This window comes from Schistocerca nitens, chromosome 2, assembly GCF_023898315.1.
Source record: "Schistocerca nitens isolate TAMUIC-IGC-003100 chromosome 2, iqSchNite1.1, whole genome shotgun sequence".
Classification (NCBI taxonomy): Eukaryota; Metazoa; Arthropoda; class Insecta; order Orthoptera; family Acrididae; genus Schistocerca; species Schistocerca nitens.
The window spans coordinates 1,159,941,673-1,160,061,794 of record NC_064615.1 but is presented as its reverse complement, the minus strand read 5'-3'; the positions used below and the strand labels follow the sequence as shown (position 1 = coordinate 1,160,061,794).

At 42.3% G+C, this 120,122-nt stretch overlaps 1 protein-coding gene across 1 annotated transcript; it reads left to right on the top strand.

Annotated features, from left to right (window-relative positions):
* Nucleotides 1–25,754: 25,754 nt before the first annotated feature.
* On the top strand, nt 25,755–88,777 carry LOC126235615 (farnesol dehydrogenase-like). The gene is made up of 5 exons (XM_049944327.1): nt 25,755–25,886; nt 41,734–41,896; nt 57,579–57,708; nt 66,532–66,661; nt 88,589–88,777. Exons 1-5 carry the CDS (start codon nt 25,755–25,757, stop codon nt 88,775–88,777), a joined length of 744 nt encoding a protein of 247 aa, XP_049800284.1.
* The last annotated feature ends 31,345 nt before the right edge of the window (nt 88,778–120,122 follow it).

Genomic DNA, 120,122 nt, shown 5'->3' with positions numbered 1-120,122 from the left:
CTGATATATTTTTATATTCACTAAAACAAAGATCTGTCTTGCAATTAAATGTTGTTCTCATGTTATTAGAGACTGTATGATTTCTGTATAGTCAATATTTTTCTTGTACTTTAAATTGCAACAGTTGGTGTTGGTTAAGTCTTGCATAAAGTTTTCCCTCCTGCGAAAATGAATAATTCTCAATTATTATAATGAGGTTGGGCTACTCTCAGTGACGATTCTCAGACCCCGACACCAAAAACGAGCAGTGTACTTTATATTTGATGTTTAAAATAGTCAGTTTGTCAGAAATGCTTCAGGACAGGGTTTTTAAAGAATAGAAAACTGCGCTTGGCAAGTCATGACCCTAGCTCCGAACTAAGTAGTCCCCTTGGCTACCTACTAACGGTTACTAACGTTGCTGGAGGTCTTGGAAGCAAGCAGGGAAATTTTCAGTTGTGGTGTTTCTAAATTCATTTCTCAAAGCTTATAGGATGTCTGCGATATCTTGATGCAACGTTCCATTCAGTCACCTCTTCATTCGCGGAAACAAGGAAAAAATTTGAAGGCGAGAGATCGGGAGAATATGGTTGATGTGGGATGTCAATAATAGAATGACTGAACAGATACTCGATAACAGATGAAGCAGTGAGGTGTCTTGTGTTGTCATGCAGTAAGAAGCAGTCTTGTGAATGCCGCAAATTAGGGCGGCGATGTCGAATTGCTTGTCCCAAACCTTTCAAGACTTCGATGTAAGCAATTTTGTTCACTGTTTGACCTGGAGGAACATACTACAGGCGAACTTATCCTTTAGTATCAAAGAATGTGTTCAACATTGTCTTTGTTCTCGAAGATTGTCGTTTGCTACCGGTAGCACCAAACTTAATCACTAACAATAATTTTTGACCGAAATGTGGAATGACTCTATGCAGTACTTTAGCAGAATCTCTTCGTCTTCCCTCTTTCCGTTCGTCTGTTAGTGTTTGAGGGACGAGTTTGCAGTATTTTTCCGTTTGCCTAAATCTTCGCATAAAATCTCAAGACACATCAAGATTCAAATTGAGTTCTCCTGATGTCCCACGCACAGCTGCAAGTCGCTTGGAATAAAAGCCTTACACGCTCCTCGTTTGCATCGCTATGTGCTGTAGACGGGCAACCAGATCGTGTTCGTCTTGATTCGAATCTCTGTCTTCACGAAACCCTTTGTGTTCTTGAAAGTGCCTCGCCTGCATTTATTGCCCAGTTTCATTAGAGGTTTTCCAGAGCTTGATGCAGAACTTTACACTCACTCTTTGCTCATGATCAGTATCCATTGTGTTAGCGTAAATAAAGTGCCAAAAACCAAAACAGTGTGTTGCTAAGCACACCACTGTCACATCGTTAGTTTGTACGGTAACATGGCCGAGGTCATTTCAGAAATGGACTCATGCCAGGTAACATAAATACAACATTTGACCTTTTTAGTATTGCAAACTCAAAAACAAAAAACCTTGTCCTAGAATGTTTCTGACAAAGAGACAGATTTAAAATATTTACTGCTGGTTAACTTTTCCTTTTACTGAAAACAAGTTGAATGTTCCTAGGATCTAGCTTTCCTCTGATTAGTAAGATATGAGTAGGAGTTGTGCGTTAATACATAATATGATTATCTATCTCTGGCGAGCTTGTAATACCACAAAACGTGTAATCAGATTGATGCAGCTGCCCTCTCAATAAAGTAGCTTAATAAAACAAAAAGTATCGCATTTCTGAATATTCACTATGGGCAACTAGTTCTGAATGAAATATAAATTGAATTGACCCCGAGAGTATTTATCTTGTTACTTCCACTCACGGCTTTGAAGAAAGCTTGTTTAGCAACGCATGTTGACTCACAAACACTGTGCTTCATTTAACATTGGTATGGATTTGAAATAAAACGTATAAGATTTATTACTTGGACTATTATTGTGCCTCATATACACAAAATTCCCCATAGTGACGTCACCTAAAGTAACATGTATCACATGTTGTCCTTAGCACCCCCTTACAAAAATCAGTTTTTCGACGGATATTAGAAGTGATGTCAGGTACAGCTTATTCGGTGAATGAAATACCGACTTGCTAAAGCCAACCGCAAGATAAAGTCATTTCATAAACAGAACGCAGGCTATTTCAAAGAATCGTATTCATTGAGAGTCACTCTGTCCTGAGACAGACAAATTTGCACCAATCAACAAGGCCTGCACACTGCCAGCATTTTGTAGTGCATAATGGTTAGATATCCCCAGGAGAGCTTCGTTCTTAATAAAGTTTCTGACACCTACCAACTATTGCCGATTCACACACACACACACACACACACATACACACAGTCTCTCTCACACACACACACACACACACACCCACACACACCCACACACCCACCCACACACACACACACACACACATATATATATATATATATATATATATATATATATATATATATATATATATATGTGTGTGTGTGTGTGTGTGTCTTTACACACACACACACACACACACACACACACACACACACACATATATATATATATATATATATATATGTGTGTGTGTGTGTGTGTGTGTGTGTGTGTGTGTGTGTGTGTGTGTGTGTGTAAAGACACAAACCTGTTCCTGTGTGTATGTGAAAGCAGCAATAATTTCCATGTGTCATACATATTCCTCAGCATGTGTAAATGCAGGCACTTGCAACAACCCATTATTTCACGCTGTATGATAGAACATCATATCCATACCATAGTCATGGGCAGATGAGTAAGAAGCCTTCATTATTGTTCTGCTTTTATATGGCCAATGACTTTGGAGTTGATTACCTGGTTGGCTGGGGCACTCCTGCGCTTGTTAACCTTATCATGTACACTGTCACAGCAGATCACATAAGAAAAGTCAATCTGTGGGTTCAAAGGTGAGAGAAAAAATCCCTTGCAGATAACTGAGATGAAACAAAACGAATCTATAGGATTTGGCAAATATCCAAATATAATGAACGACTTTCATCAGACGCTCTTAAAACTGGAGAGCATGTTCAAACTTTTTTTATCAAGGTAAAAAGAAGAACATATTCCAACTTGATCGCTTTTCACAACCTCTACCGCTAGGAAATCGTACTTATTCGCAAGTGCAATCAGAATTAAAATATTTCATTATTCACTATATAGTAGTTAATTTGTTTGATAAATAGTCTTGACAAATTTCTACGTGTTCATCCTGTAATTATCATCAATGTCTGTGAGAGCAATTGTATTCTATGCTCTTGAGTAACACCATTAGTAATAATTTTATACATGTAACACTGATTTAGTACAATATAAGAAGTTTCTAGGAATGATACTTGAAGGATGTTACCCATATCGAAGGCATGACTGCAATATGAGTTACATTATTTACAATTAATAATAAAAGCTGTGCAAAACACTTAGATTGAAAAAGCTCTTGCATAAGAGGCAAATGTAAATCCCCACAAAAATGAAAATGTACATGACTTAGTCAAAGCTATGGCCTCATTGTTGTCGTGATGTAAGCGAACATCAACAGCTCATATGTGAAAGTAATACAAACTACAATTTATCTCTACGAATCGGATTTCTATCAATACCAGCACATACACATGGTTTCAAAACACACGATCACTGATAGTCAAACAGTACCTTTTGGTGTAGAAGCTCCTAATGCTAGTGTCATGAAGTCTCTCACTGCAGAGTGTCGCTTCATAATGCAGCCTAATTTTAAAATACTCAGTGAGTACAACTTTGTTTAACTGGCAAAGGGAGGACAGTTTGTGATATGTTAATTCAACTAAGGAAAACTTCATTGCTGAAGTTCTGTAAAGCTTCTGTGAAAAATTTTTTCATGGGGTTTTTCACATTTAAAATTGATGTTTGCTTTAATACTCTCACCCATTTTGCAGATAAAACAACGTTATTCGATGGAATAGACAAGGTACCTGTGTTCTAATGTTCAAGACCGCTGCCAGTGGGACACTGGACATGGTACCAATTGGAAAATACTGCACTTAACTTTTTGACGAATTTCCTGGCCACAAATCCAGCAACGTATCCGACAACATTATTCAGATATCAAGTGAGATAGCTAGATGCGTTATATAACCATGGTCACTATTTATTAATGCCATCCCTGGAACAGATGGCAACTGATTGCATTCAACTTCTTCATTTACAGATTAGTTTATGTTACGCTGAGAACGGCATCGTTGGTAGAACAATTTGCAGTTGTAGGTTTTCCAGTTTGGAAGTGGACCAGAAGTCTCTTTAAAGTAGCTTCAAATTGCTGAGCTATGGGTGTATAATTCTGACCCCCCCCACCTCCCCCACCACTAAATACCGGGTGATCAAAAAGTCAGTATAAATTTGAAAACTTAATAAACCACGAAATAATGTAGATAGAGAGGTAAAAACTGACACACATGCTTGGAATGACATAGGTTTTATTCGCACCACCCCATATTTCTAGACGCGTCAAAGACCTGTTGCGCGCGGCGTTTGTTGATGATCGTGTGCTCAGCCGCCACTCTCGTCATGCTTGGCCTCCCAGGTCCCCAGACCTCAGTCCGTGCGATTATTGGCTTTGGGGTTACCTGAAGTCGCAAGTGTATCATGATCGACCGTCGTCTCTAGGGTTGCTGACAGACAACATCCGACGCCAATTCCTTACCATAACTCTGAGCATGCTTTACAGTGCTGTTCACAACATTATTCCTTGACTACAGCTGTTGTTGAGGAAGCATGGTGGACATATTGAGCATTTCATGTAAAGAACATCATCTTTGCTTTGTCTTACTTTGTTATGCTAATTATTGCTGCTCTGATCAGATGAAGCGCCATCTGTCGGACATTTTTTGAAGTTTTGTATTTTTTGATTCTAAGAAAACCCCATGTCATTCCAAGAATGTGTGTCAATTTGTACCTCTCTATCTACATTATTCCGTGATTTATTCAGTTTTCAAATTTAAACTGGCTTTTTGATCACCCGGTACTTCCAAGTGATCTTGACTAAGTTTCTGTGCCAATAAAAATGTAATTCCTTGTGCAAATCTACTTGTAATATTGTCATACACAACTAGCGATGAACACAAATGATCATGCATGTAAACCCAATTCATCTTGTGGAATGCACCAGTAATGTTCACCAAACAAATTCTTTTAATGCAAACAGCCAATATTTCGCATCCTTTACTTATGTGCGTACATCACTGTATGTAGTTGGGGCTAGAGGTCTTTTGTATCCCCTGCAATATAGGTTCCTACTGCTTAATATGTGGAATAATTGTGTGCTGTTGCCTCACAGCCCTGAAACTGGGACATTCCCAAATTTTTGTCACAGTATTCATTATCATTGGCTACACTTCCACTAAATGTCTTTTCAGCAAGTTTAACTTTCATGGGTTCTTTGTGCCAATTAATACGGCTTCTTTTTAGTTCTGTCCCCAAATGCCATCCCTCTTCCCTCTGTAAGTTCCATAATCCACAAAATAACTGCATTATATTCAGTCAGTTTTATGAAAATTATCCCCTTTGTGGCAAGACAGTCTGTCACCAGTTGTGTGATGTGGCAAGCATCCAACGGAGTACGTTCTTTTATATCTGTTGATAGATTTATGAATCTTGGTTTCACATCGTCTGCACTAAGTTCATCCCCCAAATAATGAGCCATCGCCAAGTTAACAGCGGTACATCAAATCTTAGGAAGAGCACGTTAATATCTATGTGTTTCAGGAAATCAAGACAAGGCAGAACTAAATTGTTACTTTCACTGCCCCTAAAACCACATGAAAGAAAATACCCCACTGGAATTTTGCAGTAGTCTTTCAGTGCAACAGCCACGAAGACCAAGCCATCTTTTACCTCGGATAAGTCATCACACCTATCACAATCTGCGTTTCCAACAAACCACTGACCATCAAATTCTGTGTGCTTCCTGATGGGCATTTATTTCATCATGAGAGACACCACAACTTTGTTTGCCCTTAGTTTTAATATGGCGTGATTTCAAGATAAGTGCAGTTTTTTCTTCTGCACAGAACTATAATTTACCATTTACTCCTTGGTGCCATTTTCGTTAGGATATGGTAACGTATTTTCAAAAATTTCTCTAACGTTGTCGTAGGCTAGGCTTGAAAAAAGTTAAAAGTGAGTGCAAATTTACATAGCTCTTTAGCGTAGCCCTTTCCATATTCTCCTTTAAAGCTACTCAATAGATGGACAACAACTGGTGGGAAAATATTCTACAAACAGAAAAGGAACAACTTGTGATAACAACTGAATAACAAATTTGCCTAAAATTAGACAAGTGGACAACTTATTAGTAGTAAAATGTGCATTTAAAGTAATTTTAGTAAGAGTATGGCAGGTGTATACTACTGCCCTTAAGCTCCAACACTTGTGTTTGAAAGATTAAATGTACAACATACAAAACAGTAAACATATCTTTGTAGCGATATACAGGTAATAAGACAAAGCATTTGGAAGTATTGGTTTACCTCCGCCATGTCAGCTGTTTTAATTATGAGGGTAGTTACTGGAGCAGTATCGAATTTGTTTGTTAAATGACGGCGTTTCTGTCTCTCTAAACGTAATTTTTTCTTCGTCACTTCAAGTCTACATGTCGCAAATTCCACAAAATTAGTCGGTTTATTTGGAGATAAAGTTACTGGTTCCTTTGTGTAATCCCCTATATACGATTTTATGAAAGTTGTTGGCTATTTCAGTTGATGTAGATCTGTGACAGGACTAAAAAGAAGCAATATGATGACAAAATTTCCTGCACTGATTTTCAACACAAATTTAACATTTTACTGCTAGCAACTACAGTTATACAACGTATACACAATCAGCTAATTATGTTATCATGAAACAGTTTGCACATTATGCTAACGGACTATTTCTGTGTACAGTATATCTTGCTCCTTTTGAACCACACTTACAGTAGAGAATTTCTGCGTGGGAAAACTCCAGCTGCAATAATACAAAAATAATTTATTCATTGCAGAAAAAGGAAACTAAGACCATTTTCAATAAAAAACTGAGTCATGCAGAACTGCCTACCATAATCTAAAAGTTTTAACGTTACCATCCATTTACATGTACAGAACAATTTCGTAAATCGTTGCCAGTGTATTGCCAGGAAGAAAACCATGTGTTCATTCACATGACAACAAATAAAGGCCAACGTAGAAGTATGCCACACAAACTGTGAACTACTGAGAAAGCTCCTTGGTGCTCGGTTGTAAAACTTTACTTCCTAAGAGTATACAGGGCAGTATGGTTAAAAAGGTATTCCGGAAAGAGCTAAAGGATTATTTAATGGAAACAAATTTTATGCATCACATAGTTTTGGATGTATGATCTGTTGTTAAGGAATATACGAATAGCTTTAAGACCTAAATATTAATCGAGAGAAAAATCTATGCAGTCTACTCTCATTATCAACAAATTTATGTTCTATATTTTAATATGTAGACTATGTATTTTAAGTATTAGATTAAACTGACTTGTCCTATATTACAAGTACACACACTATAGATAATGTAATGATATGGAAACAAAGGTAACAAAATAAATGAAACATTTTGATCTGAGTAACCTTCCAATTGTCTGTTAACAAAAAATTTTCCTCAACGATACTATTCAGCTTTTTATTCAAACTAAACCAATCTTGAGCTAAATGTAGTTTCAGATGGAATCAAATTATACGTGTAAGTCAGTCAGACTTGTGCACAACAAGTTTCATTGCAATCGTTTCGATGAAAGTACAAACAAAATGCAACTTATATAACATTTTCCGAATTAGACGACGCTTCTTGTACATTTCTTCGAGTTGGTGATTTGCTCTTTTTTCTCTGAGGTGCTAAGTGCCTAGGAAGATCAAAAATTATATATATGAACATAGTAACTGTTCTCGAAAGAACAGCTACCATTAATGACCGTGTATTTTCTCTGGAATAAAAGATAATTAATTGAAACCCCCAGCTGCCGACAGGTGTTGTTGATATACCTCGATGGTGACAGCTGAAAATGTGTGCCAAGACCAGGATTCGAACCCGGCATCTCCTGCTTACATGGGAGACGCTCTATCTATCTGAGCCACCGAGGACAAAGACGAACAGTGCGACTGCAGGACTTCGCCCTTGCACGCTCTCTGTGTGAAATTTAAGAGGATGCTTTCTTCTTCAAATGCGCCGCTATTTCGGCTTGCTCCTAACTATCATATGAACAGTAGTCACAATCTCATAAACAATTTTTCAACAAAATCCCCAAACAGAGTAATTAATATCTCTCAAATATCTGTACCTGGTTTGTCTCCCCGTACATAATTTTCATGACGTAATCGGTAGACTGACTACATACCGACGCTTCAAACTCGTTAATTTATCTGAAATTCAACTGAGGCGCTATAAATAGTTTAGGGGACGACTTCTGTTCCCTTCTCGGACATAAACGAAAACTTCATCGATTTACTAACAAAGCTATTCAACTCTACAACAAATATACTCCCCTAAAGATATTAAATGTAAGCAGGAAGGCTGTACCCTGGCTAACTGAGGAACTAGAGACGCTGTATATCGGGCATACAAACAGTGCCCCACAGGTGAAAATCAATCCGCTTACAAGCAGAAGCAGAAAAGAGTCGGCCAAGAGGCGACAGATGTAAAACGCAGGCATGGCCAGAAATTAACGTACAACAGAAATAGACCAGTTGACCTACAGGAAAAGCTGCGTGGTCTTGGTGTAGGCAAAGTAAAAGCTGCAGTTGCTCCAACTGTCCCACCCGAAAAAATGAATCGATATTTCACATTACCTCGGAACACAATTGAACTACAAACAAAACAGAGACTCACTGATTATCTCAAGGGAGTAAACGACTCTAGCCACGAAAAGTTGTATCTATAGCATGTTACTTGCTGTGTGGTAAGAAATGCAATCAAGAGTATCAGATCAGTGTCTACCGGACACGATGGCATCGCAGTCCAATGGTGAAGCTTATTATTGAGCCACTACTGCCCACTATAACAGACGTATTGGACCACTCTTTAACTACAAATACTTTCCCTGTGCCCCCAGCTGCCGACAGGTGTTGTTGTTACTAAAATAATTTATTACTTGGGCTATTATTGTGCCTCATATACACAAAATTCCCCATTATGACATCACCTAAAGTAACATGAATCACAAGTTGTCCTTAGCACACCCTTACAAAAATCAGTTTTTCAACGGATATTAGAAGATCATGTCAGGTACAGCTTATTCGGTGAATGAACTACCGACAGCAAGATAAAGAGATTTGACAAACAGAACGCAAGCTATTTCAAAGAATCGTATTCTTTGAGAGTCAGTCTGCCCTGAGCTAGACAGATTTGCACTAGCCAACGTGGCTCGCCCACTGCCAGCATTTCGTAGTGCATAACGGTTAGATTTTCCCAGGGGAGTTTTGTTGTTAATAAAGTGTCTGACACCTGCAAACTATGGCTGATTCACACACACAAACACACACACACACACACACACACACACACACACACACACACACACACACATATACATATATATATATATATATATATATATATATATATATATATATATATATATATATATGGTGTTACAAAAAGTTACGGCCAAACTTTCAGGAAACATTCCTCAAACACAAATAAAGAAAAGATGTTCTGTGGACATGTGTCCGGAAACGCTTAATTTCCATGTTAGAGCTCATTTTAGTTTCGTCAGTATGTACTGTACTTCCTCGATTCACCGCCATGATTTCATACGGGATACTCTACCTGTGCTGCTAGAACATGTGACTTTACAAGTACAACAAAATGGTTCAAATGGCTCTGAGCACCATGGGACTCAACTGCTGAGGTCATTAGTCCCCTAGAACTTTGAACTAGTTAAACCTAACTAACCTAAGGACATCACAAACATCCATGCCCGAGGCAGGATTCGAACCTGCGACCGTAGCGGTCTTGCGGTTCCAGACTGCAGCGCCTTTAACCGCACGGCCACTTCGGCCGGCCAAGTACAACACAACATGTGGTTCATGCAAGATGGATCTCCTGCACATTTCAGTCGAAGTGTTCGTATGCTTCTCAACAACATATTCGGTGACCGATGGATTGGTAGAGGCGGACCAATTTCATGGCCTCCACGATCTCCTGACCTCAACCCTCTTGACTTTCATTTATGGGGGCATTTGAAAGCTCTTGTCTACGCAACCCCGGTACCAAATGTAGAGACTCTTCGTGCTCGTATTGTGGACGGCTGTGATACAATACGCCATTCTCCATGGCTACATCAGCGCATCAGGGATTCCATGCGACGGAGGCTGGATGCATGTATCCTCGCTAACGGAGGACATTTTGAACATTTCCTGTAACAATGTGTTTGAAGTCACGCTGGTGCGTTCTGTTGCTGTGTGTTTCTATTCCATGATTAATGTGATTTGAAGAGAAGTAATAAAATGAGCTCTAACGTGGAAAGTAAGCGTTTCCGGACACATGTCCACATAACATATTTTCTTTCTTTGTGTGTGAGGAATGTTTCCTGAAAATTTGGCCGTACCTTTTTCTAACGCCATATATATATATATATATATATATATATATATATATATATATATATATATATATATATATATATTACTGATCATTAAAATGATGATGTGCTACAGACGCGAAATTTAATCGACACGAAGAAGATGCTGTGATATGCAAGTGAATAGCTTTTCAGAGCATTCACACAAGGTTGGCGCCGGTGGCGACACCTACAACGTGCTGACACGAGGAAAGTTTCCAACCGATTTCTCATACACAAACAGCAGTGGACAGTCGTTGCCTGGTGAAACGTTGTTGTGATGCCTCGTGTAGGGAGGAGAAATGCGTACCATCATGTTTCCGACTTTGATAAAGGTCGGATTGTAGCCTATGGGGATTGCGGTTTATCGTATCGCGACATTGCTGCTCGCGTTGGTCGAGATCCAATGACTGTTAGCAGAATATGGAATCGGTGGGTTTAGGAGGGTAATACGGAACGCCGTGCTGGTTCCCAACGGCCTCGTATCACTAGCAGTCGAGATGACAAGCATCTTATCCACATGGCTGTAACGGATCGCGCAGCCACGTCTCGATCCCTGAGTAAACAGATGTGGACGTTTGCAAGACAACAACCATCTGCACGAAAAGTTCGACGACGTTTATAGCAGCATGGACCATCAGCTCGGAGACCATGGCTGCCGTTACCCTTGACGCTACATCACAGACAGGATCGCCTGCGATGGTGTACTTAACGACGAACCTGGGTGCACGAATGGCAAAACGTCATTTTTTCGGATGAATCCAGATTCCGTTTACAGCATCATGATGGTCGCATCCGTGTTTGGGGACATCGCGGTGAACGTACATTGGAAGCGTGTATTCGTCATCGCCATACTGGCGGATCACCCTGCGTGGTGGTATGGGGTACCATTGGTTACACGTCTCGGTCACCTCTTGTTCGCATTGACGGCACTTTGAACAGTGGACGTTACATTTCACATGCGTTACGATCCGTGGCTCTACCCTTCATTCGACACCTGCGAAACCCTACATTTCAACAGGATAATACACGACCGCATGTTGCAGGTCCTGTACGGGCCTTTCTGGATACAGAGAATGTTCGACTGCTGTCCTGGCCAGCACATTCTCCCGATCTCTCACCAACTGAAAACGTCTGATCAATGGTGGCCGAGCCCGCATCTCGTGGTCGTGCGGTAGCGTTCTCGCTTCCCACTCCCGGGTTCCCGGGTTCGATTCCCGGCGGGGTCAGGGATTTTCTCTGCCTCGTGATGGCTGGGTGTTGTGTGCTGTCCTTAGGTTAGTTAGGTTTAAGTAGTTCTAAGTTCTAGGGGACTTATGACCACAGCAGTTGAGTCCCATAGTGCTCAGAGCCATTTGAATGGTGGCCGAGCAACTGGCTCGTCACAATACGCCAGTCACTACTCTTGATGACCTGTGGTATCGAGTTGAACCTGCATGGGCAGCTGTACCTGTACACGCCATCCAAGCTCTGTTTGACTCAATGCCCAGGCTTATCATGGCCGTTATTACTGCCAGAGGTGGCTGTTCTGGGTACTGATTTCTCAGGATCTATGCACCCAAATTGCGTGAAAATGTAATCACATGTCAGTTCTCGTGTAATATGTTTGTCTAAAGTGTTATATATATTCTCAGCATGTGTAAATGCAGGCACTTTCAACAACACATTATTTCACGCTATAAGACAGAACATCCTATCCGTACCATAGTCATGGGCAGATGAATAAGAAGCCTTCATTATTGTTCTGCTTTTATATGGCCAATGACTTTGGCCCTGATTACCTCGTTGGCTGGGGCCCTCTTGCTCTTATTAACCTTATTATGTACACTATCACAGCAGATCACATAACTAAAGTCAATCAGTAGGTTCAAAGGTGAGAGAATAAATCAATTGCAGATAACTGAGTAGAAACATACCGAATCTATAGAATTTTGCAAATATCCAAATATAATGGACAACTTTCATCAGAGTCTCTTAAAACGGGAGAACAGGCTATAAACTTTTTTATGAACTAAAAAGAAGAACACATTCCAAGCTGACCGCTTTTCATAACCTCTATTGCTGGGAAGTCGTAATTATTTGCAAGTACAATCAGAAATAAAATATTTCAATAACGACTAAATAGCAGAAAATTTATTTGATGAATAGTCTTGATAAATTTCAACATGTTCCTCCCACAATTATCATCAATGTCTGTGAGGGTAATTTTATTATATGATATTGATTAACAACATTAGTAATAATTTTATACGTGCAACACTGATTTAGTAAAATGTGAGAAGTTCCCAGGAATGATACCTGAAAGATGTTACCCATATCGAAGACATGATTGTAATATGATTTAAATTATGTACAATTAACAGTAGAAGTTGTGCAAAATATTTAGATTGAAAAAGCTCTTGCATAAGAGACAAATGTAAATCGTCACAAAAATGAAATGACTTAGTCAAAGCTATGGCGTCACTGTTGTCGTGATGTAAGTGAACATCAACAGCTAATATGTGAAAGTAATACAAAATACAAAAATATGATATTAAATAGTGTAAAATGTTAACTCAAGACCTCGCTGTGGATGTGATGTAAATGAAACATACGTAGCTAGCATATCAATAGAATTACTGTAAGAAGCTTAAGCTTAAGGTTGCTCTTAATAGCTAACTTACAGATATGTGATTTACGTGTACTATCGTAACTATTTTATAAATCTGAGCACCCATCTCATTCATGCTCGTCTTTGGGGTAGAATTGTATATACCAAAAAACGGAAGATTATTGTTTTGGCAACTTCATCATGGTCGCATGAAGGACACATTAAATGTGTAAAATCACTAAGTTGATGGAGATAATCTATACAGAAAAGATCAAACAACTCTTAATGATCGAGACCCGATTATTTATCACACCAACGATATTACTGCAAAGCATTATGAAGTGGCTTCCAGTATAGCCTAGTGACACACAAAATTTGCCTCAGGTGGCATGTGCAGTTACTTAGCTAATGTTGTAATTACCAAGGCTCAGTACGTGAGAGCATTAATGAATGAAGATGGTCCACAGTGCTAGAGAATTGGTCCTTGTCCTGTTAAATTAATGTAGATGAAGTTACAAGTGTCATGTAACACATAACAGTTCGCCATCTGTGAAACATAGAAGGATAAGTGTTGTGTACATAGTTCCGCGTAGTCAGTGCGTACACAACTCTCCCAATAGAGAGCGCCCCACTAAGCACAACAGTGCAGGCGCAGCGTTCGTCCATCTCCGCACTACGAGATGGCGCTGTCTTAGAGACGGACCAAATTCTGCTTCCGCCGACCCGCATATTAATATGTCTCGCAGCCAATGAGATTGCTGCTAACGTAGAACCTTTTCTCCTCGTGGATCACACTCGTGCAGTGATATCTGAATGCTCGAGGTATTATAACGAGTGTACAGACCTCCGATTAGTCAGTCTGCATTTGTCTGCATTAGTCTGCATTTGTCTGTACCAGTCTATAGTCAAGTTTCAGTCTGCGCCTAATAGGATTACCATATCCCTGTACGTAGCCATGAAGATAAATGAATAGACACTTTGTCAAGTATCAGAGATATGTGAGAATAAGATTAACGCCCCAAGACCAAAGGAACTTCAGATTGTCAGTTGTAAACTGCATCAAGAATGAAGTTACGTTATGTCTATGCTTTTTATTATTTTAATAAATGTGTGTGAATATTAATCCAGTTCTGTTTAAAGTTGGTCAACGTCAATCTGCTACTCTAAGTGTGCAAGTGGCATTTCTATCGTCTGACCTAACGGCAGAAGATAAACACGCCACGATAAGACCACGAGACATATTGCTGAGACTCGCCTACTTCTTTAGAGCGACAAGTCAAATAATCTGATGGTGTGCGTACTAAAGGTCTTACAGTATGCACACCACAATAAGAAATGAGCTTGTATTTATAAACTTGAAATAGCAGACATACACATTATTCGTGAGTGTAACAAGGAATGGCTGATCTTTTAGTGGCTCCAGAATTACCTTCCATGCCGTTTGGTGGCTTTAAGAGTATGCTTTAGATGTATGGCGCGTGCTCAAAGACATAACGCTAATCGTTATCTTTGGCGCATCAAGTATGCGGAAAGTATTTAAGTATACACTACAATGACAATATTTCGTTTCATTACTATCATGGTTGTGTACTTCTGCTTAACTACATAATTTGTACTGAATTTAATTGATGAAAGGTGCGAATCAGAAATAAAGATTTTAGATTTCCGTTACCTTTATAATATTATTGTTGTATCTCGGGCAGACAAATGTTTTACGTTGGAAGGGCGCAGTAACTTTGTTATGTTCTGCAGACTGTCTCTTTTCTGCTTGCGTTTTCTTAGATTTTTTATCATACCAGGGGAAAAGTTCACACTGCGAAAGGATTTGACGCCGGCCGGGGTGGCCGAGCGGTTCTAGGCGCTACAGTCTGGAACCGCGCGGCCGCTACGGTCGCAGGCTCGAATCCTGCCTCGGGCATGGATGTCTGTGATGTCCTTAGGTTATCTAGGTTTAAGTAGGGGACTGATGACTGCAGAAGTTAAGTCCCATAGTGTTCAGAGTCATTTGAACCATTTTTTTGAATGGATTTGACTTTTATTCGCATTTTATTACGCTCGATATTCAACATATTACGTACCTTTACCCACCTTTCCTAAACGTGGATGATTGCTTGGTTGTGTGAACGTCTGTGTAAATACGAACGCACGCACATCGATAAATTTAGATGGGCCTCTTCGGTCCCGTCTTTGGGCCTTGGAATCGCCGTAGGATCTTTCCCGGAGGCTACGTTGTGTCGGCAGTCTAGCGGGTGCGAGCAGATGGGGGAAGCTCGGTCTGCTTGTTCATTCTTAACGAGTGGCTTCACGATTGGTTCCTTGAAGAACGCTGCGCAAGAAAAACGATTGCTTCAATTTTTTATGCTTAGGAAATACTGAAATGAGAAACCAGCTGCTGTGTCTGCTGTCTCCTGACTGGAGGAGACTCTCAGAACCACTGAAAAATCACTTTGTCGACTGGTCAGTTCGCCACTTCCAAGTTTTTATCTGTCTCTTTCCTCGGAGTTGCTACAGACTGAAAGTTGTTCAGAGTCAGCAGACGCTGTTCGGGGTCTGTTTAGTGTGACTGCTACTGCTGTGCTCACTAGAAATGTGATTTTAGTTGTCAGATAGTAAGTATTACCATGTTAGGAAGTATCTACGATTTTTAATTAATTTGTCAGAAGCACTTTTTGGACACTTCGTGAGTGATAAATATCTGATCGTTTAACTAGATTCAGTTAGGGAAGGCCTTGTTCCTCATCCAGTCATGATTTACTTCTTGCATCGCGATTCTTATTAAGTTTCTTGATGTCTTTCCATTGTCGGCTTCAAGCCAGTTTTCACAGCTCGTCTGCCCTAGAGATGGTGACCTAGTCGTCTGCTCTCTTTAAGTGTCTCGATTTTTGTTTCTCTTATTTGTCCACTTCGAATTTTTCACTTAACCTAATCCTTACGGAATACTGTTGACTAAAATTGTTAAAGCAGACACCCCTCAAGGATCGATAGTGAAAGGACTTTTTAAATTATAAGTGTTTACAGGAGTTGAGTGTTTCATTCTGTTTCGTTAATAAATGTAGCTTGGAGTGAACTACTAACCCAAACTTCTCCCTAACGTGCATTACAGCACACCATCCAATATTCCTGTACTCATTAACCCCAACTGCCCTGTAATTAAAATCTATAAGAACACATATATTTAAATTTTGTTCCTCATCGGCCGTTCTCAAGTTTGAGTTCCAATTCCCATTGCAAACTTTAGTAAAAACAAAAAAAGTAATTACGACCAAATTCAATTAAGATATCGTATGACTTCAACCAGTTCGGCGCAGTGGGTGTCAGAGAGTGATGGACATTTGTGGGGTGCTGCCCATTCGTCTCGTATAGAATGCCTAAAGGATGCTGCGTTCTCGGAATGCTGTACAACAATTCAAGCAAAATCACATTAATAGTTTTTCTTACAAATAAGAAGAATGACAAAACTTAACTTGTATTTACAACAAGTGGCCGCAAGCGATGGGCGACATGCATATAAGTGTCCCTTGCTATACACAGTGTTAATGCAAGCAGTTGATATGGATGACACGTCACTGCTACCGTAGCACTCTCTGCCGGGCCGTGCTGATGCTGTCCGAATACTGAACGGCCGAGGCAGGCAGGAGCGGCGCTTATGTTCTCCTCTTGTAGAGGCCGCTGGTGTCGTGGTACGGTCCTAATCAGCGCACCACTGGCCGACGTCGTCTCACCGCCTTCTCTTCTCTTGGGCTCTTCAGCTTCGTTCTGGCACTTTTGGTTTCGCCAGAACAACATTGTGCAAAAGGAAACATGAAACTTCGACAATGTCCACGTTACGTGCCGAAAGCCCGTCCCACAATATACTCAGTTATCAAAATTTAGACGATATCAGTATTTTATAAAGCAATAGGCATGTTTTAACCTAGACGAATCTAATTAAGGTTAGTTGCAACAGTTCCTGGTCTCAGCGGAGCATATGAAGACCAGTACTTTCATAAAGGTTTCGAAAGAATACATCAAAACGTATGTGGCGAATGAAATACTGAATTGCTTAACCACAGGGAGAATTAAACGCAGTTTATAAAGGGAAAGTGCAAAACTGAACTGTAATCGCAGGAAGCACTCTCCCATGGCATTCTGTGTCTGACACAGATATACTTCGACAACCCAACATTTCTAACCAAATACTTAGTAAAGAAAAAATGGTTATCTCTGATGCAGAATAGTCGTACAAGAGGATTATTAATTTCACACAAGTACTTCACACATACAAACGTACTAATGCTTTCATACATTGCTGACTCTGTGGCATGCTGTATTGTGGTTTGATTGTGTGTTGTACAATTTCAGCAAGATTACAATAAAACTAGTTACTTGTTATTAATGTAGGAAGTGGTTTTATTTAGTCACTGCTTTTCCGTTTAATGATCATTATTTTGTTAAAGAAATCTCTACATGGGAAGTGTAGCAATGTTGTCTGTCAAGCAGTGTAAATGGAACTAAGTTAACTAAAAACAGGAATCATATATATGCCAGCAAACAAGCTAAATGTATGATACGTAATATGAACTAAACAAGAGTAATGATTTTATTAATTTTCAGTGATATTGCATAGGTCTCTTTACTAGTTGCAGATCGTTTATCGAATTTAACGCTACTGTTTTTCGAGATGGCAACACTTTTCTTTCAGGAAAATGAACAGTTTTGTCACACAATACCACACTCACACAACACTAATGTATTTTTTCGCGTCAAAATATTTCATAAAAGTCTTTACGAAATAACCAGGCTTCATACATCAGCATATAAGAATTTGTATCACATAAGATGCTGTTTCCATTTATAGAAGTTCACAATATTTAGGGATTACTCACAGTCTAACTGGAATTTATTACCTAAGATTGGGTTCTGGGCCACCAATACACAATTATTATCACTATTGTGAGCAACAACATTTATGTCTGTATAGAAAGTTAATTTAAAACTACCGCTGCAGTATATCACTAAGATGGCGGCTAACGTAAGACAGTGACTTATCGATTCTGCTCCTACCCCTGTTTTACTATTAACAAATAATATATATTAAGTCTTTTTGTATCTTTACTATATGTATTAACATTTGAAAATATTTCTTAGTGTTAATCGCTTATTATTCAGCATTTCCCAATAAACCGCACTGTAGATCAATAGTTCCAATGGCTGCGCTTCTTTGTAGCTGCTCAGAAAACTTAACATTTACATATGACGAGAGTCAAAATGAAATAAAACTCCAATCAAAGAAGATTTATTTCAGTGACACAAAATGGTTCAAATGGCTCTGAGCACTATGGGACTTAACAGCTATGGTCATCAGTCCCCTAGAACTTAGAACTACTTAAACATAACTAACCTAAGGACATCACACAACACCCAGTCATCACGAAGCAGAGAAAATCCCTGACCCCGCCGGGAATCCAACTCGGGACCCCGGGCGTGCGAAGCGAGAACGCTACCGCACGACCACGAGCTGCGGACTCAGTGACACATAAACTATATTTATCAACTATTAAATTAACAACATAATACACTTTCTTACGGACATCTGTGTTACCAGACATCAATCACATCCTATCAGTACAACAGTTCGAAAAACAAGAAGGATTAGTCTAGAAGAATCATAAGAAAACAAAAGATTGAGATTGCCATTACCTTTCTCCTAGGTATTGCCTGAGATATAGTTTCTTACAAAATATTAAATTATGTCATTTACAATAATTATTTGTTTTTTACTAACGATGAAGTCGTTTTTATTAATATGGCAAGAACGTTCATTCACTTTCCACACACAATGCAGTCGTGAATATTATTGTGAGTAAAATGTAGCCGTGGGTATTACAACTCTCAGAGACTTCTCATCATGTACGAGGGGCGGTCAATAAGTAATGAAAGGCATTTATTTGCTCCACCATTTTGGTTAAAAAAATACATATTTTGTTGTGAGACATCGTGGCATATTCCTGCTTCACACCCTCCAGTTTCATGGAATTCCGATAGGTGGTGGCGCTATACGTGGCCTTCAAAATGGCGCCTGTAGAGGAGGTGCGTTACAAGCAGAGAGCCGTCACTGAGTTTCTTTTGGCGGACAACTGGAGTGTCGCAGATATTCAAGCTGCTTGCAGAATATCTACGGATATATGGCGGTGAACAAAATCACGATGACTAACTGGGCGATGTGTCTGTCATCATCACAACGAGGTCGCGTAAGTCGGTCTGATAGCCAAACTGCCGACCGGCCGTACACAGTTGTCACTCCTGCAGTGTTGGAATGTGTGGACTCTGTCTTTCGAAGTGATCGATGAGTCACAATCAAACGCAGTGCTGCACAGCTGTGTGTCTCCGTTGGTAGTGCTGACACACTCAAAGTCATCTGCTAACATTTTGCACCTTCAGACTTCCATCTGCTTGTCCAGTAATGGATGCAGTCTCCGGGAAGCAGTACGTGGGTGATGGTGAGCTTACTGATATAGCAAGACGATGGCTCAGACGTTGGCCTGTAGAATGGTACCATGCGAGACTACAGGCCCTCCCAGTAGGGTTGCGTAAGGCTGTCACACTGAACGGAGGTGATGCTGAAAAGTAGGATTTTGTAGGCAAAGCCTGTGGGGAGTAGTATGGAGTATTTGAATCCATAATACGCTCTCAGGAAAAAAAATGGTTGCTTTACTTACTGAACGCCCCTCACGTATATACAGTCGGCCTCAAATGTTCAAATGTGTGTGTAATCTTATGGGACTTAACTGCTAAGGTCTTCAGTTCCAAAGCTTACACACTACTTAACCTAAATTATCCTAAGGACAAACACACACACACCCATGCCCGAGGGAGGACTCGAACCTCTGCCGGGACCAGCCGCACAGTTGTCGGTCTCAACGGTACACCATTTTACACCGTAAGAAAGGACACCTTTCTCTATCACAGCCTCGAACAGAAAAGAAAGAACAAGCAGGCTCTGTTTTCCTTCGGAATTCGTAAAATAATGCCTAACATCTCAGCTCTCTTTCCATTGGTTGGCTTAGGTTATTCACGTCCTAAAGAACTCAAGCAGAGAAACTACCTTAACAGACGTTGCAGTGAAAGTTTATCAGTGGGTTCTGCGATAACAACAGAAGTTCGTCGCGAATAAGCGACACGTAAGTAACTGAAGGTTAGCAATGTGCAAATATAACAAACATATTTCATTTTGATAAGACACGCCAAAAGGAATCGAGGAATGAATCGAGGAATGCCAGTTTCGAAATAGAGGAAGAGTGGAGAGTTAAAAGTACAGTAGAAGACCAGGGTTAGAGTACAGTAACCAGGTTCAAATTAATGTAAATTGTGGTTAAAATTTATGTAAATTTCGGTAGTTACTCAGAGCTGAAGAGCTTTACACAGAACAGACTAGTGCAGAGGACTGCACGAAGCAGTCTTCGACTGATCTCCACAACGACACAGAAATGTGCAACGCTAAATTATTTACAGATGGTACTCAGCTAGGAAAGCCGATAATTGAGAAAAGTATTCTTCGCAAAATCTAGGCCGAATTCTTTGTTTTCTCTGTTATCCTCAGTACTTGACGCAAATTTTTGGATATCCGTCACACCCAATTTGATATTTTGGCTTTCTTCCTGTTGCACTGGATTTCAATGCAAGACCATCCACGGATGTGGATCTGTACCTCATCTGATCTGTACGACCTAAAATTTCTTGGAATATCTTTCGATATGTTCTCTCATTGAAAGATGTATTATTTTCGTCACCGATACATGAAATGTGATAGTTTTCATCTTTCTCCAGAAATTGTGTTATGTTGTGAGGATGTAACTTGGCAGGTCTTTCTTGAGACGGGATGACAGTGACTGTTTTCTATTTTGGACAAATACAAATACTCTCGATGGTTTTTTCATGAGTTTCCTGTCTTTTTGAGCAGTTTGTGGGTGTGGCTTCCATAGCCGAAATTATCACATCTGTTAAAATATTCTGGGTTATTACTAGGGTTGTTACCTGAATTTTTGTGAAGAAACCCAACTTTAAAATGGAGAAACACGCATACATCAGCTGTTCCGAAACATGTTCTGCAGTCAGGAGAGCATCACATTCTGTTTGGTTGGAAGTCACGCGCCTGCATTATCATACGATATGCAGGGACACGATAGAGATTATTAAACATACCGATAATTTAATGAGATTAAGCTGATTGTGAAACTGAAAGGTACCTTTAATCCGCTGCTATAGAAGATGAGTACTGTTCTTCTATCATGGGGTGATATCATAGCGAATGCAGTATTCGACAATGGCCAATTACGCTTGAACTTTGAAAACATGGCCGGCCGCGGTGGTCTAGCGGTTCTAGGCGCAGTCCGGAACCGCGCGACCGCTACGGTCGCAGGTTCGAATCCTGCCTCGGGCATGGATGTGTGTGATGTCCGTAGGTTAGTTAGGTTTAAATAGTTCTAAGTTCTAGGGGACTGATGACCACAGTAGTTAAGTCCTATAGTGCTCAGAGCCATTTGAACCATTTTTTTTTTTTTTTTTTTTTTTTTGAAAACATGTGGCAGCATCTCTCTGCAGGGGAGCACGCAGAAACGAGCTTTAATTGCACTCAGTAATGAGCCAGCAGCTTGCATACTGGAACGCAAGTCGATTTCTTCGAACTGTACACAGAAGAGATAATTAATATAGAAGTATCTTGAAGGACGTCTGCAGCGACTGGATACAATGTTGTGGAATTAATCGGTCCGGGTAACTGCTACAATCACCAGTGAGTATACGACGAGTATAACCAAAAGAAATGTGAACAACTGACACACACAGTCTGTTAGATACACTATTATGCGCGACCGCCGCAGAATATACTTCACTCGGACATAATGCTCGCACAACCACACAGAACAGTGTTTTGACCACGACTGGCATTTTCAACGTACTGTGAACGTTGCACAGATGCCGTACGTGGCCAAATAGAATGGCGCAACTTTCCGCCTTGGCTCGGAGCTGAATTTACGTCCAACCATGCGTTTTTCGTGGTGTTTCCTTATTTTTACTCAACTTCCGTACAACAACACACACGCACACTAATATGCTTTCCATACTGAGATTAGTGTCAAAGGCTTGCAGTTAAGGCAAATGCAATTTGCAGTTGAAGGTGACAGTCTGCATTTTATTGAAGTGTGTAAAACATAAAAAAGGTAAAACAAAAGGAAAAAAGGAAGATTGGGTTTAACAACCCGTAGATATCGAGGTCATTAGAGATGGAGCACAAGCTCGCATTCTGTTAAGGGTGGGGAAGGAAATCGGCCGTGCCCTTTCAAAGGAACCATCCCGACATTTCTCTGGAGCGATTTCGGGATATCACAGAAACCTACATCTTGATTTCTTACTTATCACTCCATTAAGTTCTCATTTCTCTGATTCATCGAATCAGTAAATTAGTTATCGCCAAAGGTATCTTTCACGATGATGTATGTTTATGCTTATTACCTTGTTCTTTCATTTTATTATCGTAAAGCCTAACTCTGAATGACACTGCTTTCGTAGTCTTTATATTCGTGACTGTAGACGATCCAGTCCCATTTACGTGACCACCTGTCGAAACGCTCAACAACCACCTTTTGTAACGCACACTTGCAGGAAGAGAGTCAGTGAGGCTCTGGAAGGTACCGACAAGGACGTGGCGTGGCCAGCTGCTCCATGGATTTTGAACCTCAAGATCAATGGCGTGAACAGCCGGATCGAGGTGGTCCCATATAATGAGCCAGATCTTATATAGGGGCAGTTTGGTGATTAGGGGAGTCCAGGAAACTCATCCTGGTACTCTTCGAATCTCACGTCTACACTGCGAGCTGTGGGATGCTTTGCATTGTCCTGCTGGTAGATGCACGAGAATAATGTCACCCAGTGAATGCCACGAAAATGTACTTCAGACCATGGTGCAGTCCGCAGCTCGTGGTCGTGCGGTAGCGTTCTCGCTTCCCGCGCCCGGGTTCCAGGGTTCGATTCCCGGCGGGGTCAGGGATTTTCTCTGCCTCGTGATGACTGGGTGTTGTGTGACGTCCTTAGGTTAGTTAGGTTTACGTAGTTCTAACTTCTAGGGGTCTGATGACCATAGATGTTAAGTCCCATAGTGCTCAGAGCCATTTGAACTATTTTGAACCATGGTGCAAGCGTGGAGGCTTGCGACGAACGTTGCAGGGCCGTACGCGCCAACGAAAATCTGTACGATGAAGCAGAAAACGTGATCCACCTGGAAAGGCCACCTGTCGCCGCTCAGTGGACGTTCAGTTGAGATTCTGCCGTGAGAATTCCAGCCTCCGTCGCCGATGAACAGCAGTCAGCATGGCTGCAAGAAGCAGGCGCCTACTGCGGAGGCGCATACGCATCAACATTCGCTGAACGGGCATTGAGGAGACACACATTCATTAAGGAAAAAAAAAAAAAAAAGGTTTGAAAATGCCTCCTTGACATGATGTTTCTAGCGTAAGAATTATAATATTTACTATTTAAAACAACTGTCACGAGCATGCGACAGGAATGACGAACAAAAAGCAGCGTTGCCTAAACCTGCAATATAGAGAAATAGGAAACGACAAGGATGAAGAAGAAGTAGAAGACGAAGCTGAAAATGAAGGAAAGTATGCAGAGATTAGTTTTAAAGGAACCAGATTTTAGTGACGCATAAGGAATCGTAAAGATTCAGGCATATTGGGAATTTTCTTTGTTCATGGCGTCAGGTGAAATGTGAGGTGTACAAACGGAAGGTGAATACGAGAAATGAGCTGCTTGTTGGCTTCACTGAAGGTGCTGCTCTCATTATGGAACGTACAGAAGCACTCGGACAACCAACAGTATATGTCCTCCCAAGAGTGCGCATATACAATGAAGCTGACGGTGGGATATTCTAGAATTTATTGTCAACTATAAAACACTTGTAATGTGATATGTACAATAAGGCTTAAGGGGAATCCTTTAAAAAATATATGTTGGAATTGTCACTCCGTAAAAAATGTTGTAACGTTTACAAACTGTTGTATGTGTATGCACGTGTAAACTCGATATTTTATTGATCAGTACTGCTGCTGAATAACACTGTACATTAAACTCTACTATCTCGGAAACAATTCCGAATATGGCGTATGTCCATATGATGATTTTGCCTTCAAATGATCGTTCTTTTTATATGCCTGAAAAGTGACCACACCTGCCGAGAAACCCTGTACATTAGGGGTTTGCAGTTTAATTGTTTTCGTGTTTACACATTTAATACTTGGTTGTGTGGACCAGTGCCTGAAGCTATTTGAAGTGAAATAATAGTGTAAGGGAAGTTCAGTGTGTAATGCAACAAATATGTCTGAAGGCAGGTTGGTTTGATTTACCATTCCAGTGCAGGATATTGTTTCCCTCTCATTTGGATACGAAACTCTACTTTTTAGCATAATCCTCGTACAATGAGAGGGCCTTACACCTTCCTACCACGCTGGCCTCTATGCCCGCATGGTACCACCTGCTGGTCGACGTCGGAGCCAACGTCACTAACCTCCTCATCATTTACGCACTGGTTCTTGCGGAGTGCATTATTCATTGGACTGGAGAGGTGGACTTCGGAAAGTGCGAGATCCAGCCTAAAGGGTGAATGAGGAGTGGAGTTTTGTAAGCTCCTCTTGGATACGCAGACATGTGTGAGGTGTTGTGTTGTTATGGAGAGGGGGACAGTCATTTACATTTTTGTGGCAACGAACATACTGAAGTCGTTCCTTCAGTTTCATGAGTGCACCAGGGTAAACTTCAGAGTTGGTCATTACATTATGAGGGGTACATCAAAGTGTCCACACTACGAACAGAGATGTCCAGCACTGCAGCGAGGTGTCTGTGATCCGTCACTCACCTCGAATGAAAACGTCCACACGTCCCAAAAGTGCAAGAGTCACAAACGTATGCAGCGAACCGGCACGTGCGACATCGGTCAGGTTTCCACCAAAAGGATCATAATGACAGCACTCCGCTCTTTGAACGCACCTGCATTACTGATGCCATTTTGAAGGCTATGTATAGAGCCGCCACATATCGAAGCTTCATAAAACTACAGAAGCTGACGCATGGTATTCCACGATGTCTACCAACAAATCTTCATGTTTTCAACAGAAAGGGACAGAGAAAAAATGTGTTATCTGTACATTACTTATTGAACTCCTCTCGTAGAACAATACCTTCATTTCGAATGTGGAGTTTACTCCGTCGACGTTATGTAGCTTAACAAAAGGGTCGTCTGCAAACAAATTGTTTGGAACAAATGCTGCTACGTTTTTATTTATTTACATACAGCTGCGGTCAAACCGAATGTCGGTTTGAATAAGGCAAAAACTGCTCTTGTACCTGTTCCAGGTTCTAGAAGCTACTCGTTAAGGCGTTCCACTGAAGTCGTCCATCGGACAGACAGATCTGTTTGCCCGCTGGCGGAGAGGAGAATGGACTGCGATCGGGCGATAACGGGCTGCCCCGCCGGAGCTACGCGGGCCGCCTGTCCTCTGGAGGCGAACAGCCGCTGAGGCGCGCCACTTGCCGTCAGGATGGAGCGGTACGCAGGTCGCGTCGCCCTGGTGACGGGCGCCAACTCCGGCATCGGCGCCGCCACCGCACGGGCGCTGCTCAGGAGGGGGCTCGAGGTCGTCGGCCTCGACAAGAGGATCGACAGGGTCCAGGTAGTTAACTAACCACCAGCCTCGGTACAGCATCTCAAAACCGGACAGGGTCAAAAAATTGTGCCAGTACTTCAGTTCGAAGTGTTATTTAGCTAACTGCCACAGAAACAGCATGGGTTTCAGAGCAATAGAGTAATGAATGTGATGTATTAAGAGTAAGATATTACTTTTTTCTATTTTTAGATGAGTCACTTTTTTATGACACAATCGTAACTGGATTTTAGTCTTCAAAGCCCATCCTCAGATGCTACTTTTTTTGAGTCATCAGTCTTCTGACTGGTTTGATGCGCCCGTCACGAATTCCTGTCCTGTGCCAAACTCTTCATCTCAGAGTAGCACTTGCTACTGACGTCTTCAATTATTTGCTGAATGTGTTTCCATATCTGTGCTCCTCTGCAGTTTGTCCCTTTACATCTGCCTGTAGTACCATGGAAGTCATTCCCTGATGTCTTAAACAGATGTCCTATCTTGCTGTCCCTTCTCCATGTGAATGTTTTCCTTTCCTCTCCGATACTTCCAGAAACCCCTCTTTATTACCTTATCATTCAATCTAATTTTCAACATTTGTCCGTAGCACCACATCTCAAATACTTCGATTCTCTTCGGTTCCAGGTTTCTCACAGCCCATTCTTTACTACCACACAATGTTGTGCTCCAAATGTACTTTCTCAGAAATTCCTTCCACAAATTAAGGCCCTTTTTACCGGTGCTAGTCTGCTTTTGATGTCCACCTTGTCCCGTCCGACACTAGTTATGTTCTTGCCTAGGAAGCAGAATCCACCTACTTCATCTACTTCGTAATCGGTCCTGACGTTAACTTTCTCACTGTTCTCATTTCTGCTACATCTCATTACTTTCGTCTTTCTTAGATTTACTCTCAATCCATATTCTGTACTCATTAGACTGTTCATTCAGTTCAGGAGATCATGTAGTTATTCTTCGCTTTCACTCAGGATAGCAATGTCATCAGTGAATGGTATCATTTATATCCTTCCACCATGAATTTTAATCGCTCTCCTGAACATTTCTTTTTTTTTCCTCATTGCTTCTTCGATGGTACAGTAGGGGCGAAAAACTGCATTCCTGTCTTATTACACCCTTCTTAATCCGAGCACTTGGTTCCTGGTCGTCCACTCTTATTATTCCCTCCTGGCTCTTGTACATACAGTATATGACCCGTCTCTCCCTACAGCTTACACCTATTTTTCTCAGAATTTCGAACTTGCGTATCCCACTTCTTTGCGTATTGATTCTTCCTGACTAATCTCTTACACTTCAGCCTGATCTTCATCACTATTGCATTCTGATCTACTCCTGGGTACGCCTTACAATCGAGTATCTGATTTCGGAATCTCTGCATGTGTATGACGTAATCCAACTGAAACATTGCCGTATCACCCCGACTTTTCCTAGTATACCTCGTCCTCTTGCGATTCTTGTACAGAGTATTCACTATTACTAGCTGAAATTTATTACAGAACTGAATCAGTCTTTCTCCTCTCTCATTCCTTGTCTCACGCCAATATTCTCCTTCCCTTACAACTGTACTCCAGTCCCCGATTACTATTGGATGTTTATCTCCCTATTCTTGCTGTATTACCCGCTCATTATCCTCATATACTTTCTTTGTCTCTTAATATTCAGTTTGCGGCGTCGACATTTACACATGAACTATCGTTGGTGTCGGTTTGCTGCTCGATTCTGATAGAAACAACACTATCAGATAACTGTTCACAGTAACACACTCTCTGCCCTTCCTTCTACACTCCTGGAAATGGAAAAAAGAACACATTGACACCGGTGTGTCAGACCCACCATACTTGCTCCGGACACTGCGAGAGGGCTGTACAAGCAATGATCACACGCATGGCACAGCGGACACACCAGGAACCGCGCTGTTGGCCGACGAATGGCACTAGCTGCGCAACATTTGTGCACCGCCGCCGTCAGTGTCAGCCAGTTTGCCGTGGCATACGGAGCTCCATCGCAGTCTCTAACACTGGTAGCATGCCGCGACAGCGTGGACGTGAACCGTATGTGCAGTTGACGGACTTTGAGCGAGGGCGTATAGTGGGCATGCGGGAGGCCGGGTGGACGTACCGCCGAATTGCTCAACACGTGTGGCGTGAGGTCTCCACAGTACATCGATGTTGTCGCCAGTGGTCGGCGGAAGGTGCACGTGCCCGTCGACCTGGGACCGGACCGCAGCGACGCACGGATGCACGCCAAGACCGTAGGATCCTACGCAGTGCCGTAGGGGACCGCACCGCCACTTCCCAGCAAATTAGGGACACTGTTGCTCCTGGGGTATCGGCGAGGACCATTCGCAACCGTCTCCATGAAGCTGGGCTACGGTCCCGCACACTGTTAGGCCGTCTTCCGCTCACGCCCCAACATCGTGCAGCCCGCCTCCAGTGGTGTCGCGACAGGCGTTAATGGAGGGACGAATGGAGACGTGTCGTCTTTAGCGATGAGAGTCGCTTCTGCCTTGGTGCCAATGATGGTCGTATGCGTGTTTGGCGCCGTGCAGGTGAACGCCACAATCAGGACTGCATACGACCGAGGCACACAGGGCCAACACCCGGCATCATGGTGTGGGGAGCGATCTCCTACACTGGCCGTACACCACTGGTGATCGTCGAGGGGACACTGAATATTGCACGGTACATCCAAACCGTCATCGAACCCATCGTTCTACCATTCCTAGACCGGCAAGGGAACTTGCTGTTCCAACAGGACAATGCACGTCCGCATGTATCCCGTGCCACCCAACGTGCTCTAGAAGGTGTAAGTCAACTACCCTGGCCAGCAAGATCTCCGGATCTGTCCCCCATTGAGCATGTTTGGGACTGGATGAAGCGTCGTCTCACGCGGTCTGCACGTCCAGCACGAACGCTGGTCCAACTGAGGCGCCAGGTGCAAATGGCATGGCAAGCCGTTCCACAGGACTACATCCAGCATCTCTACGATCGTCTCCATGGGAGAATAGCAGCCTGCATTGCTGCGAAAGGTGGATATACACTGTACTAGTGCCGACATTGTGCATGCTCTGTTGCCTGTGTCTATGTGCCTGTGGTTCTGTCAGTGTGATCATGTGATGTATCTGACCCCAGGAATGTGTCAATAAAGTTTCCCCTTCCTGGGACAATGAATTCACGGTGTTCTTATTTCAATTTCCAGGAGTGTATTTTTAATGAATCCTACTCCCGCTACACCATTTATTGCTGCTGTCGATATTACCCCACACTCATCTGACCATAAATCCCTGTCTTCTTTCCATTCCACTTCACTGACGTCTACTATGCCTATAATGAGCCTTTGAATTTCTGTTTTCAGATTTTCTAGCTTCCCGACCACGTTCAAGCTCCTGAAAAATCCACGTTCCGACTCGTACAACGCTATCCTTTCGTTGGTTATTTAACCTTTTTGTCATGGTCACCCCCCCTTTCGCAGTCCCCTCCCAGAGATTCCAATGGGGGACTATTCCGGAATCTTTTACCATTGGAGAGATCATCATGAAACATTTTCAGTTACAGGCTACATATCTTGGGGGTACAGGTTATGTTTCTTTAATGCAGTGATTTCCATTGCCTTCTGTATTCTTGATTGCGTTTACTTACACTTATGGGCTGACTTTTTTCTGGTTCATAAACATTTTATCTTTATCTGTTATTACTTTTATGTTGTAATTTCGTGTACTGACACGTTCCATGACCTTGGACGTTTGATATTGTTGATTCTCCCGCCCTTAGGGGCAGTTTCCTAAACCGAGGACAAGAGAGTGGCCTTAACCTCCGTCCGCTCCATCGCCCTCTTTGACAAGGTCGTTGGCAGAAAGAGGATGATTTTTATGTCGGAAGTCTTCGCCCGCCAATGCTGGTTATTAATCAATATTTAAGTAGTTTCGTGTTTCGAACTTGGGACCGAAGACGTCAATCAAATCAATAATCAAAGACGATACCCCTCGACCACTTGTGCATCACCAATGCTGCTATGGACAATACGAAAGGTTACAGTAAGACCTGAAACAAGTGCTATTTTTTTCACTTGGTTTACTTGTGAGCTTATTAATGTGCTATAACAATGTATGTGGTTTCATACATATGAGCGGCATTTGATGGACAAGTGCTCATCACCGTCTCCACAAACGGGATGTTGTTTCTTCCAAAATGTATTAACAGTTCTTGCTGCTAACAAGTGAGTCCGACTGTAGGACTGTAACACTATAAACACTATTCCCTGAACTTGTCATATTCACAGAGATTCAAAACTCGCTATCTAACGTCGGTAAACAAGCAAACCAAGGCAGTATGGTATACTGTTGCGTTTGGCCTCTTTATTCACATTAGTGAAATCCATCAATAGAGTCCAGATTTTCTCAATACTGTTAACCGTAATGAAAGCGTCGTCCCTCCGTGGATTCCCATTTATTTTCACGAAGCATCTTGGTGATACCCGCCTGTTGCTCGAGCGTGTAGTAACAAATCAGGCAGACCGTCTCTGAATTTCTTCGACATCCTCCTTTAATCCGTACTTATGGAGATCAAAAATACTGCAGCTGAGCTAAATTTTAATCAGAATTCTTCCAACGAATTTAAATAGATAAATCGCCTTCCCTACTGCCGACACTGCTTGCCCGTTTCATTTCATATGACTTTGCAGTGTTACACGTAGACATACAGAGCGTAACGGGTGCAATTTATTTTAATTTTATACACACGTCAAGTTCCGCAGGACCAAACTGAGGAGCAAATGTCCGAGGTCATGGAATGGGTCAGTACATGAAATTATAACATAAAGGTAATAGCAGATGAAAATCAAATGTTAGTTAACCAGAAAAATGCCAGTCCGTAAACAATCGCGATCAAATAAGCTAATATTGTTAACAAGAAATGACAGTAAGGAATAGGTATATCTATATATATTAAGAGGCCAATGTCAAAATACCCTGACTCGCGAACAGGGGTCGACAAGAGGTTCGTGAACTTTCATCACTTATTGCCCGAACCGCCCGTTCCTGAGCCAAAAATATCCTTTTGAAATGGGAAGAGTTACCCTAAAAAGTAATACTATACGGCATAAGCGAATGAACATCAGCAAAGTAGACAAATTTTCGTGTCGAACTATCACTCACTTCAGTTACCGTTCGAATAGTAAAAATGGCAGCATTAAGTTTCTGAACAAGATCTTGAACGTGGGCTTTCCATGTATCTGAACACCTATAATTTGAACTGCTCAGTTTCACTAATCATATGCCCATTTTTTGAAATTAAAACGTCGGATTTTGTTGAATTGTATGTTACAAACATTAAAAACTGAGTCTTACTGTGATTTAGCGTTAGTTCTTTTTCTACAAGCCATGAACTTATGTCATTAACTTCACTAATTGAAACTTGCACACAACATCCTTTACTACCAAGCTAGTGTCATCTGCAAACAGAAATGTTTTAGAGTTACCTGTAACACTAGAGGGCATATCATTTATATGAATGTGGAACAGGAGTGGCCCCAACACTGATCCCTGGGGCACACCCTCCCCGACCATATTCCACTCAAACCCCACATCACAGCTACTCTCAACATTGTGAATAATAATCTTTTGCTGTCTGTTGCTAAAGCAAGAGGTGAACCAAGTGTGAACTACTGCCCATATTCCGTAATGGTCCAACTCCTGTAGCAATATTTTGTGATCAGCACAATCAAACGCTGTAGTTAAATTAAAAAAAAAAATGCCTAGTGTTCGAAATCTTTGGTGCAACCCATCCAGTAACTCACAGAGAAAAGAGAATATAGCATTTTCAGCTGTTAAAAGACTTCTAAAGGCGAACTTTACATGTGATAGCAAATCGTGTGATACAAAATGATCAGTTATCCTTACATACACAGCATTTTCAACAACTTTGGCAAACTCGGATGGCATAGAAACAGGTCTAAAATAGTATACATTACCCTTTCCCCTTTTTATAAAGCGACTTTACTACTGAGTACCTAATCGTTCAGGAAACTGACCATTCCTAAAGGAAAGGTTACAAATATGGCTAAATACAGGGCTAACATGTGCAGCACAATACTTGAATATTCTGGCAGGCACTCCATCATATCCATAGAGTCCATAGTCTTCATTGATTTAATTATTGACTCAATCTCCCCCTTTTCTGTATCACAGACGAGTATTTCAGATATCATTCTCGGAAAGGCATTTGTCAAGAAAGTTATATGATTCCCTGTAGCAATTACATTTTTATTTAATTCACCAGCAATGCTCAGAAAATGATTGTTAAATACTGTACATACATCTGATTTATCAGTAACAGAAATATTATTTCCAAGAACTGACTTTATATCCTCGACCTCATGCTGCTGACGAGACACTTACCTCACAACTGACCATATGGCTTTAATTTTATCCTGTGAATTAGCTATTCTGTTTGCATACCACATACTTTTTGCCTTCCTAATAACATTTTAAGCACCTTACAGTACTGTTTGTAATTGGCTACTGCAGCTTGATTGTGACTACTTGTAGCATTTTGATATAATTCCCCCTTTGTTCTACATGATATCCTTATTCCACTAGTCAGCCACGCGGGCTGCCTTTTACTGCTAGTACCCAGTTTAGAACGTTCTAATGGAAAGCAACTCTCAAAGAGCATGAGAAATGTGTTAAGGAAAGCCGGTTCTAGGCGCCACAGTCTGGAACCGCGCGACCGTTACGGTCGCAGGTTCGAATCCTGCCTCGGGCATGGGTGTGTGTGATGTCCTTAGGTTGGTTAGGTTTAAGTAGTTCTAAGTTCTAGGGGACTTATGACCTAAGATGTTGAGTCCCATAGTGCTCAGAGCCATTTGAACCATTTTTTTAAACATCCTGCGACTCTTGTTCCTTAACGACGTTTAAGAAACTGTCTATTGCTGTTCGATTAACGTTCCCACATAGTTTGTAATTATAAGTGACATTTGTTTGAGTACAAAAGCCTTTTAGTGTTAAAATCTGTGCATCATGGTCTAAAAAGCCATTCACCCATTTACTAACAGAATGCCCATCTAGTAATGAAGAATGAATAAAAATATTGTCTATGGCTGTGCTACTGTTTCCCTACACCCTAGTTGTAAAGAACACCGCCTGTATCAGATCATATGAATTTAGGAGGTCTACCAACATCCTTTTCCTGGCACCATCATTTAGAAAATTTATATTGAAGTCACAACATACAATTAATTTCTACTACTTCCTACAAAGTGAATCAGGAACACTCTCTAGCTTGTGCAGAAATGATCTGAAGTCAGAGTTGGGGGACCTAAAACAACATTAATTAGCAGTTTAGTGTCACTAAATTCAACTGCCCCTCCTCAACATTCAAATATGTGTTCAGTGCAGTGCTGTGATACGTCTATGGACTCACACGGAATTCTGTTTTTTACGTACATAGCCACTCCCCCAGCCCGCAAGTGATGAAACACAGCCAGCTAATCTGTATCCTGGTAAAGGAAGCCTCTGAAGTGTGAAATTATTTAAGTGGTGCTCCGATATACCAATAATCTATAAGCAGTTCACTAACTTTGCCTCTAATACCTCTTATATTTTGATAAAATATGCTAATTCCTTCTCTACTTGGAAACGTGACGTCCTCTGAAGGTGAGCCCTTAGTTAGAGGGACTTGCTTTAAGTACGTGCTGATATTTCTACTGGTGGCTGAGGACAGCGTACTGAACAATATTATATCTTTATTCATGTAACTGCAGACTAAAAGTCATAGTCAGTACAGGTCATCTATTTTCAGGTGTGAAGTGTGGACGTGTAGACGCAAAACGCTTAGTGTATACTGACAGGCATAACACTCTTAATGGTGCAGTATGATCATGCAGTAAGCCTCAGGTCGTAAAGTTTCTGATGTGTTTGTGGGAAGACTGATCCAAGCAGAGAAACAACAACCAGCACGCTGGTGTGTGTACACATCAAGGTCCCATGTATGAGAATATCCGCAACTACACCTGTTACAGCCTGTATAATCGCCGTGTAGAAATATCAGCACAACACTAATAGTGTACCGACCAATATAGGAGTGTTATCCCTACTCATCTGCATTAATTGTCACTTTTCTACATTTTTAGCAAGCTGTCATTCATCATACCAAATTGAAATTATCTCCGACTCATCCTGTAGCCTATAACACACTCGGCGATTGATTTCTTTTCAGCTTTTTCAGAAGCTTATCTATACCAGAGATGACTATGACTATGTTTCCTGTACTGGGGTTTGTGTGACGGTCAACCGATGATGTCTGTACTATATTCCGCGGTGAATAATTTTTTAAAAGCAAAATTAAAATTACTGTTTCCATTACAGTCTTCTGTTGTCACACCAGACTGGACTGTTCGATGAGTGAGTAGATAGAAGCCTTCGACTCAGTTGCTGATTTTATGCACGGCCAGAAATTTCTCCAGGCCTCGTCAAGATCTGCTAAGGTATGGAAGTGGAATTTGTGTGCATCTTGCTTCTTCTTGCAGATGCAAGAATTTCTACTAACTTTTGCCTGTCGTCAGTTCCGTTTCTGTTTTGAACGTAGTGCAACGTTCCGAATTTTCGTATTAAACCACGGTGGGTCTTGGCAGCCCTTAATCCACTTAATACGTGGCTAGCTGGGTTGTGGTGACAGACGGATCTGTAGCGCGCCCCAAGGTCTTGGTTAAGGTTGTGAGGTGAGAGATGTGCTGTCTAGTGAACAGCGGGCGACAACAATAAATAACTTTTAAGTGTGATGCAGCGTGTTGCATAATTGATGTTTCAGATGATGTTGTTTCTAAGTCTCAGTTGTAGATGTCGTTCATGTGTTTTGTTGAGAAAGTGTCTTTTCGCTCTTGGCGATGTGGCTTAGATCGTGTTGTTACAACGACGATCTTATTAAAATGGCGAAATTTTCAGCAGCAAGAAATAACGAACGAACGTCGACAGTAACACGAACACGAAAAATATTTTAAAATACCAAAACTGAAAAGTGTAAGCTTCACGTTAATGTGTGGCCTCTTTTGTTAACTGTTTCTTGTCGTTTCCTAGTAGTGCAATGTAATGCATGAAAAACACAATGTTGTGTATGTTCTACAGGATTAATTTGTTTAGTTAGCCGGTGTAGAAGGCCGTCATTAGACTTTAAAACACTATCATCATCTAACGAGTTACAATATTTGTAAAGAATATTCGAAAAGATGTTACTCATCTAGACTGAGGCAAAAACACATAATAAACATCATCTTTGACAGTGCGGTAGCAACGCAATTAAAAAGGTAAAAATTTTAACAGTGAACAGATACAAAATGAGCAAACAAGGAAAAGCATTAACAATAAACTCACGAACACTGCCTATGTAACAATTTATATCAATCACATGAAACTTCATCGTTCCAAAACAAGTTTTTCAAGTCTGAAACATCTATTGTGTATGTATGGAGACAGACGTAACGGACGAAAATTTGTACCAAGGCCGGGATTCAAAGGCGAGTGTCCTGCTGGTTAGGCAGACGTGCTAACCACTACACCGCCCTGGCGGAGTGGCTTTGCACAACTGCAGGGCCTACCCCAGCAAGCCTCCATCCTCAACCAACCTCCCATTCACTTCTCAGCCCACTTGGCACAGCCTCTAAACTCAAACAGTGGAGAGACGCAGGTTCAAACTTCCATTCGTCGCTTCAGACTGCGTATATACAATTTACATCAAATTAACAACCCCAATAAAATTGGCATTTGTCAAGACTAACAAAAAGTAGCTTGAGGAGGTATTACATACGAAAAGTGAGACAGAAACAGAGTAAAAGATAAATTAGACAACTGTAACAACAGAATTTATGAAGTACTTACACGATTACAATAAAATAAAAGGAAATACAGGAAACTGGAAGAATGTTAATAAACTAGGCATCGTGAGATGGAATGGAAAGCTGAAAGGTTTAAGAGAAGTTTAGAGGAAGAGAAGTATCGAGCGGTCTTTTTTCATTTAATATTAAATTATAACTGTGGGCCAGATGTATGTTGATTTCCAGGGCTTCCAATACACTGAGTTTCTGGCCTTAGTCTGCTAAGTGAAATGGGACAATAACTGGTAACTGGGTCTTCTCAGTACATGTTCAGCGAATGTGGGGTAATTATTCTGCGACCTCCTGTTGATTTCATGTTCTGCCAGCAAAATTGCTATCCCTCTGCCTGATTGGCCAACATAAAACTTATCATAATAAGGGCAAGTAATTTTTTATATCCCACTTTACCTGTCCTAGCTATGGTATTGTACACTGTTCCTGCAATCAATGCAAAGAGAAGCAGAGCACACATAGAAGAGGAGTTGAATTTTCGGTTCTTGATTCCGATGAAAGGTGTGATCTATCAGCACATTGACTGTGACAAGAAATTTGTGCCTCAGCCTAGATGAGTAACTTCCTTTCCAGTTTTACGATATTGCTCTGCGTGTGTTGTTAAGAAGAACGATGCAATGTGCTTTCGGACATGCATGCATGCCAGGCATTGTGGCGACTACAGCCGTTATGAAATACATAAAATTTATTCACATTTGCGAATACGAAGAACCATCAGCTTAAGTGAATGACGACAGTGAGAATTTGTGCCCACCCGAGATTCAAACCTGGACTTCCAGCTTTATATGAGCATTCACGTTTACTGCTTTCGCTATCCGTGAACAACTCATGGCCTCGCCTAAACTTCCATATGTCGTCTTTCCTGCAACACAACCTGTACTCGTACACACATTATGTAATTCCCGTACAGGGGAGGAAAGTTTAATTGAAAGTCACTGTCCAGCGTTGGCAGAAAAATTCGATAGTGCAGTCCCTGTCGTGATAAGAAGGACGATACGCTGTCCTTTCAGACACGCATGCATGCACTTCTGAACCTCATGGATAGGAAATAGCAGTCGTACATCTCGCCTCCCTCCCCCCACCCCCAAGCAGTTTCAGCGTTCAATTTCAGGGCAGCTAACGACTTTTGCAGTGTCTTCCTGACGTCCAGAAAGAATTTTAGTCTGCAACAGAATACGTGCAGATCTGAAACGCCCTTTGTACCAGACTAGGACTCGAACCAAGAACCTTTCCCCCAACTGGTAAATACTCTACTGACTGAAATATCCAGTCGCAGGTCGCGACTCACGACCCACCTACAAATCTATAGTTCTGTCACAGTTTCTACACTTCATAGATCGGCATACCTTAGGTTCAGAATTCCTGGAAAAAAGGATATTATACAAAATTGATTTTCCCACAGCCTGAATCATTGATCTTGGAATCAATTTAACACTTCAGGAGAGTATTTGCTTGAACATTCCGTCATATAATAACCGTGTGCTGCACACTGGAGTGGACTTGTAACTAGGGAGGGAACAAATGTGTCAACATTCAACGTAAATTTTGGAGTGTTCATAGAAGAGATAAGACCCACGTGAAACACCAGAAGGAAGTATACTGCGCGTGAACAGGTGATGTTACAGGTTACAGCAGTAATACGGCAGCCTTGGTTCTGGTTCACTTTCGATACCAAATTGATATGCAACTTAATTAAATTGTGGAAGCTGATTGATTTATGACGTTAACATATTATACTGCTAAGAGATTTTTCATGTAACGCCACCCCCTCCACCTCGCCTTAATATATTGTTCTTTAAATTGATTTATGACATCCTTGGGGTTCATTTATGATCCCCTTAGGATACTCTGCCCTCCTGAGAAAAACCCTTCAACATCCCCCTCATCTGCCTCTTCCTCCACCCGTCTACGAATTCTCTTCGCCCATAGAAATCACATTTGATGTCAAATTAATTGACTAATTAAATTTATTAACTGGTTAAATCCATGCCATCTGGGGAATGTTCTAGCCACACCTCCCTCACTCTCCCTCCCCTCCCCATACTAGAAATTAGTAGGAAAGAACTCAGTTGATTAGCTAATTGGCGAGATATCGATTGCTCCATATGAAATATTGTTTAAACAATTTCTGCAGGACAGGGCAATGTGTGGAATATTGTTTATTCAATATTTGTGGTTGACGATGCAGTATGGAAATTTTAAATTATTGTGGTGCTTCTTTATTCCAATCATGCAAGGAATGCTGTCATCGAACACTCACCACACGTAATTACTCTGTCACAGATCGCCCTAAACATATCTGGCGAAACTAAACTGTTGATCATGTCGCTGACTGCCAGACTGACCACACTGCACAGCGCCCGCCACTGGCCAGGGACTGCCCCAGCCACGAGATCGCGATAATGCTCCACAGACAAAGGATCAGGTAGTAGCATCCGTCCCAGATTGATACCGGGCTCACCTCCTGTCCTTCTCTCTCTCTCTCTCTCTCAAGAGATTACTCCCTGTTTGTGTGTACCAACGTATGCAAATACACACACCAAGATATCCTCCCCACACTTCCTCCCTTCCAAACGCACCTGTCCCCCTCAACACTCACGCAGATGAAACTCTGTTAGTGGCTATGTACCTTTGTTCTCACACTTCCGCTGCTATGGAAGCCTGTAGCAGATGGAACAAAGACATTAATACATTTAGGAAGAAGTAGGCAGAGTGTGTTGTGTACCCCACTATTCCCTTGTTTGATATGAACGAAGTACTGGATACCTGATAAACCCGCAACTGTGGATGTCTTGGAAATACTCCCTCATTCCATAGTATCGATTGAATAATTAATTAAATCGATACCCTTCGTGGCTCTTCCCTTCATTCTATCCCTGCGAAACCCTACATTTGAGCGGGATAATGCACGACCGCATGTTGCAGGTTCTGTACGGGCCTCTCTGGATACTGAAAATGTTCGTCTGCTGCCCAGGCCAGCACATTCTCCAGATCTCTCACCAATTGAAAACGTCTGGTCAAAGGTGGTCGAGCAACTGGCTCGTCACAATACGCCAGTCACTACTCTTGATGAACTGTGATATCGTGTTGTAGCTGCAGAGGCAGCTGTACCTGTACACGCCATCCAAGTTCTGTTTGACTCAATGTCCAGGCGTATCCCGGCCGTTATTGCGGCAGAGGTGGTTGTTCTGGGTACTGATTTCTCAGGATCTACGCACCCAAATTGCGTGAAAATGTAATGACATGTCAGTTCTAGTATAATATATTTGTCCAATGAATACCCGTTTATCATCTGCATTTCTTCTTGGTGTAGCAATTTTAATGGCCAGTAGTATACTCAGCAATTACGTCAAGAGCCCGTGCATGATGTGAAAACAAGAGTGACCTGTGCAATTACTACAACTTGAATTACTGAGTCGATCATTTCCCTCCACACCGAAACATCTTAATCGGTAAAGTTTACGTGATCAGTATACTGCAACCTTTGTCGAGAACTCTCTACTATTGAGAAGACCTACGGCTGTATCATGCAAAACAGTGCGAGAGCATGGAGAGCAATTGAGTCAGAGACAGTAGTAAGAGATACGGTATTTGTTCCTTAGCAAGAGTGTAACAAAATTTAATTTGCACCGATTTCAAAATGTAGTCTTACTATTTAACCAAAACAGGGCATCGTTGTCTTTTTATTACCTACACAGAGATCTATAGTAAGTCTGAACATCAGCCACAACTCGTCTATGATTTTGGAATTTGGAGTAAGGGCTCTATTGCGTCTTTTAGGTAGAACTGTCTATCAGTTCCAATATTTGCGAATGATCCCCTTGATTTCTTTATAAATGTTTTCTCTTGGTGACCAACATCGCTAACCATGTTCGCGAATCACTATCTCTTTGTCGGCGGATTCAACATCTTCTACTTTTCTTGTTGTCAGCAGGGCTAAAGTGTTTCTCTCACGCGATTGTTTTGAAACTCGTTTTTCGGAGCAGTTATCTGATGACGGATTTAATATTAGTTTACAAGATTGTTTGTTCTTACTGTCGATAAAGTAAGTGAAAATTTCATGGTTTGTACTAGCTACATGAAAGTAGCCCCTTTCTGCTAATGTATAGTTGAGCTACATCCGTGTAATTCAATTTATGCTATGTTGAATGGCTTTACTACAGGCGCTTCTAATTCTGAGATCATGTGCAAGCATGCAGTTATAAGGCTAACTGGATCACCGTTAAATACTTTCGTCTGTGTGTACTAGCAGTTACGTTTTATTTGAATTTCGCCTAACCTAATAATTTTGCTCGCCCAACCAAGAGGAGAGTTTCTGTCCCAACTTTGCGATGCATATTCCCTTTACTGGTGAACGGCGTGTCTAGTGTTATGTGAGAGTTATTTGAAGCTCTCGCTCCGGCAGATGACAACTAACACTTCAAGAACCTCACGTCCCCTATTTGATATTACATCGGTTTCAGTTATTGGGTTTTCAGATTACGAATTTTTATCTGGAGATCTTTGGGAATTTCGAGTCACACTCAACAAAATGTGTACCACACGCCCTCTCTTCCCTCTTGGCCGCTTCTGGTCTTTGGAGGACACTGGGGTAACTGTACTGGTCTCCGTAGCTCGTGGATTCTTCAGGTAAGCCCTGCACCGAACTGACGAAGTTTCTGCTTTGGACAGTCCACTTGGCTCCAGTTCATAGCAACATGCTCGGGCTTTACATAGTCTCTTACTGTACGTTCGTGGTATACATATATCCAATATGAATATACCTGAACTGGGGTAATTTAATTTCAAGCAATAGATATTCCAGTTCGCGTTCGTTATTCAGTACAAGGTAATGAAGTCAGAAAAGCAGCGATATATACAAGCGACTTGAGACTCAACCATGTCCAAATGATACTGCTTTTGGAAAGCCTGGCAAATAGTTGTTCACAGGTGGCTCGATGACATGAGGCATCCATGCAGAAGCTGTGCACTTTGCAAAGAAAAATATGAGCCGCTTCTGTCTGGGACCCACAGAAAAATCCGGGCTAACACCTATGTTACCTCCTTTCTGACAGATCATACAATACGAAACAAGTCGGCGGACTCTTGATATGTACCGATTCCATGAATACTTTCTTGCCCGTTGCGAGGGCTGCTTGGAGAAAAAACTGCAAATTATATAGTGCAGGTCGTCCTAAGATGACTTGCTATATCGCAAGAACTCCATAAATCCAAGTTTCGTTGAATAACGCGCTGCTCAGATTGCCCGACAGGAGCAACAATTGGTACACACTTTAATATTTCTTCTTCACCATGACAATTATCAACCACATTTAGCTGAGGCAACGGCAGAATGGTCAACATTATGTTACGACGTCAGCTTCAAAGAAACTGGGTACCGAACTATCTAACAGCGCAAATCACATCAGCCCTACTTCCCAACAATTCTAGTCTAATGCGGAAGATTTTCACAATAGGTTAATAGCAGGCCATGTGGCTTCCAATAGAACGGCACCCCTGACGTAGACGGTATCCTATCTGAATTGTGGTTACTGTTCAGTTGAAGAGGTGGTTTTTTAGTTTTAGGTTCACTAAGTAAATTACAACAACGAGCAGAACACCAACTAAAGTCCTAAAAATTGTTTATTTCTCATACTGATTTGCTATAAGTTCTTTGAAGAATTCTGAAAATGAACGTTTTTGGTTGTTACCTGCTTGGTGCTTTAATTCGATTAGTTAGTGGCGAAAGCTTAACACTGAATGACTATGTTAAGTTTCTTCACATATATGATCAAGTTAAGTGAGGCTACCTGTGTTCACGAATTCCGAGATTCTGGGGAAACAAGAATATTATCATCCTTAGTGGCAACAGCTTCTTTCTTCATGTAATTACGGCACTCACTTGTATAGAATTCAAGTTTGTTAAATGGCAAACTTGATCTATCTCCTAATGATTTTTTTTTCTTCTGTCCCGTGCAGATTCCACAAATCTGTCGTTTATTTCTTGCAGGCTCGAGAACTGAAGGACGCTCCGGGTAGGCTCTATCCATTGCAATGTGACGTCAGCTGCGAGGAGAATGTTCCACGGGCCTTCAAATGGATCAAAGAGAATTTAGGAGGGGTCGATGTTCTTATCAACAGCGCCGGCATTTGCAGAGAAAACCTTCCAACAAGTAAGTGAGCCACAGTTCGTCTCCGTTCAAGTAAGAACCTTGAGACATCATGATGCTGCAAAGGATCTGGAAAGAGATTTATAGTTTATACGAACAGGTGGTAAATTACGCACAGAGCCGGTGCTGAAAAGGCTTCTTGTACGCTTACTGTTTCTCTCTGACCACGGCTGGATGTCTTGTTTATATCGTGTCATATGTTTGAGACCCAGAGCAAGGATCAGGTGGGCCAACTTCGTGAGTCATCTATCATTCCCCTCGAAATACATTTTTATTTAATAGTCATTCTATCATAAGCGAACTAACAGTTACCAAGAATCTTGCTAAATTAATACAGATAACTGAGGTTTCTAAAGTAATATCGCAATGCATAATGACATTTGCACTATACTTAAAATCACAAGTGGTAGTATAAGAACATGTCAACGGTGCAACACAGTGGTGGCCCGATTACAAAGGCGCGTGGAGTGGCCGCGCGGTGTGAGGCGTCATGTCACGGAGTGCGCGGCCCCTCCCACCGGCGGTTCGAGACCTCCCTCGGGCATGGGTGAGTATGTTGTTCTTAGCCAAAGTTAGTTTAAGTAGAGTTTAAGTCTAGGGGCCGATGACCTAAGCGGTTTGGTTCCTTAGAGATTCACACACACCGATTACAAATAATTGATTAAATAAACGGGCGGCAGGGCTGAGTCCGCGCATCTATTAGCACAACTGTGGGCTAACCCCACAACAGGACTTGAATTTAAGTTGAACAAACGACAAGTAAAGAACGTTAAAATGCGTACATCTCCAGTGCATCAGTAAGCTCCAGACCTGCTCCGAGGCAAACATTGGACACAAGTACATATAATGTTGGTGTCCAAAGTCTATTAGCCACCTCACGCTAGGTGGTACACGATCATGTTAAATCTTCCTTTTACTAACAATAATGGGGAGCGTAAGGCAAACGACAACACTTTGGTGTCATAAGACATTGTTATTCTCGTCCCATATAGACAAGAAAAGGACAAGCTGGCCAAACGCAATCGTCGTGTAAAAACCGTGCAAACTGTAATACTTGACTGACTGGCTACAACGCTGTTACACACAAATCAAGTACTTAATAAGCTACTGGGCTCCTAAAACAAAATAAACTACCGAGCCCCTACTAAAATGGTAATGACAATTAAACACATAATATCTTTAAAGAAATCAAAAAACTCTGCTCAGTTTGCCCAAAGGCTTTCATCACATTCCCACAAGAATCTTCCAATAACAGAAACACTGACAAAATTACTTTCTCAAAATGACCAAAGCCATGATACCAAAAGAATGACAGTAAACTGCTCAGCTTGAGGTTGAAATGGGAGATCCGCAGAAGCGTGTGTGACCTGCCAACACCTAGGCCTCGTGCGATGACGGGAAAGCCGCCGAAGCAGAAGGAAGACGCGTCCCTGCATCGGAACAGCAGAACAGCAACGCGTCAACCGCTGCCGATACATAGCTGTCAACATATACCAAAGGACAAACAGCAGACAAGTTTGACAGAAATTAACATACACAGTAGTATTTAAGCTGAGATTTAAAATTATTTCCAAGGAAACCAACTATTAAAACTTCAGTATAGGAGCACCCCGTTCATAAACATTGGAAGTTAACCTTCCTACAAATAACAAGGAACAATGTAAAAAGTCATTTAAAAGAATAATTACATAATAGTTGAAGCAAGACAAAAAAGTCAATCTTATACCTTTACTGGGGCGTCTTGGTGACTGAATGACACAGTAATTCACTACGCACCAAATGTCAGATGGTCGGCCATAAGGTCTACAACAAACAAAAATCACACTCAGTAGTATCAAATAATCAATGATAACTGTGACTTCAGGTACCAGATTACCATTGCACAATACAAGCTTGGCGCTTGAAGAAACCTCCAGACTGGCACACACAGGCCAAATGGGTGTCACTGAAAGGCATAAAAGAACTGGATTCGTGGCCAGCTAGCATCGTAGGACAATTAACAGTCTTTAAGTACAGTAGTTACTGAATAGTCTTCGTACATGATTTCACGTTAATGCGAAGGAGGCCAATAGCTTCAGGACTCCAAGTAGGGACTGGATAACACTGACCTCCTGCTCGTAGCTGCTAACAAGAGGTTCAGTACATCTCGGCGTATTTAGCCCACCACAATTAACTGATGCATTTCGTAACGAGAGCCGCTCTTTGCCCCCTCAGCTCACCGGCACCAACGGTAAACGCTACGTGAAAAGGCGGGACCTACGAACCAACGGTGAACGGTTTCAACTCTGTGCATTCGTCAGTACGCCAGCTATTCAGACACACCCGTCCAGATGCGACTTCCATACACCACTCCTTACTTCACAGCTCCAGAGGTAACACTAAACCAAGCAAAGATGATACGACGAGGGCCAGAATCGATGGAACGCGCGCAGAAATGGCGCCAGTACGATCGCACTAGCGCACCTTCACAGAAGCAACCACTACTCATTTTTGTTGTACAAATTGCGTGTAGCATAAGAAGTAAAACTGTCACACAATATTGACACAATTTTCGATAAAGCATTGTTCAGTTCACTAAGTTTGATACGCCCAGTCAATGAAAGAGGAAAAGAGGCAGCAGGTACAACAAAGAAAAGAATCATACGCTACTCTGGGAAAATGCTGAAAGCAAACCAGCCGTCTACGACGTTCCAAGATTGCAGATGAGGCAGTTCCGTGATGAAATAGCAAAGACAGTGTGTGGCGGTAAGCCCTATCATCAGCCCAGCTATAGACTACGTAGCCAAAGAAAACTAATAGTATTAGGCGTTCACAGGCGGGCAGATAAGGCAATGCCATGTTGAAACGGCAAACACACTGCGAGATAAACCAGTTGTTGAGACTAGCGATAGGACACGTAGCTGTTGTTCACAGCTCACGGAATTTGAACGAAAAATAAACAGGATAAATCTCTTAGCACACACACACACACACACACACACACACACACACACACACACGAGGGAGGCCTAATTTCGTCCTATATACGTATACGCAGGAACTACCTCGAACTGGGACACATGCTGACAATTACAGTAACTGTAGTGCTGCGGTATGAGGGAGATATCAGCGTATTACAGTATTCGAATCTGTGGAATTAGCTTCAGATAACGCCCATCTGCTACTCTGTATCGTTCTGATCTGTAGTAATATCCGTACAACGACAGTTACAATCATTCCATTACACAGCTGATGGTTGCCCATAATCGCAACTGCGAATACATTTCATGTCACTGAAGGCTGTCGTCCGTTGATGAACAGCGGCAGTAGCGGCGCAACATTGGGCTGACCTGTCTGGGGTTTGAATGAGTCTCCAAGGCGTGTGCTGTACAGGCCTAGTCTGTTATCGTCGTAGACGACACAGATTAATATAGCGTTACTATAGCTAGAATAAACTGCCATTCGGTTTTATTATCTCTGATCTCAGATAGCTATTGCTTTCCTCGAAGCCTTCCCAACAATTGGTAAAATCTTATTATTTTATACACACTGATGAGCCTAAACATAATGATCAATTACTTAAAAGTCTGTTGGTCCACATTTGGAAAGCAAATGAGCGGCGACTCTGCGTGCAATGGATTCTAGAAGCTCGTGGTAAGTTTTCAGATGTTTTCCCCGGTCAAATATTATTTTTAAGCGTACGTGAGGAAAACTGTTATGGTTACTTTGTGATTGGAAATCTTCGCAAGTGAAGAAAAATCCTTTTTATTAATAATTTGTGGAAAAATTCGTTTCATGCTCTAGGGGTAGCGTCTTTGATTCATAATCAAAACGTCTTCGGTCCCCGGTTCGATCCCCGAAACTGCCTAAATTTTGATAAATAATCAGCATTGGCGGCCGAAGACTTCCGGCATAAGAAGTCAGCCTCATTCTGCCAACGGCCTTGTCAAAGAGTGCGAAGGAGCGGATAGAGGTTCAGGGCACTTTCTTGTTCTAGGGGTGGGAAATTGCCCCTAAAGGCGGAAGAATCAGCAATGATCAACGACATGAGGATCCAGAAGGCAATATAAACCACTGCATTAAAGACACGTAACGTGTATCCACAGGACATGTGGCCTGTAATTCAAGAAGTGTCATGATGATCTCTCCATTGGCAAAAGATTCCGGAATAGTCCCCCATTCGGATCTCCGGGAGGGGACTGTCAAGGGGGGGATTACCATGAGGAAAAGATTGAATAATCAACGAAAGGATAACGTTCTACGAGTCGGGGCGTGGAATGTCAGAAGCTTGAACGTCGTAGGGAAATTAGAAAATCTGAAAAGGGAAATGTAAATGCTCAATCTAGATATAGCAGGGGTCAGTGAAGTGAAGTGGAAGTAAGACAAGGATTTCTGGTCAGATGAGCATCGGGTAATGCCAACAGCAGCAGAAAATGGTATAACAGGTGTAGGATTCGTTATGAATAGGAAGGTAGGGCAGAGGGTGTGTTACTGTGAACAGTTCAGTGACCGGGTTGTTCTAATCAGAATCGACAGCAGACCAACACCGACAACGATAGTTCAGGTATACATGCCGACGTCGCAAGCTGAAGATGAACAGATAGAGAAAGTGTATGAGGATACTGAAAGGGTAATGCAGTATGTAAAGGGGGACGAAAATCTAACAGTCATGGGCGACTGGAATGCAGTTGTAGGAGAAGGAGTAGAAGAAAAGGTTACAGGAGAATATGGACTTGGGACAAGGAATGAAAGAGGAGAAAGACTAATTGAGTTCTGTAACAAGTTTCAGCTAGTAATAGCGAATACCCTGTTCAAGAATCACAAGAGGAGGAGGTATACTTGAAAAGGCCGGGAGATACGAGAAGATTTCAATTAGATTACATCATGGTCAGACAGAGATTCCGAAATCAGATACTGGATTGTAAGGCGTACCCAGGAGCAGATATAGACTCAGATCACAATATAGTAGTGATGAAGAGTAGGCTGAAGTTCAAGACATTAGTCAGGAAGAATCAATACGCAAAGAAGTGGGATACGGAAGTACTAAGGAATGACGAGATACGTTTGAAGTTCTCTAACGCTATAGATACAGCAATAAGGAATAGCGCAGTAGGCAGTACAGTTGAAGAGGAATGGACATCTCTAAAAAGGGCCATCACAGAAGTTGGGAAGGAAAACATAGGTACAAAGAAGGTAGCTGCGAAGAAACCATGGGTAACAGAAGAAATACTTCAGTTGATTGATGAAAGGAGGAAGTACAAACATGTTCCGGGAAAATCAGGAATACAGAAATACAAGTCACTGAGGAATGAAATAAATAGGAAGTGCAGGAAAGCTAAGAAGAAATGGCTGCAGGAAAAATGTGAAGACATCGAAAGAGATATGATTGTCGGAAGGGCAGACTCAGCATACAGGAAAGTCAAAACAACCTTTGGTGACATTAAAAGCAACGGTGGTAACATTAAGAGTGCAACGGGAATTCCACTGTTAAATGCAGAGGAGAGAGCAGATAGGTGGAAAGAATACATTGAAAGCCTCTATGAGAGTGAAGATTTGTCTGATGTGATAGAAGAAGAAACAGGAGTCGATTTGGAAGAGATAGGGGATGCAGTATTAGAATCGGAATTTAAAAGAGCTTTTGAGGACTTACGGTCAAATGAGGCAGAAAGGATAGATAACATTCCATCAGAATTTCTAAAATCATTGGGGGAAGTGGCTACAAAACGACTATTCACGTTGGTGTGTAGAATATATGAGTCTGGCGACATACCATCTGACTTTCGGAAAAGCATCATCCACACAATTCCGAAGACGGCAAGTGCTGACAAGTGCGAGAATTATCGCACAATCAGCGTAACAGCTCATGCATCGAAGCTGTTTACAAGAATAATATACAGAAGAATGGAAAAGAAAATTGAGAATGCGCTAGGTGACGATCAGTTTGGCTTTAGGAAAAGTAAAGGGACGAGAGATCAATTCTGACGTTACGTCTAATAATGGAAGCAAGGCTAAAGAAAAATCAAGACACTTTCATAGAATTTGTCGACCTGGAAAAAGCGTTCGACAATATAAAATGGTGCAAGCTGTTCGAGATTCTGAAAAAAGTAGGGGTAAGCTATACGGAGAGACGGATCATATACAATATGTACAACAACCAAGAGGGAATAATAAGAGTGGACGATCAAGAACGAAGTGCTCGTATTAAGAAAGGTGTAAGACAAGGCTATAGCCTTTCGCCCCTACTCTTCAATCTGTACATCGAGGAAGCAATGATGGAAATAAAAGAAAGGTTCAGGAGAGGAATTAAAATACAAGGTGAAAGGATATCAATGATACGATTCGCTGATGACATTGCTATCCTGAGTGAAAGTGAAGAAGAATTAAATGATCTGCTGAACGGAATGAACAGTCTAATGAGTACACAGTATGGTTTGAGAGTAAATCGGAGAAAGACGAAGGTAATGAGAAGTAGTAGAAATGAGAACAGCGAGAAACTTAACATCAGGATTGATCGTCACGAAGTCAATGAAGTTAAGGAATTCTGCTACCTAGGCAGTAAAATAACCAATGACGGACGGAGCAAGGAGGACATTAAAAGCAGACTCGCTATGGCAAAAAAGGCATTTCTGGCCAAGAGAAGTCTACTAATATCAAATACCGGCCTTAATTTGAGGAAGAAATTTCTGAGTATGCACGTCTGGAGTACAGCATTGTATGGTAGTGAAACATGGACTGTGGGAAAACCGGAACAGAAGAGAATCGAAGCATTTGAGATGTGGTGCTTTGGATGAATGTTGAAAATTAGGTGGACTGATAAGGTAAGGAATGAGGAGGTTCTACGCAGAATCGGAGAGGAAAGGAATATGTGGAAAATACTGATAAGGAGAAGGGACAGGATGACAGGACATCTGCTAAGACATGAGGGATTGACTTCCATGGTACTAGAGGGAGCTGTAGAGGGCAAAAACTGTAGAGGAAGACAGAGATTGGAAGACGTCAAGCAAATAATTGAGGACGTAGGTTGCAAGTGCTACTCTGAGATGAAGAGGTTAGCACAGGAAAGGAATTCGTGGCGGGCCGGATCAAACCAGTCAGTAGACTGATGACAAAAAAAAAAAAAAAAAAAAAAAAAAAGCTGAGCCGTCATTCAGCTTAGAATTTTGAAGCATGGATTACTCGGAAGACCAATGATTGATCAGAAAGTCCCATTCCCCCTATGGCATGTCCGTATATTCTTAGGTGGCGTGTTTATATGGAAACATGACAGAGGACAACTTTGAGGTCGTGTGACTGTTCTTAATTATTTATTCCAGGGTGTCTGTGTACGCCATGGTTTTCACAACAGAATATGATGTCTTACATGTTAGATGTGAAATTCTCCAAATTGCTGGCATGATGGCAGTAAACGTACGTCGAACAGAATTCATCTGTCTCGCAACGTGTGACAGAAACCTTCGGGTTAATGAGCCCCATAAAACGCATTGCACACAGGATGACAGATCAGGACTTCGAAGCGGCCACTTCAAAGGTACACGCGAATGGACAGAACGACATCCAGTCCGTTTGTAATGAAATGTCTCATTGAAGCTTTCTCTAATGGCGATAACAGAATGGACTGGTGCCCTATCCTGCTGAAACCACATACGACCGAGCAGTCCCCGATCTTGCAGATACGGAATAAACAAATCGCGTAAAATGGTGAGATACGCAGTGTGATTGCAGCCAATGTCATGACATATGGTGGGTTGTGTTCACGTTAGTCATAAAAATATTGGTCTTCTTTACTCCTGAAACGTTTCTGGCTCTTGCACTGCGATATATTACACACTTATCCGAGAAAAACAATTTCTGCCTTGAAGGAATAGTTGGTAAGTCATCAAGCATTCACCCCCACACAAGCCTAATGACTTTTCGGGTGTCGTTACCATTCATTTCCTTGGCAAACGAAGGTTTGAATGCCTTTAGCTTGTAATCATTCCTCATATGATTTTGTAAAGTAGAGTATGGAACTCCCAATTCCGATGACCGCTTACGAATGGACTTCTTTTAGCGAACGTTCGACAGACACTGCATCCTCCAGATAATTTTGCATTAGTATTTATAGTCTTCCTGATCGCATGTCATGTTTCATACATTGAGATGAAATTGGTTTTTGTCACACCGTAAAATTGTTAGGTTTGCTAGGAAATATTTATGAAACATTGCATTGAAATCTAGACGAATATTTCTTATTGATTTTGCTGTATGAGGTCGTTCGTGAACACACATGCTCATCACGATCCGTTCCTAGATGGTGCAAGTGCGCTCATCACCCATGATTTAGATGTACGTGACTGCCTACAAGAAAAAGAGAACAACGTAGCTTCCCTGCAATACATAGGGGTTAATGGGACTTTGTGATAACCCTGTAGAAGTAGTGATGAAGAAACAAGCAGGAAAGCGCCCCATCTTCTATTTACAGGCGGTCATTAGTCCTTGACGTCTTATTTTCACATAACACACATAATTATAGCTCTTTTTGATGTAAATACGTATTTGAGACAGAGCCAAATATGGGAAACAAGTGAGTACAACAGAAGTGAAAGATTTACAGTCTAAATTATTTTGAAATATAACTCCAAAATTAAATACGTCAACCAGAATTAAGTGATGTCACTTGCAGAGTGTACAACTAAAATGTGTTCCCTCTTTCTCGTTCCGTGAGCAGAGGCGAGCGTGCAGTGCGGAGGGAGGAGCACAAAGACCGCCGCGGGGGCGGGAGGGGGGTAGGGTGTGACAGGCAGGGAGCAGAGGCGAATAGAGATCTCGCATTACTTCTAATGTGCACGCTTTGCGCTTCGTACCGATTGCTTGCTGTAATTCACATGATAGGCGGGAGAGAAAAGTTTTGTGTCAGTGCGTATGTACGTAGACTGTTATCTTCACATGTGGTACATATTGACAGCACACCACAAAGATAAAGAAATACCCGCTCACCTGTTAGTCGCGCACTGACCGACTGTTCGCTGCAACGCTGAACAGTGGTAGATCGCCGACTATGGCAGAAGTTGCAAAAGGCACGAAACGTATAGAATTAAGTCAAAAAATTCCTAACAGAACTGTGGCTCTCAAGAGACAAGATTAAGTGGACAGACGATAGCATGTGAAATAGGACCCGCAATAATACTGGTTTGCATTTGGCTAGCTATTTCGCCGTGAGACAGAACAAATATTGGCCTTCTTACAACAAAGGAAAGCACTGATAAAGTCAGCCAAATTGCCATCCTCACGTGCACCCATTATGTTCGTATTTTCGTCTTCGCTTACTTCAACCAGTGCATCGCTAGTCTCTTATATTTTGTACTAAAGATGGACGACTCCATCAAATCTACTTTCCCACCTTGCTGCACTCAGTGGCTTCAACTTTAGGATACATAAAAGGGGCGTTCAACAAGTAATGCAACACTTCGTTATCTCATCCAATTCCGGCTGGCAAATTGCGGAATTTGCTGTGGGACATGGTGGAATATTTCCGCTTCACCCCTCTAGTTTTACGAAGTTTCAACATCTCACGGCGCCATACGTAGAATTCAGAATTGTGTCTGTAACAAGTGGTGCGTTGCAAGCAGAGAGTTGTTGTTGAGTTTCCTTCGGCGGAAAACCAGAGACTCACAGGTATTCGTAATAGGTTGCAAAATGTCTACGGAGACCTGGCGCTGAACGAAAGTAGGATTAGTCGTAGGGTGAGGCGTTTGTCATCATCGCAAATAAGGTCGCGAAACCTTCCGATCTCCCGCGGTCTGGGCGGCCGCACACAGCTGTCACGCTTCATCTGTTGCAACGAGTAGCCACTCTCATTCGAGCTGATCGACGGATCGCAGTCAAATACGCAGTCGTTCTCGAATTGGAGTACTGAAAGATGTGGGTTCCTTGCCGACTGACAGAAGACCAAAAAATAACTACGAAGAACCATCTGCGTGGAATTACTTGCCCGTCAGGAGGTTGATCGAGGCAATTATTTGTAAGAACAACCACAAAGGCGATGAAACACGGGTTCATCACTTCGAACCGAAAATGAAGTAGCAGTCCATGGAGTCACGCCACACCACATCTCCTGTGAAGAAGAAGTTCAAAGCCGCATCCTCAGACGATAAAGTCACGGCGACGGCCATTTGGGATTCTCAAGGGGTTATTCTGTTTGCTGCCCTACTTCACGGGGCAACGATCAACTTTGACTGTGTTCTGTTACCTTCAGGAAACTGAACGAATTCAGTGTGCTCGACGCCACAAAAATGCCAACAAACTGCTCCTTCTCCAAGACAATCTAAGCCCTCACACAAGTATGCGCACCCGAGAGTACAGAACTTCGTTGGGCTGTTCCTCCTCACCCACCCTACGGCCAGGATCTCGCGCCTCCCGACGTTTGTTGGGTCCAGTGCCTCCGATGTCGTCCAGTAGAGTCGTACCATGTCAGCATACTGCCTCTCCCAGCGAGCCCAGCGAGGTGGTGCGAGGCCGTCACATTGAACGGAAATAATGTTGAAAAATTGGGATTTGTGCCCAAAGAGTGGGGAATAATAAGGTTTAATAGAATCCTGAATAGAACCAACCTGCTTTCAGAAAAGAAACGCTGCGTTACCTATTGAACGCCCCTCGTCTATGACCATCAAATCTGCCCAGCGTCGCACAGATACAGAAAAGAAACCAAAAATTGTTTCACCAAACAAAAGTAGGAAACTGCGTAGAACGATGCCTTTGCAGCTAGAATTTGCGACTAGAATTAGGGAATAACTACTGCAGGGAACTAAAAATGCTTGAGGATTTATCTAAAATTCGCTTTTGCATTCCTATGTTTTTGCCTTTCATGTTAGTACAGTCATTCCTAAACAAATGAATATGACATAGTAAAGAATAAGGTAGATGAAATAATTAAAATGTGACGTAAGATTTTAGTTATTGTTGTCAATTGCTTACGTACGTGAATGGTGCTTATTGATACTGCCGGCCTTTAACGTTAACATGTTAAGACGCACCTTCTTAAGGAGTGGTTGCTATGAATCTCGGTCCCAGGTATCGGGCATAACTATCAGCCCATATCAAAAGTCAGTCACCCTATTTGCGCTAGTAACCCCCCCCCCCCCCCAGAATGATTCTCCATCCGTCCCCGCTCCGCCTTTACACCCCCCCCCCCCACCACCACTCACAATGACACATGCCTGTAACTCTACCAAGGTGAGTTCAGCCTTGCGACGGGAAAGGATCAAAGTCAGTTGGCTCAACAGTGGACACTATGAGGAATGCTGGGATAGATGAAGAATAAACTGGAATTCAAATAGCTGAGATAGATATCTTACAAATGCAGATGACACCATACTGGTTGCAGAAGGCTTGGCTCTGAGCACTATGGGACTGAACTGCTGTGGTCATCAGTCCCCTAGAACTTAGAACTACTTAAACCTAACTAACCTAAGGACATCACACACATCCATGCCCGAGGCAGGTTTCGAACCTGCGACAGTAGCGGTCACGCGGCTCCAGACTGTAGCGCCTAGAACCGCACGGCCACTTCGGCCGGCCGGCTGCAGAAGGTGGAAGAGAGTTAAACATCCTCTTACTTAAAGTGAAAGGAGAAAGTACAGAGGCTGATCTGAGTTAGAACGTCAAGAAAACGAAAATTATGCAACTTCACGTATCACTTCATGACATACGGGAGGAGCAAAAATGGAGGTAATTTCTGTGATGTTGAATGCAGCTACGAAATCAAGAGACCGTTACTGCTTTGAAGAGAGGGGAATTACAACTATGACAGTGTTTTAAGGAATAGAGAGATCCATGGAGTGAAAAGAGTATGAATACAGTAAATAAAAACCAGATTGCTGCTTAAACGGTATAATAATGAAGCAAAAAAAAAAAAAAAACAGACCTGCTTTGGGGACATTACGAGAAGACACCATTCGATGGAAAAGACGGTAATGCTGAGCAAGATCGGAGGCAGAAGAAGAGGGCGGGCAAGGATGAGATGAATCGATGGCGTCACATCAGTAATGGATTCGGAGCTGGAACGTCTGCAGGAGAAAATGCAGGACTGAAGAAATCGACATGCTCTAGTTCATGGGGTGATGGAGAGTGGGAATCGACTAAACAAATTGAGAGGTAGAGAGAGACACTACATACCAAATTAATAGAGTTTTACTTGTTGGATTGATCCGAGAGGGCGAGCTAATGCTTGTTCATCTACCCTCTTACCTTTATCCATTTTTAACCAGTGTTATACGATGGAATAATTCCCTGCCGCATTCATTAGTCTAAGTTTGGCACAACCACTTTCATTCGCAAACGCAGTTTGTAAATAGCGAGACAAACGAACGTTCATCCACTAGACAGTGGACCAAGGCAGGTAAAAGACCTGGATGTGTCAGGTTGTGTACTAGCAGAGCACTTCTGTGATGCGACTTGCATTAACTTCCTTCATCAATATTATTAGTATTTACCATTTTGTAACGAAGCAATTATGTATACCTTTGGTATTATAGCTATTTTTAACCTACAGAACTAGTTTCAATAATTTTTGTTTAAGTTGAGTCTTTTTCAATTAGGCAGCAGGTTCCATTCGCACAGTACGATTGAAATATTTTACGATCTTCTCACTAGAGGCGACTTGTTTTGTTTTAGCTGTGTTCTTTGTAGTTTAAATTCATAAATTTATTGGATGTTGGATTTTAGGCACATTTCTGATAAAATATCAGCTACAAATGATTTATGACGATTCCTTCAAAACATTAACGCAATACTGAAATTTAAAAATAAAATATGAGATTCATAAAATATAATGAAATAAAATTTTTTGATAGTAAAGGAATTACACTGTTACGTACTGTTTCATAGTGTCAAAAGTGGGACCCTTTAAACTAAAATCATTGACACAAATCATCAGCGAGGCGACGAGTCTATTTTCGCAGACAATGGTTTAAGAACCTGAGTGCTTTCTAAAAACATGGTCTGCGTTCCAAAAGCATTACGTAGAGTGGAAAAAAAATTGTAATATCGGAAAGTGTGAACATATTGGATTGAGACTGATAAAGAGAAGGTTGCAAGTGTTGGAAGCCAATAAAGACATGTTTGCATCCCATCTACTGGCCAGTGACGAAACGTGAATATACATGGTTGTGCTAAACAGTCTGAATAGCACGTAATGCTGTTGCAGGGTAAGTTGTGCTGAGAAATAATTCGATACGTTGCACCGTGTCCGAGTAAAAGACAAAAGGTAATCAGACCGTTGCAACTTGAGCACGCAAATTCAAGAGGCCCACCAGAGACAGTGTCGCCAAACACGATCGTTTGTTTCCCGAATACCGAGCAAGAGAGCGACACAATAATTGGACACGGGACGGCAGTAAGGATCGAACCAGAGCCGAAGGCTGAGTAGTCTCGAATGTTGGCTTCCATGCTATAACAACTGATACTAGCTGCATCTGGCGGGCCGCTTGAATTTGTGCGCTCAAGGACCTTCAGTGGTTACTACACTCCTGGAAATTGAAATAAGAACACCGTGAATTCATTGTCCCAGGAAGGGGAAACTTTATTGACACATTCCTGGGGTCAGATACATCACATGATCACACTGACAGAACCACAGGCACATAGACACAGGCAACAGAGCATGCACAATGTCGGCACTAGTACAGTGTATATCCACCTTTCGCAGCAATGCAGGCTGCTATTCTCCCATGGAGACGATCGTAGAGATGCTGGATGTAGTCCTGTGGAACGGCTTGCCATGCCATTTCCACCTGGCGCCTCAGTTGGACCAGCGTTCGTGCTGCACGTGCAGACCGCGTGAGACGACGCTTCATCCAGTCCCAAACATGCTCAATGGGGGACAGATCCGGAGATCTTGCTGGCCAGGGTAGTTGACATACACCTTCTAGAGCACGTTGGGTGGCACGGGATACATGCGGACGTGCATTGTCCTGTTGGAACAGCAAGTTCCCTTACCGGTCTAGGAATGGTAGAACAATGGGTTCGATGACGGTTTGGATGTACCGTGCACTATTCAGTGTCCCCTCGACGATCACCAGTGGTGTACGGCCAGTGTAGGAGATCGCTCCCCACACCATGATGCCGGGTGTTGGCCCTGTGTGCCTCGGTCGTATGCAGTCCTGATTGTGGCGCTCACCTGCACGGCGCCAAACACGCATACGACCATCATTGGCACCAAGGCAGAAGCGACTCTCATCGCTGAAGACGACACGTCTCCATTCGTCCCTCCATTCACGCCTGTCGCGACACCACTGGAGGCGGGCTGCACGATGTTGGGGCGTGAGCGGAAGACGGCCTAACGGTGTGCGGGACCGTAGCCCAGCTTCATGGAGACGGTTGCGAATGGTCCTCGCCGATACCCCAGGAGCAACAGTGTCCCTAATTTGCTGGGAAGTGGCGGTGCGGTCCCCTACGGCACTGCGTAGGATCCTACGGTCTTGGCGTGCATCCGTGCGTCGCTGCGGTCCGGTCCCAGGTCGACGGGCACGTGCACCTTCCGCCGACCACTGGCGACAACATCGATGTACTGTGGAGACCTCACGCCCCACGTGTTGAGCAATTCGGCGGTACGTCCACCCGGCCTCCCGCATGCCCACTATACGCCCTCGCTCAAAGTCCGTCAGCTGCACATACGGTTCACGTCCACGCTGTCGCGGCATGCTACCAGTGTTAAAGACTGCGATGGAGCTCCGTATGCCATGGCAAACTGGCTGACACTGACGGCGGCGGTGCACAAATGCTGCGCAGCTAGCGCCATTCGACGGCCAACACCGCGGTTCCTGGTGTGTCCGCTGTGCCGTGCGTGTGATCATTGCTTGTACAGCCCTCTCGCAGTGTCCGGAGCAAGTAATGTGGGTCTGACACACCGGTGTCAATGTGTTCTTTTTTCCATTTCCAGGAGTGTATTTCTGAAACGGCGCAACGTATCGAGTTCTTTTCTTAACAATTATTTCTCAACTCAGCCTACACTGCAACACCCTCAAAAGATTTTCAGACTGTATCCGACCACCCTGTATATATTCCAGAATGAGAAAGGTCCAGGTACATGCGGCGCATCACCTTCCGAATAGTAAACAAATGTAAGAGGTAGCCATCGGCCAAAAAATTCATAATTACTATTTTGGAATGATAAGGACGCAGTTACTGATTTTCTGTAATGCCGCTGTTCGTAAATAGCGAGGGACACGTTCAACTTTTACAAGCATAAAGTCGTCACTACCACGAAGATATTACACAAGAACACGGAAGCGGTTCCAATTCACAATGGTAATGCCAAACCGCACGAATCTTTGGCAGCTAATCTGGCACCTTCTTAGACTGGATCAAGATCTCTTACGCTTCGCACAGTGCAGATGTGACACCCTCCGACTTCTACAGGTTGGACCCGTGGAAGACAGTCTTCAGCGTCTCAAATTGATAATACTGGTGACATAATGTGGCTGTGAAGACGTAGATACAACAGTTTGCACTCGACTTCTTGTGACGAGGATTACAGAATCGGCTTAAACGACGATGCTCTGTCACTACATTTAAAATAGTGGCTGTTCTGAGTAGCTTCATTGTATACAGGATCAGTAACTTTAACAGCATAAGCATTTCGTATGATGTGTCAGTTTGCACTGTTTCACTGCAGTCCTCGTCCTTCGCTTTATTGCTGACTGATGATGGCGGCATGCTGTGTTCCCAGCTGGACAGACAGCCGAGTGGCGTCACACACTGGACGTCAACGTCCTGGGGCTGTCCGTCTGCACGAGGGAGGCCGTCCAGAGCATGCTGGACAGGGGAGTCGACGACGGCTTCGTCATCCACATATGCAGGTAGACCTCAAAGCGTCTATAGCGATACTTTTTCGTCTTGTGAGACTGTATAGAGGTATTCTTAAAAATACAGCCATTCAGCATGTCACTGTCAGGGAAGATGCTTTATTGGGCTTCTTAGCTTCCGATAAACGTCGACATCAGCTACCGTGTGAGAATCATTGTCTCGGGTACCTCAAAAACGCCCTATGCTCGAATTCTGCACTGACACCTGCGATAGCTCTGACATGAAGATCATTTCATGAGATACCTTAGGGAGGAAGTAATAAGTTTCTTGACAGTTCTTGGATTACAGTACTCCTCTTCATCATGTAGCAAATGTATGTAGCAATGTACAATGAGATTGGTTCAGAATTCTCCAGTGCCGTGCTGTTTATTGCGAGTCTCAAGGAATAATCCTCATTGATTAGCTGGGAAAACGTAGAACCGAACCTGAACCTTATTATGCTTCATTGCTGGATCGTTTTACACATGTGTTGGCTGAAGGAAAACCTAGGATGGCACACAAAAAGAGTGCTCTTTCACCAGTATAATGCTCCATCCCACACATCAGTGATAATGGTGTAACTGGGCTCTGAACTGCTTCCTCATTCGCTTTGCACACGAAGCTCAGCTCCAAGTTACTTTTTTCGGTACCCTAACTGGAAAGTTCGGTTTGCTGGGGAGGAATTTTCAACAAATGAAAACGTTACAGCCGCAGTCAACGAGTATTTCGAAGAGTCTGACAGAACCTATTTCTATTGATGAGATGAAACAGCTGGCAGATCGCTGGACCAAGTGTATTTCCCTCCTAGGAGACAACGTCTAGAAGTAAGGTGAGTTGTTTATCGAGCAACTTTTTTCCATGATTTTTCACTACACTTAGTAAACCAACTTCGTATTACCACACAGCTTAAAATAAATTGTTGCATTACGCCTCATTTGACGCCAGCTGTTAGGCTGCAGATATTTGTAATCTTGTACTCTGTTTTTTTTTTTATACCTATCATAAATATTTCGTCTTTTTACGTTCACCAAATTATCAGAGCAGAAAATTGTACATCTTTAAATATACTTTTTTCAGGATTTGTAGATTATCTACCCAGCTATATAACTAGAAACGATTTTTCGTGGTATAAAAATTGAATATTGCTTTGAAAAACCACAAGCAATGTCATCTCGTAAGTACACTCTTGCAAATTTTCGTGCAGGGTTATAAACGTGCGTGATACTTTCCCTGTTACGCTTAGCTTTACACCTCATTTACCTTTGATTATTAGAAGACTAGCTACTTTGTTTACAATTCGGACAGTACAATTTGAGGTGATGATATCACTGTGTACTGTCGTTGAAAAGTAATAAAATGATTTCCGTTTTCCGAATACCCTTTTCTCGAAGTATTGGTACATATTTATAGCTGCTAAAAGAACAAACACTACCTCACTTGTTACAAACAGTGTAGTGTTTACCCAGTTTAAGATAACACTTGAAGATTTGCAGTTGGTTTTTTATTTTTAGAGTTTATGGTCTTCGTCTTCACTTAACTATTGACACCACTGTGAATCATTACTGTTAATCTGCTACTGTTACTGTTGGTGGTAGTGGTGATGTGACGATGGTGATGGTGGTGGTGGTGGTGATGGTAGTGGTGGTGGTGGCTCGGGCGGCGGCATATATATATATATATATATATATATATATATATATATATATATGTGTGTGTGTGTGTGTGTGTGTGTGTGTGTGTGTGTGTGTGTGTGTGTGTGTGTGCGTCAGTGACAGTCGGTAATGTCCTGTCTATGACAGCCGACCTCGTCTGAAGTTTAGTTTTATCTGCACTCGATGCAAAATTTAACAATTGCGCGATTTACAAAATATCCATTAAGATTATGTTTTGTTGTTGTTGGGCGTTTTCGCTGCCGATTTTCCAATCAACGTCTCACGTTTCGAGAATGGCTAGAAGTTCTTGTATTTTTGCGTGTTTATTAACGAACATGAAAGCTGACTATTATCTCCACAGTCTACACTGGTGTCCAAAATTAAAGCAACAAACCACTATTTTCCCGTCCTGTGCCTAATTAACGATATAATCATACAAAATGTCGACAGATGTCCGTACAATCATGATCTGCATAAAAGATAGCATTCCGGTCAACGGACAAGCACGCCAACTATGACGTCAGAGCACCCATCAAACGAGGTAGTATTTGTCGAGTTGTCCAACATCCCCGGTCGTGATGTACACTGCCACAGACGGTGCAGTGCGGCACAGAGAAGTCGCCAATCAGACTCTCTGCAGTGGAGAGCCGTACAAAGACTGCAAGCAGGACAGTCGCTAACTAATGTACACCGATGGCTTAATGTGAATCGTTTTGTTGTTTACAGAGATCGAAACTGTATCCCGATGATCAGGGCGGGGCCGACCATGTATAATATCGGAAAGAGAGAACCATTATTTGGCTGTAAGAGCACGACGGACCGCCTTAGTAGCGCATGGCAGCTGGCGTCTGACATCGCTGCACCCGCTGGACGTGTTGTAGCGAGGCAAACGCTGTGTAGAAGGCTACAGCACAGAGGCCTTTACTGTCTGACATCTACTGTATGTGTACCACTGACGCGTCTTCTCGGAAGGGCCATCAACATGCCATAGTGGGCCAATGTTCTTTGCACAAATGAGTCCCGTTTTGGTCTGGAGAGTGATTATCGACGCAGACGTATCTGGTGGGAGCGCAGAACACATTTTCGGAATCCAAACATTGAGGAAAGACAGTGGTATCGAGGAGGATTCCTAATGAGGTGGGCAGGGATTACGTTGACTACTCGAACACCTCTTCATTAAATTGTACGACTGAAAAGGCAATGTTCATCTGAGGTCAGTTATCGCGACGAGAACTTGGGACCTCATGTGCAGTTCTTGCGACGTGCTGTGGGCCCATACCTCGCACTGGTGGATGACAATGCTCGACCTTTAAAGCACGGATGATTGATATTCTTTTGGAAGCGGATAATACTGCTCGCTCCCCCCATTTGAACCCTATGGAACACGTCTGGCATGCGCTAGGAAGACAGGTTGTACCACGTCAGCATCCACCAACCACCCTTGAAAACTTCCGAACAGCTCTGCAGGAAAAATTGGCGTTATTGCCTCAACATGAGACTGATGACATCATTCACAGCATCACCACTCTTAGTCAGACATATATTGCTGCCAGAGGTGGTAACACCCCATGCTAAGTACATTGACCAGTTGTCGGAATGTGTGTGAAAATGCATTAAGTTGGAAAGAACGAAGAACATCTTTGTCTACCGTTATAAATGGTGCAGTTGTTTACGTTCTGTATTTTTTTCGTTGTTTCTACTTTACTGTCACCTGTTTATATTGTTTTGTTGCAAAATTAACGCAATCTTGCACTATTTCCGTTTGTTGCTTGAATTTTGGACACCGGTGTAGATAAGACGTTTGATTGTCAGAAGAAAATATTTGCATTATATCCGGTTTTCCCGATTGAAGGAATCGTTACAACGGGTTTATTTTCACTTCCCTTTAAAAGACGGCGTCTGTGAAAGTAATGTAGCATTCTGTTACGATGTAGAATTCTCGTGCATCTAAGGAAAGACGAAAATTCGCATTGTGCGAGACGGTGTGGTGGATAAAAAAGGCGGAGTTGTGGATTTTAGACCCCCGTCCAGCGATCCCCATGAAAATTTCCTGTGGTTTCTTTGTTTATTTTAAGGCCCAAGCCAGAATAATTCCTTCAGTGTCACCACCGTTGATTTCCTAACATGATCATTGTGAAACTGAACTGTGTTTGTCCCTAGTAACCCCGATATCGACGGAGCATTAAAACTTCTTCGCTTAGGCCTGGCGAAGTGCATGACAGTTGGTTTCAGGTCCGCAACATAGAGAAGACTTTAATGCGAGGCACCGTCTCTGTCCTGTGTAGGATCATTTAGCGAAAAAGAAAAAAAAAAAAACTTATGGTATACTTTTTTGTGTTCACTCGAACTATAGAAACGAAGGCACTCAGTTATTGTAACCTACAGATCTTCATAACCTACTCTCTGTAGAGCTCCATGCATTTTGCTGTATCTGTGTACTAACGCATCATGTGCCTAAACCACTGCCCAGTAGTGCTAAATACTGTGACTTGCTCACTGTTACGACCAACAACATGCTGCAGAGTTGAAACTAACATTAGTAATACTCATCAACGAAAAACTCCACGGAGGAACTAAATGTACAGCACATCTGGTGTATCAGTTCCTGCACAGGTCGACTCTATCAAACATACTCCTCACACTTAACCCTCTGTTTCGTTCCAATGGTTGGTAGGGAGGAACCTGGAACTTCTTCAGTATCACACTGAAGTTTATGTATTTTAAGGATAGGAAATAATGATAAATACAGACTTGTGTTCATAAGGGTCCTGTCACTTCAGTGCCAGTACTACCCCTTCTAATTTCGTGTGATTATGTGTGATAGCAGTAAATGACGTGATGGCAACGGTGTGGTATCGCCGGATAAGTGAATTAAATTAGCCTTGCCAATGACAGTCCCCAGCTGGGGTAGTCCCCAAGCTGTGACGATACTCTAAATTGACCGAGATCGGTGACTGGAGTCTAATTCTAGGAAGAGTAGAACAACCGGGCACTCATAATACTTTTATTATAAAAACAACTACCAAAGATACAATGCAAAGTGAGCATTCACTGAGACAGAACGTTAACTCCAACTCACTAACCTAAATTGGAGATTCGCAAATCGTTCATGACGTGACTCGAAATCGCGTCCCCGGCCGATACTGACTAACATCGAAGTTACGGAAGCCTCTAGCCTTACTGGCACTGACAATGAAGGGCACTGCGATCAAAGAAATGGAACTTAATACACATACTGTTAAAAGAGTTCCTATGTGCCGAGCCGTGTTGCGTATATCGCTGAATTCAATTCTGTGAAGAACAATTCTGCAGCGATTATCTGGGAACTACTGCCAGTGGTCGCAGAGACAAAGTGCGTTGCGTAGCTGAAAATTCTGACTACACAGAGGACGTCAAATGGCGTCTGCAACCTCCTGGAGTCGAGGCCACTTCCGTCTAATGCTGGACACGAATTAAGAATTCTACTTCCTTATAAGCCAGGAGCAGAGACATTTCATCTACATCTACATCTACATTTATACACCGCAAGCCACCCAACGGTGTGTGGCGGAGGGCACTTTACGTGCCACTGTCATTACCTCCCTTTCCTGTTCCAGTCGCGTATGGTTCGCGGGAAGAACGACTGTCTGAAAGCCTCCGTGCGCGCTCTAATCTCTCTAATTTTACATTCGTGATCTCCTCGGGAGGTATAAGTAGGGGGAAGCAATATATTCGATACCTCATCCAGAAACGCACCCTCTCGAAACCTGGCGATCAAGCTACACCGCGATGCAGAGCACCTCTCTTGCAGAGTCTGCCACTTGAGTTTATTAAACATCTCCGTAACGCTATCACGGTTACCAAATAACCCTGTGACGAAACGTGCCACTCTTCTTTGGATCTTCTCTATCTCCTCCGTCAACCCGATCTGGTACGGATCCCACACTGATGAGCAATACTCAAGTATAGGTCGAACGAGTGTTTTCTAAGCCACCTCCTTTGTTGATGGACTACATTTTCTAGGCACTCTCCCAATGAATCTCAACCTGGTACCCGCCTTACCAACAATTAATTTTATATGATCATTCCACTTCAAATCGTTCCGCACGCATACTCGCAGATATTTTACAGAAGTAACTGCTACCAGTGTTTGTTCCGCTATCATATAATCATACAATAAAGGATCCTACTTTCTATGTATTCGCAATACATTACATTTGTCTATGTTAAGGGACAGTTGCCACTCCCTGCACCAAGTGCCTATCCGCTGCAGATCTTCCTGCATTTCGCTACAATTTTCTAACGCTGCAACTTCTCTGTATACTACAGCATCATCCGCGAAAAGCCGCATGGAACTTCCGACACTATCTACTAGGTCATTTATATACACTCCTGGAAATTGAAATAAGAACACCGTGAATTCATTGTCCCAGGAAGGGGAAACTTTATTGACACATTCCTGGGGTCGGATACATCACATGATCACACTGACAGAACCACAGGCACATAGACACAGGCAACAGAGCATGCACAATGTCGGCACTAGTACAGTGTATATCCACCTTTCGCAGCAATGCAGTCTGCTATTCTCCCATGGAGACGATCGTAGAGATGCTGGATGTAGTCCTGTGGAACGGCTTGCCATGCCATTTCCACCTGGCGTCTCAGTTGGACCAGCGTTCGTGCTGCACGTGCAGACCGCGTGAGACGACGCTTCATCCAGTCCCAAACATGCTCAATGGGGGACAGATCCGGAGATCTTGCTGGCCAGGGTAGTTGACTTACACCTTCTAGAGCACGTTGGGTGGCACGGGATACATGCGGACGTGCATTGTCCTGTTGGAACAGCAAGTTCCCTTGCCGGTCTAGGAATGGTAGAACGATGGGTTCGATGACGGTTTGGATGTACCGTGCACTATTCAGTGTCTCCTCGACGATCACCAGTGGTGTACGGCCAGTGTAGGAGATCGCTCCCCACACCATGATGCCGGGTGTTGGCCCTGTGTGCCTCGGTCGTATGCAGTCCTGATTGTGGCGCTCACCTGCACGGCGCCAAACACGCATACGACCATCATTGGCACCAAGGCAGAAGCGACTCTCATCGCTGAAGACGACACGTCTCCATTCGTCCCTCCATTCACGCCTGTCGCGACACCACTGGAGGCGGGCTGCACGATGTTGGGGCGTGAGCGGAAGACGGCCTAACGGTGTGCGGGACCGTAGCCCAGCTTCATGGAGACGGTTGCGAATGGTCCTCGCCGATACCCCAGGAGCAACAGTGTCCCTAATTTGCTGGGAAGTGGCGGTGCGGTCCCCTACGGCACTGCGTAGGATCCTACGGTCTTGGCGTGCATCCGTGCGTCGCTGCGGTCCGGTCCCAGGTCGACGGGCACGTGCACCTTCCGCCGACCACTGGCGACAACATCGATGTACTGTGGAGACCTCACACCCCACGTGTTGAGCAATTCGGCGGTACGTCCACCCGGCCTCCCGCATGCCCACTATACGCCCTCGCTCAAAGTCCGTCAACTGCACATACGGTTCACGTCCACGCTGTCGCGGCATGCTACCAGTGTTAAAGACTGCGATGGAGCTCCGTATGCCACGGCAAACTGGCTGACACTGACGGTGGCGGTGCACAAATGCTGCGCAGCTAGCGCCATTCGACGGCCAACACCGCGGTTCCTGGTGTGTCCGCTGTGCCGTGCGTGTGATGATTGCTTGTACAGCCCTCTCGCAGTGTCCGGAGCAAGTATGGTGGGTCTGACACACCGGTGTCAATGTGTTCTTTTTTCCATTTCCAGGAGTGTATATTGTGAAAAGCTATGGTCCCATAACACTCCCCTGTGGCACGCCAGAGGTTACTTTAACGTCTGTAGACGTCTCTCCATTGATAACAACATGCTGTGTTCTGTTTGCTAAAAACTCTTCAATCCAGCCACACAGCTGGTCTGATATTCCGTAGGCTCTTACTTTGTTTATCAGGCGACAGTGCGGAACTGTATCGAACGCCTTCCGGAAGTCAAGAAAAATAGCATCTACCTGGGAGCCGGTATTTAGTATTTTCTGGGTCTCGTGAACAAATAAAGCGAGTTGGGTCTCACACGATCGCTGTTTACGGAATCCATGTTGATTCCTACAGAGTAGATTCTGGGTCGTAAAGAAGCACTCTGTAATGACTTCGTCTCCCCGAAGGAGCACAGGTACGTACCTCTGCTCACAGAGAGACGAATGATGGAGTTCCTACTGGCAACATCAGCACATTCGAATCTAATGCTGAGACAGTTCTCTGACGCCTCGCCAGCAATGTCTCAAAACGGTATCCACATAAGTTTATCACTCACTGACGCTCACCAGAGAGCTCTCAAAATCGCTTTGTAGCCAAATATATGCTACCGACACCACCAAGTGACGCCGCCCGGCAGAAGCGACCAGTTAGTAAACCTCCCGTCGTTAGTGTGTATTCTCCTTACAGCCAATCACAGCCCCCACTACAAACTGAGTACCTTCCACTCTACACATCAAGAATCTATCAGTCAACCTCTTACAGCTCATGTTTAGCTCAATAGAAACTTCTAGAACATATTATGACCCCTCCTCCATCTGCAATTGAACTAACCAAATTCGTTTCTGTGTCTTTTAGCAGGAATGTGGCTTGGCCTTCTCATAAAAACTTCTTTCGGCCGTTAGCACGCATTTGCGGCAGGCATTCCACGTACAAAAGGCTGTTCATGGCACTCTCTGCAATCTCATGCTTTCAGCATCATCTTGCCTAAGCCTCCTAAGCGACCACAGCCAATCACGAGAAGCTCTTTTCCACTGGCCTCACGAAGAGGCGACAGTCTTGGGCTGTAAACTACCAGCATTCTCCTTTTAGATCCATGAAACTGGCTTCCCAGCAGCCCTTGTTCCATGTCGATCACAGGGACCATGAAATCCCACTTTCGTCTTTCTGTCAGAAAATTACACTTTCAGTTTGCATCTCCACAGAAATGTTAGTATGAGGCTACCCAGTATCAACCAAGAAACGATTAATTTTTCGATAACTCCCGCCCCCTAAAAAATGCGATCCCCTACTAAGTAAGTGAAATACGAATTGTCAAAATTATTCATGTTTGGTGGTTAAATCTTGCCGACTTACACAGTGTATAATCTGTATCCATATAGTACAGGCAGTACAAGTTTGTTTCTTTTTCTTGTTTCCAGTATAGCTGGCCACATCATGCCATTCGATCCATTGTGCTCGATGTACCACGCCAGCAAACATGCTGTCAAGGCTCTGCTTGAAGGACTGAGGAAGGACCTGGTTGCCAGGAACAGCAAGATACGGTGTGGGGTAAGTTTAAAATGCATTATGTTGTTACGTTTCGAAGCCTCCAAGCAGGTCTGGTGTTTCATAATTTTGTGATTACATAAATACACTTTTCAATCATACAGAATTTTCCAGTCTGGTAAACACACAGTTCAAACAAGTATATATAAATTGCAGGAAAGGGAATGGATTGAACAGAACGTTAAAAAGCAAATTATAAGTATCCAGGCTTCGTGATAGAAATAGGAAGTTAATTAAAGAAACCATTGCTAACACAATCTCACAGACGAATTCTCCACTATAGAGCAGACTGTGTGCCCCTCTTAAACTTGCTGTCTGTCTGATACAGTGCTCTGATTTTTTGACTCCAACCTGAAACCTTGACTTCGGTAGCAAGACTCCTACTGGCTGACTTACCCACACAGAACCCGTCTTCTTACTTCCGCAGTCGCTGTGCCTCCCTTCACTCCGTCCCGCGCTCCAACCTTCACAGAAGCTCTCCATGGGCACCTTGGTTCACTGTCCTTCCGGAAAGAATGAATATGGGAAGAAATGCAATGAAGTAATCCCCTGTTGTCGCATTTATCTAGTAAATAAGACTTCCAAATATTAAAGTCGTGTAACAGTAATTGTTTATTCCGTGCTTGGATTCCACAAATAATCCGAATTTTCAGGCCTAGTACGATAAAGACGCTGCTCAGCAATTAGACTTGCAGCGAGGAATTGACCATTTTACCTGCCATGCTGAAATCAGTCGTGCATGAAGGCGAAAGTGTGCCGACATGACTTGTCAGTTTGCAGTTGAGGCTGCGTGGTGCCGCGTGGCTGTTGATAGACATCTGGTGGCTTTTATCTTCGTATTTCTCTGTAGCCGGCCGCGGCTTTACAAGCGACACTGAGAACAATACAATACGCATCATGTGCGATGTGTTCTCAGTAATCGTTCTGCAGGAGAAACGGTCACTCGACATTGGCACAGAGCTGCTGTCCCATCCAAATCGATCGTTTCCTGTCTCCAAGAGTACATATGGTGAATTTTATCTGCAGTAATTTAACTGAATGGGTGATATCCAAGCTATATTTTTGCAGTTCTAGGTCAGGTAACAAGAACACAGTCGGAAAAGTGGACTGAAAGAAGAACCATACGACACTGAAAGGAAGCTGAGAATGTCACAAAATGACAGCAGATCTTTGGATGAATGCAAGACTCAATCAAAACTGAATAGGAGACAGACTGAAATGTTCCCTGAACGCTAAATCAGAGCGCCCACTCTGAAACACAGTCACCTCTTCACTTTCAATGCCCTCAGATCAAACAATTCCATCCCCTCGAAGGCCCGTGCTCAGGAGTTTTCTTCTTCTTCCCCCCAATATTGCTTTTGATGGCACTGAATTTTCCATACTGTCACCATGTTAATGGTGGGCTCATTTCCACAGTAGCACAGTAAAGGGCAGAAATTAAGTAGCTCCACCCTGTCATTCGACGTTACAGGCTGCCAACCACTTCGATCCCACTCCAGAGAATCACTCCACGGCGACCAGTATCGAGACAAGATGGTCCCATGGCAGTCTCAATAAACTCGAGGCACCAATCACAGTCTGCATCAAGTTTCCTACATACTCACACGCCAGCTTTTCGTGAATGCGTCCAGGTTTCTGTTCTGTGCATTGAAGAGTCGCCAACATGGCACCAGCTCAACAGAAGGTCCGTTAGCTTCTACTGGGAAGGCCTTTAAGGTTCCCACAAACGTTTATCTGGTACTTGAAAATTCGGTGTCATCCATTAGCTGTCTCAGCCTTTTAATGGGATACTCATTTCAGAGTGAAGTGAAACACAACTACCAGTTTTCAGTGACTGCCGGGGAAGTCCTGAAAGTCCTGATAATAAAGCGTGGCTTAACTGGAAGCCTATTCCTCAGAGCGTTGCATAATTTTTAGTACACACAAGAGGTCGTCACTTCATCGCTATTCAGATGCACCTCTCTGTAATTACATCTGTAATACCTTACATAGAATAAAAGGAACCTCATTGTTGTAAATATTTTATCAACTTATCTTCAAAGCTAAATGCTTCGTAGGATGATAATCATTGAACACCTTTTAGTAAATTAAGTCTGGTTTGCTGCATTCTTTCTATTTCACATCACGTTATATCTAACTGTAAACGGCATGGATTCACGTATTTTACATACCACTTCGCTATGTTCCAAAGTCCTTTTCCCTCTCAGCTCCTGTCTATTCTCTACAGTTGGTGTTTTTATGCTTTTGTTTCCTAACAGGGAAACTGCTGTGTGTGTGTGTGTGTGTGTGTGTGTGTGTGTGTGTGTGTGTGTGTGTGTGTGTGCGTGTGAGAGAGAGAGAGAGAGCAAATCGCTTGCTAACTATCTGAAAGAAGTGTTCTAAAATACTGCTATAGAATCGTCTACTGCTATCTTACTTCTGAACACAAACAAATCCTTGCAAATTCCTTTTCATATGTATGACATTCTGATTAATTTAAAACGCACCTGACTGTCTGTAAATTAGATTGTATATAAATAATGGTCCACCTGAAAATTCAAGATATCTTTATCATGAGCAATCTATCTTACACAATGGTTAACCGTTACGTAATGTAAATGTGTCCCTATTAGAAAACTGCAGCTGCTGAATCTATATGAAAGTCTGTAAATCAAAACTTGATCTTAATTCCCTCTCAAAATGTTCGTTTAGGCTCTACAGTTATTCCTTATTTGGCAACGGGTAACTCGGCATTGCTCTGACTGCACTGCAAAAATGATGAGTTGAAATTGTTGTGTTGGCAGAAGAGCCAACACCGTGTTACGAATGGAGTCCGAAATGCACGCGTATTAGCTCACGCAGTCTGGCGTGAGGAGGAGGAGGAGGAGGTGATTAGTGTTTAACGTCCCGTCGACAACGAGGTCATTAGAGACGGAGCGCAAGCTCGGGTGAGGGAAGGATGGGGAAGGAAATCGGCCGTGCCCTTTCAAAGGAACCATCCCGGCATTTGCCTGAAGCGATTTAGGGAAATCACGGAAAACCTAAATCAGGATGGCCGGAGACGGGATTGAACCGTCGTCCTCCCGAATGCGAGTCCAGTGTGCTAACCACTGCGCCACCTCGCTCGGTGGCGTGAGGAGGGAAGGACTACACCGACGTGAGGTCTGGTACATGACAAGGAATTAGAATTCAGAAAGTGGACGTAATTAGTTTCATACTTAACTTTGATCCATTAATGATGAACGTCGCTCTTGACGGTACATGAGTCACAATATTATCTGTACAGAAGACATAGTAACTGAATACGGCACCTTGCTAGGTCGTAGCAAATGACGTAGCTGAAGGCTATGCTAAACTGTCGTCTCTGCAAATGAGAGCGTATGTAGACAGTGAACCCTCGCTAGTAAAGACGGCTGTACAACTGGGGCGAGTGCTAGGGAGTCTCTAGACTAGACCAGCCGTGTGGCGGCGCTCGGTCTGCAGTCACTGATAGTGGCGGCGCGCGGCTCCGACGTATACTAACGGACCGCGGCCGATTTAAAGGCTAGCACCTAGTAAGTGTGGTGTCTGGCGGTGACACCACAGAAATAAATCACTGCACAGCAGTTTGCCTGTTCATATTACTTGTCAGACTGTTTTTGCTAATTAAACTTTTCTTCCTTTTTTAAAAAAAAAAAAAATAGGATTCGCCGTCCATGCAACAGTGAAAGGCGTGACGTCGCAGGTCTTGTCTAATCTAACTATCACTTAATTGTGAGAATAAGCTCCATGAAATATTTATAAATGAGTAGGGAAGTATTTTGAAATTAAACAGGGTGAGTCACTAACTATTGTCACCTAGAATAATTCCGAAAGTATGATAGTAGCTGAAAAGTTTGTGGCACAAATGTTGCATGGGACTACGGGGGCTATACTACGACGTTGTTGTCTTGCTGCTAGGTGGGGTCGCGTCAGAGACATGAAAGTCAACTTTGTTTTTCAAAAAGGGGTGCTATAGTTTGGTACTTATTTTCTGATAGCGGCTATCGAGACGAATCCAATGATGTTTAAGAGTAATGTCTTTGAAGGTCAACGAAGGTCACAAAGGTGGCATGAACATCCATTTACAGAAGCTGTACGAAGTGATGACCATTGGTATCAATGCAGTGCTACAATTTTCTTATCATGGATTGAGTGGTGTTCCTTATCACTTTGGCACTTACCGAAGCGCATGCTCTGACAATTCTCTGTCGTATATTGCGCAAATATTAAATATACGCCGAACACGGCGTATCAATCTTAAGTACCATTCACATGTAAACACCATTCGGCGGTTTCGCAATACAACACTGATAGGAACGGTGAGACTAGTATCGTCGAATCAAGCGAATGTGAATGATGTATTCCTTCGTAGAACGAGTCTATATGCTTCTCATTTATAGAAAATGACAACGAAATTCAGTGAGAGCTAGAGACTTATACTCTGAAGTATATCGTCCTCATACCCACCCTGCATGTCGTACATTTAAATATGTGTGTGATTAATTGCGAACAACTGGATTTTTAACGTATCGGAAACGTATCTGTCAAAGGAAAGTTACTAACGAGGAAACGGAAATTGGTATTCTTGCCACTGTAGTTCTAGATCCTTGGGTCAGTTCGTGTCAAATCGAAAGGGAATCTTGCATGAGCCAGAGTAGTGTTGTTCGTGTTCTGCATCGCCATAAATACCATTCTCCTCGAAGAATTAACTGGTACAGATTGTATGCGTCGCATTGAATTCTGCCGATGGGTGAAACGCCCTGCTTAAGTCCGCAGGACAGAATAGGTAGTTGGAATTGTGGAAAGGATCCAAAAGAGAGTTGTCAGTTACAGTCAAACACATATATCTTTATTTAGTTGTCCAAACAATACAGCAAAAATTTTTTGGACATAGTTATCGGCTGAATAGGCCACACTGTTTTATGCCTTAAGTGCACAAGCACTTAAATTTAAAAACGGCTGAAAACCATTGACTTAAAATTCAGACTCGAAACAGAATATTTAGAAGGCAAAAGGCCTCAAGTAAGTAAGTTCTATGACTTGGCTGAAGGCCCAACAAATCTAACACTCGAAAGGCAAACAAGTATAATTTAAAGACGGCTGAAGGCCCATGATTTAAGATACTTTTTTTAAAAGAACACATATCTTGAATTAGGCTGAAGGCCCCACACAGTCTGATCATAGAAAGACAAGAACTTTAATTTAAAAACGGCTGAAGGCCGATTACTTAAAACAACTAAAATAATTTTTAGTAGGCAGAAGGCCCAAAGCTTTATCTTTAAACAATATTTTACACAGGTTGAAAGCCCAAACAATCTAAAATTTAACAGGTAGGGAACTTAAATTTTAAAGCGGCTGAAGGCCCATTATTGAAAAACACAACTACAATAAATTTTCAAAAGGCAGAACGCCCAATGCTTTATCCAAAAAATATTTTAAATGCGGCTGAAGGTCCAAACCATGCAAGACTTGACAAGTAAGGAACTTTCAATTTCAAAGAGGCTGAAGGCCCATTATTTAAAACCCAACTAAAAGCATACATATTCAAACCATACATATTCAAACCATACATATTCAAACCATATTAACAGGTAAGGAACTTAAATTTTAAAGCGGCTGAAGGCCCATTATTGAAAAACACAACTACAATAAATTTTCAAAAGGCAGAACGCCCAATGCTTTATCCAAAAAATATTTTAAATGCGGCTGAAGGTCCAAACCATGCAAGACTTGACAAGTAAGGAACTTTCAATTTCAAAGAGGCTGAAGGCCCATTATTTAAAACCCAACTAAAAGCATACATATTCAAACCATCGCCTGTAAGCCATTAAAATACACAATCAAACACCAATAAGAAAAGGCAGTACAGCCAGCGGCGCTCAGACGTTTCCGGGGGTCGGCCTGCACTTGGAATATTAACATTCGCAAAGGGGAGACAGGTAGTCGGCCCAAATATATCCGATCCGCCGGCAACCCGACCAAGAGACAGTCAACGGACCCACCGACAAGACGACTTGATTTCCACCCGAATAGTGCACAAGGAACTCCAAAGCCGAACGTAAAAGGCGTAGCCACCCACAAGCCAGTACGCATAAGCTGTCAAAACTACACACACGAGTTGGACAGCGACAACGTGGTGAGGAGAGGATACAGCCTGAATTTTACGTCAGCGACCAGGGCAAGTAACCGGAACGCTAATGGCCACAAATCAGGAAATTCCGCTGGTGCACTTGGACTTCAAATAACCAAAATACAGTTAAACTCCACCAGACGGTGGCCAAACTTTCGCCAACTCGAAAACTCGCTGTTGCTCATGGGAATACCCCCAGCAGCCAACGATGAAAACCAACGGCTCAGTGTGAACAGTCAGACTTCGGTAATTAAATCACCACTTAACTATGATGTCCTGGGTCAGTGAGCCACGGACCCCGTAGCAATTGGAACAACTTCCACACACTCCGACACTGCGTAGAGATGGCCAGCGGCCCCGACATGCTGCGCCGCACTGAGATTTCCTGGCTGATCCACACCAACCGACCGACTGCCGCACATCGACTAGTCGGAAACTATAAGCACCATACCAAAGATAGTACAAGGTGCGAATATCGATACACACCACTGCTGCCACATGTAGAAAGAGGAAGAACCACGGCATAACCACAATAACCACGGGAAACCAAACTCATAGTAACAGTCAAGGTTTAAACCAACGCATAAGCTCAATGGGCTCAGCTTCAGATTCAGAGGGATGATATATTTATTAATTTGATTTTTTTAGTGACGAGGCTACATTCACGAACCATGGAAATGTTTATCTGCATAACATGCATTATTGGCCAACTGAAAATCCATGTTGGCTGCGGCAAGTTGCACACCAAAAACCGTGGTCGATGAATATGTGGTGTGGGATTCTGGAGGACAGAATTATTGGACCCTGTTTCATCGAAGGAAATCTTAATGGTAGGAAGTACACCACATTCCTGCAAGAGCCATTAGGCCTTTTATTGGAATAAATACCTTTAGGAACAAGGAATGGAATGTCGTATCAACACGATTGGTATCTGGCACATTTTGGCTGATGGCTAGAAATGAGTTGCAGAGACCATTCCCAAATCCTAGGATAGGATGCGGAGGAGATGTGTCGTGACCAGCTCTTTCACCAGACTTGACGCCTCTGGTTCGTAAAAGACGTATTTCATAAAGACGTTCCAACTACACCTGCAGATATGCGACAGAGAAATGTCAGAGCATGTGCTTCGATAAGTGCCGATGTGATAAGGAAAATACCGCTCAGTCCATGATAAGAAGATTGCAGCACTGCATTGATACCAGTGGTCATCGCTTCGAACACCTTCTGTAAATGGACGTTCATGCCACCTTTATGACCTTCATTGACCTTCAAAGACCTTACTGTTGCACACCACTGGATTCATCTCGATAGCCAGTATCAGAAAATAAGTACCAAACTATAGCACCCCATTTAAAAAAACAAAGTTGACTTGCATATCTCTTGAGCGAACTACTAGCAACAAAAACCTAGCGTCATTTTATAGCCCCCGTTGTCCCATGCAGCTTTTGTCCCACAAGCTTTCCAGTTCCTATCGTACTTTTGGAGTTATTCATGGTGGCAATAGGTAGTGACTCACCCTGTATAGAATGCTTTTAATCTCACAGAAATAATTCGCACTAGCATATATTATGACATTTTACATTCTCGCACATCGTACACTTTACGTTTGTAAACGATCTTTAAATTATATTAGTTTACTTCTTTTCCTTTTTAATGATATACTTCAACTACGAGCGGAGGAAGCAAACTAATTAAAATACTGGACGCAATATTGATAATCTAGAATTCCTGGTGAAATCTTTTGTTATGTCTAAATCCAAAAGGTAATAATCGTCTGCACGTAGCTGCTGCAATATTCTATTCAAATATACATTTCAATGCCAGCTAATTCCACTTCATATGGTATAGCCACAGGATTTTTGTGTTCATTCAAAATGGTATCCAGGGCTTCCTTGCCGATCTTATCCAATATTCCTCTTTCGATCACAGTATTTCGTGTAGGAGAAGTGGTAGCTTCGCCTGGACACCATGTCTTGGCGTGACTAACTTGGAGAATTTACTACGTAGATAACAACTAAATGAGCTATACATGTCTTTCTTTAACACTAAGGATTATCCCTTCTCTAATTGATCCTGACAGTCCGCTTTGTCACAGTTGTAACTACCATAACGTTATCGCAAAACGTTTCTGTAATGGGGCTAATGACATTTAAGTCCCTCTTGCTGACAAGTGTACCACTTTCAGTGTACTTTATGTTGCCAGTGACAGAAACAAGATTGTCCAGGTTCACCATTAATAACCATAAACCAAAGGGTTCGTCAGCTGGTCTTGTCCTCCTTCATAATAATCCTTGCATGTTAAGCACTTTGGAGGAATCCATGTTGACACTTTCAACTACCACAGAAGACTGATCGGTTGTGGCTGTCAAGTCTCCTCTTATACTATTTATCGTCCACGATGACCTCACTTCTAGTCACGTGATCTTTCGCTATACAATCTAAATTTGATAGTGCTTGCAATACAGCTGTAAACTCATAGCCCAATTGCGCTATTTTGTGTGCAAGGTTTTGAGTGGGAGGCAGGGAGGGATGCTGAAACCACCACGAGTGGAAAGAATAGTGCAGGGCTGTATCCTAGCGTGATAGTGGGGTTTGCGGCGACGGGTTGGGCAGTAAGGGCGTTACTCGTGTATTTACAGCAGAAAAGCGTCAACACACTGACTGCAACAGCGATTTGTGCGTGTGTTGAAAAAAAAAAAAAAGACATGGTTTATCTAAAGCAGCCACACCCCTTTAGCCGTCAAGAAAACCAGAAACTGCTTGGGTATCGTGCTATAAAAAATATGATACAGATGGATGCTTGCATCTATATCTCAAATCTTACAAACTACAGATCATGTGGTCATTAAATCGCCGGCCGGTGTGACCGTGCGGTTCTAGGCGCTTCAGTCTGGAACCGCGTGACCGCTACGGTCGCAGGTTCGAATCCCGCCTGGGGCATGGATGTGTGTGATGTCCTTAGGTTAGTTAGGTTTAAGTAGTTCTAAGCTCTAGGGGACTGATGACCTTAGAAGTTAAGTCCCATAGTGCTCAGAGCCACCATTAAATCAAAATTTCCGAGGTGGCTCTGGATCTTTGGAGTGACATGAATGATTTCCTTCTCCGCCTGATTTACACCTATGTTGCTGCACCATTGGTTATAACGCGTTGTACTTGCGAGCGCGAATGAGGTGTTGCCTTACTATCCACCATACAGTAGATAGGAACCTATCGCCTGATGCCATCACCTGTTGTCTGATGCATGACGCCCAGTACCCCACGCCTGACAGCCCTGCAAGAAAATGACATACGACAACTAGGAGTTTACAAGCAAATTTAGCAGGAATGAGCGGAAGGTCACGTGATCAGAAGCAGAGACATCTTTGATCTTTCGAGTGTAAAAAGAGACTTGTGTGGCAGTGAAAAGTATTAACATGTCTTCAAGAACAGACCAACCGACGAACGCTGCGGTTTATCGCTATTACTGGAAAACATGGAAGATCTCATTACTGATAGTGGTAGTATAAATTACACATCCACCAATAAATATCTTTTCTGTAAACATGACTTTTATTTATTTGTTCACTTCGTGTTTTCCAACTTCTCATTCACAGGCTTCAGATACATATTAAACATAAGTACATCTACATCTACGTAGATACTCCGCAAGTCTCCGTACGGTGTGTGGCGGAGGGTACCCAGTATCATTATTTGTCATTTCCGCCCATGTTCGACTCGCAAATCGAGCGAGGAAAAACGGCTGTCTATATACCTCGTTTGAATCCTAATGTCTTGTATCTTATCTTCGTGCTACTTACGCGCGATGTATATTGGCGCAGTAGAATTATTCGGCAGTCGACGTCAAATGTCGGTTCTCTAAATTTCCTCAATAGTGTCTTTCGAAAAGAACGTCGCTTTCCCTCCAGAGATTCCCATTTACGTTCCCTAAGCATCTTCGTAACACTTACATCATGTTGGAGCCTACCGGTAACAATTCTGGCCACCCGCCTCTGAACTGCTACGATGTCTCCCTTCAATCCGACCTGGTAAGGATCCCAACACTAGAGCAGTACTCAAGCACAGGTCGAACCAGCGTCCTATATGTGGTCTCCTTTACAGGTGAACCACTCTTCGCTAAAATTCTTCCAAGAAACCAAAGGCGACCATTCGCCTTCCCTATCACCGTCCTTATATGCTCGTTCCGTCTCATATCGCTTTGAAACGTTACGCCGAGATATTTAAACGATTTCACTCTGTGAATCAGGACGCTAGTAATACTGTATCCGAACATTACAGGTTTGTTCTTCCCACTCACCCGCATTAACTAACATTTTTTCACATTTAGAGCTAGCTGCCATTCATACACCAACTGGAAATTTTGTCTCAGTCGTCTCGTTTCTTCCTACAGTCACTCAACTTCGACACCTTACCGTGCGCCACGGCATCGTCAGCTACAACGGCAGATTGCTGCCCACCCAGTCCGCCAAATCATTTATGTATACAGAGGACAACAGCGGTCCTATCACACTTCACTGGGGCATTCCTGACGAAACCCTTGTTTCTGATGAACACTCGCCGTCGAGGACAACATACTCGGCTCTATTACTTAAGAAGTCTTCGAGCCACCCACGTATCTGTGAACCTATTCTATATGCTCGTACCTTCGTTAACAGCCTGAAATGGGGCACCGTGTCAAATGCTTCCATGAAATCTAGAAATTTGGAAGCTGCCTGTTACACTTATTTACAGTATATCATGTGAGAAACGGGCAAGCTTAGTTTCGAGTGAAGTGAGATTTTACTATCTGCTTACCTGCTCTATCCAGCAGAAACACCCTTCTAGCCTTCTTGTCATTTGTTAACTTTCGTTATCATAGTTGCTACAATGACATCATAACCGCTTCTCCTCGTTTGTATGCTGACATCGTCGATAAGGTGCGGCCTATTTGCAGCTACAAGGCCCAAGGATTTCCATCGCTTGTGGGCTGCCTAGCTAGCAGCTCAAGACAATTTTCAGAAAATCTCTTCAAAAGTATTTCACATGACTGACCTTCTGTGCCCCCCACAATGAATGCATAGACATCCCAACCTATACTTGGCAGGTTAAAGTTGCCTCCAACTAGTGTTGCTTGATCTGGGTATTTACGCGGTAAAGACCGTAGATTTTCTTTGAGTCATTCTAGAACTGTCAAAGCGGAAACGGGCGGTCGTTAAAAAGTCCAACAATGAATTTAGATTCACCTACACCTGTAATATGGGACCAGTTGACTTCACTGTTAGAGTCAGCTTCGACCTCAAAAGAGACAATATTTTTGTCGACTGAAATGAACACTCCCACTCATATGGCCCATAATCTGTCTTTACGATATACGTTCCACGAGTCGCTAAATATCTCAGAGCTTTCCACTTCGGGTTTCAGCCAGCTCTCGGTCCAGAGAATAATTTGAGGGCGACAACTTTCTTGGAGGGCAGTAAATTTGGGAACTTTATTACGAATACGTCGACAGTTTACTAATAAAATTGTGACAGTCGAAATGGCTCTACTCTGAAGTCAGTATCACTCCACTTTCTGTGGATCTACTGACGAGTGTTCATCAGAGACCTCAGCCTACCACCTAGCTAAAAAACCCTCATGTGAACTCCCCAAGTACTCTGCTGAGCAGCTGCTGCCTTTGTGTTGTGCGCCCCTGACCTATTTAGGAGTGTCCTACAAATCCCCACACAATAACGCAGGTCTAGAAATCTGCAGCCAAGATCGTCACAAAGTCGACGAAGAATTTGGTTGAGATCCCTCACTCGGCTCCAAACTAAAGAACACCGACCAGCTCTGGGAACGATGTTGCAAATTGCGAGCTCTGCTTGCACCCCACACACGAGTCCAGCAGTTACCACCATCCCCGCCAGATGGCTGTACGAACTGAGGATCGCTTCAGGACCCATGCGACAGGCATCGCTGGTGCTGACGTGAGCCACAACTTGCAGACGATTGCAACATCACGCTCTGTAGCCACAGGCAAGGCCGCCTCCAGATCTCGGATGAGGACGCCCCAGCAGACATACAGAGGGCACATTGGCTTTCTTTCCAGCCCTGAACGCTATCTGTCGAATGGGCTCCATAACGCGCCTAACATTACAGCTCCCAATAACCAATAAACAGCTCCCCCTGCTCGGGCACTGCTGAAGGAGCGTCCACCTGTCCACTCACAGGGTGAATGGGCGAGGCCAGGCTGCCAGTCTCCACATAGGCCCTTCACCTCATGCGACGTGACAGCGTTACTACCCGCCACTCACCCTCCGTGACGGCGAAACAGAGCCCATGGGCTGAACAAGTGACACCTGAGGTGTCCCATGTGACGTGCAAGACTCGTGATGTATCATCAATGGTCGCTGCTGAGTTCAAGAGCTACGTTACTGGCTGTTCAGTGAGCAACTATTGCGCTGATGACTGGATGAAATAACATTTACAAAAACGCGAGTTTAACCCTCTTAAACATAGAAACGCACGAAATTTACTAAATATACTACGTGGACGCACTCGTAATACGTACGTCACGTCATAGGAGAAACAATTTTGGATACTTCGTCAGTACGACGATTAAAGTACTAGTGGTCGATTGCTAGTTGCATCAATGGTCCCTTGAAAGCCTCTCTGTGTATCTAAAATCCCAATCGTCCAAAACATAAATTAATGTGTACACAGGGTCCAGGGTCCGGAATGTAAACTCACGTCCTGGCATTGATGTTCAAAATGTTCAAATGTGTGTGAAATCTTATGGGACTTAACTGCTAAGGTCATCAGTCCCTAAGCTTAGACACTACTTAATCTAAATTATCCTAAGGACAAACACACACACCCATGCCCGAGGGAGGACTCGAAGCTCCGCCGGGACCAGCTGCACAGCCCATGACTGCAGCGCCCCAGACCTCTCGGCTAATCCCGTCCGGTCGGCATTGATGCCTCCAGCAGGCAAGGCACAGCTATTGCTGCAAACTGGAAGATCGGCCTGATCTCTAGTTGCAGCAGACAGGTCAGAACACCCACGGTGCAAGTCGGCTGTTCTCTGTTTCTGGACCTTTCGTGATACCGAGAAGAGTATTTTGGACCTGATCTGTGTCTCAGGTTGCATCAGAATGTCGTATCGTGCATGATACTGCTGCTTATGAGTCATCAGTTTTCCAATTCGACTGCAGCTGCACGTGATGCAGCAGTATGCGTTGTGGTTCCAGCTCACGGCAGCTGCAGAGCTATAAAGGTCATTTAACCTTCCCGTCTATATTTATACAGTTGGTGTAGGAGGTAAACTGTGCAGAGCGAAAATGCGTCCAAATGCCTGTCCAGAATAAAGGCCTCAATACAGTTCTGCCGAAATTGTGCCGGGAAAAGTCTGGTCTTAATACAGCACGCGGGAGGTTGGATTAACAACATTCAGTGAGTGGTCCCTCCCTGCTAAGCATCACGCGGATGAGCTAAGTGAAGAGGAGTACTTTTACACCGGCAGTGGCGATGGAACAGTGTGTTTTCATTGTGACGGTGTTTTAAAGCGTGAAAAACGATGATCAGAGGACAGCACAGGCTCTGTGGTTCTCCAAATGTATGTTTCGGATTGGTGTGAAGGACACTCACTCTGTGGATGCTATCTGTCGACCGAAACAGGCGATAATTACTGAAAACGATGTGTGAAAAATTAAAACAGAGGCAGATATTCTGAATAAAGCAACGAGGATATCCGTCTGTGCAAAATTTGCTTCCAAGACGAGGGCAGTGCAATGTTCCATTGACGTCGACATGCTATCACCTGTGTTAAATGTGCATTGTGCACTCTTCATTTCCTCCAATGTTGCATGTTTCTTTTTTGCAAGATGTTAAACTTCACAGTTCACCTAACTGATATCTAACTGTTGTAATGCGCAATAAATGTATTTTTTTGTAAGCAAGTTCATTTATGCAATTCATAACCTTGCCCACGAACTAAATTACGTGTTTATACACTCCTGGAAATTGAAATAAGAACACCGTGAATTCTTTGTCCCAGGAAGGGGAAACTTTATTGACACATTCCTGGGGTCAGATACATCACATGATCACACTGACAGAACCACAGGCACATAGACACAGGCAACAGAGCATGCACAATGTCGGCACTAGTACAGTGTATATCCACCTTTCGCAGCAATGCAGGCTGCTATTCTCCCATGGAGACGATCGTAGAGATGCTGGATGTAGTCCTGTGGAACGGCTTGCCATGCCATTTCCACCTGGCGCCTCAGTTGGACCAGCGTTCGTGCTGGACGTGCAGACCGCGTGAGACGACGCTTCATCCAGTCCCAAACATGCTCAATGGGGGACAGATCCGGAGATCTTGCTGGCCAGGGTAGTTGACTTACACCTTCCAGAGCACGTTGGGTGGCACGGGATACATGCGGACGTGCATTGTCCTGTTGGAACAGCAAGTTCCCTTGCCGGTCTAGGAATGGTAGAACGATGGGTTCGATGACGGTTTGGATGTACCGTGCACTATTCAGTGTCCCCTCGACGATCACCAGTGGTGTACGGCCAGTGTAGGAGATCGCTCCCCACACCATGATGCCGGGTGTTGGCCCTGTGTGCCTCGGTCGTATGCAGTCCTGATTGTGGCGCTCACCTGCACGGCGCCAAACACGCATACGACCATCATTGGCACCAAGGCAGAAGCGACTCTCATCGCTGAAGACGACACGTCTCCATTCGTCCCTCCATTCACGCCTGTCGCGACACCACTGGAGGCGGGCTGCACGATGTTGGGGCGTGAGCGGAAGACGGCCTAACGGTGTGCGGGACCGTAGCCCAGCTTCATGGAGACGGTTGCGAATGGTCCTCGCCGATACCCCAGGAGCAACAGTGTCCCTAATTTGCTGGGAAGTGGCGGTGCGGTCCCCTACGGCACTGCGTAGGATCCTACGGTCTTGGCGTGCATCCGTGCGTCGCTGCGGTCCGGTCCCAGGTCGACGGGCACGTGCACCTTCCGCCGACCACTGGCGACAACATCGATGTACTGTGGAGACCTCACACCCCACGTGTTGAGCAATTCGGCGGTACGTCCACCCGGCCTCCCGCATGCCCACTATACGCCCTCGCTCAAAGTCCGTCAACTGCACATACGGTTCACGTCCACGCTGTCGCGGCATGCTACCAGTGTTAAAGACTGCGATGGAGCTCCGTATGCCACGGCAAACTGGCTGACACTGACGGCAGCGGTGCACAAATGCTGCGCAGCTAGCGCCATTCGACGGCCAACACCGCGGTTACTGGTGTGTCCGCTGTGCCGTGCGTGTGATCATTGCTTGTACAGCCCTCTCGCAGTGTCCGGAGCAAGTATGGTGGGTCTGACACACCGGTGTCAATTTGTTCTTTTTTCCATTTCCAGGAGTGTACATACCCACTGAAAACTGCTGTACGGAGTGTCTGAATTATGTACAGCAACGCTCAGACTTTGAGGTAGGGACCTGATTTGGAAATCCATATAAGCAAGCAGTATTAACATCGCCACAGGTGTATGGTGCTATTGTTACACATGCCGGTAGGCTTGCTGAAGTGCTATATACCTGAACTTTATGACGTATAACAGGTAGAGTGACATAGTTTGAGAGCACTATGTCAGCAGTATCGGCTTGTTGTTGATCGTTAACACCGCTGCGGCTTCACCTTCCTGCCGCAGTCAAATCGTTTACAGCACATGAGAACTGGGTAACACATGACAATTTACCATCAACCACTTACAGCAAGTTCCGCTCACTGTATTCGAGCACGCAGTCTGGTAATGTGTCTCCTGCTCTTGCACGCTGTGTCTCCAATGCTGCTAGCGTTGGGTCGGAAGCCCCTCCGCAATTTGTCTACTGGATTAAAGGTAGACCGTTAATTACTATATTCTGCCCGCATGCTATTATAATAAGATTCTCGGACTCCAAAACAAGCGGAAGCGTTATTCTCCGCAGTACCGTCGGTGGTACTGTCTGTACGTCGCTATTTGGTACTCTGTCACACAAATCGCGGAATTTACCATTAAATTACGCCGTTACGTTATTATTGCCCAGCATTTCTTTTTTCCGGAATATTAGACGAAGCCGTTAGTTTGCACACAGCACACGTATCCTGCCTCACGAAACTGCACTATAAATCTGCATTAACGGAACCAGCTTGCTTCGGTAGTTCTGTAAAGTTGTTGCAGTGCAGAGCGTTGGATGTTCTAGGGGACATGTTGCATATAAGCGACACGTAGGGTTGTGCTATACGATAAGAGTGTTTAATATGGATGACCTCCAAATGTAGAGTAAAAGTTATGTTTCATATATGTGTCAAATCAGAAGTCCAGAAGCAGGCAACGTTATTAGTAGCCAGCTTATAGGTTTTACGAAGTGACTACGCACGTGGCTGAACATGGTCGTGTGTTTGATATCTGTGCAACACAGTGTAGGTAATAGCTTGATGTCTCTTCAACCACTCTGTTATGGAATATAATTACGTTATATCGGCAGCTACTGGAAATTCCGCACTACTATTGCTGCTGTACTCACATTATTTCCCGTGTAGTGTGGCTCTGTTGTCTTCAGAGCGGCACCGTCATACTGCTACACTGCGATGTTGAGGTACGTGCCTCATAATATTTGCAGCTGTTTTGTGTAAGCTTTTCTTATTGGAAGTCCTGGTATGGACGATGTGGGAGAGGGCTTCAATTAAGGGTATATTCTAGCTGAGGCAGCATCATGGGCTGGTAGAACCTATGGTTGCGATCCACTAATTTCTTTCTAGAGCATGACGACTTCCACATCTACATATCTGTACGTTATAGATAATAGCATCTCGTTAATACGTGTTGTGGCATTTGTTTAGTCTTGTTTAGTCTTTATAGCAATGGAGTGTATTCATACAAAGCGTACCAATTCGAATACTCGTAGCGATTTTGTTTGTATTTCGATAATCATGTGTTTTAATGAATTATACAGAAAACTTAGATGCGGCAGTATTTAATCTGTGCTTGCGAAGTGCGAGGCGTCTCGCAGTATATTATAGTGCACATTTTTTTCCCCGAGGTTCAACTCTGACATTATCTTTGGAATCGTCACATATCCCAGTGTTACCTTATTTCGTTGTATGTTTTTGTAAGCTGTACATTTTCTTCTGTCACCAAAGTAATATTTTTGGTAGTAAAAAAAAATTGTTCTTTGCTTCCTTTCCTAATAAGACAATTATGTTACAAATATATTTGTGGTAGTGTAGATAGTTACTGATTTCTATTTTCGCAAGGCGTATTTTGCGGAAATGCAACTGTACGGATCGAATACTCACAGTAAGTATTTAACAACGTGAACAGGTGGTCATTAACTCTGGCAATACCAAGCCATTTTCAGTAACGTGTATTACCAAGGGGGACGGGCGTACTTTGTGCCAATCACAAAAAAATTAAAAATAAATAAAATTCATTAATTGTACTTGAATTACATTAGTGACATACTCCTTAAAGACCTATTGATGGATAATTAGGATCCACAACATGAACATTTCTTTTAAAACTGTTTTTAGAAATGCATTTTACATCTTTCAGTTGAGTTTAGGAAGTCTAATTATCTTGAGAAAAATTAGTAAAAGTCGTTAGAGTACTATTGAAGTACACTACACTACAATTTAAAAAAATATTATACAATATAAAATAATATAAAAATATATAATATAATATATTAAAAATATAAACTTAAGGTAATGTACAAATAGTTTAGGTACATAATCTAGCTTTCCACAAGAATTATTCACCACTTTTTTCGGAATCTACTCACACTTGGAACATACAACAGTTTTTTTGCTCTGTTTGTCACAAGAGTATCTGTTACAATTGTTGCAGATTATTGTTGTTTTGTTAACTTTGTTGTACTTTTCTGCTTTTGAATGGCTTACACTAACACACAAACGACATCTACCTTTACCTCCATGAGCTTTCTTTGCACCGAAGTTCTGCTTGATTTTCCGTCCGAGAATACCCTCCATACTTGAAATAACAGGCTTTGGCAGTCCTGCAATATTTGTAACCCTTTCTTCAACGTATGGTTTCATGAGCTGTAGTCCCAGTTGTTGAAGAAAGAGTCGTCGCTTATTACGTTTTTTCTTATTCCTACCTGCGTAGTTCAACAAAAAGAGTGTATAATTTACCGCTGCTATGTCCACATGAGTACAGAAAACACCTCTCAGTTGAATATTTCCCTATCATTTGATCTATCGTGTCAACGCCATCTTTAGTCTCATTATAAATTTATAATTGTTTTCTACTTAGTGTCAGTAGGTGAACCAACTGCGGCGTCATTACGTTGAGATGATAGAAACAGCAGATTCAGTGTCTATTTGAATGCCAACGTAGCATATATTTTCCTGCAGCTATAGGCCTGAATAGGTTAGTTTTACGACATCGAATTTTAAGGCCTAATTCCCAAAATGACGACTTTTGATCTTTACCTTGGGGTGCATACTTCAGAGTTTTGCCATTAATTTAACGACTGTATATATGTGGAAATTAACTCACACTTTCTTTTACACTGCAGTATTGCAATATTGCCACATCAGACAGAATTTTAACCTCTAATAGAAATGTAAATTTTGCATTTTTCGTGCTGCTGCTGTTTTTTAATTGACACTGGAGCCATCTATTGGCGTGGTGCAAAGATCGAACTATGGTCTCGATTTTACAGTGCAGTATTCTGCTTGTGATTGGAGGAATTAGGATTTGCAATTATTTCGCGTTTTCTGGGTTTGTGTAGTAGCATTTAAGCTACAGATCGCTTTCAACAAATACGAATTTTTAATTTGTTATTTATATTTTCGAAGCAAATGTTGATTTTTAATTATTTACAGAAGAAATATCGATTTTTCATGCAGCCATCTGGTAAGTAACAGGACCAAGTAGGATGTGAAAATGGAATTGCTGTTACTTATGTTTTCAGACCTTGTGGGACAGTATTTAAAGTAAAAATCTCATTTTCAGTGAATAAGAATTCGTAATTCGTTACTTATATTTTAGAGCAAATGTTGATTTTTATTTGTGAATTAAGAAGTATGCAATTTACTTGTTCCAGTATTCCACGGCAAATGATACTTAGCTACCAACGTGAGGACTGGCATAGGCAGTCCTTAAACCAATATTTGGAAGTTAGTAATGCAAAAATAGCTGCAGAGTGGAAACCAAGGTTTGCGGAATGTTGGAGAGTGGTGTAGCGGGATGTTTCATGTAAACAGTAGTGTAATGGGGGATGGGGGTGGGGGCTGTTGAAAGTGTGATATGGCATGCATGTGAACTGAATCTCGTTCCCACGAATGCGAGGGGTGCTGAGTGTGTGTGTGGCGCGGGGGGGGGGGGGTGGGGGAGGGGGGGCGAGAGGGCCCGGGGGGGGGGGAGGGGCAGGGGGAGGGCTTAATGCAAAATATGAAAAGCTCAACTGCATGAGATTCCCCAGAATCGCCTCTAGGTTGGGCTCAAGGATGTCTCTTTCTCTCCCTGCCCTACTACTTCTAGAATGGACCAACTTTCTGTGGTAAGATATTTGCACTTAAATTTTAGTAATTCAAATAGAAATCAGTTTGAAATGAGGGAAGCAGTGGTGTTAAGTGGCTATGATCCAGTGAGTTTTGAAAAGTAAATAAAAAAATGATTTAACGAAGATGAAAACACAGCTAGATAGAAACAGTGGTCAATAATACGATTATGCTGTATCTATGAATGGGAAATATTCAGGTATCCAGTCAGGAAGTAAAGCATTTTACCTAGGTCCTGAGTTTACATGTTGCTCATTACACAACAAAATTTTCTACTAAATGATTCCGTAATGAATATGTAGGAACTGCAACAGTTTTAGGACAAAGGGCCATGAATATATGTGTTCTTCAGTGATTATGTGTTTCGGAGATGACAAATAAAAGAAACTGATGACTAACAGACGTGTTAGTCCCTGAGGAAACTGTTCCCAACTAGATGGACTTCCAGATTTGATTCATTTCTGCCAAACAGAGTTTCATACAAATTTTGCAATGCCTATCCAGTACAATTTCGGGGAGCAACGAAAGAATTTTTTAATGGATGGAAGCATTTGAGTTCGTTCTGCCTCTTGTATTCCACATTAGGATTTTGGAAAATACTGACTTCGTTTCTAAACTACTGCATTCTTGTACTACTGATGTTTCTAAGCGCGGGTTCTTATTCTAGATTTGTTCCTCGAGACACATTCAACAATCTCTTTCCCAAACCCCCATCCCCTTCCACCGAAGTTTGTTGTAGTATTCCTGGGATACTGTATGTGTGTGCGCGCGCGCATGAGTGTATAAAGCTCTGGCCCTATATTTCCGTTTCAGTCTCTTGCCAGATCAGCCAACCAAAAGACGCACGTAGAAATTTTACCTATGTTTCAGGAAGAGTTAAAACAAATCCATGCCTTCAAAACGTAATGGAAAACTGACAATGAAAGTTCAACTGTCTAAAAGTAGCGAAATGAGTCTTTATGTAATTTTACCTTCGTAACATAGCTAACAGCTATGGATTTCTGAAGACATTTGGGCGAATGATGCATGTGTAAGTTCTTCATTAGCTAAGAGCACACACCATTCTGTGGATACAGTACACACCTACTCGAAAGCATCTGTCTCACAGTACTTATATACGACTGGAAAAATAGTAGCTCAGTAAGCTGACTGAGTATGACCAGGCATGAACTTTACTGTACACATGACAAACATACGCAACTCCCAGGATTGTAAAAGAAGAATTCGCACAATATTCTAATCAAATTGACCCACTGAATCCTCAAGAGAGACTCCATCACTAAATAAAGACGTTTACTAAAGTCAACTTCATACTTTCCATGGGATCTAAAATACGACCTTTAGGGAACACTAATTAAATTATGTGATAGAAATTATTCACTATTTATGAGTTTAACACTTTTTGAAAAGTGCATCTGACCTAGCAACTCTACTTTATGTTTTCTAGACTGGACATGTCTTTATTTTACAATGTATGAGGGCTAATTTGCAAAATAAGGAATGATTGGTCGTGAAATGGAAACCATCCGATCAAACTTTGCGCAAATGTGTTGGACAGTGTCTCTAGTATGCCAGAAGATAGTGTCAGGTCGCTTTTTTCAGTTCTGAGCGCACAATGAGCGCGTAGAGATGCCTAGAGAATGATGACTTCCACAAAATATGATGCGTACCGGGAGTTTTTGGCCTGGTTTCATGCAACTCCACGTAATGTAACTGTCATGCATCATCTTCTTCATGACAGTTTACGGCTGCACGCTTCAGGGACACTGAGGACACTCCTGCAGCGTTTACCATGGGAAGTGTTCGATCACCCACCACACAGCCCGCAATTTGCTCCCTAAGATTTTCGTCCCTGCTTAAATGTACCGCCGGCTATGAAGGCAACATTTCGGCACAGACAACAAGCTGCAGACCAGCGTAGAAAATTGTCGGAAAACACAGCAGGCTGTCGTCTTGATGAGGGTATTGTAAAGTTGGTACAATGCTAGAACAGACGTCTAAGTCGGAGCGGCGACTATGTAGCGAAGGAGGTGGAAGTTGTAACTAACTGTTGTAAAACATTTTTGATTTTCACTGTGGTTTCCACTTTGTGACCGATTGTTTCTTACTTGCCGAATAACCGTCGTACTTCTAATATACTTCAACTAGGACAATAATTTTGAGAAATATATAAATGATCCTTCGATAAATATTAAATTTGAAGGGGAAATAAAACAGTTTTGAAAATTAAACATTCTCTTCTGTTTGTTAAGGTTTGATTTTTGTTCTAGGAAATATCGCCAGGAATTGTGAAAACAGATATATACAATAACTTAAAAAAGTATTCGCTTGAAGCACTGGAAAATATGCGTACGCCTATGATGGAACCTGAAGACATAGCGGATGCAGTTATCTATATGTTGTCGCAACCTCCACGTGTTCAAGTACGTACTGATAATGGTCGCAAAAGATGCAGATAACCTTTTCTGTGTATAAAATATTTATTTAAGTAGGAATTTCTTCTTCCTAAGAAAATTACAAACTATCATAGTTAATCCAACATCTTGCACAGATTTTTTAAACTGGAAAGACAGGTGTTCAAAGTTTGATAAAAGTTTCATTAAGTTTTATAGTGTTAATAAATAAACATTGGTTGTTACAAGCGCACACAGCCCATTTCAGATAAATATTAAATTTATATTAAGGGCCAATAATAATAATAATAATAATAATTGAGGAACCACCTTGTTATACTATAACAGGATGTAGAATATTGACAGTGTAGTAGTGCTCAGGAGGATTTTATGTGACACAGTTGAAACTGACAAAGTGGAAACAAGTTTTTGGGTAAGAAACAAAAGTGGCATATTTACTTCAGCTGATTCAAAAGAAAATAAAGGAGAGTATAAAAAGGGTGAGATTAATAGGAGAGAATTTTCTTCTGTTTACCTGTGAAAAAGAAAAGAAGCTTTGGTCGGCAACATTACCACGATCACATAGGAAAAACTACGACTTGTTGTTAAATGTAGCATGTATATACTAGAAGTAAAATACCACTATTTGAGCGCAAAGAAGGCAAATGTAATCCTCTATAAAAGACTAACTGAAAAGTGGGTAACCAATTGAGTCAATCCTCATTCCAACGACCTCACCAAGGATATTGGCATGTGAACTATTCGCACTCTTTTAATACAGAACATTCTATTTTCTTTTACCCAAAACCCTCATTGTAGCGATGCCATTATATTCATCATCTCCCTCTTACTGCTACTCTTTACATACATACGTCTCCTTCCCATGTCTACTTCTTCTCCCATTGGACTTTCTCCTGTCTGTCAGTCTCCCATTGTCATTGTCTTCATGCCTTTCTCTCGCTCTTCCTTACGACTGTCTCCTTCTTTCACTTTCATTGTCTCTCTCTGTCACATTACCATTGCTATCTTTCTTTTCAGCCACCATTGTCTCCTCTCCATTTGTGTCCTTGGGGGTGGTTGCCTTAAGGCTTTGGCCTTAGACTAGGAAACTTTAAAGCGTGGGTGACGTGGGAGAAAGTGGGCAGGCTTTTCTTGTCAAATTTTGCTGGTTGGGAGGGAGAATGGGAATGTTGCAGACCCCTGAGCCTATGTGTGGTTCCAGTCATCTCTCTTTCTGCTTTCCATTGTCTCCTCTGTCTTTAGTTTCCACTATTATTACATTCATCCATTTCTGTCTTCCCCAAACCCTCTCTCTCCCCCTCTTTTCTAATGTCAGTATCTCTCTGCTACTGTCTTCCAGCACAAGAAAGCGCGAATATGTTCACATGCCAACAACTTTTGGTGGGGAAAGCGGAAAGGGGACTGAGGCAGCTGGTTCCCCACTTTTCTCTGAATCTTTTACTGGGTAAGCGTATTTGTCTTTTCTGTGCTCCGACAGAAGAATTGTTCAGGTAGTTCCCTTCTTTTGCCTGTTACAGCGGGGTGTGCTGCTTGTATAAGATGAAATCTGTATCTCAGCAAAGTTTAGACATTTTACTTGTATAATTTTACATATTTACATACTTCCACACATGTAAACGAAAAATAAATACACATATCGTAAGGTTGAAACAGAATCGTTTTCCGTTCAATATAAGTTCACTCTACAGTACTTTACACAGAAGAGCGCAATGTTTTTAGGCTACGCCAATAGTATACCAAACCATGCAGTGTTTGATTTACAAGTACCAAAAATTTAGTATGACAATTTTTTGTAAGGTGCCTACGATGTCAAGTAGCACCAACGGATAGTTTCCAGGTCAAGATAGTGGCGTCAGAACCCTTGCAATGAACCCAGAACCCTTACCATGCTGTCTCTACGTCAGTTAAAACTGCATTTACTCCTCATTCAGATGTTTTACATGAGTATGTACAGTGAATTTGGACCTCTGGATCCCTGTATCACATGTTAAAATCGAAAAAGGTTTAGAAGTTCCCAGAGATCATCATGTTAAGGACATATGGTAAAAATTTCAACGATTTACCATTACAGAAGCGACCAGCACAAGTAGTACTTTTGGTGCCTAAAAACATGGTGTTTAGGTGTTTTTTTCAAGTACAGCCATTGAACAAAGAGTAATGTAATAAAGTCCACACTCGACTGCACCTGATGCTAAAGAACCATACACTTACTCAATAATGTGAACAATTTAATTATTATCAACAAAATAGCCTGTGCCACGGCTAGATTTATCTGCAACACATAGACTGCCATCGCTCATAAAGCAAATAAAACCATAAAAGAAAATCTTAAGGAAAACAAATTTTCAATATCAGTTCAAATTAAAGAGATAATACAGACATCAACAGGAACTTTTCTAGGTATTGCGCCATTTTGAAAAGTCGGATAACAGCAACACAGCAGTTATTGTGTGACTACAACTCCAAACCACTTGACTTTTTAGAATCTAATAGTATCACTATACTAAAAGCAGACCACGCCCCTAAATTATAAGAATCAGCTGAAAAAAATTCTTAAAATTTAAACTTTCTTCTAACCATTAATGAAGCCCAGTACCGTGTTGTGATGAATAAACAATCCACGAGGCTGAGATCTCAACTTAAGATTCACAAAAGTGGTTGTCCTATGCGTCCAATTGTAGATCTCATAAACAACTTAGGACACAAAATTACCACAAATCTTAATAATATACATCTACATCTATACTCCGCGAGCCACCTTACGGTGTGTGGCGGAGGGTACTTATTGTACCACTATCTGATCCCCCCTTCCCTGTTCCATTCACGAATTGTGCGTGGAAAGAACGACTGCTTGTAAGTCTCCGTATTTGCTCTAATTTCTCGGATCTTTTCGTTGTGATCATTACGCGAGATATATGTGGGCGGTAGTAATATGTTGCCCATCTCTTCCCGGAATGTGCTCTCTCGTAATTTCGATAATAAACCTCTCCGTATTGCGTAACGCCTTTCTTGAAGTGTCCGCCACTGGAGCTTGTTCAGCATCTCCGTAACGCTCTCGCGCTGACTAAATGTCCCCATGACGAATCGCGCTGCTTTTCGCTGGATCATGTCTATCTCTTCTATTAATCCAACCTGGTAAGGGTCCCATACTGATGAGCAATACTCAAGAATCGGACGAACAAGCGTTTTGTAAGCTACTTCTTTCGTCGATGAGTCACATTTTCGTAGAATTCTTCCTATGAATCTCAACCTGGCGCCTGCTTTTCCCACTATTTGTTTTATGTGATCATTCCACTTCAGATCGCTCCGGATAGTAACTCCTAAGTATTTTACGGTCGTTACCGCTTCCAATGATTTACCACCTATGGCATAATCGTACTGGAATGGATTTCTGCCCCTATGTATGCGCATTATATTACATTTATCTACGTTTAGGGAAAGCTTCCAGCTGTCGCACCATTCATTAATCCTCTGCAGGTCTTCCTGGAGTACGTACGAGTCTTCTGATGTTGCTACTTTCTTGTAGACAACCGTGTCATCTGCAAATAGCCTCACGGAGCTACCGATGTTGTCAACTAAGTCATTTATGTATATTGTAAACAATAAAGGTCCTATCACGCTTCCTTGCGGTACTCCCGAAATTACCTCTACATCTGCAGATTTTGAACCGTTAAGAATGACATGTTGTGTTCTTTCTTCTAGGAAATCCTGAATCCAATCACAAACCTGGTCCGATATTCCGTAAGCTCGTATTTTTTTCACTAAACGTAAGTGCGGAACCGTATCAAATGCCTTCCTGAAGTCCAGGAACACGGCATCAATCTGCTCGCCAGTGTCTACGGCATTGTGAATTTCTTGGGCAAATAGGGCGAGCTGAGTTTCACATGATCTCTGTTTGCGGAATCCATGTCGGTTATGATGAAGGAGATTTGTATTATCTAAGAACGTCATAATACGAGAACACAAAACATGTTCCATTATTCTACAACAGATTGACGTAAGCGAAATAGGCCTATAATTATTCGCATCTGATTTATGACCCTTCTTGAAAATGGGAACGACCTGCGCTTTCTTCCAGTCGCTAGGTACTTTACGTTCTTCCAGAGATCTACGATAAATTGCTGATAGAAAGGGGGCAAGTTCTTTAGCATAATCACTGTAGAATCTTACGGGTATCTCGTCTGGTCCGGATGCTTTTCCGCTACTAAGTGATAGCAGTTGTTTTTCAATTCCGATATCGTTTATTTCAATATTTTCCATTTTGGCGTCCGTGCGACGGCTGAAGTCAGGGACCGTGTTACGATTTTCCGCAGTGAAACAGTTTCGGAACACTGAATTCAGTATTTCTGCCTTTCTTCGGTCGTCCTCTGTTTCGGTGCCATCGTGGTCAACGAGTGACTGAATAGGGGATTTAGATCCGCTTACCGATTTTACATATGACCAAAACTTTTTAGGGTTCTTGTTTAGATTGTTTGCCAATGTTTTATGTTCGAATTCGTTGAATGCTTCTCTCATTGCTCTCTTTACGCTCTTTTTCGCTTCGTTCAGCTTTTCCTTATCAGCTATGATTCGACTACTCTTAAACCTATGATGAAGCTTTCTTTGTTTCCGTAGTACCTTTCGTACATGATTGTTATACCACGGTGGATCTTTCCCATCGCTTTGGACCTTAGTCGGTACGAACTTATCTAAGGCGTACTGGACGATGTTTCTGAATTTTTTCCATTTTTGTTCCACATCCTCTTCCTCAGAAATGAACGTTTGATGGTGGTCACTCAGATATTCTGCGATTTGTGCCCTATCACTCTTGTTAAGCAAATATATTTTCCTTCCTTTCTTGGCATTTCTTATTACACTTGTAGTCATTGATGAAACCACTGACTTATGATCACTGATACCCTCTTCTACATTCACGGAGTCGAAAAGTTCCGGTCTATTTGTTGCTATGAGATCTAAAACGTTAGCTTCACGAGTTGGTTCTCTAACTATCTGCTCGAAGTAATTCTCTGACAAGGCAGTCAGGATAATGTCACAAGAGTCTCTGTCCCTGGCTCCAGTTCTGATTATGTGACTATCCCATTCTATACCTGGTAGATTGAAGTCTCCCCCTATTACAATAGTATGATCACGAAACTTCTTCACGACGTTCTGCAGGTTGTCTCTGAGGCGCTCAACTACTACGGTTGCTGATGCAGGTCGTCTATAGAAGCATCCGACTATCATATCTGACCCACCTTTGATACTTAACCCAGATTATTTCACATTCGCATTCGCTAATAACTTCACTGGATATTATTGAATTCTTTACTGCTATAAATACTCCTCCACCATTGGCGTTTATCCTATCCTTGCGGTATATATTCCATTTAGTGTCTAGGATTTCGTTACTGTTCACTTCCGGTTTTAACCAACTTTCCGTTCCTAATACTATATGCGCACTATTTCCTTCAATAAGAGATACTAATTCAGGAACCTTGCCCTGGATACTCCTGCAGTTTACCAATATTACGTTAACTTTTCCTGTTTTTGGTCTCTGAGGACGGACGTTCTTTATCAACGATGATAATGTTCTCTCTGGTAAGCCGTCAGGTATTTTATCGTTTCGCCCAAGGGGGGTCCCTCTAACCTAAAAAACCCCCGTGTGCACGCCACACGTACTCTGCTACCCTAGTAGCTGCTTCCGGTGTGTAGTGCACGCCTGACCTGTCTAGGGGGGGCCCTACAGTTCTCCACCCAATAACGGAGGTCGATGAATTTGCAACCATTATAGTCGCAGAGTCGTCTGAGCCTCTGGTTTAGACCCTCCACACGGCTCCAAACCAGAGGACCGCGATCTACTCTGGGCACTATGCTGCAGATATTAAGCTCAGCTTGCACTCCGCGTGCGATTCTGGTTGTCTTCACCAAATCAGCCAGCCGCCGGAAGGAACCAAGGATGGCCTCAGAACCCAAGCGGCAGGCGTCATTCGTTCCGACATGTGCTACTATCTGCAGCCGGTCACACCCAGTGCGTTCAATAGCTGCCGGAAGGGCCTCCTCCACATTACGGACGAGACCCCCCGGCAAGCACACCGAGTGCACACTGGCATTCTTCCCCGACCTACCCGTTTTTTTCCTGAGGGGCTCCATAACCCGCCTAACGTTGGAGCTCCCTATAACTAATAGGCCCGCCCTCTGTGACTGTCGGGACCTTGCCGGAGAAATATTAAACTATTGAAGTTACCGAAGGCACCTTCACAACTGTGAACTACGTGAACGTTTGTGTGGACCTCCTGCATCCCTTCCTGCTTGATGGCCGCCTCGACGGCAGTGTCATATTGCAGTAGGATAGCTGTCTGTGCCACAAGTCCAGAATTGTGCTAAAGTTGTCTGAGTGGTGTTACAGTGCATTCAAATGACTGTCCTGTGTTGATCACTAGTTTCAACTGATCTGAAACATATAGGACACGTCTGGAATGCTATTGAGCCCAGCTCCGTTCGCAGAGACAGTAGGTTCGTAATTTGTGGCAGTTGCCTTACCTGTGCGTTTCACTCTAGTCCCAGATACCTGCAGAAACGCACCAAGAAGTTCAACATCTATGCCACGCTGAATGGCTGCTGCACTGCGCTTCAAAGGTGGACGAATACGCAGCTAAGCAGCTGGTCCTAGTGTTATGTCTCATCAGTGTAGATGTTTCTGTGAACGCTGTTGGGGTTTTACGGGAATTACATAAATGATTGGGCCGCTCTCAGTCCCCGCTCGAGTATCCCCGTTCTCTTTTCATCTTACCTGCCAAGAATTAGTAGTGTGTGAAGATAACAGACGGAGATACAGTTCTGTCTCGGTCTCAATAAGGGAAAGTGCTGCGAGTATTGTTAAAAATAAAGTTTTTGTGATTTGGATTCTGGACATAGAGTTGACTCTGAGCAAGGCAGGGTTGTAGTTGCGACCGAGCCGTACTTATTTCACATCAAAGACATCGCACATATTCTCAGCAGCTGCCGGGCGGGAGGCCAGATTGTGGGAGCGAATGGGCATTTGCGAGAAGCAGGGACACCCAGCGTTGCTCTCTGGATGACTAGCCGCGTGTGTGCACCAAATACTGCAATAGAAAATCAGCAAGGATACTTAGACAGGAACACTTTTAATTAAAACGAGAAATTGTAGGTTTAGTAGGAGGCTCACTGAAAAAAGAAACCAGGAATTTAACACTAGCTAATACTGAAAAATAATATCGAAGGTACGCAGTATGTGAAGCACCCAGAACACATGACCGGATCTCACTATAATTTGGTACATGTACATACCATCGGTTGGTACGCAAATGATCCGACTTCCAAATTTGTCACTGGTAGAACGGACATCGTGGTGCATGAGTGTCGTTCATGTCCAGCGCTGTTACCAGTCCTCATAGGATTTACGAGGTGCATGAACAACGCCCAGTGTTGAGTGATCACTGTGAAAGCCACATAGATACCACGTACTCCAGTGACACAGCGTTATCAACACGTGACAAAAGTACGAAATGTCTCCATTTGGCCACTAGGTCGATAAGTGCACTGTCCTGATTTGCGATGTTGCTTTGCATTGGACGGCGTGGGAATATGAGGGAGGGCGTACTTTTTATCAAGATTCCGGGCCTCTACAACAGACCACGGAAAGGGAGGATCGTCGAATCGTGCACACATCTGCACCTGCCATCCGAGAGAAGGTACTGAACATTCTGTCTAATCGCTTACCATTATTAAGAGGCCAGCAGCAGGCAGACTAGGGAATTACCGTCCCCTGCGTAGGATAAAGTTACCATCGCGACACAGGTGGGTGCGTTTGGAGTTGTGCCGTGACTAGAAAGCATGGAGTGCTGAAGAATGGCGTCGCCCAATGTTCAGGGATGAACCGTAGTTCACGACCCTGGATGACCATCGACGGCGAATATGGCGGCGAACTGGGGAGAGGTCCCGTTCCTCCGGTGTTTCGGAGAGGCAAAGTGGTTTGCAGCAAACTATTCATGTGAGGAGCCATCGGCTGTGAGTTCAGGTCAAGGCCGGCCGTCAATGAGGAAACTCTGACGGCAGAGCGGTACGTAGCAGACGTCGTGCGAACTCAAGTGTTATCACTCATGCAATAAAATCTTGTTTTCATTTTTTAACGGGACACTGTACTTTCACTCATGGCAGTGATTCTGTGAACTGCCTGGCCTATACTGCGTTACTCTTGTGGCCAACAACATCGCTAGATCTCTCCTGGACAAAGAATGCGCATGCGCAGCTCGGTCCTAAACTCCGTTCAGTAAGAGTTTCCAGGGTGTCAAGGAGCCGCTACTGAGGGCCAGCATGCCTCAGGAGAGGACACAACGTCCTTATGGCACACTTCCTAACCTAATCTGTGCATGCATCCGTGTCAAGGAAAGTGAGGCTGTTATCGAGGCCGTAGGAAGCGTTACTCGGTATAAACTTTACCATGTCTTCTGGGGGCGTCCGATTATTTTCTTGTCCAATGTGTTTTAACTGCTGCTGGAAGGCAAAACTTATGTTTCAGCCAAGGTTGCTGCGACCTTCCCCTGTGAATGTATTGGGTTCAGTCATCTAGTAACAATCAACAACAATGAGTGCTCTGTACCCTGAAAACTTGCATGTCAGATGACACAACAGATAGCACCTTAAAGCATAAATGTTGTTCACAAAATTGGAAGTGCTTTCGGGAATCTGTTTTCGTACGGTAATAAATATTTGCTACTAGTGCAGCATTTTAAATCCCTATTTCTAGGTTTCTTACTGCCTGTGACAGACATATTTGATAGTTACGGTATATACTATGTTTATGTATTTACTAACTTGCTTAAGATGTGTATACTCCACAGGCATAAACAAAATTAAAATTTATAAATAACAGTAAACATTCTAATACTGTCTGCAGATTTTTCGTTCTGTGTACAGTTGTAGCAACCAACGCTAGAAACGCATTTTATTACTGTCATGTAACATACAAATTATTACGTAATATACTGCTACAGCGATATTAACGTCTCGACATCGAGCGTCACATGACATGACCTGCCACGTTATAACTGACCCAGGCCATTGCCTAATTAGGAGCAATCTTATTCTAAGATCTTAACTTTCCCAAACACAAAATATACAAAACCAGTAACTGATAGACAACAAGGTAGAGTGACGAAATACTGAATCATGGGCTAAAGATGAAGCAACACAGTGCTACTAGGTGAATATCATACCGTAAAATGGCTTTAAGAAAATGTCGTGTTATGTCTTTGCTTTAATCCATTTCTATTTCTCACTTGTTTACGTGGATGTCTTCTCTTCTGTCTGCTTATATAACTGCGAATAATTAACCTCTTTCTGTTGCAGGTCTACGATATTATCATTCGTCCAACAGGAGATTTATATTGCTGACGAAATATTAAAGTGCTTCATAAAATTCACCGAAGACGCAGCAAATCCTCTTACAGGAGCCGTACTCGCGTATACGACGCAAAATGCAATACAAAATTCAAATGCATAATATAAGTGTGAACAGACAAGAAAATAGTTTCTCGGTATAGTATTTGGTAACGAAATTCTTCAGATTATAGCTTGCTGTTAAACCTTCAGCTTTCATGTTGACACTGGAAATAGCTCACAGAGCCTCTGAGCTGGAGACTACATCTGTGGCATCATCAGCAATATAGTAAAGATATACACAGTGGAAAATAAACGTGACACACACTACAACAGAGACAAACTGAATCAATCTATGCATGTGAAGCAGCCCTGTCAATTTTCTGGAGATCATGGGTTAATTACTCGTATATCAACAAACTTCATTAACAACAGTCTTCTGTTATGTGTCTATGATCGTAAGGCTCTTCTTTCAGAGTGAAAGATTAAAAATTAAAATATGTATAAATGTCGGTGCCATCCAATATGAGTGGCTGATTACTTACGAAACAAGTCACGAAAATGTTTGGGATTCCCAATTTCAGAGGTACTCAAGACCAGAGAAATCATGTAAGACAAGAAATATATGAAGAGTGAAAAATGTCAACGTTCTAAACACATTTTGTTTTCAAAATGCGTTTTCAGAGCTCTTGTGATTTTAGTACTTCGTTTCATGACATTGGACTTGTTCCAAATGTCAAATCACGGAAGAAATCTTTGCAACATCGTTACCAGAAGCTACATGGTCTTTGTGAGAAGCAGTGAATACCTCAGCAGTTCCATCCGCTGAAATTACGTACTCGTTCCATGCGACTCAGATGAATACAACTGACTACTTTGAACTTAAAGACGCTGCTGAAACATTGTCAGTGCAGGCGGTAAGATCTCCAAATGCCCTCTCTTCAAGGTGTCTGATCCTCACCCATATCACACAGCTATTAAAAATGTTTACTCTGACTCAGAAGAATGGAAAACTGTCATTGTTTTCAAAAGAGGAAACACCATGGCAGGTCCATGCCATGTCGTACTTATTCTGAAAACCACCCATGGTTTACCTTTTGACAATGCTGCCATTTCTTCCTCAACAGCACAAGCAGTTTACGTGTAAAACTTCGCAACAGATGAAGCAACAGATTTCGATACCGAGGGACTTTTTCATGGATTAAATTTTGCCACTCCCTTGTAAAGAAAGAAGAAAAACCTTTCATGTGATGGTCCATGTTCAAACGAAATGTAACTTACCAGTATGGAAGCAGTAAGTAATATCTAACAAACCTGTAGTTGCATCCGTTATCCTGCGTATTCGAAAGAAATATTTTATCACTGTAGGTAACATTAATATTAGTGTATTTACAAATACGTGGTGGAAGCTGATTAAGAGATCAGATGGGGAATAAAAAATTTATACACGCTTAACTTTTATTTAAAGTTTTCATCCCTCACAACAAGAGTAGTGTGGCCGAAAATATTGTTCTTCAGGTTGCCGGAGCTATCGAGAAATACCTCCGTTTTTCATTGTCCCATTCCACAAACATGTCACTGCCCTTCCTAAATCAAAATCGGCAGCGAGTTGCCTCAATGCAGCTCTTCTTCGCCTGGACCTAATTACAAATACCGTAACACACCTGTTTAGAGCTCCACTTACAGCAGAATCACAAGCTCATAAACTTACTATCGCAACTACTACGAGCAATACAGGTAGAGTTACTGAGCTATTACTTCCATGAGAAATACAGAAAAATTCTCAAGATTGTTTCTGTGTGTTTCTTGCACAGGACTGTTGCTATCACTCACGATCCAATTCAGAGTTGGATGCTTATCAATGCAGTTCGCATAATTATCCGTAATGCTTGAACAACGACTTTTATGCGCTGCAAAAGGAACATAAAACCCAAACATATACATAAATGTAACAATTAAAAACTTAATTGGCATGAATTTATCGTAACTGCGCACATCAAGTTAGTCTAGTCTGACCTGAAGGTGTTTTAGATGCAGCCCTACCATAAAATGTAACTCCTTACAAATGAGCAGAGCTAGTTTTGGACTGGAAACAGGAAATGTGTTGTGTGAAGTTAAATGAGGTTGGGATTACACAAGACAGCAGTGACACACGTTCTGTAAATTGCGGTGGTGTGCAGTGTTCTCAGGCATTGACAGTGGACGTCGTCAGCGACACGTGAGTTGGGTTATAGAACGTGTCAAAGTGGTAAGCCTACCTTGTCACTCATCGTTTTTGCATTAAACAATGTTTTACTTAGCCGGCCGCGGTGTGGTGGCCGAGCGGTTCTAGACGCTTCAGTCCGGAACCGCGCGACTGCTACGGTCGGAGGTTCGAACCCTCCCTCGGGCATAAATATGTGTGATGTCCTTAGGTTAGTTAGGTTTAAGTAGTTCTAAGATCTAGGGGACTGATGACCTCAGATATTAAGTCCCATAGTGCTCAGAGCCATTTTAATCATTTTTGAATGTTTTACTTAGGAGAAACAAGGAAACACACGCTGCCGCAATCATGGCTTCGTTTCAGCCTGAAACCATCAACGTCAGTATTCGGGCAGTGCTGGCTCTTGACCAAAGTACCTCACACGTGGCGTCACCGATGGCACCGTCAGATATCCTCACTCCCCTCCCTCCACCCATGTGACAAAGTCTAGCTGCCTTATGTATAAAATGGCTGTATATTCAACACTGTAAGGTCTTCGTATGTTTACTGCCATTGAAAATAATTCACCTTTGCTATACTGTGAAAAAGCTGAATAAGCGCACTGCACGAGCAGTGAGTAATATCCTTGACTGTGTTTATCTGTGGTTCGCTTGCTCGCCTGTGAGTTGTGCAGCGCTAGGGTTCTTACTTGAAGTATAATAGTGAGCAGTTGAGTTTTGTAGAGAAAGAAATTCGGTAATTGTGAATCTGAAGGCAAATATCTGGAATATTTTATTATGGAGATGACAACTTGTTTGTAAACATATGTCATTGGTCCTACTCATAGAGAAGATTTTTGGAGGAATATTTCAAGATAGCCAGTGCACGGTAGGAATGAAATGCTTGTTTGGCAGAACTGTTAACTGAGGAAATTTTTGTCCCTTAAATGACGAACAAGATTCGTGATTAGCGTTAATTTGATCTCTTTGTTTTTATTACGTCACAAGTAACACTATTGACTACATGTCCGTAATTTTTGGAATTAGAGGATTTCGTAATTTTCAGTCATCTTATGTTATATAGTCCCTTTTTGTCAGTAATCAATGGTTGATTTTTCAAGAACGATTTTCGTTAAAGTATAAGTCACGTCAACTATTCTTAGTGAAGTTTTGAATGTTGTGTCCAGTGTGCATTGCACCTTACTCCACATGAAGCCACAGATTGTTTTTGACGAGCAAAAACAAATTTTGTAGTAATTAGTTTATTTTCTCTTTAGCTGTTGCTTCCGACGATTTCAGTTTGCTTTCCAGAATGCCAGTATATCAGTCATAAAATAGAATAGTGAGCAAGAGGTAAGTTACTTTTTTTCAGGGCAGATCTCACTTCGCACAGTTAATAGTCAGATTTCTCAGGTGTTGAGCCAAGCAAGCAGATTTATTTACAGAATTTTTCTTCTGAGTAGAACGACGTCTTATGTTTGTGAACATTTCCAGTCAGAAATTGGACTTCACGTCATGCAACTATCATAATGTAGTTCAGTACTGAGTTTCAGTTAAATAGTATGCGCTGAATGCAGAGTATGTTACGTTTGGCATTTAATTACATCAGTGTTAATTATTTCAGACTCAGTATTCCAGTGATTTTAAAGTTTTGTTACATAACAATGTCCAAATGCGTGACGCAGTAGTTGAAAAGAATATGTAATTTGACCATCCCCCAAGGAGCGATACTTTGAAGAAAGAATATTCTGTATTTTTATTTACACATAAATTTTTATATAAAACTAAAAATTAGGAGGATGATAATAAAAAAAATAGATGTTTTGCTCCACTCCTCTGACATCATGGTAGAAGCAGATAAATTATCCAAGCATAAATTAGCAGGAAATTAAAAAATGCTGGATGTCACATTCTCATAGTGACCGAAATAGGCCAGTTTAACTAAATACAGAATTCAAGATGGCCACTGTGTTTATCTCTCATATCACTGAGGAAGAGGGGATTTAGTCCTAAATAGGCCAGTTTAACTAAATACAGAATTCAAGATGGCCACTGTGTTTATCTCTCATATCACTGAGGAAGAGGGGATTTAGTCCTGAGTATAGAATCCTCTAGAAGGCTGGTGCGATCGAGGCCTGCGAGGAAGACAGGCCGCGGCACATACGCCACGAAGGTAGGCCGAGCTCCCCTGCTAGCTCGCCCAGCTCAGGAACAAACTGCGTTTCTACACCTGTTAACTCGTAACTGGGTGTGCATCTACAAACGAGAATTGCATCTTCTACTGGAATCCTCTATTATATAGTTGAATTGTTTAGTAGTCTCATAAGGATATGAAGTCCATAGACCTATTAATAATTTGTTACCGCTGTAATGTGGTACAATAAAATGAAAATCATGCCGAATGATTACCAGTTGCTCAGACCTACCTTCGTGACGTACGTGCCACGGCCTGTCTTTTTTGTCGGCAGTGTCTATGGCTGCAGAATCCAAGATGCTGGGAGAGAGGGAGCTAACGCGGCTGGCCACTTGTTCTAAGGGTGGAATTCCACATCACCCGTGAAAATTCAGCCACAGTTCGCTAGTAAGCTCTGCTAGCCTCGACACTTCTTACAGGAGCTTGTCAGGTTGTGAAGGTAAACCTGTAGCCGCAAAGCACTAACAGCTGTTTCGAAATGCTACTGAGTGGAGAGCATGGTGTTAAACAAGCAGCATCTTCAGATTCAGCGGTTGGGACTTCAAAATCTTCTGTTTTTCCCTTGCCTCTGCAGCATAGCAAGCTACATGCTTAAGCACAACTGGGGATAAATATTCATACATAATAGCACTTACCAGTCTTGAATGGTTTTCCCCACTGTTACAACAAAAATGGGCCGGATTTCTGTTTCTGACACTATATACATTTCCAACTCTCACACCAAAGGCTTACAAGTACGAAAGATAACTTCCCATAAAGTCCGACACTGCATTTAGGAAATTCACGAATGACACTGATGGATAGTACCTGCTGCCTCCAGTAATGTTACGGGAGAACGTCAAGTCCATTAATGAATATTTATGCGCATTATTGAAATGATGGCTTGACAAGCTGAAAGGGATATGTCGCTTAGAACTTTCATTGGTCAATGATGAGAGATTGGCTGCAATGAGATGTGTATAAGGAAAAATGTGCAAAACTGTTTATGAGCATACCTACTTGACAGTTTTAAAATTTCGAGTTTGCTGTCAATATTATGATTATTATTAGCGAATGTCCAAATTGGAGAACGATAATCAGGTGATTTTCGATGTTTCATAGGGTTCTTCTTATTTTCCCAATATTTCTTCATTTTCTCCCTGAAGACTTTCTTTCTTTCTTCAGTCCACTTTGGTCAGTATGGTCTTGGTTCCATTTCTGGAATGAACTTCTACTTGTCAGTTTTGCTTCTGAATGTATCCCTGGTTTATGTGTTTGTTATGTCAATTTTTGCTTTTGTCAAATTCTACTTAAGATCAGTTACCCAAGGTATTGATGCTTTAAGGGATGTCACATAGTTCAATAGACTTGTAATTAACCTGTTTCCAGGTAAACTGTCTAGGTGTCCATAGAACTTTATTCGTCTCTTTCTGAAGTCACTTTCCGTGTTTCATACTTTTTCTGTTATCTCGATGGTTTGCAGTCTGTATCCATCTTGTGTGTATCGTGGTCTCAAAATTTTTCTAATAATCTTTCTCTCTATTTTCTTAATTTCTTGTAAATCTAGTTTTAGTATCAATGAGTGTGTTTCACTCGCATATGTGACTATCGGTTTAATTACTGTGTTGTAGTACCTGATTTTAGTGTCTTTTGGAAGGCATTTTTGTTACATTAATTTAAAACAAGTCTGGTCACTTACTTGATTTTGTGCCATCTGTTTTTTCTGCTATTTTTTAAAGCCCTGTTGGTTCAATAATTCCACCGAGGTAGTTAAAATGTTTGACTCTGTTGATCTCACCTCATTTTTTTAAGTTTCGGAATATCTAACTTGGAACACATGAATTCAGTCTTGTCAAAGTAGATTTCCAGGCCAACCTTCTCTGCACATTCTTCGAGGATCTCGATTTGTTTTATTGCTGTTTTGTTCGTTACAATCGCCAAGTCATCTGCAATCGCGAAGCATGGAAAGTTCAGTTTTCCTTGCCCTCTTCCTAGTTCGATCGGATTCCAAAAGTTTTGTTTTCTTAGTTCCTTTTCCCATTCTTTCATTACTTTGTCTAAAACTATGTTGAATAATAGTGGTGGGATCCCATCTCCTTTTCTTACCCCTGTTTTAACTAAGAATGGTTACGAAATTTCATATATCAATTTAATTTTTGATTTGGTTTCCCACAGTGTTTGTTGGAACAGTTTTCGAGTTTTCGTATCTAGTCCGCGTTCTTCTAGAATATTGCATAGAGATGGTCTGTGTAGTGGACTGACAAGGCAGCCAGTCCACAGTGACGGGTAGCCGAAAGGCACGCGTACACACACACCGACTGGCGTGAAGTCTGGAACAGGATACGTTATGAATGCTATAAAGAAAAGAACGGAGCGTCTCGTATACTTAACTTTTATTCACTTCTGCGGTACATCGCTCTTGATAATACAAGTGAGACTCTCTCCAGATATGGTTAATGGCGCCTTGCTAGGTCGTAGCCATGGACTTGCTGAGGGCTATTCCGTCTCTCGGCAATTGAGAGAAAGGCTTCGTACGTGTAGTCGCTAGCAATGTCGTCCGTACAACTGGGGCGAGTTCTCGTACGTCTCTCGAGACCTGCCGTGTGGTGGCGCTCGGTCTGCGATCACACAGTGGCGACACGCGGGTCCGACATGTACTAATGGACCGCGGCCGATTTAAGCTACCACCTAGCAAGTGTGGTGTCTGGCAGTGACACCACAGTCTGTCTATAGAATCGTATGCTTTTTTAAAAAATCAGGAAATGTGCAGAGCAATGGTTTCGTATTTATTGATTTAATTTTTAAAGTAGTTTTAAGATTAAAGATCTATTCCGGGCACGACCTATTAGGTCTAAAGCCTAATTAAATTGAAACTGTATGTTCTAGCTGTTTTTGTGCTCACTTTAGAAGACACGAGGATAAAATTTTGTGAGTGACCGCAAAAGTAAAATGTCTCTGTGCTTGTTTGCATCTGGTCAATCACCCTTTTTGTGCAATAGATAAATTAAAGCACATTTCCAATCCTCTGGAATTTTTTCTGTCTGCCAAATTTCTTGGATGACTTGATTAATCTCTTTTCAGGAATTTGGACCACTGTTCTTCAGTAGTTCATCTACAGTTCCACCTTCTCTCAATGACTTATTATTATTGAGCTTTTTAATGTGACTATAAATTGCTTTTTCAGTTGGCGGTACTGAAGTTTCTTTCGGATGTGCTGGTTGTAATCTGGGGAATCTCGTATATGGTTGTGAGCAGTTTTGAAGACGTGAGAAATATTTGGCTAATTATTGACAATTTTCCTTGTTAGCTAGAGCCTATTTTCTGTTTTGTTTCTTGAAACAGAGGTTTCGTGGAGTGTATCTTTTGATTTGATTTGCATGCGTTTTGTAAAAGTCGTCTGTTTTGTGGTTCCTAATGTCTTCTTCAACTGAGTTTAGTTGTTCATTAAGTGTTTTCTTTTAGTTCGTCTAAGTATTTTAGCTGTTTGTTTTCTCACTTCAAAAGACTTTTCTTGTGTGATTTCCTATTTACCACACTTATAGTTTAGTAGGCTCGTCATCTCCCTTCCATCGCATTATCAAAATCTGAATTCCACCATGGGTGCTTGGACTTTTTCTTTAATGGGATCAGTTCTCTTGCTTCCTCTTTAATTTTTGTTTGGAAATCTTTTCAGTTGTTTGTAGGTTGTTTTTCCATTCCTCTGTAACTTTTGATTCTTTTTTTTAATCAAATTTAGGAATTAGTGGTGTTCTCCTTTGGTATTTCCTTTTGGATTTGAATTTAATTTTGATTCTGGTAAGATAGTGGTTAGAATCTATATTTGCTTCTCTCCGGATTTCAACGTCGTGTGTTTCTTTTCGGAAACCCTAGTAGACCGCAACATGGTCTACTTGAAATTCACCTAGCTGAAAGATCAGGGATCGCCAAGTTTTTTGCTTCTTAGGGTACTTTCGAAGTGATGTTGACATTATTTTTAGATTGTTTTGTTGGCACAACTCTATGAGCCTGACGCCATTCTTGTTCGTCAATTTGTGTGCTGGATAATTGCCACTGTATTTTTATACTTCATCTCTTTACCAGTTTGTGCGTTGAAATCACGGAGAAGAATTATTATGCACTCCTTTCCAAGTTTGGTCATCTGAGTTTCAACTTCGTCCCAAAATTTTTCTATCTTGCCTCGTTATTTTTTGCTGTAAATGCTAGTCGGCGCGAAGAACATTAATAATTGTATATGTCTTGTTTGTGCGCTTAATTCGCATGATCATGAGTCTGTTGCTGATTGGATTTATTTCTGTAACAGGTTCAAGGTTGTCCTTATTCACAATAAAGGCGATAACAAATTATGTCTGTTTTGCTTTTAAAGATACGGTTGTTGTTGTAGTCTGTTGTTTCTGTTCTCAGTTGTTATTAAAAGTGAATAATTTAGAGAAAATGTAAAATCTACTTTTATGAGACAGTAGTATTAAATTATTTTAATACTGGTAGGAGCATCAGTCAATAATTATTATGTTGCATTTCGCGCATGGCAGGTACGATGTTGACAATATGAGCAGATAGCCGTATTGGTCGACCACAATATTATTGCACTTTGTGTTCAGGACGCTACAGTCGTCTTATCGTGAATCAGAGCGTAATCGTGGTTGATAGTATATGAACAACCGACCTGACATCACTGACAGTGTGATGCATTTTCCCCAGTCGACACTGTACTTGTTTACTCTAACATCACCGCGTGTTTTCGGTAACGGCCAAGTGCAATAATATCATGGTTGAATAGCAGTTTCCCATTGTTTTCCACGTCGTTGTGGTGATGGTTACATAAACGAAATTTTCTATACTGAAACTGTTGTTTTGCCGTATCTGTATTGATGCCTGAAGGGACCGATAATTAATCAGTTTGGATATTTCTCTTCATTATGCAGCTTTCTTGCTTAGGGCACGCACTTGTCATGTATTTGAAACACAACAGATTCTGCTGCTGCTCGTTTTTGTGGAGAGGATAATTTAGCTGGGAGTAATACCTGTTCTCACATTATAGTCTGACTCGGTAAAATGTTAACTACAAATTACTAATGAATTAGCGTATTTGTCGCGACGTTTTGTAGAAAAATCACTCGTAACCGCCTATTTATTAGATCATCATCAACCAAAAATTAGTGGTATTTATTACATTCGGTTTTCCGCTTTCTTCCTTACAGAACGGTCACAGCAGTAAGGCATTTGTAACGAATAATGAGTGTATTTCAGACATTTATCTATCGCAAATATTCAACAGTATCAACACTACTTCACTGTCGTACGAAAGAAAACACTACGACAGTATTTTCAGATATATGCTTTCTCTATTGCTTACCTTCGTTAAAAGATGACTGCAGTTTCAGGAAAGACTTCAAACATGGTAAGTCCAGCATATCATATACGGTGAAACTTCGATACAACAACATTCATGGGACGAAGAAAATGATATTTTTATAGGAGGGTCATTTTTACAATGAGGTTTTCGTAATAATGACTACTACAGTACTGTATCATAAGAGTCGGTATATAAAGTAATTGTAACACGTTTCCGATGAAAAATAACTTTAAAAACAAATAATAAATACGATTTGTTCACTCCACTTATCAGTAGAGTACCTTACCCTCATGTAGAGAAGAATTCGCTCATTTTCCTTAGCTCCTTTTTCCTTAAAGATTTTCTTGTAAATATTGTCTCTATCTCCTCTAACGCAATCAACTGTTCCGCTGAAACACTGGTGACTGAATATGCTACTTGCTGAACATTTTCCAGTTGACCTATTAGTTCCATCAGAGGAAAATGATTCTCGCTTATCACATCACTGTCATCATCAGAATATTCAGCAGGTAAAATTACCCTTTAACTCTTCGATGACAGATTCTAGAATCATGTCACAAGCCTGCTTCGCGTTTGCTACACTAGGGATTGTCCACCTTTCTTTCAATATTTGCGATCACGTCTTGAATTAGAGCTGAATGGTATTTCGTCATGAAGCTCTTAATTATCCCCATGTCAAGTGACTGAAAGATCGGAGTACATTTCGGGGAGCAGTAGCACGATTCTACATTCACCAACTGCGACATGGTCGCGTATACAAACAGTGATCCAATACTGTCAAATGTTTTTTATTTCAGTCTTTGATCACAATATGAATTCTTTAGACGATGACCGGTTTTAGTCTGTAACGACCATCCTCAGATCTTTTTTACACCATGGCTTTATCAGTTTAGGACATGGTGTAAAAAAGATCTGAGGATGGTCATTACAGACTGAAACCGGTCATCGTCTAAAGAATTCATATTCTGATCAAAGACTGAAATAAAAAACATTTGATTCTACATTCTTCAACGCTGGCAATTTGTTATGCGCACTACAATTATCTACCAGAAATGCAGTATACTTATTTCTCTTTTTATCTCGTTATCAAGCAAAAGCAGCCACCCACTAAAGAAAGCAGACGTCATCCAAGCTTTTCAATATGCCTTGTAGTTTTATGCAATAAAATAAATCACATTTCTAGTAAGGGAAACACATAAAATTTTTCTGGTGTAGTACTGTACTGTATGTAGTCTTGATGCACATGCATAACAATACAACTGAATGTCCTGAATAAACTTAAAAATCAAAGGAAGATAAGATGAAATGTATGTACTCTTACCCGCTAGGTTTCTCATATTTTTTTAAGCATCAGGTATTTGTTGATCGTCCGATCGCGAGAGGTGTCAACTTCCGTCTCAGTGACTCATTGTTTCCAGAGAAGAACCCTGAGGAGTGCTTTAAATTGCTTCCCTCTTTTGCACTTTTCTCCTCTAAAGGCCATCGATTTCTCTGGCACCAGCTGGTAAAACAGCCCGGTCTCATATGCACTGTTCATGTTTTTGGGACTTTATTTTTCCACCAGTTTACACGTGCCAACATTCTTCATCACCTAAAGGTGCTGATTTTTCTTCACCTGAAATCACTTTAAAAATGATCTCATGTCTTTATCTAAATCTCTGCAATCAGCCGTTATTAGTCTCATAATTAGAATCGCCAAGCAACTTATCGCAATCTAAGGCTTTTTGACATTTTAATGAGCGTTAATTGGATGGGTGCTCGCAGTTCATTATTTAATCGAAGTGAAGCACTGTCCACATCGTCACCTGATCCGCTTTCATTCTTTTTCTTGAAAGGTTAGCCTTACCACTTAGTGAACTTTCTTCAATTTCTTTTTGTTTATCGAGGAATGCAGATAACGTTGATACTTCCTCGCGACGTCTAGCTATTTGGTTCCGTTATCGAGCTCTTTGAAAATCTCCTTTTTAGTCTCTAACCTTATCTGTTTTCGAGTTCCAGCCATCGTCCAAATCTTAGTAGTCAAGTCCATGTCGTATTTGCAACAAGATAGAAACATCCAAAAATCGCGAAAGTCGCGGAAATAAACTTCGTTTGAACCCCACCTCACCCCCCCCCCCCCCCCCGACACTGAAGACTGCAACTCAAGTTCGACAATGCACCTATTTAAACATATAACAATGGTTCAAACGCAGGAGGTCTATGACTCTGTAACTGACGCTGAGAACGGCTCGCCCGCGGCTGTAAGGAGTTCGCTACTTGCTTACTGCCAGCTCTGTACGTAGCGAAGCTTCGGAAAATATCACGCTGAAGGTCCTGAGATTTTAGGAGCAATACGTACCCCTATGGAAAATTCTTAGAAGCTGTAAATAGTTATATTCCCGAAAGTTTGTCTTCGTTATTACAGGGTGTTGCTAAAATTACTCCATCGTTATAATGAGCTGTATACAGAACAGTACATATAGGAAACCTGCCGGGACTCTATAAAATTATCGCTGCATCCGGGTTTATGATTGTATCGGTAATCGTTGTACGGAGGTTTGACTGTACTACATGTTCACTATTCACAGAAGACAGAAGCAAATCTGATATTGATACTAGCAATTCGACAATCCAGGAAAGCCTAGCAAACCGACGCAGTGTGGCGCTATGTGCAGGAAAAATTGTAAACTCCACCGGCACATCACCCTCATTCGACTACGTTAAGTTCCAAGGTTGTTAGAGTGTACCAGTGTCCTGTGGCTAGAAAACAACCCTCTGACATTAAATTTCAAAGAACGCAGCCATCTGGCTCACCTCGATGACATTACTGGTTAAACAATTCAACGCTCCGCTCACCAGCAACCTTAAGTTTCAAAATTCACAAATCCTAGTTTTAAAGCAGACAATAAATTCAAAATCTAAGTTCAAAGAGATGCGAAGCACAATGATTGTTATAGAGCAGTACTTGAGGGAACCCCACTGGTTGTCGGAGCTGTGTGTAACTCATTCATGGGGTCTGTATGGTTGTCAAACACACGTCACTGTAGTGTGTAGTGGAGGGAAAGCAACAGGAGAGGCACTCACTTGGGTCTTTATTTAACCACTGCAGCTGCCGTGCCGTGCAGCACCGTGCCGGATGATGGCAGGCGCTGGCCGCGCCAACACCGCTGCCACAGCCGCCTCTTGCAGTAAGCCTCGGTCAGCTACACAGCACACGCCGTATTCGATACTTACGTGCTGGACGCTCCAGCGGGCGGTTTGGTCTCGTGTAACCAGCTGCTGTCACCTGCCCAATATAAGTGTGAAAAGACCTGCGCAACGTCATTTTGGATTGCAGGCAAATGTTCGCCAGTGTCCTACTGACATACGTGCTGAATACCTCAACACAGTCTTCTTCATTATTTCTCACATACGAACTGTACAGCGCCTTATGGTTCTTCACGAATATTAACAGCCACACGCTACGACTATGACTGCTTTTAGAGCTTTGTGTTCCCGTCTCCTTCCGTATTTACAAACTATAGTACCGTCAAAATGTATTTCTTACGTGTTGGGAAATGCAGTTCATTCCAATGGAGTACGTCACTTAGTAGGTACTTAAACAGAAGCTTTCGTGATATTTCAAACACTTTTCAGTTTCGAAATTTCACAGTAGCTGACTATTTCGAAGAACTTCAAGTACATTGAGACAGGAGCCAACGGAAGCATAAAGTTCAACACCAGGTGTATTCTTGCACTTTTTAGAACAATTAGTGTAACAAAAAGACTGAATTTTATCTCGAAAACAGCGAATATGGTTCCGAAGGTAATGGAATTTTATAGGTACTGTTAATGACAACATGCTGGTAGCTAGGAACTCTACTCTGCAATCATAAATCCGTCGTGATATTCCTTATTTCGCTAATGTGGTGACATCTCGGAGCTGTACTGAACGCCAACCAGAAGTCGGGAACACTTACTTTATGCTTCAACACACACATGACGATCATCGAAAAGTTTTTTAATACATACCTGCCATGGATTAGTGATCAATTTTGGAGCGCAGGTTCAACGCATTTGGATACTTTAAATTTACTCGAAAGAGAACACCTAGTGCACAAGGGCACTTAATCGTTCACCCTTGCTCCAGCTGTGAGTTGAATAGGAAAGGAAACTCCTAACAGTAATGAAAGATTCACTCTACGATGTGTAGTTTGATGGCTTCCACTGCATGCATGAACGCTTTTTTAAGTTTGCAGTCTTGCAGATACGCTCTTTGATTTCGTTCGATATTTGTTATGTACTCTACAATTGACTGTACTACATTCCTCTCCACCACTTTACATTACATGGGATTTCCATAAAATTTACGTCTTGCATCCATTTCTCCGATACTTTACAAAGTCAGACAACGATTCAAGTCAGCCACAATAAATGAACTATCGTTAAATGTTATTAATACATCAAATAGAAAATCAATGAAATAAAAGCGAATGCCTTGACAGAAATAGACGTGCAGAGGGCATTAACTTTTGACGTCAGAACTGAAACAGTCGCCTGCACTAGTGTCACAACAAGAACAAAACAGAACAGAACAGAACAATAGATCACCACAGTCTCTTTGTCACACAATAACTGTCAAGCAATTTTCTAAACGAGAAAATGGATGCCAAATCCAAACGAACCCAAAATATCCAAGGTTGGGGATCTCTTACAAAAGCTAGAAATTTAGCTCGGTCGTCAATGTGAGACCCTTACAACAGTTTGCACAACGAAACTTTGCCTCGAATCCTTGCAGAAAATCCAAAGAGATTCTGCTCGTGTGTAAAGTATGCTAGCGTGAAGTCATAGTCTTCTCTGTGCGATAGCAATGGAAATATTATCGACGGCAGTTCTGCCAAAACAGACTTACTAAACACAGCACTCAGAAATTCCTTCTCCTAAGAAGACGAAGCAAATATTACAGAATACGAATTAAGAACAGCTGTCATTATGACTAACTTAGAAGGAGCTGTCATCAGAATAGTGAAGCAATTTAAATCACTTATTAAAAGTAAGTCTTCCGGTCCAGATTGTATGTATATCAATTATGTTCCTTTCAGAGTATGCCGATGCAGTAGCTCCACACTTAACAATCGCACACAACTTCTCGCTCGACGAAAGATCCGTATCCAAAGACTGGCTTGTTGCACAGGTCACACGAATATTCGAGAAGGGTAGTAGGCGTAATCCACTAAATTACAGTCCCATATCAATATAGTCGATATACAGCAGGAGTATGTATTGTGTTTGAACATTATGATTTACCTCGAAGAGAACGTTCTATTGTCAGACAGTCAACTAGGATTTAGAAAACTTTGTTCTTTTGTAACTCAACTAGTTCTTTACAAACATGAAGCGTTGAGTGCATTTGACAAGGAATTTCCAATTGATTCCGTATTTCTAGATTTCCGGAAGGCTCTTGACACTGTACCACACAAGAAGCTTGCAGTGAAATTGCCTGCGTTTTGAATATCGCCTCAGTTATACGACTGGATTCGTGATTTGCTGTCAGAGAGGTCACAAATCGTAGTAACAAACGGAAAGTATCTATATAACTCCGACAATACAACGTCGTCGACGACGAAGCGTAAATCAGGCAACATCGGAGCCTAATACTTCCGAGAGGAACGGGTGCAGAGTCTTCCTGCACGAAGCGAGATCTTATTAAGTCGATGGTATCAGGAAAAAACGTTCTGAGACAAATATGCCGTAACTTAAGTCGTGTTTGCCATCATGACTGGGTCAATTAAACATGCGTTCTGACAACGTATGCATTGTTCCATTACGGTCAATGTACCTCAAGACTGACTTACACATTGTTTCCTACGAAGAACAGAAAAGAGCTATGATCAGCCAATGGGTTTTGTCACTGTAACGCATTCCTCACTAAGCGGATGACTTGCCCTATGTCTTTTTTTTCAGAATTATACATATGCAAGCAATGGACTGTAAGTAAAAAATATTCTGTGGTAGTAGCTCTTGCGGTAATTGTTACCTAAAGCCATTAAACAAACCTGGTAAGGGTCCCAGACTGTTGATGAAATTTCGTATTTTGTCGTAACACACCACAGCAATCCTAAAGATGTTATGTAAGCTATAAACAATAATTGACTCGAAGATTAATCGTAGCTACAACGATATTCACATTAGCATTTCTAGTGGAAGCATGGCACATCTCGAAAGACGATGTTTCTATCAATCATAGCTGTGAGAGCGTAAGAAGTAACGGATCAGACGAAATAATTTTCGAATTTCTTTCCAGTGGCTATCCTCCGAAGCAAGAACAGATTTTTTTAAAAATAAAAACGCATTCTATTGCTGCACTGTATTTTATTTTCCCAGACGCGTTTCGCCTTTTCAGCCATCCGGCAGAGTAACTCTGAATTCGTCCTTTAGTTCAGGTGCCAGTATCGCTGTTTTGTGTAAACAATTCCCACACAAAACTATGTATTACAGCACTTTTTATGGACCATTACTGGCCTCGATGGTCATTTCGTAAGTGGAGTACCGAGATGTTGCATCCTTTCATTACCGAATAATCCATTAAAACTATAGTCATACACACATCCAGCTAAAATCGTCGTCTGTGAGCAGTTATTGCACTTTGACATCGAACACAGCTGGTGCATTGTGAGTGGATGATGTGTTAACCACTCTGGAAATGAATGAAAGCGCAGGAGCACGTTGGCAGAGGTCTTCCAGCCGTGCGTAAAAAGCAGGACGTCGTCAGTGTGGCAATAGTGGCAAATGAATCTGACTCCACAACATGAGGCATTTGAAAGAACGGGAAAAGACAATGTGTGTCCATCATCGAGCGGATACGGTACACACTGGTGGTGTTTCCACTACATGACCTACTACAACATTTGGAAGACTTCACAGGGGGAGAATCATACAGAAACTGGAAGGAGGACGAAGTGTAGCAAGTGTAGGTTAGCAGTTTGCTACTGATCACAGCGTTGTCTTCATCTTCATGTACAGCGTTTCAAACCGCAGGTACTGCTGTCAGACGGAGGTGAGGTGATCGACCACGGTCAACCACAAAAGCAGACGACCTGCACCATGTGCAACAGGCAAGAATATATCTACCTCATACAGTGGGAACAACTTGCTGGCCTGCAAGGGGCGCAGTCTTACGCTGCACCGTGGTATGGTGACTGGACAGTCAGGGTGGTCACTTTGCCCTGTCACTGGTATGTTGTATTCTGTTGACACCCGTGCATCGGACGTATCATTTGCGATGTGTCGAGAGCACAAGGACTTGGCCAATGAGAGGGGGGGGGGTCGCGTGCTCTATTCAGATGAGTGGCGATTCAGTGTGAATAGTTATTCTGGACGTACCCTCATCTAGCGAGAGGTGGTAACATTTAATTCATCCAGCAATATTACTGAACATGATCGTTTTGGTGGTCGATGTGATATGCTGCGGTGAGGTCTAAAATTGCATTGGCATCTCGAACATCCAAATCTTTGACCACGGCACACTCACTGGTCAACATTATTGTGACACAGTAGACCTCTCCCGTGCATTTTTTTCAGGGATTCATTCCTGCCTGACTTCGGTTTTATAGTTAACAATGCGCGACCGCTTAGTTCAGAGCAGGTGGAGAAGCTCTGGGGACGAGATGCTGTTCGGGGATTGGGCTGGACTGCCCGTTGCCCCCGACTTAAATCCTACCGGGCACGTGTAGCACGAGTTGGAGAGACATACTGCAGCTCGCCCACATGTCCCAGTGACCTATCAGTTCTCAACCGCGCTGGTGGTTCAGTGGGAATTCGTTACCACAAGAATTTATTACAAAACTTGTGGCCAGCATGGGAGCATCTTGCAGAGTATTCACTGCCCTTACAGTCTGCATTAGTGTTCATAAAAGTGTAGACAAACGCTGGACTGTGTCATTTTCTCTTGAGTCATCAATCGTCTGCCTGGTTTGATTCGATCCGTCCAAATTATTCTCCTCTGCCAACCGCTTCATCTCAGAGTAGTACTTGCAGCCTATGTCCTCAATTATTTGCTTGATGCATTCCAATCACTCTCTTCCTCTACAGGTTTTGCCCTCTACAGCTCGTACTACACAAGTCACTCCCTGATGTCTTTTCCTATCATCCTGCTCTTCTTCTTGTCAGTGTTTTCCACATTTTAATTTCCTCTCCGATTCTGCGCAGAACCTCCTCATTCCTTACCCTACCTGTGCACCTTTGATCCCGTTCTATTTCGGTTTCCCCATAGTCCACGTTTCACCATCATGCAATGAATTCCTTCCTCAAATTAAGGCCTCCGTTTTATGCTAGCAAACCTCTCTTGGCCAGGACTGCCCTTTTTGCCAGTGCTAGTCTGCTTTTGATGTCCTCCTTGCTCCGTCCGTCAATGGTTACTTTGGTGCTTAGGTTATGTACTTTGAGACCATCAAACCTGACGTTAAGTTTCTCGCTTTACTAATTTCTGATACTTCTCATTACTTTCGTCTTACTTCGCCTGACTCTCAGTCCTTATACTCTACTCATTAGACTATTGATTCCATTCAGCAAATCATGCAAATCTTCAGTTTCACTCAGGTTAGCAATGTTATCAGCGAATCGTTTCATTGATATACTTTCACCTTGAATTATAATTTCAATATTACACCTTTCTTTTATTTGCCTAATTGCTTCTTCGATGCACAGATTGAACAGTAAAGACGAAAGAGTACATTCTTGTCTTACACCCTTTTTCATCCGAGCACTTCGTTGATTGCCGTCCATTGTTTTATTCCCTCTTGGCTCTTGCACATACAGTATATTACCCCTCTCTCTATAGCTTACCCCTATTTCCTCATAATTTTCGAATGAACCTGTCTTGATTTTTGTTTAGTCTTGCTTCCATTATCAATTGCAACGTCAGAATTGCCTCTCTGGTGACTTTACCTTTCCTAAAGCCAAACTGATCGTGATCAAACACATCCTCAAGTTTATTTTCCATCCTTCTGTATATTATTCTTGTGAGCAACTTGGCTGCATGAGCTGTTGAGCTGATTGAGACAAAATTTTCGCTCCTATCAGCTCTTGTAGGCTTCGGAATTGTGTGGATGATATTTTTCCGAAAGTCAGATGATATGTTGCCAAACTTAAATGTTTTACACAACAACGCGAATAGTCGTTTTGTTGTCACTTCCCTCAAGAACGTTAGAAATTCTGATGAAATGTGATCTATCCTTTCTAAGTTCTCCAAAACTCTCTTAAATTCTGCTTCTAATGTTGGGTTCCCTATCTCCTATAATTCGACACCTGTTTCATCTTCTATTCATCAGACAAATCTTCCCCCTCATAGAGGCCTTCAGATTACTCTTTCCACGTATCCGCTCTCTCCTCTGCATTTAACAGTGGAATTCACCCTGCAGTCTTAATGTTACCACACTTGCTTTAAATTTCACTGAGGGTGGTTTTGACTTTCCTATATGCTGAGCCAGTCCATCCGACAATGACTTCTTTTTCGATTTCTTCACATTTTTCATGCAGGCCTTTTGTCTTAGTTTCCCTGCACTTCCTGTTTATGTCATTCCACACCGACTTGTACTCTGTATTCCTGCATTTCTCTGAACATTCTTGTACTTCCTTCTTTCATCGATCATCTTAAATATTTCTTCTGTTACCCATGGTTTCTTCGCAGTTACCTTCTTTCTACATCTGTTTTTCTTTCCCACTTCTGTGATTAGCCTCTGTACAGATGTCCATTCCTCTTCAACTGTACTGCCTACAGAGCTATTCCTTATTGCTGCATCTATAGCCCTTGAGAACTTCAAGCCTATATCATCATGCCTCAGTATTTCCGATCCCACTTCTTTGCGTACTGTTTCTTCCTGACTAATTTCTTAAACGTCACCCTACTCTTCATCACAACTACATTATGATCTGTGTCTATATCTGCTCCTGGGCATGCCTTACCATCCAGTATCTGATTTCGGAATCTCTGATGTTGTTGTTGTTGTGGTCTTCAGTTCTGAGACTGGTTTGATGCAGCTCTCCATGCTACTGTACCCTGTGCAAGCTTCTTCATCTCCCAGTACCTACTGCAACTTACATCCTTCTGAATCTGCTTAGTGTATTGATCTCTTGGTTTCCCTCTACGATTTTTACCCTCCACGCTTCCCTCCAATACTAAATTGGTGATCCCTTGATGCCTCAGAACATGTCCTACCAACCGATCCTTTCTTCTAGTCAAGTTGTGCCACAAAATTCTCTTCTCCCCAATCCTATTCAATACTTCCTCATTAGTTATGTGATCTACCCATCTGATCTTCAGCATTCTTCTGTAGCACCACATTTCAAAAGCTTCTATTCTCTTCTTGTCCAAACTATTTATCGTCCATGTTTCACTTCCATACATGGCTACACTCCATACAAATACTTTCAGAAATGACTTCCTGACACTTCAATCTATACTCGATGTTAACAAATTTCTCTTCTTCAGAAACGCTTTCCTTACCATTGCCAGTCTACATTTTATATCCTCTCTACTTTGACCATCATCAGTTATTTTGCTCCCCAAATAGCAAAACTCCTTTACTACTTTGCGTCTCATTTCCTTATCTAATTCCCTCAGCATCAACCAATTTAATTCGACTGCATTCCATTATCCTCGTTTTGCTTTTGTTGATGTTCATCTTATATCCTCCTTTCAAGACACTATCCATTCCGTTCAACTGCTCTTCCCAGTCCTTTGCTGTCTCTGACAGAATTACAATGTCATCGGCGAACCTCAAAGTTTTTATTTCTTCTCCATGGATTTTAATACCTACTTGACCATAACTGAAATCTTAATGTATCAACCAGCCTTATCCATGTATACCTTGTGATTACTGAATAGACTAATCGCTACTACTAGCTGAAATTTATTAGAGAATTCAATTAGCATTTCTCCTCTCTCATTCCTTGTCCCAAGCCCATATTCTCCTGTAACCTTTTCTTCTGCTCCTTCCCCTACAATCGCATTCCAGTCCCTCATGAATATTCGATTTCCGTCTCCCTTTACGTACTGTAGTACACTTTCAATATGTTCATATACTTTCATAATCTCTTCATCTTCAGCTTGCGACGTCGGAATGTTTTGTATCCCGCCTGGAAGGCGGCGCATGGGTTGGATCAGGAAAACGTGAAACACGTCGGTACTGCTGTATGAATTTAAATCCCCTTTACTCAAGAAATAAGAATACATAACGTGGAATGTGGTGCGAAGCTGAAGCGAAGGGTCCTGGCTGCCTGCACCTGATAAAATGGGCTGAATCTGTAGCGGAGCTCGTAGAGCTGCACAGCACCAGCTAGAGAACGCTGCCGTCGATGTCTCGTGGTAGTGCCAACCTTTGAACCTATGTGGCATCCTTACTATCGATACCACAGAATGATACCTGAACTATTATCGTCGTTGTTAGTTTGCTCTCGATTCTGATAACAACCCTGTCACTGATCTGTTCGCAGTAACACACTCTCTGCTCTACCCTACTATTCATATAGATTATACGATTTTCTGATGCTGTTGATATTGCCCTATGCTCATCTGACCAGAAATCCTTGTCTTCTTTCTACCTCCACCTTTCCACCTCACTGAATCCTACTATATCTAGATTGTGACTGCATTTCTCTTTTCAGATTTTCTAGCTTTCTTCCCACGTTCAAAATTGTAACATTCCGCGCCCCAACACGTAGAACGTTATCCTTCCGTTGGTTAATTAATCTTTCTCTTATGGTCACCGCCCCCCATGGTAGACCCCTCCTGGAGATCCGAATAATGGACTATTCCGGAATCCTTTGCCAGTGGAGAGATCAGCATGACACTTTTTCAATTACACTCCATATGTCCTGTGGATACACGTTATGTGTCTTTAATACAGTGCTTTCCATTGCCTTCTGCACCCACATGCCTTTGATCGTTGCTGGTTCTTCCGGCCTTTAGTGGCAGTTTGCCGTCCCAAGGACAAGAGAGCCCTGAACCTCTGCCCGCTCCTCCACCCTATTTGACAAAGCCGTTGGCAGAATGAGGGTGACTTCTTAGGCCGGAAGTCTTCGGCCGCCAGTGCTGATTATTAACCAAAATTTTTGCGATGGCGGTTTCGAACCCGACACCGAGGTTGTTTTGATAGTAACGAAAGACGCTAACCCGAGATCTCGGGCAATATAATCATCATGAACAAATGCTTTTTACCAACGATGTTGTAGCAAAGAACCGTCACGTATACATCAAGATGGTGTCACTCCCAATCATATGATTCGTCTTGTGAATCTCAGTCTGATGTTTGCTTTTCCTACTATATTTTTTAAATATCGGTGTTTGA

Coding starts and splice junctions, on each gene's coding strand:
- LOC126235615 (XM_049944327.1), top strand. CDS start 25,755: ATGGAGCGGTACGCAGGTCGCGTCGCCCTGGTGACGGGCGCCAACTCC. Junction 41,897..57,578: donor CAGAGAAAACCTTCCAACAA/GTAAGTGAGCCA, acceptor CTGTGTTCCCAG/CTGGACAGACAGCCGAGTGG. Junction 57,709..66,531: donor TTCGTCATCCACATATGCAG/GTAGACCTCAAA, acceptor TCTTGTTTCCAG/TATAGCTGGCCACATCATGC.